The sequence below is a fragment of the Setaria viridis genome, chromosome 8 (assembly GCF_005286985.2).
Source record: "Setaria viridis chromosome 8, Setaria_viridis_v4.0, whole genome shotgun sequence".
NCBI lineage: Eukaryota > Viridiplantae > Streptophyta > Magnoliopsida > Poales > Poaceae > Setaria > Setaria viridis.
The window spans coordinates 4,487,365-4,631,543 of NC_048270.2; the positions used below are offsets into that span (position 1 = coordinate 4,487,365).

The window sequence follows — 144,179 nt, forward strand, 5'->3', positions numbered from 1 at the left end:
GAGCATGTTAATACTGAAACCAGAAAGAGGGATTGTTATCTCCGAGGGCTTAATACAAGAATGCAGGAAAAGTTATCCACCTGCACGTTCGCTGATTACAGTTCCGCGGTAAGTACAGCCATTACCGCAGAAGAAAAGATGAAAGCATTGGATGAAACATTGAAGAAAGAAGAAGCATTAAAAAGGAAGGCTGTTCCTTCTGGAAATTTTGGAAATGCTCCTCAGAGGATGAGGATGGTATATAGAGGTCCTCCTCGACCCATGTATCGTCCTTCATTCCAGCAAAGACCTTTTCAGTCCTGGAATGCCAGAGCTCCCAATGCTGCCCCTCGTCCTGGAACTGCACCATCTTTCGGGTTTCGTAACCCTACTCCTTCGGGAACCCCACAGGTTTGTTTCAACTGTGGGAAGCCAGGACATTTCGCCCAAGACTGTCATTTTCCCAAAATTGGGGGAAACGCGAACTTAAAGGCTCAGACCTCGGGCCAAGGCTCTGGACAAAAGTTCGTCCGTCGCAAGTTTGTCAACACCAAGACGGGACAAGCTCACTATATGACTGTAGAAGGAATTCCAGAAGGGGAGCCAATCCTAGTAGGTATGTACCTTGTTAACAATTATCCTGCTATGGTTTTGTTTGATTCCGGTGCATCGCATACTTTTATAAGTAAAGAGTTTGTGACACAACATCAACTAGAAGTTCATACCTTAGATGTCAAATATGCTATTCAAGCTACTGGTGCCACACAGAATACTAATCAAGTAGCTCGCAATGTGATTCTAAACCTAGAAGGAAATAAAGTGGGAGCTTATCCTTTAATTTTGGAAGATCAAGGAATAGATATTATTTTGGGGGTAAATTGGATGAAAGCACATGAAGTTCAAATTAATATGGTTACACGGATCGTTAGCCTGAAAGATGACCAAGGCCATTCTTTCGAACTCCAATTACCCATTCAAGCTTGTTTGGACCAAATGGTCAAAAAGACTAGAGCAGTGACTCTAGAATCTATTCCTGTCGTTAATGAGTTCCTAGATGTATTTCCAGAAGATTTGCCTGGGCTACCGCCTGACAGAGTGGTAGAATTCACTATTGAATTAGAACCCGGCACTGCTCCTATCTCTAGAAGACCGTATCGAATGCCACCTAAGGAGCTAGCAGAATTAAAAACACAACTCCAAGAATTGTTGGATAAGGGTTTTGTCCGACCCAGTACTTCACCATGGGGCTGCCCAGCTCTCTTTGTTAAAAAGAAAGATGGTACCTTAAGGCTATGTGTGGATTACCGTCCCTTGAATGCAGTAACCATCAAAAACAAGTATCCGCTGCCACGGATTGACTTGTTGTTCGACCAGTTGTCCGGAGCTAAGGTCTTTTCAAAAATCGACCTTCGGTCAGGGTACCACCAGATTAAGATAAAACCCGAGGACATACCAAAAACAACCTTTTCCACCCGATATGGACTATATGAGTATTTGGTTATGTCTTTCGGATTGACAAATGCCCCAGCGCATTTTATGTATCTCATGAATTCAGTATTCATGCCGGAACTGGATAAATTTGTGGTTGTCTTTATAGACGATATCCTTGTCTTTTCTAAAAATGAAGAGGAACATGCGCAACATTTGCGCATTGTTCTAAATAGACTCCGGGAACACCAGCTATATGCCAAATTTAGTAAGTGTGAATTTTGGTTAAAGAAAGTTCCATTCCTTGGGCATATACTGTCCGAAAAAGGAATTGAAGTAGATCTTGGAAAAGTCAAGGATATACTGGATTGGAAATCACCAACTTCTGTTCATGAAGTAAGAAGTTTCTTGGGAATGGCTGGTTATTACCGTAGATTCATTCCCAATTTCTCTAAAGTTTCTAAGCCAATCACCGAGTTATTAAAGAAGGACATGAAATTCGAATGGAAACCTGAGTGTGAAGAGTCATTTCAAATCTTGAAGAAATTATTGACTACAGCCCCAGTGCTAGCTCAACCTGACATAGAAAAACCCTTTGATGTATACTGCGATGCCTCAGGAACAGGCATCGGGTGTGTTCTAATGCAAGAAGGTAGGGTTATCGCTTATGCTTCTCGTCAGTTAAAGCGGCATGAAGAACATTACTCTACTCATGACTTAGAGCTTGCTGCCGTAGTGCATGCACTAAAGATATGGCGACACTATCTTTTAGGTAGTGAATGTCGTATCTTTACTGACCACAAGAGCTTGAAATATATCTTCACTCAGATGGACTTAAACATGAGGCAAAGACGGTGGCTGGAATTAATTAAAGACTATAAACTAGAGATTCATTACCATCCTGGTAAAGCTAATGTGGTGGCCGACGCCTTGAGTAGAAAGGCCCAATGCCACTGCACTACCATCCAGTCTAACTTGAAGACCCTGTGTGAAGAAATGGAAGGATTAAATCTGGAAATAGTAAAACAAGGCACCCTCCAGAATGTTATGGTTCAAGATACCCTACAGGAAAGAATCATAACAGCCCAAAAAGAAGACCCATGGATTAAAGCACTTTATCAGCAAAAAGCTGAGGGAAAGATTCTTGAACTTAATCAAGAAGAAGATGGAGGGCTATATTTCAAGAACAGGATCATAGTTCCGGAAAATGAGAACCTGAGAAGATTAATCCTAGAAGAAGCACATTCATCCAAATTCTCCATTCATCCCGGAACCAATAAAATGTACCAAGATTTAAAACAAAGATTTTGGTGGGCCAAAATGAAACCGGAAATTGCAAGATATGTGTCAGAATGTGACACTTGCCAAAGAGTTAAACCCATATTACAAAAGTCGGCAGGTTTGTTACAACCCTCAGAAATTCCTGTCTGGAAATGGGAAGATATTTCTATGGATTTCATAGTAGGGTTACCTACCACTTCTAAGGGGTATGATTCCATCTGGGTCATTGTCGACCGTCTTACTAAGTCAGCTCACTTTATTCCAGTTAAGACTACTTACCACGTGTCGACATATGCCAAACTCTATATAACCCGGATTGTATCCTTGCACGGAGTACCAAAAACCATTATCTCCGATCGAGGTTCCCAGTTTGTTTCTAGATTCTGGGAACAATTACAAAAGGACATGGGTACTACCCTCATTAGAAGTTCTGCTTATCATCCTCAAACTGGAGGACAGACAGAGAGGGTCAATCAAATATTAGAAGACATGTTAAGAGCATGTGTCCTTACCTTTTCTAAGCTATGGGACGAATGTTTACCCCTAGCCGAGTTCTCCTATAAGAATAGCTATCAAGCTAGCATTAAAATGGCACCTTTCGAAGCCTTGTATGGTCGAAGATGCCGAACTCCTCTAAATTGGTCAGGAGTAGGAGAAAGGACACATCTGGGATCGGACTTGGTTATGGAAACCGAGGAGAAGATCCAGAAAATTCGCAAGCACTTGGAAATAGCTCAATCCCGGCAAAAGAGTTATTCAGACAAAAGAAGACGGTTCTTGGAATTTTCTGCCGGAGATTTTGTATACTTAAAGGTATCTCCAATGAAAGGCGTACAACGCTTTGGAGTAAAGGGTAAGCTAGCCCCGAGATATATTGGTCCCTATGAAATTCTGGAACAAAAAGGTCCCGTGGCATATAAGTTGTCATTGCCTGATCAACTTGCTTCTATACATGACGTATTTCATGTATCCCAGCTTAAGAAATGCCTAAGAATTCCAGAAGAAATTTTGGAGGATCCAGAAATTGAGCTCGAACCGGATCTAACATATGAAGAGAAACCTATTAAAATTCTGGATCAAAAGACACGCGATACCCGAACTCGGAGTATCACGTTTTATAAAGTGCAATGGAAAAATCATACTCCGGACGAAGCTACTTGGGAAAAAGCGGAAGACCTAGAGTCTAAATATCCGGAGTTATTTGAAACCGTCAGGGACAGATGAACAAGGACCACCACCCCACTATCCTTGTACAGAAAAAGAAAAAGTAAATGACCTGACGCAGTTTCCTTTCCATTCCAAAAACAAAGGATTTAACCCCGGGAATCTCGGGACGAGATTCTGTTAAGGGGGAGAGGCTGTAATAAATGCCATTTGAAATAATATAGTGACCATGAAAAATTCAGAAGGAAATCCAAAAGAAAAGGAAGGAAAAATGGCAAAAAGATCAAATTCGGCCAAATTTTGACCGAAATTTGAATTTCAAATTTGAAATTCAGAAAAATTTGTCAAATATGTGGAACACAAGTGTAAGAGTATTTAGATTTAAGGGATAAAGAAATTGGAACCAGATTAGTGCCAATTATCACAAAAGAATTGAAGAAAGAAAAAGAAAAAGAGGGATTGCTGTTTACTGTTCACCGTCCGAAAACAGCAGTTCAGAGAAACAGCCACAGAGTCTGTTTTCAAAATTCATTTCCGGAGAATTTGGCAACTAAGTGCACCAGAACAACTACACCATGTTGAAATATAGACTTTGGACTACAATAATCATGTGTTGTTGGCCAGGAACAATAAAAGGAAGGGAGTCAAATTCCAGCTCAAAGTCAGCACAAATTCACAAATTCACTGAAACTCTGAATTTTTTTTCTAAGTCTGGACAGCAGCAAGGCACTGACTTGGAGCTCGAATTCAGAGCTATTTAGATCAAAAGAGGTACTTGTTCATGAGCAAAATGGAACATTGGGACAATATAGAGCATGTTTGAGGTGAAGTTGGACTGAGGGCAGAAGGATTAGATCATGAAATCGAGTCATTAAGTGAGCTCCATGACACTGTCGACGACTGACGGAACTGAATGGAGGTTTCGGTTGAAATTCAGAAGAACTTAAGAAAACAAATCCAAATCCCATCAAATTCGGTGTTTATCTCCGGCCGACGCCAAAATAAAAGATGGAGGTCTTGAGTTTATCTCCAAGTTCTGTTAAAGCACGGGAGGCCGTCGGATTGCGGATCGACCATCAATTGCTTCTGAAGATCGCGGGCGCCAGAAGAACGGTGACTGAGCACCAGGACGTGTCGCCGCCGCCGCTTCCGATAGCTCGCCAGCACGACGACTAGGCCACCTCCTCACCACATAAGCCTACGGGTAGGCCACGGTGTCGCCCATGCGCACGGTGAACGCTTGAATAACTACCGCTCCCGCGCCGCCGTTTTCACCGCCGCTCTTTTTACCGCCGCCAGCACCTCTTCTGTCAAGCACCGCCGCTGAGCAAAATTCCACCGCCACACCGCAGCTCCCGTCGATTCCTTCCGTCCACACCTCCGCCTACACCCCACCAGTAACCTTACCAACTTGTTGCCCAGCTTCTTCGCCGTCACACCTTGAACCGCCGCCGCTTCTGTCCGCCGCCGTCGCGCCGCCCGCTCACGGCGAGAACCACCTTGCGCTGTCTCTCTTCCTTCTTGAGTAGTCGTAGTCGAGTCCTTAGGATCCTAGGATGGTGTCGGGGTAGACGTTTGAGTAGGTTATGCCGTTGTCGTGAGTAGTCACCACCGGCCGTGGGTGTTGCCGCCCGTCGCCGTGGAGGGGATGGCTCCGGCCATCTCCGGGGAAGCTGTTGCCGCGCACGAGGTCGTGTAGGTCTCAGGTTGGTGTTGTCGCCTGGTCCCGCCGCCGGGAGGGCGCCGGCCGGCGAGCCGTGCCGCCCCCTGTCGCGGACGCTTTTGGCGGGAGGAAGAAGAAGGAGCCAGGCGCTCGGGCCCGCGCGACAGAAAGAAGGGGGGAGGAGAAGGAGGCCGAAGCGGTGCGGCCGGTTGCTGGGCAGCGGTCGTGAGGCCCAGTGACGCGCGCGCGCGCGCGAGCGACTGTAAAAGAAAAGGGCCGGCACGTCGCGGAGGCCCAGGGAGTTAGCGCGCGAGTCGGCCGGGAAAAAGAAGAGGAGGCCGGAGGCCCAGAGCAGTAACAGGCCGGCCCCGCGGGAAAAGAAGAAAAAGAAAGAGCGGGCCAGTGGGCCGCTATTGGGTTGCGAAGTGAAGAAGAAAGGAGAAATCGGCCCGCGAAGCCCGTTAGGGGAAGAATAGGGCCGGCGGGTAGAAAGGAATAGGAAGGTGGGGTCCGCGCCGTGGGGCCCAGTGTTTCGTGAGAGAGGGTAGGGCGGGGGTGAGTAAGAAAGGTTTTCCGGGCAATTTTCGGGAAAAATTAGATTTCCTTTAGTATTTTAATCCGTTTAAATTCGTTTTACACCATTTTAATCACAGAAATTTGTAGGAGTGTCCAAAATTAGTGAAACCAATTTTGTTAGGCTTGTTTTATTTTCCTTTATGCATTAAAATTTTTACACCCTAGGAAAATAATAAAAATTTGGGTATTTATTTAATGCCTTCCTTTTAAGGTAATTAAATAAATACTTAATATTTATAAAATGTATAAAAACATGAATAATACTTTATCAATCACAAATAACTCTTTACCCATAGGAAATTAGATTTTCAAGTTAGAAATTATTTACCACCTTTATCAAAAATTAAAAGCTATAGGAAGGGTTAAATAAGAAAAATAAAAATATAGGTTAATCTTTTTAGATTTCTTTTGTGTGTTGACTTACAACTTTATCGTGATAAGTCGTATAGTCCTTGTTGGCTTGCAACTTTATCATGAAGGAAAGTTGTATAGTCTGTTATTTAAAAAGTTTGCATTCTAACCCCTGCATATATTGTGCCGTAGATCCAGAAGCACCAGAAGAGGATTACTGGGAATTTTCAGAAGGACCCTTGGAGTCCGACGAAGTGTTTGAATTTGTTCCCTGTGAAGCAAACCCGTCAGCTTCTACTAATCTTTTTAACGATCAAGGCAAGCCCCGGTGCATTTATACCTAACTATTTTAGAGTCGTTATTTCATGTGACTAGTTATAGGTTATTTGTTTATTGTATGCACTAAGTCTAGGAGTTGAATGAAACCTATTCTTGTGTATGATCATGCCTTGAATTAAGGACATCTTTGCCACTTGTTCAAATCTTAGAAACTACCCAAGTCTAGAAATGCTTATATGCTTACATGATTGGTTTACCAACCTTAAGGAAAACTCTTAAGTCATACATGTTGCCTATGAAGGATAGTTGGGAATATGAATACGGACAGAAGCTAGAGATGTAGTTCTGTCTGCTAGACTAATCCGGTTAAGGCCCGATTCGTGTCTTAACCGCTGATCAAGTGATAAACATCTGATCACTTACTGGGTATGGGACCAGTAAAGCCCAGTAGGTTAGTAAATTCTATGATCAGGAATGCTTCGTACCCGCGCTTGACGTGCTGGAGATTGGCAGGGGTGTAGCCTGAAACTCACATGGAGATCGGGCCAGACGTGGGGTCCCATGTGGGGGTGCATCCCTGGGTCCGGGTAGTTGTATTCCTAATCATTGACTTTGCTAATCGAGAGGTTGTTAGTACGACCTGGACAGTCGTATAATGCTGGTGATCAGGGTACTCTCCTGCAGGATGTAATTAGATCCGGATCGCCGCAATTCTCGGTCATGAATGCACTTGATCACTGTTGAGCATCGTAGTATAAACTCATGTGATATAAAATCTCCTGTTGCCAAGTACTGTATGATTTAACCGTTATGATTGTTTTCCTTATGTTATCATCTAGAATGGTTAGGTAATGACTTAACTAAAATAAAAGATAAAACTAAGGCCTCACTCGTAGTAAGCTTTTTCGGCAAAAACCGTGTCAACCAAGCACACCCAAAGGCTGACATGCATTCCAAAGAAAAACTATTATATTGGTTAGTCGGGTAAGACTTGCTGAGTACCCCGTACTCAGGGTTTTCCCCTTGTGGTTATCTTTCAGAAGCTCCGCAGGAAGCTACCGAGGAGGAGACCCCGAAGATCTAGAGTGTTGACCTGAGTCTCTCAATACTCTAGAAAACTGTTTATCGACGCATCTTCTCCTGAACTGTTTATGTTTAATCTTAGAGCTTGTCTAACTCTGCATCACTAAGTTGGTCTCAACTTAAGTCTTGTAATAACTCGTACCTCTTAATTATGTATGTAAAAATGTAATGTTTGTTGATATTATCCCATCGCGGATATTATCCTGATGTATGGTGATGAGACACGCCGTGGATTCTTCGAGGAGTCCCAGGGACACTCGACGGACTACCGGACTTATGCTGTTTTAAGTACGTTTCGGATAATTGCCGTTCCCACGGCGATTAGGCGCACTTAAATCAGCTTAAGTTGGGTGGTTCCGCCACAGAAGGCGTGGAGGGGAAGGTGGCGACGAGGAGGGTGCAGGAGGTGCTAGGGTTGTGGGCGCCACGGGCACAGGGAGGGGGGGACCGTGGGCGCTCGCCCGACCAGGCGGAACACTCATCGGTGCGGTCGGGGCGCTCGTCGGTGCAATTCGGGTGCACGCCCGACCGCTTGGAGCGCTCACTGGTGCGGTCATGGTGTTTGCCTGCGCAGTCAGGGCGCTCGCCGGTACGGTCAGGGTGCTCGCCGGTGCGATCGGGGCGCTCTCCCGACCGTTCGAAGTGTTCACCGGTGAAAGAGAGAGCGGTGTCCCGCCCGCAGATGGAGGAGGTACACGGTCGGTCCACGTACCAAGATGGTGGGGTCATCGTTAGTGAGTTCCTGCAAAACAACGGGTGAGGGTTGCAGCTGCTCGACGTCCGAGGACGGGGCGACTGAGGTGGGAGCAGGAGCATCGGAGGGGTTGGACAAGAGGGAGTCGAGCTGCGACGGGTGAGTGGGGTGGGAGGTGAAGGGGAAAACGTACTCATCAAAGACAACATTGCGAGAGATGATGACTCGACGAGTGGACAAGTCAAGGCAGTGTGTTAGGTCCTAGCTTCTTGCGAAGGCAGGACGCAGCAAGGTTGGTGGAGCAAAAATGAACGCGAGCCGTCCTTTCAATAAATGTAGAACGTAAAAAATTACAACAAGGTGAGGTCTCCCTTTCATAGTGTCCGGAGCACCTCTGCTCTTTACACATTTACCCTCGCTCAATTGCTACATCCTCAGTATATTCTTTACATTTAGGTCACTTGTAAGTCACGTTTTCCAAGCTACCCGACTACTTCGTGATTCCCGCTCTCACAGGACTCCGTGAATTGCGCTTCCATGTCGTTCACATCTTTGTGGTCCTCGGCCAGCTTCGGCCATCCGAGCTGCCTTGAGTTTGTGTGCACCTTCTGTTTGTACTTCGAGCCTTCTCTGGTGCCTTCATCTTCAAGGTAGGAGGTTGTGGTGAGCTTCGGGTGTCACGTCATCCCCAGCCGCTTGTCCCGAGCTTGCTCAGCTTCGGTCATGCTTGCTTCATTACTGTACAGAATGACAATAGGGCAAAGGTTACTAGGTTAAGGAAACATCATGGACTCTCTTTACCTTCGGCCTCGACCCTATCTTTGGGATTCTTGCTCTTTGTGGCGTACCCGAAGCCGGGAACTTACCCCCAAAGCTTGGTACCCTGCAGGAACTCGTGGTATGGCTCGATCCGAGCGAGCTCGAGGGTGATCGTATTATTGGGCGATCCCCAACACAGCGGTACCCCTTGTGAGAGGAGGGATAACCGAAGAAGACACATGCTATGGAATGAGGAGCAAGCTTGTGGCGTGCTGTGGCTAAGAGGTTAGGGTAACAGAGACAACCGAATACACATAAGTGAAAGTACTCGGGAGGCTGGAAATAGAGGAGGCGGTAGGAAATGTCATTCTGAACAGTAGAGCAGGGGTGCCGGTTCGGAAGATAGGTGGCGGTGGCGAGCGCCTTGGCCTAGTATGGGACGGCCATGGAGGCATGAATGAGCAAGGTGCGAGTCACGTTATTAAGGGTGCGTAGGACACACTCGGCTTTCCCATTTTTGGGGAGAAGTATAGGGACACGAGAGGCGTAAGTGGATACCCCGCAAAGTTAAAAAAGATGTGAGAGTCTTATTGAAAAACTCAGTCCTATTGTTAACTTGGACGCTTCAAATGGGAAGACTAAACTGTGCATGATCATAGGCGCAGAAGTCAGTGATGTGTGAGGTGACTTCAGATTTGTGAACTAGAGGAAACGTCCAACAAAAGTGCGAGAAGTCATCCAAAATGACTAGGTAGTAGTGATAACCAGAAATGCTAGCAACGAGAGAAGTCCAAACATCACAGTGAACTAACTCAAAAGGACTAGAGCTGTGAGAGCTAGAATGTGAGAAAAGTAACCGCCCATGTTTCCCTAATTGACATGAATGAAATAGAGTGTGACTGTCTTTATTACAGGCAATAGATGAAGTCTGTCTAAGTGTAGAGATGGCGGCAGGACCAGGATGACCAAGATGGAGATGCCACAAACTGGAGGAGATGGTGAGGCCTTCGTGGGGCGCTGCAAAGCTGGATCTTGGAGGTATGGTATAAAGATCGCCGACGCTAGTGCAGCGAAAAATCATGCATCTGGTCGGAAAATCCTTGACAGAAAAACTAAAAGTGTCAAACTCTATGCTGCGGTTATTGTCCTTAGTAAACTGACGAACAGAGATCATATTAGAAATTAAAGAAGGGACAACAAGAACATTGTTAAGGCGAAAGTGGGAGGTGGGGGTGGTGAGGGTGGAGTTACCACAACACGTGATAGGAAGGGTTTGACCATTACCTACAGTAATGGAGGAGTGAGAGGGAGGGAGGTGCGAAAGAAGAATACCATCCGAAAATGACATGTGGCCGGATGCACCGAAGTCAACGACCCAGCCGCCGTTCTGCAGCACCATCTAGTTCAAGGCGGCAACCAGGCCCGCCTGGTCCCAGGTTAGCGCCTGAGGGGGCTCCTGAACTGGGGCGTAGGTGGCGTGGGCATGCGGAGGGGGGCCATGGAGGCTAGGGGCATTGGCACGCCAGCCCCCACCGCCCGGACCGCCAGCCTGCTGGAAACCCGAGGCACCGTAGGAGCCAGGCCTCGGACTGAAGCAGAACCATGGGCTGGTGGGCCGTGGGGGCCTACCACTATGGAAGCCGCCGCCGCGGGGGGCACTTGGAAGCCACTACCGCTCTTCTTCTTCTGCCACTTCTTCTTGCCACAGCCGCCGCTACTGTTGCTGCCGCCGCCGCCAGTCCGGACAGAACGGTGGGTGAAGATGATAAAGAGTTCCCGACGAGGAGGGAGGTGGAGTTGGAGATCTTCTCCTTGTTGGTGAGGCAGAGTTCCTTCAGGGAGAGCATGTCCCGCGCCTTGGCGAAGGACGGGAAGCCGGCGGTGGAGTTAGCGATGTCGTCGGCGGTGCTAGAGAAGTGCGGGTTGAGGCTGCGGAGGAGGTTCAGGACAAGCTGGGAGTCCTGAATGGGATGGCCAACGTTGCGGAGGGCGTCGGTTAGGGTCTTCATGCAGCTGCAGTACTCGGTGATGGAGGGGTCGCCCTGTGTCATGGAGTGGAAGTTGTGGCTGAGGAAGGTCGCCCGGGACTGCTTGTTGGCATGGAAGAGGCCCTCGTTGGTGAGCCAAAGATCTCGAGGGGTCTAATCGTTGTCGATCATGGCGAGGTCAAGGACGGAGTCATTGACAAAGCCAAAGAACTAGGAGCGGACGGTGCAATCCGCTTGATCCCAGTCGGGGTCCTGGGGACGGGGCGCCACCATGCTATCGATGTGTGACTTGAGGCCGAACTTGCTGCACATGGACTTGAAGAAAGACACCCACTTGGTGTAGGCGGAGGACTGCATCGTCAACATCATGGGAACGTGAGACCTGATGGAGACGGTGGAGTAGGGCTGGATGACGGGTGGCGGAGCATGAATAAGATGCGAACCGCCACCAGGGGGCGCGCCCCTATCGGTGCTAGGAGGGGGGCCAGGGGGTGGCACACGGGCACCACCACCGGAGCCAGGAGGAGGCATGCTAGACGGTGGCACAGAGCCATCAGCAGAGGTTGTGGCATCATCGGACATGGAAGAGTCGGTGGAGGAGAGGGTGGCCATGGCGTGAGGTAGGGAGGGGGCGCACACGACAGGAGGTGCACCAGATGCGGTGGTGGCGGCACAGCAGTAGGGGCACCACCCTAGGGTTATGTGCAGGATAGGAGGGAGGCGCTAGGTAGAGGAGAGGAGACCCATGATCTAATCTCATGATATCATGTAGAAAGGTAGATGGGAAACACCACACACCCTAATGAGGGGTATATATGGCCAATATGGCTTGGAGTACAAGGAATATATCAAGTGTACAAGAAAAGGATAAATACATCCTAATATACACATATACTTCCTAATACTCTTCTTGGCTCCTTCTTGCATTTTGATAAAAAAATTTAATTCTCTTCGATTTTGGCGGTGGCTCCATCTCCCTTACTTTTTTTTCTTTGACCCTTTTCCTGAATCACTCTCTAGCTTCTACTTGGGTTTGGGCACAGCGTTCCGCTTGAGTCATTGCCTCTCGGCTTTCCTCAGGAATCACTTTAGGCTCCTTTATTTTCTTCTTTCTCTGTCTTGGCTTGGGAGGCGGTGGTCGCGACTTCTTAATTGGTGCTGCAGGTTCCTTGCTCAGGTCTCCTCTTAGTCCAGGCAACGGTGATCGGGGAGGGGTGTTGTTGTCGTCATCGTCGCTCACACTAGCAGGATGTGGTGGAGATGGAAACCTTGATCGAGCAGGAAGCGACGGTCCCGGTGGTGACGACGGTCCTGGAGCAGGTTGTGCTAGAGATGATGGTCCTGGAGCAGGCCATGGTGGAGATGATGGTCTTGAGCTTTGAGGAGATGGTCGCTGTTAGAGATCTGCGGGGAGCAGTCTTGAGCTTTGAGGAGATGCCTCCGTGCCGAGGATGATGATGCAGCATTTGCGCCATAGAATAATGCCGTGAAGCGCATCTCCTAGTATCTTTTCCCCGTAGCCTCCCAGGAAATTGAGCTCTAGGCCTTCATATTGGCTATCAACGAGCTGCTCTAGGCCGATGCTGGCGTAGCCAGGTGGAATCTCCATGCCATGGCTTGTCTGCCCTAGCAGGATTGGTAAGGCACTCTCTTACGCCACCTGTACATATAGCAGAAATAAAGAAGCTATTAAACTCTGATCCTGAGGCATGGATGGATTGAGAATATTGGATAAATATTATGTATCAGTATACCTTAATGGTGAGGTTGCCGACCAGTGTATGCAGCTCACATGAGGTGCATTGCGTGATGACATCCACAGTGAACCGTTGCTCGTCCATAGGTAATCTTGGCGTCTGCGGATCAGGGAGCCCTATGAAAGCACAGCTACTCCCGAGGCATTGAGAAGGGCTGGCGACGTTTGGATCCGGTAAGTGCTCCAGATTAGGCCAACTCCGCAACTGCTAGGGCCACTCGACGATTGATTTCCTCATTCATTCTTACTTCTTGTGAATGCACTTTGGATTCTAGCATGCACCGCCAGCTCTCCACAACCTGTTCCTTTCTTCTCTTGCGGCTTCTGTATGAGGCGATGTCGCCTCGCAAAGCGAACTTCCACGGAACGACCCCAAACCCTCGACAACGTCCTGGGTGCTCAGGATTCCCGAGGGCCAATATGAGCTCATCATTCTCTTGGTCCACCTTCAACCTCCTAGCGTTAGCATCTTCAATGTTCTTGATAAGCCTTTCGGCCATCTGACGTATCGTCTCATTGAAGATCAGCGTCCCATCCTCTTGGCTCAGAAAGCCTCCATGAGTGTAATACCAATTTTTTGATCGATCGGGCCATTCAATAGTTGCTGGTATGATACACCGATTGATCAGGTCTTGTTCCATCTTGCGCCATCTAGGAATTGCTGTGCGTAATCACCTCACCCTAGATGATGATGATACTCCTTCTTGCCAGTATTTGCAACGTTTGTCTTGATGCTATTTGCACCGTCATCGCTCATCTTGTATTCAACAAATGCCTCCCAGTGGTCCCTCAACTTTGGCCACTCATCGAAATCTGGAGTTCAGCCCTTCTTGATGAAGTTGGCATCCAGTATCTTCTTGAATATTTGGAATTGTGTGGCCATCTTCTTCAGCGTTCACGATTTCACATCATCTTCATTACATCCTTCAGGAAATGTGCAATGTTTCTTGACATCTTCCCATAGCATATCATTTTCTGTATCTAGGAGCGTGTATGGATTAGTACTTTTGCCCTTCCATTCCCTGATGCTGATGGGCACGTTGTCCCTTACGATTGCCCCGATCTGACTCACGTACTTTTTTGCCACTTTTTCGGGAGCAACCGATTTGCCTTCTTCTGTGACTTCCGTGATGATAAGCCTTCCATCCATCACCCTTGTACGACCTCGGGCCTTCTGACGGCTCGTCGATCCAGAGGGCTAACAATTCAAGATTCGTTAATTAGTGCATAGTAATAACTAATAAGACATTATAGATGGGGTAAAACATTGGAAATGATATATACCTCGCTGGAACCTTCCGTCACGGCAAGGTTTTGCTGGGGCTCGGGCTCTTCATTGCCATTACCGGACATGTTGAGGAACATGTCCGCCTAGTTACCCTCTTCATCGATGTATGTTATGGGAAGGTTGGAGCCACTACCAGGACCATCAATAATCTGCTCTATTAGATACCTTGTGGTCTCGTTGTCTGCCATCTCAACTACTTTAAACACACATGAAATCATAGTTACATGTACGTTAAGGTATTCATGAAATCATAGAACAACCATGAAAAAAAATAAACTGATTGAAACGTACACATGAAACCATACACGAAATGAAACTTACATGAAAACTTACAAGAAATATACAAGAATGTGTTGAATGAAACTTACATGAAATGTCTTTAATGTGATACATGAAAATCATAGTTACATATATGTTAAGGTATATACATGAAATCATAGAACAACATGAAACCATACATGAAAGTCTTGAATGAATTCTACATGAAGTGTTTCTACAAATTTCTACTAATTTCTACCAAATTTGAAGTGTTTCTACAAATTTCTACTAATTCCTACTAAATTCTACCAAATTTGAAGTGTTTATACAAATTTCTACTAAATTCTAAGAATTTCTACCATATTTGAAGTGATTATACCAATTTCTACTAATTTATTGGAATTTCTACCAAATTTGAAGTGTTTATACAAATTCCTACTAATTTTAAGAATTTCTACCAACTTTGAAGTGTTTCTACAAATTTCTACTAATTTCTAAGAAATTCTACCACATTCAAAGTGTTTCTAGAAATTTCTAATAATTTCTAAGAATGTCTACCAAATTTCTTTTAATTTCTAAGCATTTTTACCAAATTTCTACAAATTTCTAGTAATTTTGTAAGAATTTCTAACAAATTTCTACAAATTTCTATTAATTTTTGAAGCATTTGTACTAAATCATAGTAGCGTAATAAAAATTATACTAAATGTATAGAAAATTAGACTAAGCATTTTGTTGGCGCTAGAAATCGGCTGATCGAATTCCCAGCGTCGGACACACGACCTGGGAGAATCTGCTTAGCTCCTGTTCGGGTGATTGCCGTGGTGCGGTTCGCGCGGCGTGCCAGCCAATCTGACCTGTTGATTGGCAAGGAAAGAAACGTGTCAATTCCCAGAGGTTGCGATCGGCTAAAGTTCCGATCTCGAGAAGGCTTATCAGCGAATCGGCCGATTTACCGTAATAAAGAAATTGGCTATGATGCAACCGATTACCAGGCAACGTCGATAAAGAAGACTGCTAGAGTAATCTAAATAACGCTACAATAGCAACACTAGGAACAGATCTAATCGGCCGTGCATAAAATGAATAGATCAAACAATGGAATACAAGGAAAGCTGAAATTACCGATTCCTAGCTGGACAACTAGTGATAAAACTAGAACAAGTGGTAAAACCTAGAATTCTATTAAATATCGATAACTGATAAATAAATCTAAACGAAACGACAGCGATGCGCCCGAAGTTAAAGTTTAGGATTTACTCGATAAGCGGAACTTACGAGATCAGCCGGAGGTCAAGTTGATGCAGCCCCGCCAACCCGTACGAACTCGTGAGAAAAGAAGAAAAGTATTTGGCGAAGTCGCCTGCTTGAAAGTAAATACGAGGAAATAGTAGTTTGTTGAATTGAGTTGATGATGATTACAGATCTACAAGGGTGGCTATTTATAGCCCCGTACAAACGACTTCTTATCCGACTAGAACTCTATCCCTAAATTTAAACAGAAAACGAATATTTACAAGTATGATTCGTACTAGGTCAATTATCACGCGCTTCATGGGCTGATTCCCTCTTCATCTTCATAATCCTTTTTAAGCCCACACCGGCCCAACTATTCCAACCTCCTAATCGGCCGATCACCTCATCGGCAAGGGGTAACCGATTAGGACCCACATGTCAAGGGCTCAGACTTACTCCGACCCTGGAAACTAAGGTTGGGCGAGGCGGAGATCCTCCTTTGGAGGGTCGGGCGCATCCGATCCCAAACCTCAGGGGTCGGGCGAGGCGGAACTCCAAGGGTCAATCAGCCGACCCTCGATTGTAGCATCAATCGGCCGATCTTCGACTGTAGCACCAACCAACCGATCCTTGACTGTAGCACGAATCGGCCGATTTCCAATCGTCGCCCTTGTATCTCGCCGTATCTTCTAATTTTTTCCTCCCCTAACGCCGATTTTACTCATGTCGAAATCTGGCGTCAACACATTTATACTAAATAAGTGTTTAGCATTTCTACAAATTTCTACTAATTTTTGAATCATTTGTAAGAAAACATAGTAATTTCTAAAAGTTATACGAAATGTATACAAAATTATACTAAGCATCTGAAATAAATTATACTGATTTCCTACAAATCATAGTAATTTCCTACTGAGTTTCAACTAATAATAGTAATTTCCTATTGAATTTTTACTCTAGTGATTTTCTACAAATTTCTATTAATTTTCTAACTAAAAAAAATAAAAAAGGCCCCTTGCATCAGCAAGGGCCCGGCCGTACGTGCGGGAGCTAGGGTCGGCGGGAGTTACGGTGGCAACGGGGGGAGGGGGCCGTACGGCGGCTGGGGCGGCGGAGTGGCAATGCACGGGACGAGGAGGCCGAGGCGGTGGAGGCTGGTGGCGGCGGGAACGGAGGCGGCGGCGACGACGTGGATGGAGGCGGCGGCGAGGCGGCGCGATAGAGGTGGCGGCGACAAGGGGGCGCAACGGGGTCAATCGAAAGGTTCATACCGATGTACTAGGGCAGTGAAGGGTGGACACGAGTAGGCTTGGTCCGAGGGACCCGAGGAGTTCAGGCAGAGTCATTAGCAATCTACATGGTGCACGAAAGAGCAAGAGTACACAGACGGTGATGGAGATGGTGTCGGTTGAGTCAAGCAGGTCGGAGGCGAGTCGAGTAGGCGACCCGGGAGCGGGAGCGAAAGATTTGGAGGCGTTGGAGGCTTGGCGGAGGTCGGACACGTGCTGACATCGGTGAGTCACGTTGGGTGCGGCTTGTAAGAGGGTTTGACCGGTTTGGCCTCAAAACTAGGGATGAGTCATGCCTGCAGGGTGTGCAAGAGAGCCTTTGAGTGGGCTTCTCATTTGTTTGTGAGAGCCTTTGAGTGTGAGAGAGGGAGAGAGAGAAGTGGATCTTTGTGTTGATCTTTTTGCCATCCTAGTTTTGATTGTGCTTAGGAGTGGCTTGTAACCGAACATGGTGGAGTACTCCAAAGATCAATTTCATGCCATCTTGTTCCATACTCTTTGAATCTGAAATTTATCTTTTTTGAGTTTTTCGGAGCATTTTCGTGGGAATTTTTGTTCTTTGTGTTTGAGCCCAAATCCCGCGAGGTTTGTTGGGGAACTTTGTTACTAGGACCTTTGTGAGCAATTTTGATGTGATCCCCCTCAAATCCCTCATGAATTTGGCTTGAATTTGAAGTTTTCCTATAACCATGTTCTTGGTAGGGCGTTCGGTTTTCTCCTAAATCCACGATGAATACTTGAGCTTTTCGAATTTTTTCTCATGGATCTGTTAGCCCTTGAGGTGGTGCTTGTATGGCTCAAGTTTCATTTGAATCCACGGAGTATGGAGGAAGGATTTTTTTTGAAAACATTGGCAGGAGTTCTGCCTATTCATTTAAGTAGAAGAGAATGTTCTGATGGGGGTTACAATTACAATTGTTGTTACATGTTACATAAATAGAACACTGATTGCAGTAAAAAACTCGTTTTGCTGAAATGGATATAGAAGAGTCCTTTCTCTGAAAACTAGGCCGCTTGAAGTTATTCAGACATGAGAGGGAAGCCTGTCGCCAATCTGCGTAGATGAATGTCACCATGGATGAGGCCGAAGACTTGATGCGTTGTCATGTTCTGTTGTTGAAAGATCCTTCTATTCCTCTGATTCCATAGTGCCATGCCGTGTACATTAGCACTGCCACGGCCGATCTCCTTTGCTTTGAGTTTAGTGCTGACAATGATCTTGCCCACCAAAACATATCCGGCACCTGATCTTGTATACCGAGCGCTTGCATGCCCATCCAGTTTGACACCAAGTGCCATACTTGTTTTGCATAGTAGCAGTTGACAATGATGTGTAGAGCAGTTTCATCCTCTTGGTCACAGAACGCACACCTTTGGGCACATGGCCAGTTCCTGATGATCAATTGATCCGCTGCCAAGATCTTTTCCTGCAAAAGAAGCCAAGAGAAGAATTTGATCTTGCCATCTGCATGTGCCTTCCATATGACGTTAGCCTTCAGAGTTATATATGTTCCTTGCAATTGTGCCTGGTAAGCTGATTTAGCAGTGTATTCCCCATTAGCTATCCATCTTCATTGAATGGTGTCTGGCTCATCAGAGAGGTGAACGTCCTGCAAAAGATCCCAGAGTAATATGAATTCTGCCATCTCCTCAACTAAAGACATACGCCACAATCCCCCGGTCCAAGTATGGTCTGTTAGGTCCTCTTTGACACTTCTATGCTTCCTCCATGCCAATCTGTATAGCTTTGGGGCAATGTCAATTGGTGCTTTACCCTGCAGCCATGTGTTGTGCCAAAATGTTGCCGTGTTCCCATCTCCCAGTGTCACTATAGTGCTAATCCTGAAGAGCTGTCTATTAGTTTCATCACAAGGCACTAGGGTACCTACCCATGCCGGCTTCAAACACTCCAACTGTACCTCCAAGAAATGTCTTGCATGTGCTGCAGTCCCGCCCACCCTGTCAAGCAAAGCCATGATGACGGTTGGAACAGATCATTGCAAGATCAGTAAAGAAAAGCTGACTAAGGAGGCCCTCAAAACAAAGAAGCAGAAACAGGCACCAATTGGGGCAGGAAGATCAGCTGAATCAAGCAACAAGGACCCCATAGAGGAGGGGCAAGGATCTACAATCTGAAGAAGAAGTTCTCAAGTTATTGGGGTTATCTATCAGCTTTTGTCTTTGTTAATGTTAGCAAGTTGTAACAGAACTCGAAGGGTCAGGAGTGGAGATTTTTGTATCTTTCTAGACTTTATGTTGGTTTTTCGTGACCATAGTTATCGGCAGAACAAGAAACCTTTGGTGGTAACAACCTTTGTGCTGGAAATGACAATCCATTTTATGACTACACCCTATGATAACATTCCTTGTTGGGTTTTTCAATCCTTTTGTACCTGGCTAAGACGGGTTTTTTTTGTCAGCCTCTGCAATGGGGCTCCTAGAGGTTTCAGTTATGGATTTCTGACATCTACCTCAATGACCGAACATCTTTTGTTTTTTTCATGAATCTTATGAATCGCTCACAAAGGAAAAAGGAGTGGAAGATCTTGTCATGGAACATTAGAGGAATAAATTCAGATGCAAAATGGAATGCAATCAGGAGCAAAATTATGGAAACAAGGTGTGATGTGGTATGCCTACAGGAAACAAAAAGGGATTCTTTTGACCAGGCTTATATCAAAATTTTTTGTCCCCCACAGCTGAATGAATTCTTATATAACCCATCTGTTGGGTCCTCAGGGGGATCTATCATAATTTGGAATAACTCGAAATTTGACGGTATTCTGGAATTCCAAAACTCCTATGCTCAGTCTATTCTCCTCACCTGTAAAGGGACAGGTGACTCCTGGTATTTGTCCAATATTTATGCACCTTGTACTACTGAAGGAAAACGAGAATTCATACAATGGTTCAAAGAAGTGGAAATGGGAGAAGAAGACAAATGGCTAGTAGTAGGCGATTTTAATCTCATAAGAAGACCAGAAGACAGGAATAAGCCTGGAGCAAACTGTCAGGAGATGCTTGCCTTTAACAACGCAATAAGCAAGTTAAGATTGGTAGAATTACCTCTAAAAGGGTGCAGATTCACGTGGACGAACAAACAACATAACCCCTTGTTGGAAAGATTGGATTGGTTCTTTACCTCAAAAGCTTGGACGACCTGCTTCCCCAACTCCCTTGCAACAGGACTCTCTAGAGATATCTCAGACCACACGCCATGTGTGATAACAGCACAAACAAACATGCCACAATCATCCTCCTTCAGATTCGAGAACTATTGGTTACAGCATGAAAGCTTTTTGCCTATTTTGCAGCATGCATGGAGTCTACAATCCCAACAAGAGGATCAGGCTATGAAGATTACTGGAAAATTAAAACAGCTGAGAAGGATACTCAAAATGTGGAAATCACATTTACCAAATCTAGAGAAAACTATACAGAATAACAAGTCAACTCTACAATTCATGGACCTTATAGAGGAGTCAAGAGATCTTAGTATAGAGGAATGGAACTTTAGACATATGGTGAAACAGAATTTGGAACAGCTGTTACTTCAGCAGAGAACTTACTGGAAGCAAAGGGGGAAGGTTAGATGGATTAAAATGGGGGATGAATGCACAAGATTCTTCCATGCACAGGCAACTATCAAAAAAAGAAGAAACATGATAACCCACCTAAGAGATGAAGGGGGTATTCAAACAGCCCAACATGAAGCTAAAGCTGACATACTATGGAAATCATTTAAAGAAAGGCTGGGGGTGACAGAGTACACACACATGTATTTCCAGCTACAAGATTTATTCCAACAGGGGGATAACCTGGACACTCTGGATGAACCTTTTTCAAAGGAAGAAATAGATAAGGTAATTGCAGAACTCCCCAACGATAAGTCGCCGGGGCCGGACGGTTTCAATGGAGAATTTATCAAGAAAAGCTGGCAGGTCATAGCCGAAGATTTCTACAAACTCGTCCAAGACTTTTATAACAATAACATTTGCCTACGAAGTATTAACTCCTCATATATTACTCTCATCCCTAAGAAAGAAAGCCCAATGGAGGTGGGAGACTACAGACCTATTTCGTTGCTCAACTCGTCTCTTAAAATCATTACCAAGATTCTAGCGACAAGATTACAACAAGTGATCATGAATATGATTCATCAGAACCAATATGGCTTCATCAAATCCAGGAGCATCCAAGACTGTTTAGCATGGGCTTATGAGTACTTACACATCTGTAAAAAATCAAAAAGGGAACTGATCATTCTCAAATTGGACTTTGAAAAAGCGTTCGATAAAATTGAACACAAGGCCATTATAGAAGTTCTGAAGCACAAAGGGTTCGGACCCAGATGGTTAAATTGGATTCAAGATATCTTAGCAATAGGAACATCTTCAATTCTCCTAAATGGAGTTCCAGGGAAAGTAATTCACTGTAGAAGAGGAGTCCGGCAAGGAGATCCACTGTCTCCACTCTTATTTGTCCTGGCAGCTGATCTTCTTCAAACCATAATAAACCATGAAAAAGACTTAGGCAACCTCAACCTCCCCATTTCCCAAGGAGCAGGGACAGACTTTCCCATAGTTCAATATGCTGATGATACACTGTTATTTATGGAAGCCTGCCCTAGACAACTTTTGAAGTTGAAAGAAATCTTGCACATTTTTGCTCTGTCGACTGGACTCAAGGTTAATCACGGAAAATCGACAATGATGCCTCTGAATATCACAAATGACAACTTAGCCAGATTAGCGCAGGTTTTTGAATGTCAACACAGTTCATTGCCTTTCACATATTTGGGCTTGCCTCTGGGAACGACCAAGCCAAACATGGAACATTTCATGCCTCTCCTACAAAGAATTGAAAGGAGGCTAAATTCCATGTCCATGTTCTTAAGTCAAGGGGGAAAACTAGAAATGGTCAACTCAGTTTTGTCCTCATCAGCAGTGTTTTATATTTCTACCATCAGACTTCATAAAGGGGTGATAAAACAGATTGATAAGTTTAGAAAGCACTATTTATGGAATGGAGCAGATCCAAGCTCCAAAAAACCTTCAAAAGCAGCATGGCCAATAGTATGTACACCCAAGGATTGTGGGGGCCTGGGAGTTATCAATATTTATGCACACAATGAAGCCCTTCTTATGAAGTTCTTACACAAATTCTATTCAAGAGCTGATACACCATGGGTCAACTTGATCTGGGGCAGCTATTATAACAATGGCACGCTACCTGGAACACAGTCCAAAGGATCTTTCTAGTGGAGGGATGTTATTAAGTCGCTTGACAGATACAAGGGCATAGCCTCAGCTGCGATAGCAGATGGATCAACAGTTTTCTTCTGGCATGATCTCTGGAATGGAATAATTCCAAGTCAGATCTACCCAGAGTTGTTCTCCTTTGCCAAAGAAACCAACCACACATACAAGACAGTATCTGGAAGGGACAACTTCATACAAAACTTCAGTCTTCCCCTTTCTGCCGAAGCACATAGGCAATACTTGGAACTACAACAATTCATTGAGAGAATCATACCAATAGCGGACAGAGATGTCTGGACTTACACATGGGGAACAACGAAATACTCATCACAAAAAGCATATAAAACAATCATTGGTCACCGTACTGTTCATCCAAGCTTCAGATGGTTATGGAGGTCAAAATGTCAAAAAAAAACACAAATTGTTTTTCTGGCTACTTCTCAGGGACCGACTAAATACAAGAGACCTTCTAGACCGAACACACATGCAACTTGAGTCACAAACCTGTGAGATGTGCATTTGGCAGAAAAGAGAAACAGTTAAACACCTTTTCTTCTGCTGCAGATTTGCCAAAACTTGCTGGAACAGTATAGGGATAACATATACCTCCACAAGGACGATCCAGAATATTATCCTACAAATCAAAAACAAGCTACAGGTTCCCTTCTATATGGAAATCATCATCTTGATGGCTTGGAGTATATGGACAACAAGGAATGGATGGTTTTTCAACAATTTGGCTCCAGCACCTGGGGTTTGCCTACAAAAATTCAAGTCGGAATTCAAAGACATGTTCCTAAGAGCAAAGCCAAGATTTTTGCAACAGATGGAAACTTGGCTTCATCTGTTTGCCGAACTTTAACAAGGGGTCTTCGTCCTGTTTTCGTTACCGATTCCCTTGTTTTCCTTTTCCTGCTTTTAGGTTCCTCTTTCTTCATTTTGTTTACTCCTTTTCTCCTGACTCTTTTCCTCTTTGTTGACTCTTATAACTTGTAATGCTTATTTCTTATTTTTAATATAATCAGTAAGGGGCTTGCACCCTTCCTGTTCTCTCAAAAAAAAAAAGGTCTGCCAGGGTCATGCCACTCATACCATAACCACCTAAGTCTTAATGCCCTGCCAAACAATTCAAGATCAATAATGCCCAAGCCCCCAAATTTTTGGGCAGGAGCACTTTCTTCCATTTTACCAGGCAATGGCCTCCTTGGACATTGTCAGATCCCTTCCATAAAAAGCTTCTTCTGATCTTATCCACCTTTTTGATTGCCCATTTCTTTAAGGGGAACACAGTGAGGAAATAAGTAGGGATGGATGATAGTACTGATTTCACAAGTGCAAGCCTCCCTGCCCTGTCCATAAGTTTTCCTTTCCAGGATGATAATTTGGCTGCAATTTTGTCAATCAATGGTTGCACTTCAGTTCTCCTCAAAGCTCTTAGGCTTAGTGGCAGCCTCAAGTATTTACATGGAAAGTTTGAAGTTTGGCACGGCATACTTTGCATAATCTCTTGTAGCGAGATGTGTTCACATGATATTGGGAAGACTGCACTCTTATCCAGATTGATCTTTAAACCAGAAACCCTCCCAAAGGCATCTAAGAGCTGCTTTATGACCTCTATCTCCTCTTTGACCGGGTTGACAAATAAAGCAGCGTCATCTGCATAAAAACTTACTCTTATGCTGGCACCTCTCCTTGTGACTGGTGTGAGTAGGGAATTGCTTTCAGCCATTTTTAGAATTCTTTGCAAAGGTTCCATGGCCAGGATGAAAAGCATCGGCGACAGTGGATCTCCCTACCTGAGCCCTGTGCTATGTCTGAAACTTGATGTTTTTGAACCATTGAAGAGTACTGAGGAAGAGGCAGTTGACAACAAGTTTGATATCCAATCTCTCCGTCTCCCTCCAAAACCCATATTTTGCATTAGCTCCATTAAGTAGTCCCATCTTACTGAATCAAAGGCCTTTGCAATGTTTAGCTTCAGAAATAATGCCGGTTTATGTGCTCGGTGTAGTTTTCTTATTGTGTTCTAAGTGTAGATGAAATTATCATGGATACTCTGAATGAAGGCACTTTGATTTCTTGAAATCATCACATTGAGGTATTTGGCCAACCTATTAGCAAGTAATTTGAAGATGATTTTTGCAATACTGCTTGTTACGCTTATAGGCCTGTAGTCACTGATTCTTTTTGCCTCTTGGTTTTTGGGGATTAGGACAATATGAGCTGAGTTCAACAGGTTGAACTGCTGTCCATGAACATTATAGAAATATTGAATTGCCAGTACCAAATCTTCTTTAATTATATCCCAACACACACTGAAAAATTGTCCAATAAACCCATCAGGCCCTGGTGCTGCTTCTTTTTTCATTTCACAGATGACATTATGTATTTCTTCCTCAGTGAACTCATCTTCCAATTCTTCCAAATTGAAAGTAGGCATGTTGATGGCCCCCCAGTTTAGAGTTCGTGCCTCACTGGGCATGATCCCAGAAGTGCTTTGAAATGCTCAAAGATTGCAATTTGCTTTTGCTCATGAGAGTGCACTATTCCTTGGTCAGTATGCAGGGTTTGTATCTGTTTCTTTTGCCTTCTCCCTTTTGCAGCTAAAAAGAAGAGTTTTGAGTGGGCCTCTCCTGCTTTGATGTAGGTGGTTCTTGAGTTTTGCCTGGACCTCATTTTCTCAATGGCTGCCATTGCCAGCAATCTATTTTTCAAATCCCTTTTGAGAGTTATTTCCTGTGAACTCAACTGTCTGTACTCTTGTACCACATCCAATATCCCAATTAATTGCTTTGCTGCCATCATGAGGAGCTTATTGTTGCCAATCTTGTTTCTTGCCCAAGATCTCAAATGCTTTGCTGTTCTCTGCAGCTTAGTGTGCAACCTGAGAAAATGATTGTGCAATGCCTGCTCCATATGTGATGCACTTCCTCTCTGAAGCCTGTTATCTGTGGCCAAAAATTTTCAAACCTGAACCCTTTGTAAGTGCTGATGCCTGTCTGTGATGTTAACAACAATGGACAGTGGTCTGACACTAAGGACGATTCAGCGCGAGTTCTTTTGTTTCTCTCGTGCAGGGCGTCGGGCAGCAGCGGCCAGGCTGCGCACGCGCATGCGCATGCGCTGAGCACGCGGCAGGCCGAGCGAGTCAGCCCAGCGGCAGCGAGCGGAGCAAGCCAGCCCAGTTCGGGTTGCTCGCGTCCCAGGCGGTCCAGCTGGTGAATCGAGCGGCCCAGCTCCAGGCGAGGCAGCCCAGCTACTCCGCCTTGCGGGCCAGGCAAGCCAGCGCCCCAGCTGGTGAATCGAGCGGCCCAGCTCCACCAGGCGAGGTAGCCCAGCTTCTCCGGGCCGGCTCGGACCAGGCACGCACGGATCAGGCAGGTGGCCTTCGTGACGCAGCAGCCCAAGACAGCTTAAGGCTTGGAGCAACCGTAGGTAAGCAGCAACAGCCCAGTGCAGTTTGACGGTTTATGCTTTTAGCTTCTGCTTGTTTAGAGGTTAACTGCTCTATAGTTTTTCTAGTTAATCTGTGCTACCTTGTTTAGCCACTTGTTCAGTAGTTTTTTCACTTGCTTATCATGCTTAGTTTTTAATTAATTACTTCGAGCATGCTTAGTTAAGTGGTTAGCAGTGGCTTAACTTGGTTCTTTCTCTTGTGCAAGTTTTTTGGCATCTTGTCTTGCTTTGCTTCCGGTATATTTTGAGCGTTTCTAATCGTTCCTAGGGTGAGCTTGTCACGAGTTGACTTGTATCATCTTGACGATTAGAAGCGAGGTGTGTTTCGGATAGCAATCAGGAGAGAAAATTTTAAAAGCTCCCATTCACCCCTCCTTTGATCGCCCATCCCGATCCTTCGTATAACAATGGTGGCTTAGCTCTTACTTGAAAATTATATACACCCAAGAAAGCAGTGGCTAGCTTATTGGTGGAAGCTTTTCTTTTTCAAAGCTGGAAGCATGGACAAGCAAGGAATGTAGTCCCTTTTCCACGAGCCCGAGATGTCAGTTTCCGTGGCAATGATGCCACAAACACTGTCTTTTATCATCACCAGAGCCAAAGTAAAAGGTAAGGAACGCTAAAGCAATTAAAGAGATTGATTTAAACAACCGGTTAAACAATGGAAGTAACATGGAAACTGTTGGAGAAACAATTCATACATGATATTACAAATTTGAAGAAAATAACGGAAATGGAAATGGATGCTATCTGCCAAGCGACTCAACAACGCTCCTGTTGGTCAGCAGCTGCCGCCGTGAAACCTCACAGGATGCTGCTCGCACCCTACGCTGAAATCACGAGGCAGGGCTCCAACAACTGCTTTGTTTACAATGCGGCCTTGACGAGGACGCACGCTCACCGTCCAACGGCTCAGAACTGTGAAGGAGCACTTGCATGGGGAGCCAAAGGCGACCGAGCTTCTCCTGTTCCGTTATGGCGAGTGGTGCGTGGAGTGGACTGTGGCTGCTGTACTCGTTCAAACCCATGCCATCGTGCCCCTCGGGCTGCTGTGCTGATCGCCTGATCGACTTCACCAATGGCGTCATCTTCTCCGACGCGTTCGCGGAGAGCACAAGTGACAACCTATATCATCACAGGCATTCAGTTCTTGTTTCACCGGTGCTCACTGTTTACCTCTAAGCATCAGCTGTTCAAACTTCTTTTTTCTCTATATATGATTCCTTCAGATTTATGCTGTGTTCAGAAACGCGTGGATGATTGGATGCACCATGACAACGGCTAGGTGACTCCTTTTTATGAATTGTGAATCTTTGATTCTATATGGCCCTGAAGAAAACTCTGTTTTCAAGCATGGGCGGTGCATTACATTGGCCGAAGCTAGAGCCTAGAGCTAGTAGAAGAATTTTTATTTATTCAGAACCCCTGGCAGCAATTGAATGCCTGCCAGGAGGCAGCACTTCTGCTTATGTAGATTGCCACATGTTTTCGTGGTGGGTGTTGGTGTTGCAGCGCGGGTAATAACGAAACAGAGCTGTAAACAATCTAGTCCAGCACCAGTAGATGCCGTAGAAAACTCCGCACAACCTAGGCCATGCTAACCAAACAGAGCATAAAAAAACAATATTAATCAACGAGTGCTGATGATAAATAAAATTTAACGGAGTACAGTAACGGTGCAAATTACAAATAGTTTCATGTTCATTCTCTGCACAACAATCCATACACAAATATAAACTTTGGTTCCACCGCAACCTGAATTGTTGATTAACAAACAAAACAAACCAAATAGACCGAGCAAATCAGCACTAACATTACCTGTCCTTTGAGAAACATTAACGACGCGGGATACTCACAGGGATACAATGCAACCTTAGTTTGGTGTATGGCACTGAGCTCTGGATATGAATTGAAGCTCACCGAAGGTAGCTTTTGTTGATATGTTTCTTCCTCGGTACAAACTCCGGTGGCAGCACATGAATGTAGCGGTCCCTTTGCTCTGGCAGCCTCCGCTGAAGCCTGTAGGACTCATGCAAGTAGTAGTCGCTTTGCTCTGTCAGGATCCTCTGCAGCAAACAAACAACCGTGCAACAGAGAGAAAGCCCTGCCTCATGATTTCAGCAAACAAACAATCCTGTGAGGCAGGGCAAGCTACCTTAGGTGGAAGTGAGCGGAGAGCGTGAACGGTTCTCAGCAAACAAACAACTGTGCAACCGAGAGAAAGCGATGTTACCAGGAGTAATCAATGAGGTCACAACATAAATGGAATATAACAGAGTACATTTATCGCTGCAAATTACAAGTAGTTTGAAATTCATTCTCCGCACACCAATCCATACACATAAAGCTTGGTTTCATGGCAAGCAGAATTGCCAATTATTTTACACACAAAGCACACCAAACAGATCCGAACAAACCATCACAAAGATGCCATGTCCCTTGACAAGACAATATTAGGTAAAAAGCAGAACATACTCGAACACAATGCAGGATACAAGCCATACATCCTGGGAGTGGACAGGGCACCTTAGTTGCGCACATGGCCTCTGGATATGAAATGAACGAAGCTCACCTAAGGTAGCTTCTGATGATATGTTTCTTGTGTGATACAAACTCCGGTGGCGGCACGTGCAGGTAGTAGTGGCTTTGCCCTCGAAGGCTCCACTGCAGCTTGCCCCACCATTCACGCCCTCCGCTCACTTCCACCTTTGGCTTTGGATATTCCTTCATCAATAGTGGGAGACGTTGAAAGGATGGGCAGCCTCGGACAAAGAGCTTCTCCCACTTTGGTGTTTCAAATTTAAATGTGACATCGTCATGGATGTGCTTCAGCTGTGGCAGCTCTTGGAGGCAGATACTTCTGATGTTTGGGAGTGGAGAACGTGCTACCTCATAGTAACGTTCTGGATCGGAATTTGCGCTCTGGTTGGAACAGAAGAGTGTGATCAAAGTCTCCAGTGCAGGTAATTAAAAAATTTGATGATTTGGGAGCGGAAAAATTTGTGATCAAAGTCTTTAGGTTGTTTGTAGAAAATTGTCTTCAGGTTGGAGCAGAACAGGATCACCAGAGTCTCTAGAGCAGGTAATGATAAACTACATGGGAAAAGCTTCTCCAGACGTGGACAGTGCTCAAGGTGAATGCGATTTAGTAACTTCAGAGTGAGCAACTTAGATGATGTCAGATCACCAGGCTCGACCAGGCTTATTAGGTTATTTAGATTGGAGACCTGGAGTATCTGTAGCGACGGAAATACCTCTGGGGTTATTGTGCTCCTATTCCTCTGGTATCAATACTACTTTCCCTGCCCCTTCTGAATGCATTTTCAATACTACTTCCATTTCACGGCAGTGAATGAGCTGGCATTCTTCCAGGCATATCATAATATAATTCAGATCGGTAAGGCATCTGATAAAACAATCATCCGTAATGTATTTGCAGATATCTCCACATGGCGTTCTTTTGGCTGAAGTTCCAACATGGCGTTCTTTTGGCTGAAGTTCCATCATGCGCACAATGCTATCTGCCTCGGAAGAATAATGCACATCAAGATAAGGTGATTGCTTCTCGATCATGGTACATATCTCACCTTTGTTCTTCGGCCCCATGCATCTCACACTCTTTGGTTTAACTTGGACACTGAAATACTGGAGAAACTGTCCTTCCTTGATTAACTTCCCAGCAGCAGCATCTGAGTTGAAGCTACGAAATATACTGGGGTCATTTATGTTGATCTCAGCAGTATTGGTACTTCTCTCTCTATACTGATTCCCATCTGCACAAGTTTTCTTCTGGCAAAACATCATCAAAGCCTGGTTATAATCATCAGCACAGTGATCCAAATAGAAAACCTTGGGAAACCTAACCAATTGATGCCATGGAAATCTCTTATAACAGGGGACATTAAGAAGAAGTAGCATCCGGAGTTGTGGCAGATTTGGGAGGATGTGAGGGACCTCCTCAATAGCTGTTCCTGAAAGATCAACATCCTCCAAGGCCGTAAGATCATCACTGAAGTCCACGGTTTTTAGCCTGCTGCACCCACGCAAGGACAGGCACCTAATCCGTTTTCCAGAGAGTGAGAAGGTTTTTAGGTTAGGATGCTCCAGGACTTGGATATCCTCCAAGGCTTGATAATAATTCCCAGAATAATCCTTAAGCTAATACAATTATAAATATGCAGCTCTTTGAGGCCTTTGGCTTTAGAGAGTGATGTTGGAAGTGATACAAGTAGCGTGTTGCTTATGAGCTTTAGTGTATGCAGTCTTTGCATCGCTTCGAATGCACCCTCTGGAAAATAAGAAATCTGAGTTCCCTCGACATGAAGGATCAACAAATTGGACAATTTAGCCAAAGAAGGAGGCAATGTTTCGAGATGGGAGCAATTTCCCAGAATGAGCTCCTCAAGACATGGCATTTCACAGAAGAAATTAGAAGGCAAAGTGGTAAGTCTTGAACCCGACAGATCAAGGTAGTGCAGATTGCTCTTGTTGCTGCCATCTTGTTGGGTTAGCTCGAGCAAGGGAACCCCATTCATATCAAGGACTTGAAGCTTTCCAAGGTGAGAAAGTGGTGAAGTTTCTTTCACAGATGCAGGTGCTTGCGGAGATAAGTTATCAAGCTTAGAGCAGCCCCTGAGCGAGAGCAAGGCAAGATTCGATAGGCGAGAAATCCAGGAAGGAAGTGAATTTATTGGTGTATAGGACAGATCAAGGACACGGAGGTAGTGGATCAACACTAGTTGAAAGCCTGATATATTTGAGCAACCTCTTAGAATAAGGGTTGTCATGTTCATCTCTCCCGGTACATTTCTTGGCACATACCGGGAACACCAGTTCCAGCTTACATGCCTACCATCGTCTTTCATAAATGAGACCCATCTTAGCTGGTCGCTTTTCTGATGATCAAAGAGTTCATCATGTTTGAGCCGGGGGACACCCCCAGCTAGCTTTGATAGGCCAGTAACGGCATCCATGGACGATGAAGGGTTGCTTGTTTGGCAAGAAACAGAATAGATTGGCAGTAATGAATATTCTTGCAAGGCATGAAAGATGACCTTTCCAGCTTCATATGCAGACCTGTAGTAGTTGCTGTTCCTTTTCTCACCGCTGGCCGCTGGTGTATCGGTGGGGCTTGTTCTTGAGAAAACCAGATCCTCAGCTACCCAACAGCGAACCAGCTCGTCAGAGCTAACAAATAAGGTGTTGCTTGTTTCTTGACGTCCAGCAGATCCCAGCTGCAGTGGATGGTAGAGGATAGCATAATAGAAGCAGTTCATAGCTATGCCGAGCCAGAACTCCTCGTCTCGCCCTTGCTGCTGGAGTGCGTTATGGATGGAGTTGGCTGCATCCCGTAAGGCCTCTCTGATCAGCACAGCCCAATCCCTGTCGTCGCGGAGACCAACAAAATTCGGGGCATAGTGCTGATCATCACGAGCCCCAACCAGCCATGTTCTTTCAGATAAATCGATCAGCCGCTGCTTCCAGTTTGCTGTCAGCCACTGTCTGCTTCTGTAATATACTTCCTTGGAAGTGGTTGAGATAAGCCACCGGTTCTGATATGGCGACGGCCACGGTCCGCTCATTACGTGAACTAACACCTCCAGTGTGGCAGGAACATGCAGGTTCTCTACGAGCAGCAGATGCCTCTTTCCTTGCAATGCTTCTGGGATCCTCTGTAATAGTAGGGAGTCGCTGAGTTGACGGACGTGGCTAGGGTCCCACACCACGGACCGTGATCCAAACAACTCCACGTACCGACGTCCAAGCGCCCTGAGCATCAGGTTTTCGGAGAGTGCGCCGTAGCCGAAGTAGCACTCTTCTGCGGCGAGTTGCTTGAGCTTTAGAACCTCTTCTTTGTCACGCTGTGGCAATTCAAGGGTTCTTGCCATTTCCATAAGGACCTCAAATGCCAGCCAATGACTGCCTGTACTGCTGCCTGCTTGAGGTGGTAGGCTCACACGTGTAATGTGGTCGTATGGCCCAGATATGTCCTTGGTGCGCTCAAACAAGAGCCTGCTCAAGGTCCGTGAAAACGAAGCCGCATGTCCCATTCCGACGTTCCATGTCACCGGGTGGTCCTCGATCCACTCCGCTACCCTTTCTTCCAACGCTGGTAAATATGAAACGTATTGCCCTATCCTCCCATGGAACACGGGGCCATAATTCCTTCAATAAAAAATGTTGGGCAATGCATAGGCATTATTAGTAATCAAGGTGTTGTAAATAGAAACACTGATATGTTGCAACTTTGTAGATGGTTATATCCAATAATTAAATTGAGATATCGATATTGGTTCTCTTTTTTCAGACAAAAAAAGAATGCTTTGTAAAACATAGGTGGCGGCCTACAGCAAGTATCTGGATCTCGATGAGGAGGAGAACATGGATCTGGAGGCCTACTACTCCAAGGATCCATATGATGCCGATGACAATGATATTTAGTCCGAAACTGAGGATGTCAAGAATGAAGCTGCCACCTATGCCTATGACGATGAAGAAGAAGCGGAAGACAACTCCACGGAGGATGATGATTCTGTTGGAGTTGTTCCAAATTCACTCCAGGAAATAGGCCGGGCTTCTGACGGAGCGGAGGCCCGTCGCCGGAGGCTTGGGCCGGAGCGTAGTACGGTACGGTATATACACCCTTGCTAGGGTTTCGTGGAGACTTGATTCTCTTGTAAGCCGCCATAGGCGTGTAACCCAAAACTCTTGAGATAGTGAGATTGTTGCTAGTTGGTGCCTGTGGTTTTTCCCCTTCACATCGAAGGAGTTTTCCACATTAAATCGTGTCTCCTCTGTGGCTTGATTCTTTACTTCATATTTCTATACGTCGTTCATAACAGATTCCGACAAAGACAACAAGGATGATGAAGAGCAGGAAGAGGACGATGACATGCCATGATAACCCTCATATGTAATGATACTGATAAAAGGCAGATATGATGAAGTTTAGAAGATAACACTTTTTTTCAAGAGGTTAAGGGCCTAGGCAGGGGAACCTTTGTCACCCACAGCCTGGTAGGTGATGTATTGTCTAGGATCTTGGCTAAGGCAGCTGCGCAGTGGCTGATTAATGGGTTGTAACATCTAAAATATTTTGCTTAATGTTTTACTAGTCCATCAACCCGTGCTCCAGCACGGGCTAATGTTTTTATATGCTATTAGATTTGAAAATTATTTAGAAATTAAACTCTTAGCTAATAATCAAAATTGTTTACCTACTACTCTCTTATTTTTCCAATACTTCAACATAATACTTATATAGATATGTATCTATCTTTGTCTAGTTGTGATTGATTTTTAATTAGTAATTATTCTATGCACTTTTTCATTCATATTCATACTTTTTCCATTTTGTATCGCACCTCCAATCCTCTATACATTATGTTTAGCATACAAATCAATATTTTTCATCGATTCCGCACATACATGTATACATGGTCTAATGGTGGTACTCATCATGTGTATATACTTTAATGTAGTATTTTTATATTAACAATGACATAAATAGGTAATTTAGAATTATATATTAGTTTACTTTTTGACATTTCTATATGATGCACATGAAGATAATTAGATTAAGATTTAGGTTTATTTTTAATAACGACATACGTGGGTAACATAGATAAAATTTTAGAATGACATTTTAAGTTATACTTTATAATGATGTGTATTAGTAAATTGGATAAAGATTACGGGGTTACTTTAGATTATGTTTTATAATAGCTGAGCTCGGTAATTTAGATATAGGTTTAGAGCTCATTTTTGAATATTTCCACAATGACAGTGGTGGATAACTTTTTAGAAAATATAATAAATCAATGGCTATGATTATTAGAGTTTACAGGATTGGTGTTTGATGTTTTTAATTTTTATGAGAATCTCTCTTTTTTCTTGTTTGTCTCATGGGAACTAATGTGGAGTCTCCAATGGAAGAAAAAATGAGACTACATTGCTACAAAACTATTACCATAAGCTACCTCTCGTTTGTTAAATATTTGAACACAATACGTATGTAGATATTATACTTAATATCTTCATCCAATTGTGATAGATTTCAGTTAGTAATTACTCTATAATATTTTCGTTCACATTTATGTTCTTTAACTTTCCACTTTGGACACATGTATGGGCCTGAATTTGTTTAGTGAACCCTAAGTTTGAGTGCTCATAAATTTAATAGAACTATCCATAATGCTAAATATAATTTTAGCATAGAAATGTATATTCACATAACTTTATATCCTTATAAATGGTGACACACATCACCCGTATAGACCTTAATTATTATATCGTATACCAATAGTGTAAGATATAGACGATTTAGAATCATATATTGTTGTATATTTTTAATTAAGGTTATTTGATTCAAACGTAGGTTTTACCTCATGTTATTTTTAATAATAGCATGTGTGGGTAATATAGATGCAAATTTAAGGGTTACTTTAAGTTTTTTAAAGTAATAGTGGTAGGCAATTCAGTTGCAAATTAGGGAGTTATTTTAAATATTGTTTATAATGGCATAAGTGGGTAATTTTGATGAAGATTAGGGGGTTACTTTAGTTTATTTTATATAATGGCAGAGGTGGGTAATTTATATATAGATTTAGGGGGTTACTTTAGGCTATTTTCATAATGGCATAGGTGGGTAATTTTTTAGAAAACATAATAGATCCAATGGCTATGATGATTTGAATATGTCGATTGATGGTCGGATGTTTTGCTTTTTTGTGAGAATTTCTAGGATTTCTCTCTTTTTCTAGAGTGTCCACCTAGGAATCCTAGGTGGCTTCATCTGGAGACTTCAAAAGAAGCCTCCAATTAGTAATAGTAAGATTGCAGTCACCTTACCAATAAAAATTCATATATATTAGTTATTTAAAACACACACTGCTTACAACAACAAAATTGGTCATGGGGAACCATATAGAAATATAACAGACGGTGTTTTGTTGAGTCGTCCGCTTATTCAGAAGAAACATCCGATGGTTCGTTTGTAACCATCTATATAAATTAATAAATTATGATGGTACTTAATCGTCTGCAATTTTGTTAACTATCGACTCCAAATGATGAATGTTTTATATGTCTGTTTTGCCGTTTGTGTTATATTGTGAAAACACCGACCAGATACTTGAGACGGTTTACGTCTGGTGTCCTCCTTTTAACATGGTGTGTTGAATATCTTTTCAATGTTTTTCAGGTTAATGATTTTCCGCAATTGACTCAATTCAAATGTCAAATTCACCATCTACGACATGCAGCCATATTTCCGACCCTCTCGTACGGACTCCATGCGCCTGGGCACCACCGTTGCACCTGGTGCAGCCGCGTGCCCCCTGGCCTGGCAGCCTCCAGCAAGGCCGGCCACCGGGCCACATGGATGGACCGGCCAGAGATCGAAGAAGACCGCAGTTTTGCATCTTAGTTCCCGAAGAAAGTCCTAATCTCATGATTCAGTCCGGCCTTAAGTTTTTATGCGTTTATGCCCTCAGTTTTCTCGGTTAAGCTCCTTGAATTTTATAAAACTTGCCAGCAAACACCTAGAGCTTAGCTAAGCCCTGTCTTACGTGTTTTAGCCCCGTTTTGAGTTATTTTTTTGCTCACATGTTCATAATAACATATAGATTTGTTTTGTGCTGCTTTTTAAATACTGTTAGTGCTGTTTGGTATACTGTTTATTATTTATTGTATTGCTTTCTTTGCATGTGCTTGTGTGAAGCGTAGAGAGTGCACCATTCGAGGAATTTTCTGAAGATCTAGGCTTTGAAGACTCTAAGCAGTAGCAGGGCTTTGAGGAAGGCAAGTGTCCTTGGTCATTCTTGTTAGTACCTAAATGACATGCAATTTATCCATAGTAATGATTGATCGCTTCAATTAATATGATGGCTTCCTATTCAGCATGATGCCTAGTTTCTTTTGATCATACCTTGCAGCCGGGTTGTTTCAAAAATTGGTTGGTAGATGGTGCTTAGTTTGCTCAACTGGGTTGGTAATAAGTGAACAACATGGTTATATTTATTTATTTACTCTATATTCATGTATGTTTTATTAATTACAAGATCACATCGTTAGTTCGAACATGGAGAACCACTCAGAAAAATAGTGCAACAGAAAGTGTCACATGGCTCTGACTTTAGCTACTAACTAGTGAAGTTGGTACTCTATGATCTTACCTGAAAAGGGCAAGAGGGGTTGCATCGTTAGAGTATAGCATGGTCCTCTTGAGTGGTATTCTTGGTTATGGTACTACACTTATTAGAGAGGGTTATGGTCTACTTTGACTTGAAACCTTAGCAGATTATTTTGTATTAAGTAAAATTTGTCTCATAGTGAATCTCTAGCCACTCAACTTGTAAGTGTTTAAAAAGCTAACTACCTCGGGCCACCTGGGAAACATGAATTCTGGGTAAAGTTGTACAACCTCTGCAGATTGTCTAAAATCTATTATAACAGCCATGCTAACGATCAGGAGTAACCTTGGCCCTCACATGATTAATTCACTTGAATATGAATCATCATTTTGTTATTTGTTTATGTTCCTGCCTTTGGTATATTGATGCTCAATATTAATTGTGGGCTGGTATAAACTTACATTTGTAAGTAATTAGCTGCTGAATAAAACTTTTTAGCCTTCCACTATATAAAGCCTTGCATGTCATTTACTCCCTTATCTTGATGAGTACGGCATGTGCTCACACTTGTGTTTTATATATTGCATCTATGACACCTGGTTGCTACTCATACTCATAGAATTTTGAGGAGTCAATTGCATGTGGAGATGGAGCTTTTGTTTACGTTCCTTAGTTAAACCCTCGTTTATTCTTCAGCTAAGACCTTTGTCACTCTGAGATAAAATAAATACTTTAATACTCTTTCATTCTAATGTGGTTGTGGTTATTCTCTTGAAGTCTATTATTATATGTGTAAAATTTTGATCCTGGTACACATATGAGATGCACTCGGTTTTCCCACTAAAATCAGGTATGATAGGGATATATATTTTTATAACCATATTGCCCTCTTCAAAGTAGGAGTTTCCTCTATAGTATGAAGGTATTTTTGTGATTTCGAACCCTATTATATTCCATCATAACCCAACCATAACCCACCCTGGGACTGGATTGGTGCGGTAAGAAGCTCTTATTTCCCTTTTCCAAACTTTTATAATATCCGAGAGCCCCTACCCAAACATTAAATAAAAGCTATCCCACTTCTGATATCCCATTCCCTCCCATCATTTCCATAAATCCAAATGGCACCAGATAGCAAAACTTATGCCAAAGAACCAAACACCTACATAAGAAATTGTTGTGTGCTACGGTTTTATGTGGCAATGTTTATCCATGAACCAAACAAGCTCATAGCATCATTCTCTCTCCTATTTATTAATTCTTTGACGCATAAGCATAATATCATAATGGCATCTAACAGATGTGCATGACGATGTTCCCATAGGGAGAGACTGACAACTCACCCTGGATATTTTACTTCTTCATCAACATAGGAAAAAAATCTTATTTGAATACATGCTTAGTCCCACCTGAAATATGCAACACTGTAATCATTCAGATTCTCTCATCAAATTTCATTCAAACACAAGCAAAAAAGTATGAATCATGCAGCACGGCCACTACCTAGGGTGAACGCAAAACGCATGCGCTTGTGAGCGCCGACCAGCATGCCAACGACGCCTTGAGTATAAAGGTTGGGGAAGATAAAAAGATAATTTATATAAGGTTAGTAAACAAAAGAAGAATTGAACCATCTGGCATGTTACAAAACATACCTCAAGATTTCACTAGAAGGCCCCAACTGTAATCTGCCTAGTGAAAGACGATAATACACTTGGAAAGAATAATGCAACCAAAGGTGGGAGACCTTGAAATAAACCCAACACCATTAACATATCCTGCAAGAAAAAAAGACTTGAATGAAGTTGGGGAGAAAAGAAGGTGGCGATCGCTTATTACTTTCTCTTTGCCATATTTTCCATTTACAACGTTTGTGGCAAACCTTATATCACTACTACAAAACTAACCTCTCATCCCTAGCCTTAGTACCAGTTGCATTTTGAACCAGTACTTATAGTAGCATTAGTACCGGTTCCAAGGGCTAGAGCCTGGAGTGCGCGATGAGGACCCATTTAGTACCAGTTAGGGGCAACAACCGGTACTAAAGGTTGCACATTAGTACCGGTCGGTGCCCCCAGCTGGTACTAATGGTCCACGCACCCTATAGTACCGGTTGTTTGCATAAACCGGTACTAGAGGGGGCAACCTCTACTACCGGTTTCTTGCACCAACCGGTACTAGTGTGACACCCCCCTCTAGTACCGGTTCGAGGAACCATTCGTTACTAGACAACATTCCTTTAGTACCGGTTCGAGACTCCAACCGGTACTAATTTCATTTCTATAAATACCCTCCTTCTTCCTCCAGCCCGAGCCCCATCCTTCAGCTCGAGCTTCACCATGTCCATGGTGCCATAGGGGGAGGTTTTGCCAGATTTGTGACCATTTCTTGGGGATTTCACTCATTCAAGTGCTCTAAAGGTTAGAAACTTCATCCTCCCTTGATACACGGTTAGTATACTAAGTTTTATGCTTTCAAGCTAGAGTAATTTGTGATTTTTAGAATAAGGTACAATGGGGAAACTTTTTATTTATATGAATGTGTTATTTAGGGGATTTCACTCATTCAAGTGTTCTAAAGGTTAGGAACTTCATCCTCCGTTGATACATGATTAGTATACTAAGTTTTATGCTTTAGAGCTAGAGTAATTTGTGATTTTTAGAATAAGGTACAATGGGGAAATTTTTTATTTATATCAATGTGTTATTTAGAGCTCATATTTGTGATTTGTAGAATAAGCTACAAAATTTTGGATGCCATGATTCATACTTGTCAAAGAAATTGATATGAGGTCAGAGGAATAATTTCATAGTTTAGTACTTTTTTCAAATAGAGGTACGTAATTACTCATTTTTAGAATAAGCTAGAATGGAGAAATTTTTCATTTATATGTTATGTTATCAAATTGTAGGAAATAATGTTCATTTCTCGCTAATTGAAGAATTTTCTATATTCTCTAGCTATTCAACATTTTTACTACAATTTCCACAGCTTAATTAAGCTTCATCCTATCCATAGCACCATAGGGGAGGTGCTGCCGGATTTGTGACCATTTCTTGAGGATTGCAATCATTCAAGTGTTGTAAAGGTTGGAAACTTCATCCTCCATTGGTACATGGATAGTAAACTTGAAAAACCAATCCATGTATATATACTCAGAAAAATTAGATTAAGTATTTCAATTCATTTTCTTATAGTTCAAAAACCAATCCATATGTAATATTTTGTAGATGGCTCGGCAATGGATGTACAACGCAGACAAACGTTCCATGGAGTACATTAATGGCTTGCGTGGTTTTCTTGCTCAGGCAGAATCCAACAAACCGCCATCCGGTTTCATTTGTTGTCCGTGTAGAAATTGCAAAAATGAGAAGAATTACTCATCCAGCAAGACTATTCACGCCCACATATACAGTTCTTGATTCATGGCAAACTATTTTGTTTGGACCAAGCACGGGGAAAGAGGAGTTATGATGGATGATGAAGAAGAAGAAGAAGATGATAACATTCCTTACTAGATTCAAGGAAGTGCCTTTGCAGATGCTCCAATGGGTGAGGCAGAAGAAGAGATGGGTGAGGCAGAAGGTCCTCTCGATGAGCTAGGTCAGGTGTTGCAAGATGCAAAAGAAGACTGTGAGAATGTGAAGGAGTCAAAACTGTTCGAGTGTATGTTAGTTGATCATAAGAAATTATTATACCTAGATTGCAAACAGGGGCTCAAAAAGTTGGGTACCATACTGGAATTGCTGCAATGGAAGGCAAGAAAATGGAGTTTTTGACAAGGATTTTGATGAGTTAATGAAAATCATAAAGAACATGCTTTCCGAGAGGAACAAATTGCCGTCCTCAACGTACGAAGCAAAAAAGGTTGTATGCCCTCTAGGTTTGGAGGTACAGAAGATACATGCATGTCCTAATGACAATATCTTCTATCGGGGCAAAGACTATGAGAAAATGGAGGCTTGTCCTGTGTGCAAAGCACTATGTTATAAGATAAGGAAAGATGACCTAGGTGATGTTGAGGGGGAGGCCATCAAGAAGAAAGTTCCTGCGAAGGTTATGTGGTATTTCCCTATAGTACCATGGTTGAAGCGCTTGTTTAGCAACAAGGCACATGCAAAGTTAATGTGTTGGCACAAAGAAGAATGTAAGCAAGATGAAATGATCAAACACCCTGCTGATTGTTCGTAGTGGAGAACAGTTGATAGTCTATTTCCCGAGTTTGAAAAGGATGCAAGGAATATACAATTTGGTTTAAGTACGGATGGATTCAATCCATTTGGAGAGTTTAGTAGTGGTCATAGCACTTGGGCTGTGACCTTATGTATGTTCAACCTTCCGCCATGGTCGTGCATGAAGCGGAAGTTCATTATGATACCGATAATTATCTGAGGCCCAAAATAACCTGGCAACGACATTGATGTTTACCTAAGACCATTGGTTGATCAACTCCAACTTTTATGAAAGGAAGAAGGTGTACGTGTGTGGAACGAGGACAAAAAAGAGACATTTAATCTATGAGCATTGTTGTTCGTAACCAGCAATGATTGGCTGGCGCTTGGTAATCTATCGGGACAGTCAAACAAGGGATTCCAAGCCTGCACGCACTATTTAGATGAAACTTGCGGCATGTATTTGAAGCACTACAAGAAGGTCGTGTATACGGGCCATCATCGATTTCTTCCTGATAGGCACACTCTAAGAAAGAAAGGGAAGCATTTTGAAGGGAAGGAAGAAGAAGGTACTAAGCCCCTTCACCGTAATGGTAAACATGTATTTTCTATGATAAAGGATGTGAGGGTAGTTTTCGGCAACGGCTCTGGTAGCCAACCTGTTTTGAACGATGAGGACGGACATGCACCCATGTGGAAGAAGAAGTCTATATTTTGGGAGTTACCTTATTGGGAAATCCTTGAGATCTATAATGCAATTGATGTGATGCACCTGATGAAAAATCTTTGCATGAACGTGCTTGGCTTCCTAGGTGTCTATGAAAAGACAAAGGATACACTTGAAGCATGTCGGGACCTGAAACATATGAATCAACGAGATGCCCTACATCCGGAAAAGAGAGATAATGGGCATTACTTGTGTCCTGCCAGTTACACTCTTAGCAAGGAAGAGAAGGAAAGCTTTTCGAGTGCTTGAATAGTATCAAGGTCCCATCGGGCTACTCCTCAAATATAAAGGCATTAATAAATGTGAAACAGAAGAAATTCTAAATCTAAAGGCCCATGACTACCATGTCCTCATGACACAATTGCTGCATGTTGCACTGAGGGGTATTTTTTTGAAAGAATGTGAGAGTGGCAATCGTGAAGTTATGTGCATTCCTCAACATGATTTCAATGAAGACAATCCATCCATACAATCTATGGAAGCTGCAGAATGACGTGTTGCAATGTCTTATCAGGTTTGAGATGGTCTTCCCCCCTTCCTTCTTTAATATCATGACCCACCTTCTAGTCCACCTTGTTGAAGAGATTTTTATCCTTGGTCCTATCTTTCTACACAATATATTTCCTTTCAAGAGGTTTATGGCAATTCTGAAGAAGTATGTTCGTAACCGTGCCCATCCGGAAGGAAGCATCCCAAAGGGATATGGAACAAAGGAGGTAATTGAGTTTTGTGTTGACTTTATAGACGACCTGAGTTCGATTGGAGTCCCTATATCACGCTATGAGGGGATATTGAAGGGAAAAGGCACACTAGGGAAGAAAGCTAGGATGGATATCGATGAGGAGACATTATGTAAAGCACACTTCACGGTCCTGCAGCAATGATCCCTGGTCACTCCATACATGGAGAAGCGCATGGCACATGTCCGGTCCTCAAACCAAGGAAGACTAAGGTCTGGATTACACGTCGTTACATTGAAACTTTCGGCACTTGGTTGCGGCATAAACTGATGGGTGATGACACCATTGAAGAACAACTAGCATAGTTGTCTAGGGGTCCATCTATGTTAGTATCAACATTTCAAGGATACGAGATAAATGGGTACACATTTTACACCAGAGCCCAAGACCAAAATAGCACAAACCAAAATAGCGGTGTCCGTATTGATGCAATAGACAACAGTGGAAAAAAAGACAGATATTATGGTGTCATTGAGGAGATATGGGAACTCGACTATGGACCTTTGAAAATTCCTTTGTTTCAGTGCCAATGGGTGAAACTTACTGGAGGAGACGTAATGATAGACAACTATGGGATGACAATAGTGGACCTTGGATACATAGACGAACCGATCATCCTAGCCAATGACGTGACTCAAGTTTTCTATGTGAAGGACATGACAAGCAAACCAATAAGGAAGGGTGCTAATAGTCAGATGATCAGCCAAAGCGCCACATTGTTCTTCCAGGGAAAAGAAAAATTGTTGGAGTTGAGGACAAGACTGACATTTCAAAATATTATGATCAATTCAATGATCTTCGTCTATTTTCAGTTGAGGTTGACCCAAGCGTCCTATTAGCCAAAGAGGACGCTCCATACTTACACCGCGATCACAACCAAGGGATGTTCGTCAAGAGGAGGATTATTAACGTTCCATTAGATGATGATGCGTAATGTATTTGAACAATTATGTTGTATTTTTGGTTATCAACAAATGCATTACAGGAGGGGCTCTAGTACCGGATGTAGTTTGGAACCGGTACTAGAGGGGGGGGGTTTATATGCCGCTAAGTGCTAGCCCTGGCCAACACTTAGCTATTTTCACTCGCCGCTGCCTCGTCTTCCTCCACGTGATCCGCCACCACGTCGTCGACTCCGACGCCGCCCTCGTCGACTCCGACGCCACCCCTGTCAACTCCATCGCCTCCTCTCCAACGCCACGTCGCCCCGACCCCGTCGCCTCGGACGCCGCGTGTGCCCCTCTCTCCCCTAAAGTCGGCCACCCTTGTGTCCCCCAATCTCAGCCCCGCCGCCACCATCGCCTTCCTTCCGACGCCGCACCGCCCCGGCCCCCGTCGCTTCCGTCCTGTCCGACGCCGCACTACACCCTAGTCCGGCCCCATCGTCCCCATATGTACGTAGTCATCTCCGACGCCGCTCCGCCCCAGCTTCCGTCCTGTCCGACGCAGCGCTACCCCAGCTCCTGTCCTGTCTGACGCCACACCACCTTGGCCCCTGTCCTCTCCGTCCGTGCCTCCGATGCCGGCCGCCCCGTCCCAGACACGCGCGCGGCGCCCCTGCACACTTGCTCTGATGTAAGCCCGTGGCCGCCGTGACATAAGCCCCCGCGACCGTTGTGATGTCATTATATTTTTCTTATCTAGAAATTGTCTAGGAATTGTAGGAAATTATAGAAAAATTGTAGGAAATTTGTATAAGTGTTGGAAATCATGCCATTTATTTTTTTTATTTCTGCAGGGGTAGAGAATAAGTAGAAATTATAGAAAATTGTTGGAATCCGGAGGTGAAGGAGATATAACGGGAGAACCCCCTTATGGTTAGGGTTACGTTTCATAGCAGATCTGTTTTATTCTTTCCCCCCCTTTTTCCTGTTCCTCATCGCACCGTCGCAATTTTCTAGTGCCGCCGCCACCATTGCTGTTTTTGCTTTGAGAGAGATCAGAGATTGGCTCCTCTTGTCTTTGCCGCGGGCGAGATCATCTGATGCGCATCAAGAAAATGGGGAAGAAACCCGAGAAAACTCAGGGCCAAGCTCGGGTGGTGGGTAAGTTGAGATCCAAATTGAAGAAGGGGAAGGAGCTAGTGCTGCCAGTGCCGAAGGTTGGTCCGACGAACCAGACTGCGCCGCCACCGCCTGGGATCACATGGCAGAATTCCGTGATGAAGGAGGCAACTGTTCAGGCGCTAGTTGATGCCAAGCTTCTCCAGCCAAAGGATGTACTCGAGTGGAGGCAGTTAGAGGAGCATCCGAATGAGACTGTCATGCTTGCAGACTTTGTCAAGAGAGGACTGGCAGTGCCTACATCTGAATTCTTCAGAGGTATCCTCGAGTACTATAAGCTTTAGCTGGTTCACTTGTACCCCAATGGTGTGCTTCATATGTCCATCTTTGTACACCTGTGTGAGGTATACCTGGGTGTTCCTCCTAGTCTTGAGCTTTTTAGAAAACTGTTTCATTGTAAACCTCAGCCTAATGCGATTAGGATAAAAGTTTTTGGAGGCGCCGGGTTCCAACTTAGGAACTCGGGCGCTTATCTTGACTATAACTTGACAAACTCCCATGGTGATTGGAAGAGGAAGTGGTTCTATATTGGGAACCATGACCCTCGTTTGCCGGTAGTCACTGGTCATTCCTCAAAGCATGTGGAGAATTGGGTGAGCGAGCCTGACGATACTCCTAACATTGAGAACTTGCTGAGCCAGATTGCCGAGTTGAAGTCGCTGGGCTTGACTAGCATCAATGTAGCTGCCAGCTTTCTTAATTGGAGAGTTTAGCCTTTGCAGCAGCGGGCTCACTCGGGTTCGGAGTACTCGGGATTTAATGATTCATCGCGCATGTCTCCCGAGGATATATCTGATGATGATGTGAAGGCGCTGCTAGCCAAGTTCTTTAGGAATTATCAGGGAGTACCGGTTATTCCTAGAGCCCTTCGCCAATTTGATGCTTGGTATGGGCCACAAGAGGTATGTTCTTTTGCTTGACTTGTATTTTTTTTTGAGATGTTGGGACATCATTTGAGTACCAACTTGTTTTGCAGTCCCGGGTTCTCTTCGGCTATCTGGCGCACTCTGAGGAGGATTTAGTTGTTGAAGAGTCAGAAGATGAGCCTTCTCCTCCTGCAAAGAAACGTCGAGTAGTTCGGAAGAGGCCTGCTGTTAAGTCTGCCTCAACCTCGAGTTTGACTCCCGAGAAGTCACAGAGTACCAAGGTATGTAGTCGTGCATTTCATTGGTAACTTTTTGGTAGAGTTTTATCCTATAGTCTCTTGATGATTTTAGTTGCCTGAGAAGGTTGTCGACGCGACCCTTGGTGGTGATGAGGCTACTTCTGATGAGGTAGTCGCGACCGCCAAGGATGTTGATGTTGCGTCTGTTGAAGAAGTGCTAGTGGAGGTGCCACTAGCAGATGTTGTAGTAGCCCCCGAGCCATCAGTCCCGACCCGGTTGGCTACCGATTTGTTGGTACCTGACCAGGCAGTTTTAGGTTTGCCTGCTGGGGTGGCGGATGTTGCAAAGGGAGGATCACCAGTAATTGCTGCTGGCTCTTTATTGTCCAATGTGATCGCTAGGGGTGAGCTTTTTTCTAACTATCTTCGTTAGTTTGAAATTGTTGTAGTCTTAACCTTGTCTTTGCAGGTCTTGGCGAAAATATCGCATCTTCAGCTGATCCTGTGGTGCCGAGTACCCGACCACCTGTTACCGAGAAGAAGCCCGTGCGATTGCCGCCACGGTCATCTCGGTGAGTTTTTTGAATCTTGCTTTGTGACATATCTTCGAGTTTTCTGAAAGGCGTGTGGTGACTTTGTATTTTGATGCAGGGATGCGGAGGACACTATCCCTGGGGAGGCAGGAGTGGAGTCTTGTCCCTCGACTACTCTTTCTGCTCCTTTGGTTGATTTGTCCGTTGATGATGTATCCGAGGTTGACACTAGTCGTCTTGGAGCCACCATGTCCATGCTTCAAGAGGTAATCCGCTCGGTGGAAGATCCTGCGATTCCTTCAGGTTCTGGTGGTGTACCCTCCTCGACGTCTACTGGTGGTGTTTTGGCTTTAATTGATGTGGCTAAGGCAAAAAAGGCAGCTGCACCAGGTATGTAGTTGGGATACTAGTTTTGTAGTCATTGTGTTGTGTTAACTAATGTATGTCATTTCAGGTACAGCCTTGGGTACAGCTCCAGAGCCTCATGTTGTAAAGAGTGATGAAGGTCCAGTACTCAAGCTTCCGTCGGAGTTGGAGTTTCGGAGAGCTATCTAGAGCTTTCAAGTGTGTTGTTTCTTTTGTCTGACTATTTTTTTTTTGCTGAAAACTTGACGGTTTGCTTTTATTTGCAGGATCTATATGACAGAGCTGAAAGGAATGCTCGGGCCCTCCAGGAGCGGAATAACTCTGTGCAGCGGCTGGCACAATTGGAGCAAGAGTGCAGCCGTCTTACTGAATCCTTGAAGGTTCATGAGGATGCTGCGAAGTCCTTCTCCATTGAGCGGAGGGATCACGAGATTTTGCAGGAGAAGTTGGACAGCTGCTATAAGTCTTTGAGCAAGAAGTATCAAGGTGAGTACTTGACATTCTTTGAGTATTTATGACTGTACTCGGGGTCTTTGAACTTGTTGGTTTTTGCAGAGCTTAAGAGGGTACTCGGAGTTGGTACACCTCAATCCTAACTCAATCTTGGATATTGCTATTTTTATTCATTTGTGCGAAGCATATTTAGGCATCTCCCACTTCAATCGGTGGTAGTATATTTATCAACTTAAGCTTGTAAATACCAAGGGTAGGAAAGATAGGGTCATAGGTGGGGCTGGGTTCTCTCTGCGCCCCAAGAGGATGCGCGAATATTTTGACCTTCAGTTGAGGAATCCCACAAGGGGTGGCATGCCAAGTGGTTTCTAATTGCCAATCAGAAGTCCGAGTTGCCACTGCGCACTAGGTTTGGTCCTATGTCGGTCTCCAAGTGGCAGAATCAGCCGACCTTGGAGGAGCAGGTCCAGGTGAATGAGCTGCAAGCGAGGATCGTCGACCTCAAGGCGCGAGGATTGATGCCCATGGCAATTGGGATTAACTTCTGCCAGAGAGCCACCCAACCGATCAAGCACCAAGTACATCCATCGTTCGAGTACTCGGGGCTTGATGATCCAACTCGGGGAGGTTGCTGGCGAAGTGTCCAATGAAGAGATTTTTCGCCGGTTGTCCACATTGTCCCTGAGGAATCCGTCGCCTACCCCGGTGAGCTTGTATTTCATTTGTGCTTAGATGTGATATGCTACTGGTTTGCAGTCTTCCTAATTTGAGGCTATGTTTCAGTTTGGGGCGACCGTTGTGTATATTTCTGTCTTCCACCATTGCCTGGCGGGACTCAAGCGATGCCGCCCAAGGTCACGCCGGTTGATGTCCCGGTTGCACCGTCGCCCAACCTTGGGTTTGACTCGGACTCTTCCTTCGGGCGTGCCAACTGCACGGAAGGCAGGGACGACGGCGATCAAGGCACACGTTGATAGGCCCAACAAGTTACGCGCAAGCGGCCTCTTTCCATGGCACCCCAGCTGACTAGTCAGAAGAAGAAGATGGCTGGTCAGAAGAAGACCGTGCTGAGTACTGCTGTCGCTTCCGGGTTGGGTGGCGATGCAGGGCTCTGTTATTATTTTTTATCCTTTTTTTGGTAAAAATGTAGCCTAACCATGCTGGAGGTAGTGGCATGCGCGTGCGAGAGAGTCATTTTATCCAATCTGATGTTGTATTTATGATCGGATAAACACTACTGAAACTAGGTAAAACAATAACAAGTTTGTGCAGCTTTAAAAGGCTTGTGACAAGATTGCACCCACCATGCAAATCTTGCCACCGACCGTGTAGCCTACTCTAGTAAGAAACATGTAAAAATTGGCTTTAATTGTTTCCTTCATGTAAGCAAGAATGCTATTGGCATTAGGTATAATAATTTGAATAAGGGTCAATGAAACGGTACCTGGATTCTGATACACCAGCATCATTGCTTTCAGATGAGGAGAGTTAACAAAATGATAAGATAACATAGCCTTTAGAGATTAGAAAATGAACAAGCGTGAGAGAGATGAGGTGATGCATGGAGAACATATAACAATGGTGGCTTAGTTCTTACTTGAATTATATATACACCCAAGAAAGCAGTGGCTAGCTTATTGGTGGAAGCTTTTCTTATTCAAAGCTGGAAGCATGGACAAGCAAGGAATGTAGTCTCTTTTCCACGAGCCCGAGATGTCAGTTTCCGTGGCAATGATGCCACACGCAAGGATCACACTGTCTTTTATCATCACCAGAGCCAAAGTAAAAGGTAAGGAACGCTAAAGCAATTAAAGAGATTGAATTAAACAACCGTTTAAACAATGGAAGTAACATGGAAACTATTGTAGAAACAATTCATACATGATATTACAAATTTGAAGAAAATAACGGAAATGGAAATAGATGCTATATGCCGAGCAACTCAACAACGCTCCTGTTCGTCAGCAACTGCTGCCGTGAAACCTCACAGGATGCTGCTCGCACCCTACGCTGAAATCACGAGGCAGGGCTCCAATAACTGCTTTGTTTACAATGCGGCATTGACGACGACGCACGCTCACCGTCCAACGGTGTCACGCCCTGAAATTTTTGAATTTCAGGATATGATTAAAAGAAATAATTAAACAATAGTTTTGTCATAATTTTAAAATTTTTCCCAACATTTATTTTTCTTTACAGGAAATTTAGTATAGGAAAAATAACTGTTTGTTTTCCTAAATTAAATAAAGTTGTTCTTTGTGTGTGCATTCATGCCAATGCATCTTGGCATTTCTTGAAACATGAATGTAGCAGTCCTTGGCATCTTGGCATTTCTTGAAACATTTAACTTGAAAATAAAGTATATGTAAACATCTAAGCGCGTAGCTTTATGATTTGTGTTGAACTAGCCAAATTATAATTAGAAACACATATATATTCATATTGGTCAAATTAACATTTAACTATGAAAACTCGAGATATAACCTATGTAGCTTTTATTTACAAAGCAAATTGAATACACATTAATCAAATTGAATTTAATTTATGAAACTCCGAGATATATCTCTAATTGGCTTTTAATTAGAAGATTTATTTAGATAAGTGTTAATCAAATTAACTTTAGTTTATGAAAAACTGATATATAACCTAATTGGCTTTTATTTAGAAAAGGATATGAAGTAGGCATTAATCAAATTAATATTAAATTTATTTTTTAAAGACATGCGTGAAGGCAAACATTACTACTAACATGTAATTTATGTTGTTATGAATCTAACACAACTTGAACAAATTAAAAAAGAGCTAAAACATGGATTCTATGGACTGAACAAGGTTGCAAGGATCTATAGATGAGGCTAGATCGAGAGATTTGCGAGACACAAATAACAGTTCTCCCAAATTGGACAAACCTTAGGGTTAGATATAGAAAAGTTCATCACTTGGGTTCGGTTGAAAAGATCTAACTTCTCTAGGGGTTATTTGCAGGTTGACCAAGACACAAAACTTAAATTAAAGGGGTTTCTCACGGGGCTAAGCACAAAACCACTGGGCTTCTTCTTTCCCCATCCGGTTGACCCGATGGTCGATGGGGAGTCTTGCTGACGGTGACGGGGGCGGTGCTGCAACGCATGAGGCGGTGGGTGGCCTGGCACAGGAGCGGGCGAGAAGACCTCAGGAGGAGGTGGTCATGGTGAACTACACAGAGAGAAGGGGAAATGGGGATTCATCAAGGCGACCACGGAACTCGTGATTGAATGGTTAAACGGAGAGGAAATGAGATAAGGATCGCAATGATGTCCTTTCCTCTGGATAGGATGAACAATGGAAACTCGCCGGAGTTGGCGAAGATGACAGAGCCGACATCGTATTCACGCAATCCACTACACCATGGCGTAGAGCTTAAAGAGAGGAACTCCATGGTGGTGTCAATTTTCATCGGAAGTCCATGGTTTCGCTGGAAAAGCTCGCCGAAGTTTGGCGAAGATCGAACATTGACTTTAGATTTATGGAGTAGGAGAGGCAACTCGAGAAAAGGTCTTCAGATCTGGAATCATCGCGTCGAGATGAATGCAGTGATATATGTATAGGCTGGGTTAAGAAAAAGTTATTTTCGGGTTGACTTTTCTATTTTTGGAATTTCTGGATTTATTTTCCTGTGTGAAAACAATTCCAGAAATAGTCGGACTCGTTTTTTAAATTGAGAAAAATATCTAGGAACTTCCAAAAATTCTGAGATAAGAGTTGGATTGGGACACAAGGAATCCAAATAAAATGCTTGGAGCTCGTAAAAAGGGTTCTAGAGCCTTCCAAAAATTGGATTTACCTCTAGGAAAAGGAGAATAAATTCCAGAAAAAATTGAAAAATTCTCAGAAGGGTCTGGACAACGTCTAAACGTATTTTAAAACCTTTTGCACTCGAGAAACACCAAGATGCATCGGCATGAATGCAAACAACCTTATTTATTTTAGAAAAACAAACAATTATTTTTTCTATACTAAATTTCATGTAAAGGAAAATAAATGTTGATCAACCATAAGTGTACTCACCCTTGCTTATTGCTGCTCAGAAGAGGAAGGTGTGTGAAGTTTTCTAAAGATGATGCTGAGTTCTAGGCATACGTAGCCCCCAGTCGATTGCTTGTGAAGTTTGGAGCCTCCGTTTTCAGAATTAAGCTGTATAACTCTAATATACTTGTAAGTCTTTATTGATACTTCTTTACGTGATATTATTGTTGTTATTAACTAATGATGTCACTATATATATGAAATTAGATCCTAGTATACATTAAGGTACCACTTAATTTTGTTTTAAAATCGAGTGTGACAAACGGCTTAGAATTGTGAAGGAGCACTTGCATGGTGAGCCAAAGGCGACCGAGCTTCTCCTGTTCCGCTATGGCGAGTGGTGCGTCGCGAGTGGACTGTGGCTGCTGTACTCGTTCAAACCCATGCCATGGTGCCCCTCGGGCTGCTGCGCTGATCGCCTGATCGACTTCACCAATGGCGTCATCTTCTCCTACGCTTTTGCGGAGAACACAGGTGATAACCTATGTCATCACAGGCATTCAGTTCTTGCTTCACCGGTGCTCACTGTTTACCTCTAAGCATCAGCTGTTCAAACTTTTTTCTCTATATATGATTCCTTCAGATTTATGCTCTGTTCAGAAACGCATGGATGATTGGATGCACCATGACAACGGCTAGGTGACTCCTTTTTATGAATTCTGAATCTTTGATTCTATATGGCCCTGAAGAAAACTCTATTTTCAAGCATGGGCGGTGCATTACATTGACCAAAGCTAGAGCCTAGAGCTGGTAGAAGAATTTTTACTTATTCAGAATCCCTGGCAGCAATTGAATGCCTACCAGGCGGCAGCACTTCTGCTTATCTAGATTGCCACATGTTTTCGTGGTGGGTGTTGGTGTTGCGGTGCGGGTAATAACAAAACAGAGCCGTAAACAATCTAGTCCAGCACCCGCAGGTACAGTACTTGCCGTAGAAACCTCCGCACAACCTAGGCCATGCTGACATGGGTTTCAGCTAACCAAACAGAGCATAAAAAAACAATATTAATCAAGAAGTGCTGAGGATAAATAAAATTTAACAGAGTACAGTAACGGTGCAAATTACAAAATAGTTTCATGTTCATTCTCTGCACAACAATCCATACACAAATATAAACTTTGGTTCCATGGCACTGAGCTCTGTATATGAATTGAAGCTATTCGGTAGCTTTTGTTGATATGTTAATTCCTCGATACAAACTCCGGTGGCGCCACATGAATGTAGCAGTCCCTTTGCTCTGGCAGCCTCCGCTGAAGCCTGTAGGGCTCATGCAAGTGATTTTTTTTTAATTTTAATGCTTTTTTCAATATAATTTTAAAAATAACCCCTCCCAACAAATATTTTCATCTGGTGACCCTTTCGGTCGTGCCAATCCGTGTGGCGCGACAGGATCACGTTGTCGCGCCCCATGTAATGGGGCGACAGGGCCACCACGCTGGCAAGAGGAAAGCTCTATCACGCCACTGCATGTGGCGCGACAATGTGATATTGTTGCGCCATCCCACGTGGCGTGACAAAGGGCACCCAATTCAATTTAGCTACTTTGAACCATTTAAATAAAATAGTATTTGAACTTCAAATATTACCAAACTTTGTATACGCATTGTACAAGGTGTAAATAATCCATTTTAGTAACATACATAAGGCCAAGAGTTACATATTTTGAAATCTATAGTTTCAAAGTAGTTTATGTATTATCCTAATATCTATGTTAGGGCTATCGTTGAATTTACCCACTTTTGGATCATCTTAATAAAATAAAATAGTTATTGAACACCAAATATCATGAAACTCGGCATGCATATTCTATAAGGTGTAAAGATTTCATTTTATTAACACCCCCAAGGGTAAGTGCTACATATTTTGAAATCTATAATTTCAAAGTAGGAAATGTATTATCCCTATATCCATATTAGAACTACTGTTAAATTTACCCACTTTTAGGTCATCTTAATAAAATAGTATTTGAACTCCAAATGTCACGAAACTCAGCATGCATATTGTATATGGTGTAAAGATTCCATTTTATTCATACCCCAAGGCTAAGTGCTACATATTTTGAAATCTATAATTTTAAAGTGGGCTATGTATTATCTCTTTATGCTTATTTTGAATATATACTTTACAAGTGTTGGCAAAATAATTTAACTTTGCATGTTTTCTTTACATAAATTTAATTACTTAATGGGATCCAAATATTTCCAAACTTTGATGAGGCTACATATATCATAATATACTTGTTCCATTTTAACTCCATTCAAACCATCACCTATTGTACAAATTGACCCTATTTGATTGTAATCGGTGCTCAATAGATCGGACCATACGAAGTTTATGTCATATAATGCTTTTTTGCACATATTTCTTATATTGATCTACTATCTCGGCTCAGACCATATTCCCATACCTTAATTAATAAAGTTAATTTGGAAATCTCAGTTCATATATTGCAGCTATTGAAATGAGAGTAAAAGAACAAGAGAAATTGAAGAATGAATCTCAATTATTTTAGTGAATAATGTGATTACATATTTATACATAGGGAAAGGGTGTGGCTAAAGGGGTGATGTCACTACAGAAAGGTATCTCATGAATAGACATACCTGTTCATGGACACGTGTCTATAGACTAACATGTGTAGATGGCATATCACGTGATAAGAAACTTCTCGACTTATGACCCTTGATGTGAGTCAGCATCACATACCTTGTAAACTAATTATAGTATTATGTTATGATTTTTAATCGAAGATGTCATGTCATATGTGTGTGGCAGAACCATCCAAATTAACCCAACTAAAGTGTCTTAAGCTTTGCCTAACATGCGATCTTACACTTTAATTAAGCTGACCCGGCAGTCTGTCGGGCTATACCCGATAAACCACTTGACTTCGGATCGAACAAAGCAAGCTCACACGAAGGTGAGGGTTACAGAGGTTACAACATTCCATCCAGATTAAGCATAGGTCTGAACTATTATTACAACATAAGTTCAAAATTCAAACAACTTTTTAGAATGTTCAAGCAGCGGAAATAAAAGTTCAACGGAAGCTAAACATCGATACAGGATATCATGGCGAAGCCAACCATGACATCAATAACCTCGATCCTCGCCGTCCGAGGATGGGTTCCACTCGACCGTCCAACCCAGAGGGAGCTGGGTAGGCCAAGTGAAGCTAGCAGCCACTTCATTATTATTAAAACCTGAAAAGTAAGTCACAAACAAGGCTGAGCAACTAATACTCAACAAAACTGACCCGACAGGTGGTTACTACTCCACCAACTCCAAGACATGCAGGCTTTTTGGCTGTGGGTTTTATTTTTGCCAAAAGCGACTAAAGTTGGTCCGTACTTTCAAGTTTTAGCATCAGGTTCTATTTTTATTAACCAGTCTAAGTAAGCACCTATTCTAATCAAGCATGGTGATCATACAATTAAGTACAAGCATCAATATTATCATCATACTGTTCCACTTATCACTTAGTGCAACATAGAGATCAAGAAGTCCCAAACTGTGAGAGGCAGACGACTCAAATCGAATTTTTAAACCTTGCAAGGCGAACCTAACCTCACGACATCCGCGAACCACACTGGGTCCACTTCCTTTGTCAGTCGTCCCCATCAATCCCCAAGCACGTGGACAGGGCCTACTTCCCTTGGCATACAATGTTGCACAGTCCCGAACAATGTCGTATTGTGACTACACTTGTATCCACATGCTACAGCAGGGGAAACTCCGTTCCAGAGACATTAGGGGTATAAGCAATGGGCCCGGACCAATCAGGTACTAGGCTTCCCCATCCCATACTAGGTATGAGATTAGTTCTTTCAAACACTTGATCACGAACACCGACACGGTTCGACCTTAGCACTTTTTCATTTAGACAGATGGGGCAATCCATCGACCACCAAAATAGTTCATGAACCCAGCCCCGTCCATCGTCCTTATGGTTGTAACATAAGTAAACGAACAATTCCTATAGCTCGCGAGTGACAGGAAATCACTTGACTTTTACCGTGTCCTATTAAGCATGGCATCTATTCGACCTATCCTGCTAGTGTTCAGATCATAGGTACTAAGTTCATGCAACTAAGTTTCCAAACAACACCTAATAACTTAAATGCAGAATCATAAGCAATAGAAATTATTGCACAAGTTTAGAAAGCAGGATCATGCTCCAGGGCTTGCCTTCATTCTCAGAGGGGGTTAGTGAGTCTTCAGGGGCTTGGTCTTGAGCAGGTTCGGCCTCCACGTGATGTAGGTCCACCGGGGGCTCCTCTTCCTGAGTCGGGTGAAGCTCGTATGTCCCATCGGCAAGATTGACCTCTACACACGATGCATACGCAATAGTTCAACATTTTGACCCTTTTCAAGGTCTGAATGGCATTTCATATTGTTGACGCCAGATTTCGTCACTAGTAAAATCGGCGCCAAGAAGAGAGGGAATCGGAGAAGCACAGTTGGGAATCGGTCGAATGGTGCTACAGTGTGAGATCGGCCGGTGAATTCTGTCTCGCTTTGGGTCGAACGTGCCGGAGTCTCAATCGGTAGCCTTTTGCCGATAAGGAATCGGCCGATTAGGAGGATGGGTTAATTGGGCCTGTATGGGCTTGGAAAGGAATAAAAGGATGAGGTGGAGATCAGCCCACGAAGCGTGGAGTAACCAACTTAGCACGAATCGTGCTTGTAAATATTCGTTTTTTGTTTGAATTAGGGATAGAATTCTAGTCGGTTAAGAAGTCATATGTACGGGGCTATAAATAGCTACCTTTGTAAATCTGTAATCATCAACAAATCAATACAACAAGCTACTTTTTCCTCGTACTTACTTTCAAGCAGGCGACTTCGCCAATACTTTCTCTTTTTCACGAGTTCGTGCGGGTTGGCAGGGCTGCATCAGCTTGATCTCCGGCCAATTCTGTAAGTTCCGCTTATCGAGTAATATCTAAGCTTTAACTTCGGGCGTATCGCTGTTGTTTCGTTTAGATTTATTCACTAGTTATCAATATTTGCTAGAATCATAGGTTTTACCTGTCTTTCTAGTTTTATCAATAGTTATCCAGCTAGGAATCGGTAGTTTCGGCTCTCTTCACGTTCTGCTATTAAATTCATCTATTGCCGATTAGATCTATTCCTAGTGTTGTTACCATAAAGCTTTGTCTCGATTACTCTAGTAGTTTTCTGTCTACAAGGCTACAGTGATCAGCTGCTTTATAGCCGATTCCTTTATTACGGTAAATCGGCCGATTCGCTGATAAGCTCTCTCGAGATCGGAAACTTAGCCGATCGTGATTTCTGAACCTGACACGTATTCTTCCTTGCCAATCAGCAGGTCAGATTGGCTGGCACGCCGCGCGAACCGCACCAGGGCAATCACCCGAACAGGAGCTAAGCAGATTTTCCCGGGTCATGTGTCGGACGTTGAGATTCGGTTGACCGATTTCTAGCGCCAACACACTTTTGGCACGCTCGGTGGGACAAATACAACCGCCATCATGTCGAAAGCTGCTGAAGTCTCCGAAGATAACGTCATTGAGGTGACGGAAGCAGATCTGAAAGACGACCAGAAGGAAGAATTGGATAAGTATACGGTGCAGTTCCGGAAAGCTTGCCTAAAATCCTTCAGTCGCTCCAGAAGCGGGGAGACTATCAAGAAGAATCCATTCCCTGCTCCCCGCCAGATCACAATTTCTGAGGATTTGGACAAAATGTCCGATATGATTCAACAGTCTATTTATCACGCCTTTGTTGATCAATCCCCGGTACTTTCAAATATGGTGCACAACGCTGTTGTCAACTCCTTCGCTGGTGGGATACCTCAAGGGTATAGGGGACCGGCATATTTTCAGCCGATTCCACCAAACCAGAGTTATTCAAATTCGGCTTCACAGCCGATTCAATTTTCTGTCGGGGGTTCAGGTGCTTCCTCGTCATCAGCTCCTATGGGGTATAACTCCATCCAACTGTCTTCTGCACCATTCCCTCCAGTTAGCCCATCACCCTGGGGGGCACCTTCAGCCACGGCCGGTCAGAATCAATCGGCTAGTCAAGGGAACCCTCCATTCCAGACATCCTTCCAGGCAGCCATTCGGCCGACCGTACCACCATACCAGCCTGTCGCTCTGGAGGTCAACAAGACAGCAGAGCTCATGCTATATGATGAAACGAGTGGTTCATTCAAACAGCCGACCTTTACTACACAGCCGGCTTTCACTCAGATACCACCTACTTTCAATCAGCCTCCGTTTATTCCACCTCCGGTTTACCAGCACGTGCCAATACCTCAGCCAACGATTCACCAGCAACAGCCAGATTGGTCGGCACGTATTGCGGAGGTAATGCAAGAACAATTCAGCTTGAAGCCGAAAGTACAAACTTATACCTACAGAACACCATACCCGTCTACATATGACCTATTGCCGTTCCCCCATCGGTATAAAGTTCCTGATTTCACTAAATTTTCGGGGATGGATGATACTTCGACCGTAGAGCACGTGAACAGATTCATCATCCAATGCGGAGAGGCAGCCATGCAGGACGCCCTACGGGTACGTTTGTTCTCATCATCTTTGTCTGGTTCGGCCTTTCAATGGTTCACGACATTGCCGCCAAACTCGATTATCACATGGGCCGATTTAGAAAGACAGTTCCACAAATACTTCTACGCCGGGGTGCATGAGATGAAGCTGTCCGATTTGACCAGCCTCAGGCAAAGAAGTGACGAGCCGATATCCTCGTATATACAGAGGTTTCGGGAAATCAGAAACAAGTGCTACTCCCTGGCTCTAAATGACGCCTAGTTGGCCGATATAGCTTTTCAAGGCCTTCTGCCCCACATCAAAGAAAGATACGCCTCACAGGAGTTCGAGAGTTTGAGCCAGATTGTCCACCGATTGTCTTGACAGGAGGCACGTTCCTTCGATCCACGGAGGAATTTCCAGAAGAAAGTGGCGTTCCTGGAAGAGTTAGAGGATGAGGAAGATGTTGAAGTCGGACTTGCGGAGTGGATCAAGGGGAAGAAGCCGATATCATGCCCATTTGGCAAAAAGGAGCCGGAGGTGTTCGGCTTTGACACGACTAAGGCCGATAAAATCTTCAACCTCCTCCTCCAAGAAGGACAGATTAAACTCTCGCCATATCATACCATACCTTCTGCCGAACAGCTAAAATAGATGAAGTACTGCAAGTGGCACAACGCCACATCCCATGATACTAATGAGTGCAAAATCTTCAGGCAGCAGATACAGTCGGCCATTGAGCAGGGCAGACTTAAATTTGAAGTGCCGACAAAATCGGCAAAGCCAATGAAGATCGACCAGCACCCCTTCCCCACCAACATGGTTGACACGGGAAAGAATTCACTCCAAACAAAAGTGCTGACGTCCGAATCGGCTAAAAAGAATGGCGCCGTCGACCCTAGAAATCAAGCTACGCCTGAAGATGTCAAAGGGAAGCGGCGGATGGAGGATGACGATGGCGAATCAGAAGAGCCACACATTACTTCCCATTTCCTGCTCCAGAAGTACCAACGTCAGCATGAACGTTCAAGGTCCCGGGAAGAAGCAATGCGACGGCACGAAGATCACTGGAGGTGCCCGTTCTTCATCCACTATTGGGAAAACAATCTCCGGCTACCTTCGGCCGATGATTGCCCAGAATGCAACGGTCCATATCGTGGCAATCGGCCATTCAACAGGTCTCGCTCCAGAGACGGAAGGCCAGAACCGATCAGCAGGAATTGGCGTAACCAAGATGACCAGCGCCCTCCCGTGCGTGATCGGCTGGGGGGCAGAAGTGACCGATATGATCGGTCGGAAGATGGACGCCATGACAGGCAGGGGGGCAGGACTGATCGGCATGACCGGTCAGAAAACAAGGCCAACGTTCACAGCTGGCTCGAAGAGATGGCCGATGCTCGGGTGACAAACGAAAACCCGTTAGGACGCGAACCGGAGTGGGAGCGCGCCAAGTCAGGGGGCAGACCAATAAACCCCAGGTGGTGTCCCGATGGATTGACCAAGTCTCAAAAACGAAGAATCCAACGTCTCCGCCAATGGCAACAGCAAGAAGAGGAAAGCGCAACGGACAAGAAGGAAGGAAGGCCTCGAGTGTGGCGCCCCAAAAGAAACGATAAAGGAGACGACGAATCGGCGGGTGACGAATCGGCAGCCGAGATCGGCATGGTTTTCATACTGCCGATGGAATTCATGACTCCCACCGATCAGCAGGATATATCGGCGATAGAAGACCAGACGGCACAGTTGGCTTTGGAGCCAATGATGGCCACGTTCGAGAAGCCCGAAGATGATGAACGACAACACATCAAGGCGCTGTTCCTTAAAGGGCATGTTGACGGCCGCCCCTTCACTAGACTGATGGTAGACGGAGGAGCTGTAGTCAACATCATGCCATACGCCGTGCTCCGGAAGCTTGTAAAAAGCGACGACGACTTGACCAAGACAGATATGATGCTCAAGGACTTTGAGGGCAACGTGTCAAACGCTCGCGGCGCTCTCTGCGTCGACCTCACCATCGGCAGTAAGACCCTTCCTACCACCTTCTTTATTATCAATGGCAAGGGGTCCTACAACATGCTACTCGGCCGAGACTGGATACACGCAAACTGCTGCATCCCGTCAACAATGCATCAATGCCTCCTGCAATGGGTCGGCGATAACATCGAGGTGGTCAACGCCGATTCCGCGTACAGCATCACGGCAGCCGACACGCAGCAGTGGAGCTGCGAAACCGTCAGGTGCATATCCGGCAGAGTATGGGAGACCGATTTCCTGAAGGTCACCAATTTTGGCCTACAGCCGATCCGAGCAGTCGGCTCCGAAGACTCAGAGTAGATGGATCAGTTCGCCCGAGAAGATGGGAAGCTAGGGCACGGGTTCACGTCGGCCGATTCATTAGAGATGATAGACTTAGGCGATGGTACCAAACCAAGGCCGACTTATATTAGTGCAAATTTAGACCCAGAATACAAGTGTAAATTGACAAATTTGTTAAAGGAATTTAAGGATTGTTTTGCTTGGGAGTATCACGAGATGCCCGGTTTGGACCGATCTATTGTTGAACATCGGCTACCCATAAAACCAGGGTATCGGCCGTACCAACAGCCCGCACGGCGCTGCAATCCTAAGATTCTACCAGACATAAAAGCTGAAATAACTCGGCTAATCGAAGCAAAATTTATTCGGCAATGCCGTTATGCCGAGTGGATCTCCAACATTGTACCAGTGTACAAGAAGAATGGAAAGCTACGCGTTTGCGTTGATTTCAGGAATCTTAATCAGGCCACACCGATGGATGGTTACCCCATGCCGACGGCCGATGTACTGATCGACGCTGCCGCAGGGCACAAGATTATTAGCTTCATGGACGGAAACGCTGGGTACAATCAAATACTTATGGCTGAAGAGGACATACCCAAAACGGCCTTCAGATGTCCAGGCCACCTTGGCTTGTTCGAGTGGGTGGTGATGACTTTTGGCTTGAAGAACGCTGGCGCTACGTATCAGAGAGCCATGAATTACATATTTCACAAACTCATTGGCATTCTGGTAGAGATCTACATCGATGATGTCGTAGTCAAGTCCAAAGGTCACGAAGAGCATCTGGCCGATTTACGAAGAGTGCTAGAGTGCACCAAGAAACACGGTCTTAAGATGAATCCCAATAAATGTTCTTTCGGCGTGTCCGCTGGACAGTTCTTAGGATTCATGGTGCACGAACGAGGAATAGAGATCAATCGGAAAAACATAGCGGCCATCAACAAAGTCATAGCCCCGCAAAACAAAACCGAGTTACAGTCTTTAATCGGCAAGGTGAATTTCATCAGAAGATTCATATCTAATCTATCCGGGCGGATTCAGGCGTTCACGCCACTGTTGAAGTTAAAGCCTAACCAGGAATTCATATGGGGGAGGAGCAGCGCAAAGCATTGGAAGATATCAAGCAATACTTGGTCTCGCCACCAGTATTGGTTCCCCCTCAAACTGGTAAGCCGTTTAAACTATACTTATCAGCCGATGAAAAAGCTATTGGGTCGGCTCTAGTCCAGGAGTTCGAAGGCAAGGAGCGGGTAATTTATTATGTCAGTAGAAGACTTCTGGATGCTGAAACAAGATATCCTCCGGTGGAGCATTCGTGCCTATGTCTTTACTTTTCATGCACCAAACTCAGGCACTATCTACTATCGGCAGAATGCGTGGTCGTATGCAAAGACGACGTAGTAAAATACATGCTATCACTGCCGATCTTGAAAGGCCGAATCGGCAAATGGATCTTAGCTTTGTCAGAGTTTAACTTGCGGTATGAATCGGCAAAAGCCGTCAAAGGTCAGGTCATGGCCGATTTCGTCGCCCAGCACTGCGGACTGGAGATTGCCCTCGTAGAGCCGGCACCTTGGACATTATATTTCGATGGGTCATCGTGTGGGGTCGGATCAGGAATCGGCATCGTTCTCATATCGCCTCGGGGGGCAAGCTATGATTTTTCTCTGCCGATAGAAACCGCCGCTACTAACAATCAAGCGGAGTACCGAGCTGTATTGAAGGGCCTACAACTATTAAGGGAAGTCAAGGCCAATTCTGTTGAAATCTTCGGAGATTCTATGCTTATTGTGGATCAACTGACCGGAAGGTCCGAATGCAAAGACGACGTATTAAGAATTTATTACGAAGATTGCTTACAGCTCTTAAAAGAATTCAGATCGGCAGTAATCGAGCACATCCCAAGGGACTGCAACGAAGATGCCAACAAACTCACCTAGCACGCATCTGGATATCGGCCAATTCTAGGCGCTATGGCTCTAGAACTCACGGCCGATGACTGGCGTAAAGAAATTGCCGACTACCTGAAGGATCCGTCTAAAAAGGTGGAACGACGAGTACGTTTTCATGCTACTAAATACGTACTGCTCGAAGATGACCTGTTCTACCGAACGGTCGACGGAGTTCTTCTCAAATGCCTTGGGACAGAGGAGGCCAAGACTCTAATGGGAGAAATCCATGAAGGGGTATGTGGAGCACACCAATCGGCCCATAAGATGAAATGGATGACCAGGAATAATGGGTACTACTGGCCAACGATCCTCGAAGACTGTTTCAAATATTATAAGGGTTGTCAGGATTGTCAAAAGTTCGGAAATGTCCAACGTGCACCCGCATCGGCCATGAATCCTATCATTAAGCCATGGCCGTTCAGGGGATGGGGAATAGACCTTATCGGCCAAATTTACCCACCATCAAGCAAAGGGCACAAATTTATTCTGGTGGCTACTGATTACTTTACCAAATGGGTAGAGGCAATTCCGTTAAGAGCCGTGACATCGGCTATCATGGCCGACTTCGTAAGGGATCACATCGTCTACCGATTCGGTATCCCTCAGACTATAACAACCGATCAGGGAACAATGTTCACATCGGGGGAATTTGAGGAATTTACAACTGATATGGGAATCAAATTGTTAAATTCTTCTCCGTATTACGCCCAAGCCAATGGTCAGGCAGAATCCTCCAACAAAGGGATAATCAAGTTGATCAAAAGAAAAATCGAGGAACAACCAAAGAAGTGGCATCTATGTTTGACTGAGGCCCTATGGGCGTACAGGATGGCTTGTCATGGGGCTACCAAGTTATCTCCCTATCAGTTGGTGTACGGTCACGATGCAGTACTACCATGGGAATCGAGGGCGGGATCGAGGCGTATTTCGCTCCAGGACCAGTTAACGGCCGATGACTACTCGTCACTGATGAAAAGGGAACTTGATGATTTGGCTGGCCAACGATTGAGAGCTCTGATAAGCATCAAAGAAAACAAAAAGAAAGTAGCCAGGTGGTACGATAAGAAGGTCAAAGTCAAACAATTCTCCCCTGGGGACTTAGTATGGAAGTTAGTATTGCCGATTGGGTCGAAAGATCCTAAATTCGGAAAATGGTCCCCTACATGGGAAGGGCCGTATAGAATCGGCAGATGTGCTCCAGGGAATGCTTACATCTTGGAAACAATAGAGGGAGAAGAATTTACTAGAGCTTTGAACGGAAGGTATTTAAAAAGATACTATCCCAGTATATGGGTCGGAGCATAAGGGATTAACTGTAATGCAATCACACATAGCCGATACAAATCGGTTCGAACACGTAGTCGTCCAAATTGGCCGATGTATTCATTCGGTACGGGCGATGGGTTACACGGCCGACAAAACACTAGTCGCCCTTAGAACAAAAAATACAAAAAACTAATTATTCTTCTTCTTGTGCGCCTTCCCAGTCCGATCCAACTCGTTCATAATGCGGAGGTATGCTTCTTCTATTTCTTTCATTGAAGCCTCCGCTTCAACTTGACGAGGGAGAGGATGGCTCCGATCCATGGGCGGGCGCGAAGTTCCCGCCGCCGCGTCTTCAAGGACGACTCGCGGAGGAAGCGGATGGCTCCTATCGGTTGGAGAGCGCCGCCACCATTACTCTCCACAAACTCCAGGACCACACGAGCCTCCGCGGTGACGTGGTCTCGAAGTTCATCACGATGAGCCCTGATCAGCTCCATATCCTCTGACGACAATGGGTCCTCAGAGTGTATGATCTCAATGGCGCGTATGAGCTCAGGGCTAAGACGTTGGGGCTGAAACAAAGAAAGGTTAAAAAAAAGGGCATCCTCTTCCTAAGATCTAAAAGGAGAAAGGGGAGTCAAACCCAAGGTTTCACCTGGTTGACAGAAGAGGAAGAAGCCGATGAAGACATGACAGAAAAACGCGCCGACGAGAGGAGCAAGAGAATAAGACCGAAAGCCAAACTGGTGCTTTCAGAAGGAAGTGCCTAGGCTGGTACTTATAAGAAAAAGAGGCGTGGAAATTTGGTAAAGATATGTCCCATCGGAAATAAGAAAGGCAATAAATAGGAAGGGCGTCGCGAAGGACGGTCAAAGCAGATAGTAAATATTCGTACAAAATAGTCAGTGTTTTACAGATTACCCAGAAGGGTATCGATAGCCGTGATTGCCCGACGCCGGATCTGATCGGCAGAGTCAAGGACCCGTTGGTCTTCATCCGCCGATCCGGGGACTTCTGATGCATTGCGGTAGAGTTTTAGGGCTTCGTGGGCAAAGCGCTGCCTCTCCCGTGTCAAATCGGCAATGACAGAAGGGAGTTCTTGGAGCCTTTTCTCTTCGGCACTGATTGCCTTGGTCACTTGCTCCATCTCCTTGGCGAGCTCGGCCCTTCGACGTTTGAGGCGGTCTATCTCACCGATGATCCCCAGGCGGGAGTCCTCCAGAAAATGGATACGCCGGTGCGCCTCTTGAGCTTGACGCTTGAACGCGTCCTCCTCTTCACGAGTCTTGGCTAGCTTGGCGCGATCGGCCATGTGACGAAGGGCCTTGAAGACCGGGATCCTCATAGACTCAATGAATGCCGCCGACGCCAAGGCTTCCTCCGCCTCTTCTGGTACTCGCCCGCTGACATCTCCGAAGAGCTGCCGAATCGGTGAAGCATCTTCGACTAATCGGCCGATGTCCCCTTGAAGGAGGGATCGGATACTAGCAAGTTTGGCTCGGATGTCGTCAGGAATGGAGCTCAAGGCGACTTGGCGGGAAGCAACTTCTTCATCGTCGGAAAGGGCAACCGCAAAAGGGAAGAGGCTGTTGTCGGGGGTGTCTTGTTCCTGAAGATAATAAAAAGGAAAAATGAATCAGCTGGGAGTAAGAGCAAATCGGCTGAGCAAAGCCGGAATGTAACTTACCGCTTTGAAACGAATTTCTTCATGTTGCATTTGGGAAGCCGTCACACCCTGCTCAGGGGCTTGCACCATGGGTTCGTCAGAAGAGGAAGACTCCACAACGATCGGTGCGGTGCTTGGACCAGCTCCCTGAGAAAAGACCGGTGGTTGAGGAGCGCTTGGCGTGCCGATGACCTGTGTCAGAGAATTGAATAAGTATACTATGCAAATACCAGGGAAAATCGGCGAGATAGTACTATACCTCAATGGACGGAAGCGGGGGCGCGTCAATGGCCGATTGGGCTGCTGTCGATTGTTGAGTGTCCATGGGAATACTCTGTACAGTCTAAGATAAGGAGGGTTAATATCAGAACAACAATCGGGAGAAATGAAGCTTGGGTTTACCTGAATGGCCTCTAACAACAATGATGCGGCGGCTGCTCCAGCCTGTGCGACGGCTTGGGTATCGGCATCTTGGATGACCTGAGAGGGTGGTGCAGCCGGAGTCTCTGCCGATACGAGCACAGGAGGATCCGCCGATTCTATACGAGCTCGGACTCGGCGACTGGTCTTCTTGGTGATCCTCTTCTGGACTTGTTTCGATCGGCCGGCAATCACGTCTACGGATGGAGCATCATAACCGATGAGAAGATAAGTGGTGTATGGATGATGATGCTCTATTATCCGACCACTCCGGCTGTGTGTTGGGGGCGTGCGATTCTCGGCCTGAAAAAATAAGTAGAACCATTAGTATTCAATCACGTTAAGAGGGGTAAAAATCGGCTAAGAAAAATACCTCGGCGTTCGGGTCGATGTTGGCTGGATCCAGGAGGTTGCAGTATGCCGATGCTGAATTGCAGAAGAGAAATTGCTTCCAATCGGCCCACCAGAGTTTGAACGTCTGGACAGCAAAGGGAGCTACTAGCCAGTTGTTCAAGTCAATGGTACTGGAGTCCGGAATCCGGTCTCGTAACCGACTGTAATCCAGACCAGATGTGAGCTCATCTCTAAACTTGATTCGGCCAGCAAAATACACTTGAATCGGCAGCTGACCCATGCCGAACTGACGTGCTGCGACGGAAGGGTTGTAGAACTCATAGGGCATCCTTCCCCGAGAAGAAGTTAGCTGGCAAGATTCCTGGCTTGATTAACTCATCATAGAGCTCTTCATCAAATCGGCCAGTGGTCGAATCAAAGCAGGTTGGGAGTTCAAAGACCGGGTCATCCCGCTGATAAGGAAACCAAATGGTTGCATCTTCATTAAAGCCGTTATAGAAGCATCGAAAGTACTCGGCTACCTTTGTAGCAGAATACGTGCAACCTGGGAAAGCTGATGCCGCTTCACCAAAGGACATGCATCGGCGACGTTCGGTAGGGTCTTCTGCCGATTCGATGTTGGGGAACATCATACGGTCCACCCTCTGCTGAGTGATCTCGCTCATGTAAAGGTTCAGCCACAAGTTGATGAACCACCAGGGTCCACCTGGATTTCCGATCGGCTCTCCCTTGGATAGTCTGATGCCGATTTGATGGAGCATGTGGTACGCCGCCCCTAGCAAATGTTTCCCAAGAGGGACATGGTTTCCTCTGGACAGTGCCTTAGCTAGAGCCTGGGTATTGGTGGACGGGCCGGCGGCTCTTCCACAAAAGAAATGTTTTTCTAACCACATCATCAAGAAGGCCGTATGCTCCCTATTCTCAACAGACCCGGTTCTTTTATTGCTTCTGATGAATCCCTTCCACCCGCCGATTCCCCTTGTGTCCAGCCGATGTGACGTTGCGGCTAAAAGGTGGAAGGGTGTGTCCGGGGAAGAAATGTCAAGGCCGGTCAACAGGACCACATCGGCCAGTGTTGGGGTCATAGGTCCGTGCCCAAATAAGAAGGCATTAAGTGCATCAGACCAAAAATAAGAAGCCGCTATTACCAACGGCTCATTTTTCTCCATCTGGGACAAGGACAGGTTGATGCACTGGCCGATTTTGAGCTCTTCCCATGAGACGCTCTTCGACGCGGCTACCCGTTGGTACCATTCCCTCCAACCTAGGGTTTCATTCGGCCAGGACCTAAAAGTACCCAACCATTGATCTAAGTCCATGTCGGACAGTTTGAAGGGTATCCTGTGGGTTTCCAAATTGATAAGATCTATTGGATCTGGGTTCCCCATAGGTCCGAGACAAACAAGGCCGGGATTTCCCGTAAGATGGATGGTAATGCGATGCCTAACTGCCTAAAAAAGGAAAGGGGAGTGTAAAAAAAGTAAGAAACAGATCTGAGTAAATGCATTACCGATAGAAGAAGGATTCGGTATTTACCTCTAGGATGAAGTTCTGAGTGATCGGCGTGGTCGCCGGTGCAGATGCGGACGATGGGGCCGCAATGGGGATCACCATTGGGATCTCCGATGAAGCTCCTTCTTCTGTGGATGGAGCAACGGCCGTCGCCACTACCGCCAGAGGCGCTACTTCTGGAACGTCGCGCGCTGGAGAGCTGCCGGAAGGAGCCGCCATTGGAAGAGAAGGGGAAAAGTAACAGGAGGATGGCGCTAGAAGGCTTCGGCGGCAAGGGAAAAATGCTGAAGAGAGAAGAGGGCGCGCGCGCTTGGAAAGAAAGACGTGAGCTTGAAGATGAAGTGCGGGGTGAAGCGCTATTTAAAGGATGCCTGAAGGAGGGTAAAAACGGAATTTTCACCGCGCCGGCGTTTCGAGTTTTTCGGGAGTAGTGGCTGTCGTGGGCGCCCGTTTCGAAAAGATTGCAATCATCAGCTGGAAGACCGCGAAACGGAAGGATATTTTCACTGCGGCCGTTTCGGAGGGGAGGTTATAAAGAATTTCGAAGTAAAAGACTATGTTTTACTCCGAAACTGGGGGGCATGTGTTGACGCCAGATTTCGTCACTAGTAAAATCGGCGCCAAGAAGAGAGGGAATCGGAGAAGCACAGTTGGGAATCGGTCGAATGGTGCTACAGTGTGAGATCGGCCGGTGAATTCTGTCTCGCTTCGGGTCGAACGTGCCGGAGTCTCAATCGGTAGCCTTTTGCCGATAAGGAATCGGCCGATTAGGAGGATGGGTTAATTGGGCCTGTATGGGCTTGGAAAGGAATAAAAGGATGAGGTGGAGATCAACCCACGAAGCATGGAGTAACCAACTTAGAATGAATCGTGCTTGTAAATATTCGTTTTTTGTTTGAATTAGGGATAGAATTCTAGTCGGTTAAGAAGTCATCTGTACGGAGCTATAAATAGCTACCTTTGTAAATCTGTAATCATCAACAAATCAATACAACAAGCTACTTTTTCCTCGTACTTACTTTCAAGCAGGCGACTTCGCCAATACTTTCTCTTTTTCACGAGTTCGTGCAGGTTGGCAGGGCTGCATCAGCTTGATCTCCGGCCAATTCTGTAAGTTCCGCTTATCGAGTAATATGTAAGCTTTAACTTGGGGCGTATCGCTGTTGTTTCGTTTAGATTTATTCACTAGTTATCGATATTTGCTAGAATCAAAGGTTTTACCTGTCTTTCTAGTTTTATCACCAGTTATCCAGCTAGGAATCGGTAGTTTCGGCTCTCTTCACGTTCTGCTATTAAATTCATCTATTGCCGATTAGATCTATTCCTAGTGTTGTTACCATAAAGCTTTGTCTCGATTACTCTAGTAGTTTTCTGTCTACAAGGCTACAGTGATCAGCTGCTTTATAGCCGATTCCTTTATTACGGTAAATCGGCCGATTCGCTGATAAGCTCTCTCGAGATCGGAAACTTAGCCGATCGTGATTTCTGAACCTGACACGTATTCTTCCTTGCCAATCAGCAGGTCAGATTGGCTGGCACGCCGCGCGAACCGCACCACGGCAATCACCCGAACAGGAGCTAAGCAGATTCTCCCGGGTCGTGTGTCGGACGTTGAGATTCGGTTGACCGATTTCTAGCGCCAACACATATATTATTGCAAAGTAAACTAATTCAAGATCCAACTTACTTAAACAAACACCTATTTTATCCTTTTCTTAATAGTTTAGTGTTTTCATGATTTAGACACTTAGCTTGTTCTTGATGGGGATAGTGTACACATATATGTATAACATGTTTATTAAACTTTAGGTTGGAAATTTATTAAGTTTCTAAATGTTTTTCTGTACCTCTTCCAATATTACTATTTTGGCCTTACTATTCCTTATTTTGTTTTTATTCTTTTATTCTTAGCTTAACTTCCAAAATTCATCTCGGTTGCATATGATTAGCTATGGGGTTGAAATTTTACAGAGACCTCATACCATCATTACTAAGCTACTGTAAAATTTTGGCGTGCATTGGACTACTGAAAAAATAATTAAAATTAATTCATTACCCTAAGGTAACTAGCACTTAACTATTTTTATCTTGAGTTACACAGAGAATCTGGCTTTGAAATTTAATTAGTGAGTTAACCAAGTGCAACAGAGGTTACAGTGAATTTTCCATGATTTTTGGTGAAAGACATATATTTTCCATATTTTTCTATTATTTAACTTTGCCTAAAAAGATAATCATGGTTGATTATGTTTCAACCAGTGAACAATATTTTTCATAGTAAGTATGTGTCACAAGTGATATAACCAAGGTGATTCCATATTTTTCTTTGATAGATCCCCTTTATTATGCAAAAAGAAAGATTCTTCACTAGATTTCAAAGATAAATCTAAACGAGTGACATAAACATCTATACTATGGTCCAAAGTATTTTTCTAAGCACAATTTTAAGGTAAAAAAGCTAATAGAGTTAGTTTTGCCATTTTACCATTTTTGAGTGATTTACTAAGCATTTAAAGGCTTATACAATAATTAAATCCTAGAGAAATATACACAACTCAAGGATTCCAACAACAGTGGTTGGACATTTTTCTAAAGTTTCTACAATTTGTTCTGCATTTTCAAAGCTCAGCATTTTTATTTCACATTTAAATCAGAAAAGCAGTGGCCGTTACACACTGGGACCCCTAGACCTTTTAAACTTTTGCGAACTGGTCCCTAGATCTTTCATTAAGGTCCCTGGAAGAAACTAAAGTCTCCCAATGTCGTCCCTCCCTTCGCTGGCGAAGGGCACGGCCGATTCCAGCGAGGCTAGGCGGCGATTAAGGCGGGAAAGGGCACGGGCTCGTCGGGGTGCTCACGTCAAGCAGGTTCGGTGAAGAGATGGGCAGCGGAGAGGGCTCGACAGCGACGAACGGCAAAAGGGACGAAACAGAGGCGGGCGGCGGAGGGCGTCGTTGTTCCAGCGCCGGTGATGGCTCCGGCAGGCTACGGGCGGCTTGGGGAGCTTGTCTGGGGCACGCGTGGCTTACTTGTGAGCTTGGAAGGCGACGGTGCTGCGCAGGAAGGAGCCCTCCACGGTGAGGTCTCACGGCGGTGCGTGTGCAGAGGAGCGGCGGTGTGGGAGAGGTTCTCAGGCGGGCTGTAATCGCTTTTATAGCCGCGGGGCGTGAGTGTGGAGGCGAGGTGAAGTTGCAGCCTGAAGAGACGTGGCCGGGCAGCGAGTAGGGAACAGCCATGAGGTGCGCCATTGGCCGGCGGCGCTGGTTGGGGGAGCAATGTCGTGCGGAGCTCGCGGCGATCTTCAGGCCATTGGCCATGGGAAATGCGGAGCCTGCTAGATGCCCTTTGATGAGCGCGAGCATTGGCCAGCAGCGGCACCGTGTTGTCGAGTCAGTGCAGTGGTTGGTGGAGCGGCGCGCACCAGCGAGCGACAGCGACGTGGCGGAGCGGTGGCGTGCGGAGGCGTGCAAGGCGGGCAAGGCTGTTTGCCAGCAGAGATAGCCTGCAGAGGATGAGGATGGGCTCGCGCTGCTACTGGCGAGGCACTGGACCGAGTTGTCTCATCGGCGATGATCATTGGGAGGCGGGGCTGCACTGGTGCGGCGTCATCGCGTGGCGCACCATGACGCGCCGGGCGCGATCCTAGATCAGCGCGCACATGGGCAACACGAGGGGGCTGAGTTTGAGCTGAATTTGCACAAATTTCAAATTCAAACTCATGAACGTTCCAAACTAGAACTTGGAGTCCTGGCTTTAAACTTCAAACTCTAGAAAGGACTTTGGTTCAAATCTGTTCTAGATCTGGAGATATATGGTGGCAAAGTTTGGTGGAATGCGGTTCTTCAAGACGGCTGATTTTGAATTGAAACCGGACTTGAGAGTTTTGCCAGAATTTAGCTCAAATTTTGAAATGGCTCAGCTTTATTTAGGCCAAGGTCAACTGGGTGAAGTTGCAGTACACACTTCATACTCAAATTTTTATAAAAGGTTCAGCTCAAGTTTAGTTTCGAATTTGGGAGAAATTCACATGTCAAGTTGAAGACTTTCACTGTTTTGGACTTCGGGCTTATATGCTGAATTTAGCCTAGAATTTGAACAGGTTCTATGGTGAATTAGCCCAGGCTCAAATTTACAAATGTGTTCTCCAAAGTATACTTACAACTTTTATAAAAGCTCCAACTTTATACCAGGCCTAGAATTAGCAATAACAGAAGCCAAATTACTCTGATCAACTATGTTTTTCAGGACTTAGTGATTTTGAACATGTGTTTGAATGGCTACTGACTTCAAACCTGTTTTTGAACCTCTTCCTCTCCAAATTAGCAAAAGTGAAAATAAGAAAAGTTTTTTGTCTTACAAATTTATACAACTATTATATTGATAAAAAATTAAGTTGCTATATAAAATTTCAAGTTATGAATCACCCCTAATTTGAGCTTCTAAAGGGCATTTTTGACCTTTCAAGAGCTAATTAAGCTTCTAATCACTCTATTCAAGCTTAAGCAAGGTTAATTTAGCTAGGGTTGCTACATTATGAAGAGAGAATAGTATAGTATTTAATGTATAGTATTATTGTGTTGTTTCTTAGTAATCATAAATAAATGATGTCTACATGAGGAAAGCTAAGAGTGAGGGGGTCTGATTCACTACTTACCTACTGCTCTCTAGGTGGTAATTTTAGGCCCATTTGGTATGGTTCCAGTTTCACTGAGAAACATTTCATATTTAGTTTCTTTATATAAGTGTTTCTCTAGTGAATCAGAATCATTTTGTGAAATAGTTTGGCTGGTTGGAAAGATTCTTGTTCTACCTTGTTTTCTTAGAAAATTCATAGAAATAAATATGCTTCAAAAAATATCAAAAATGTTTTGTGTGTGAGGAGCATCTCAAATAAGATCCATTTTGACTATTTTTTTCACTTATAAAGAATAAATAGTAAAAGAGGACCGCTACCAGACTAGAGAGATGGTTGAAAACGGTGAATCAGAATCATGCGAAACTGGTCTGTGGCCGTTTCACGCTCCTAGGCAAAAAAGGAGAAACGTTTCAAGTAATTCGTGGATGAAACATTTTCACCTTTTCACCATTTAGCGTAGATTCTAGTGATTCTCAGTAGAAATAGAACGTTTCTGCTAGCCAAACGCACCCTTTGTATCTTTCATACCACATAAGCTTTCAAGGAATAGCTTCCTAATACATTGTAAATAAAGGACATCACATAGCACGTGGTAATTTTGTAACACTTGGATTTAAGCTAGTAATATCCATTGGACTAATTTGAAATCGAATAAAATCAGTTGTATAATAATAGATGGCTTCAACATAATTAAAATGGGACAAATATATTTTATAACATGGCCTTATTGGAGTTTGGGGCTACTTAATTAAATTTAAGGAAAAAAAATAGGCAAAATCAAATTATTTTTCCAACACTTACGAGCTGCCCTAAGATAAATAGAGGGATAATACATAGCCTACATTGAAATTATAGATTTCAAAATATGTAGCACTTAGCCTTGGGGGTGTTAATCAAATGGAATCTTTACACCTTATACAATATGCATGCCGAGTTTCGTGACATTTGGAGTTCAAATACTATTTTATTAAGATGACCTAAAAGTGGGTAAATTTAACAGTAGCCCTAACATGGATATGGATAATGCATAGCCTACATTGAAATTATAGATTTCAAAATATGTAGCACTTACCATTGGGGGTGTTAATAAAATGAAATCATTACACCTTATACCATATACATGCCGAGTTTCGTGACATTTGGAGTTCAAATACTATTTTCTTAAGATGACCAAAATTGGGTAAATTCAACAGTAGCCCTAACATGGATATAGGGATAATACATAGCCTACTCTGAAACTATAGATTTCAAAATATGTAACTCTTGGCCTTATGTATGTTACGAAAATGAATTATTTACACCTTGTACAATGCGCATACAAAGTTTCGTAATATTTGAAGTTCAAATACTATTTTATTTAGATGGTTCAAAGTGGCTAAATGAATGGGGTGTTCTTTATCACACCAGGCACAATGGCGCAACAAATATTTGTTGGAAGAGGTTATTTTTAAAATTATATTGAAAAAAGGTTAAAATTAAAAAAAATCCATGCAAGTAGTAGTCGCTTTGCTCTGTCAGGATCCTGTGCGGCAAAGAAACAACCGTGCAACCGAGAGAAAGCCCTGCCTCGTGATTTCAGCAAACAAACAATCCTGTGAGGCAGGGCAAGCTACCTTCGGTGAAAGTGAGCGGAGAGCGTGAACGGTTCTCAGCAAACAAACAACCGTGCAACCGAGAGAAAGCGATGTTACCAAGAGTAATCAATGAGGTCACAACATAAATGGAATATAACAGAGTACATTTATCGCTGCAAATTACAAGTAGTTTGAAATTCATTCTCAGCACACCAATCCATACACATAAAGCTTGGTTTCATGGCAAGCAGAATTGCCAATTATTTTACACACAAAGCACACCAAACTGATCGGAACAAACCATCACAAAGATGACATGTCCCTTGGCAAAACAATATTAGGTAAAAAGCAGAACATACTCGAACACAATGCAGGATGCCAGGATACAAGCCATGCATCCTAGGAGTGGACAGGGCCTCTGGATATGAAATGAATGAAGCTCACCTAAGGTAGCTTCTGATGATATGTTTCTTGTGTGACACAAACTCTGATGGCGGCACGTGCAAGTAGTACTGGCTTTGCCCTCGAAGGCTCCACTGCAGCTTGCCCCACCATTCACACTCTCCGCTCACTTCCACCTTTGCTTCCGGATATTCCTTCAATAGTGGGAGAGGTTGAAAGGATGGGCAGCCTCGGACAAAGAGCTTCTCCCACTTTGGTGTTTCAAATTTAAACGTGACATCATCATGGAAGTGCTTCAGCTGTGGCAGCTCTTGGAGGCAGATACTTCTGATGTTTGGGAGTGGAGAACGTGCTACCTCATAGTAACGTTCTGGATCGGAATTTGCGCTCTGGTTGGAACAGAAGAGTGTGATCAAAGTCTCCAGTGCAGGTAATTAAAAAATTTGATGATTTGGGAGCGGAAAAATTTGTGATCAAAGTCTTTAGGTTGTTTGTAGAAAATTGTCTTCAGGTTGGAGCAGAACAGGATCACCAGAGTCTCTAGAGCAGGTAATGATAAACTACATGGGAAAAGCTTCTCCAGACGTGGACAGTGCTCAAGGTGAATGCGATTTAGTAACTTCAGAGTGAGCAACTTAGATGATGTCAGATCACCAGGCTCGACCAGGCTTATTAGGTTATTTAGATTGGAGACCTGGAGTATCTGTAGCGACGGAAATACCTCTGGGGTTATTGTGCTCCTATTCCTCTGGTATCAATACTACTTTCCCTGCCCCTTCTGAATGCATTTTCAATACTACTTCCATTTCACGGCAGTGAATGAGCTGGCATTCTTCCAGGCATATCATAATATAATTCAGATCGGTAAGGCATCTGATAAAACAATCATCCGTAATGTATTTGCAGATATCTCCACATGGCGTTCTTTTGGCTGAAGTTCCAACATGGCGTTCTTTTGGCTGAAGTTCCATCATGCGCACAATGCTATCTGCCTCGGAAGAATAATGCACATCAAGATAAGGTGATTGCTTCTCGATCATGGTACATATCTCACCTTTGTTCTTCGGCCCCATGCATCTCACACTCTTTGGTTTAACTTGGACACTGAAATACTGGAGAAACTGTCCTTCCTTGATTAACTTCCCAGCAGCAGCATCTGAGTTGAAGCTACGAAATATACTGGGGTCATTTATGTTGATCTCAGCAGTATTGGTACTTCTCTCTCTATACTGATTCCCATCTGCACAAGTTTTCTTCTGGCAAAACATCATCAAAGCCTGGTTATAATCATCAGCACAGTGATCCAAATAGAAAACCTTGGGAAACCTAACCAATTGATGCCATGGAAATCTCTTATAACAGGGGACATTAAGAAGAAGTAGCATCCGGAGTTGTGGCAGATTTGGGAGGATGTGAGGGACCTCCTCAATAGCTGTTCCTGAAAGATTAACATCCTCCAAGGCCGTAAGATCATCACTGAAGTCCACGGTTTTTAGCCTGCTGCACCCACGCAAGGACAGGCACCTAATCCGTTTTCCAGAGAGTGAGAAGGTTTTTAGGTTAGGATGCTCCAGGACTTGGATATCCTCCAAGGCTTGATAATAATTCCCAGAATAATCCTTAAGCTAATACAATTATAAATATGCAGCTCTTTGAGGCCTTTGGCTTTAGAGAGTGATGTTGGAAGTGATACAAGTAGCGTGTTGCTTATGAGCTTTAGTGTATGCAGTCTTTGCATCGCTTCGAATGCACCCTCTGGAAAATAAGAAATCTGAGTTCCCTCGACATGAAGGATCAACAAATTGGACAATTTAGCCAAAGAAGGAGGCAATGTTTCGAGATGGGAGCAATTTCCCAGAATGAGCTCCTCAAGACATGGCATTTCACAGAAGAAATTAGAAGGCAAAGTGGTAAGTCTTGAACCCGACAGATCAAGGTAGTGCAGATTGCTCTTGTTGCTGCCATCTTGTTGGGTTAGCTCGAGCAAGGGAACCCCATTCATATCAAGGACTTGAAGCTTTCCAAGGTGAGAAAGTGGTGAAGTTTCTTTCACAGATGCAGGTGCTTGCGGAGATAAGTTATCAAGCTTAGAGCAGCCCCTGAGCGAGAGCAAGGCAAGATTCGATAGGCGAGAAATCCAGGAAGGAAGTGAATTTATTGGTGTATAGGACAGATCAAGGACACGGAGGTAGTGGATCAACACTAGTTGAAAGCCTGATATATTTGAGCAACCTCTTAGAATAAGGGTTGTCATGTTCATCTCTCCCGGTACATTTCTTGGCACATACCGGGAACACCAGTTCCAGCTTACATGCCTACCATCGTCTTTCATAAATGAGACCCATCTTAGCTGGTCGCTTTTCTGATGATCAAAGAGTTCATCATGTTTGAGCCGGGGGACACCCCCAGCTAGCTTTGATAGGCCAGTAACGGCATCCATGGACGATGAAGGGTTGCTTGTTTGGCAAGAAACAGAATAGATTGGCAGTAATGAATATTCTTGCAAGGCATGAAAGATGACCTTTCCAGCTTCATATGCAGACCTGTAGTAGTTGCTGTTCCTTTTCTCACCGCTGGCCGCTGGTGTATCGGTGGGGCTTGTTCTTGAGAAAACCAGATCCTCAGCTACCCAACAGCGAACCAGCTCGTCAGAGCTAACAAATAAGGTGTTGCTTGTTTCTTGACGTCCAGCAGATCCCAGCTGCAGTGGATGGTAGAGGATAGCATAATAGAAGCAGTTCATAGCTATGCCGAGCCAGAACTCCTCGTCTCGCCCTTGCTGCTGGAGTGCGTTATGGATGGAGTTGGCTGCATCCCGTAAGGCCTCTCTGATCAGCACAGCCCAATCCCTGTCGTCGCGGAGACCAACAAAATTCGGGGCATAGTGCTGATCATCACGAGCCCCAACCAGCCATGTTCTTTCAGATAAATCGATCAGCCGCTGCTTCCAGTTTGCTGTCAGCCACTGTCTGCTTCTGTAATATACTTCCTTGGAAGTGGTTGAGATAAGCCACCGGTTCTGATATGGCGACGGCCACGGTCCGCTCATTACGTGAACTAACACCTCCAGTGTGGCAGGAACATGCAGGTTCTCTACGAGCAGCAGATGCCTCTTTCCTTGCAATGCTTCTGGGATCCTCTGTAATAGTAGGGAGTCGCTGAGTTGACGGACGTGGCTAGGGTCCCACACCACGGACCGTGATCCAAACAACTCCACGTACCGACGTCCAAGCGCCCTGAGCATCAGGTTTTCGGAGAGTGCGCCGTAGCCGAAGTAGCACTCTTCTGCGGCGAGTTGCTTGAGCTTTAGAACCTCTTCTTTGTCACGCTGTGGCAATTCAAGGGTTCTTGCCATTTCCATAAGGACCTCAAATGCCAGCCAATGACTGCCTGTACTGCTGCCTGCTTGAGGTGGTAGGCTCACACGTGTAATGTGGTCGTATGGCCCAGATATGTCCTTGGTGCGCTCAAACAAGAGCCTGCTCAAGGTCCGTGAAAACGAAGCCGCATGTCCCATTCCGACGTTCCATGTCACCGGGTGGTCCTCGATCCACTCCGCTACCCTTTCTTCCAACGCTGGTAAATATGAAACGTATTGCCCTATCCTCCCATGGAACACGGGGCCATAATTCCTTCAATAAAAAATGTTGGGCAATGCATAGGCATTATTAGTAATCAAGGTGTTGTAAATAGAAACACTGATATGTTGCAACTTTGTAGATGGTTATATCCAATAATTAAATTGAGATATCGATATTGGTTCTCTTTTTTCAGACAAAAAAAGAATGCTTTGTAAAACATAGGTGGCGGCCTACAGCAAGTATCTGGATCTCGATGAGGAGGAGAACATGGATCTGGAGGCCTACTACTCCAAGGATCCATATGATGCCGATGACAATGATATTTAGTCCGAAACTGAGGATGTCAAGAATGAAGCTGCCACCTATGCCTATGACGATGAAGAAGAAGCGGAAGACAACTCCACGGAGGATGATGATTCTGTTGGAGTTGTTCCAAATTCACTCCAGGAAATAGGCCGGGCTTCTGACGGAGCGGAGGCCCGTCGCCGGAGGCTTGGGCCGGAGCGTAGTACGGTACGGTATATACACCCTTGCTAGGGTTTCGTGGAGACTTGATTCTCTTGTAAGCCGCCATAGGCGTGTAACCCAAAACTCTTGAGATAGTGAGATTGTTGCTAGTTGGTGCCTGTGGTTTTTCCCCTTCACATCGAAGGAGTTTTCCACATTAAATCGTGTCTCCTCTGTGGCTTGATTCTTTACTTCATATTTCTATACGTCGTTCATAACAGATTCCGACAAAGACAACAAGGATGATGAAGAGCAGGAAGAGGACGATGACATGCCATGATAACCCTCATATGTAATGATACTGATAAAAGGCAGATATGATGAAGTTTAGAAGATAACACTTTTTTTCAAGAGGTTAAGGGCCTAGGCAGGGGAACCTTTGTCACCCACAGCCTGGTAGGTGATGTATTGTCTAGGATCTTGGCTAAGGCAGCTGCGCAGTGGCTGATTAATGGGTTGTAACATCTAAAATATTTTGCTTAATGTTTTACTAGTCCATCAACCCGTGCTCCAGCACGGGCTAATGTTTTTATATGCTATTAGATTTGAAAATTATTTAGAAATTAAACTCTTAGCTAATAATCAAAATTGTTTACCTACTACTCTCTTATTTTTCCAATACTTCAACATAATACTTATATAGATATGTATCTATCTTTGTCTAGTTGTGATTGATTTTTAATTAGTAATTATTCTATGCACTTTTTCATTCATATTCATACTTTTTCCATTTTGTATCGCACCTCCAATCCTCTATACATTATGTTTAGCATACAAATCAATATTTTTCATCGATTCCGCACATACATGTATACATGGTCTAATGGTGGTACTCATCATGTGTATATACTTTAATGTAGTATTTTTATATTAACAATGACATAAATAGGTAATTTAGAATTATATATTAGTTTACTTTTTGACATTTCTATATGATGCACATGAAGATAATTAGATTAAGATTTAGGTTTATTTTTAATAACGACATACGTGGGTAACATAGATAAAATTTTAGAATGACATTTTAAGTTATACTTTATAATGATGTGTATTAGTAAATTGGATAAAGATTACGGGGTTACTTTAGATTATGTTTTATAATAGCTGAGCTCGGTAATTTAGATATAGGTTTAGAGCTCATTTTTGAATATTTCCACAATGACAGTGGTGGATAACTTTTTAGAAAATATAATAAATCAATGGCTATGATTATTAGAGTTTACAGGATTGGTGTTTGATGTTTTTAATTTTTATGAGAATCTCTCTTTTTTCTTGTTTGTCTCATGGGAACTAATGTGGAGTCTCCAATGGAAGAAAAAATGAGACTACATTGCTACAAAACTATTACCATAAGCTACCTCTCGTTTGTTAAATATTTGAACACAATACGTATGTAGATATTATACTTAATATCTTCATCCAATTGTGATAGATTTCAGTTAGTAATTACTCTATAATATTTTCGTTCACATTTATGTTCTTTAACTTTCCACTTTGGACACATGTATGGGCCTGAATTTGTTTAGTGAACCCTAAGTTTGAGTGCTCATAAATTTAATAGAACTATCCATAATGCTAAATATAATTTTAGCATAGAAATGTATATTCACATAACTTTATATCCTTATAAATGGTGACACACATCACCCGTATAGACCTTAATTATTATATCGTATACCAATAGTGTAAGATATAGACGATTTAGAATCATATATTGTTGTATATTTTTAATTAAGGTTATTTGATTCAAACGTAGGTTTTACCTCATGTTATTTTTAATAATAGCATGTGTGGGTAATATAGATGCAAATTTAAGGGTTACTTTAAGTTTTTTAAAGTAATAGTGGTAGGCAATTCAGTTGCAAATTAGGGAGTTATTTTAAATATTGTTTATAATGGCATAAGTGGGTAATTTTGATGAAGATTAGGGGGTTACTTTAGTTTATTTTATATAATGGCAGAGGTGGGTAATTTATATATAGATTTAGGGGGTTACTTTAGGCTATTTTCATAATGGCATAGGTGGGTAATTTTTTAGAAAACATAATAGATCCAATGGCTATGATGATTTGAATATGTCGATTGATGGTCGGATGTTTTGCTTTTTTGTGAGAATTTCTAGGATTTCTCTCTTTTTCTAGAGTGTCCACCTAGGAATCCTAGGTGGCTTCATCTGGAGACTTCAAAAGGAGCCTCCAATTAGTAATAGTAAGATTGCAGTCACCTTACCAATAAAAATTCATATATATTAGTTATTTAAAACACACACTGCTTACAACAACAAAATTGGTCATGGGGAACCATATAGAAATATAACAGACGGTGTTTTGTTGAGTCGTCCGCTTATTCAGAAGAAACATCCGATGGTTCGTTTGTAACCATCTATATAAATTAATAAATTATGATGGTACTTAATCGTCTGCAATTTTGTTAACTATCGACTCCAAATGATGAATGTTTTATATGTCTGTTTTGCCGTTTGTGTTATATTGTGAAAACACCGACCAGATACTTGAGACGGTTTACGTCTGGTGTCCTCCTTTTAACATGGTGTGTTGAATATCTTTTCAATGTTTTTCAGGTTAATGATTTTCCGCAATTGACTCAATTCAAATGTCAAATTCACCATCTACGACATGCAGCCATATTTCCGACCCTCTCGTACGGACTCCATGCGCCTGGGCACCACCGTTGCACCTGGTGCAGCCGCGTGCCCCCTGGCCTGGCAGCCTCCAGCAAGGCCGGCCACCGGGCCACATGGATGGACCGGCCAGAGATCGAAGAAGACCGCAGTTTTGCATCTTAGTTCCCGAAGAAAGTCCTAATCTCATGATTCAGTCCGGCCTTAAGTTTTTATGCGTTTATGCCCTCAGTTTTCTCGGTTAAGCTCCTTGAATTTTATAAAACTTGCCAGCAAACACCTAGAGCTTAGCTAAGCCCTGTCTTACGTGTTTTAGCCCCGTTTTGAGTTATTTTTTTGCTCACATGTTCATAATAACATATAGATTTGTTTTGTGCTGCTTTTTAAATACTGTTAGTGCTGTTTGGTATACTGTTTATTATTTATTGTATTGCTTTCTTTGCATGTGCTTGTGTGAAGCGTAGAGAGTGCACCATTCGAGGAATTTTCTGAAGATCTAGGCTTTGAAGACTCTAAGCAGTAGCAGGGCTTTGAGGAAGGCAAGTGTCCTTGGTCATTCTTGTTAGTACCTAAATGACATGCAATTTATCCATAGTAATGATTGATCGCTTCAATTAATATGATGGCTTCCTATTCAGCATGATGCCTAGTTTCTTTTGATCATACCTTGCAGCCGGGTTGTTTCAAAAATTGGTTGGTAGATGGTGCTTAGTTTGCTCAACTGGGTTGGTAATAAGTGAACAACATGGTTATATTTATTTATTTACTCTATATTCATGTATGTTTTATTAATTACAAGATCACATCGTTAGTTCGAACATGGAGAACCACTCAGAAAAATAGTGCAACAGAAAGTGTCACATGGCTCTGACTTTAGCTACTAACTAGTGAAGTTGGTACTCTATGATCTTACCTGAAAAGGGCAAGAGGGGTTGCATCGTTAGAGTATAGCATGGTCCTCTTGAGTGGTATTCTTGGTTATGGTACTACACTTATTAGAGAGGGTTATGGTCTACTTTGACTTGAAACCTTAGCAGATTATTTTGTATTAAGTAAAATTTGTCTCATAGTGAATCTCTAGCCACTCAACTTGTAAGTGTTTAAAAAGCTAACTACCTCGGGCCACCTGGGAAACATGAATTCTGGGTAAAGTTGTACAACCTCTGCAGATTGTCTAAAATCTATTATAACAGCCATGCTAACGATCAGGAGTAACCTTGGCCCTCACATGATTAATTCACTTGAATATGAATCATCATTTTGTTATTTGTTTATGTTCCTGCCTTTGGTATATTGATGCTCAATATTAATTGTGGGCTGGTATAAACTTACATTTGTAAGTAATTAGCTGCTGAATAAAACTTTTTAGCCTTCCACTATATAAAGCCTTGCATGTCATTTACTCCCTTATCTTGATGAGTACGGCATGTGCTCACACTTGTGTTTTATATATTGCATCTATGACACCTGGTTGCTACTCATACTCATAGAATTTTGAGGAGTCAATTGCATGTGGAGATGGAGCTTTTGTTTACGTTCCTTAGTTAAACCCTCGTTTATTCTTCAGCTAAGACCTTTGTCACTCTGAGATAAAATAAATACTTTAATACTCTTTCATTCTAATGTGGTTGTGGTTATTCTCTTGAAGTCTATTATTATATGTGTAAAATTTTGATCCTGGTACACATATGAGATGCACTCGGTTTTCCCACTAAAATCAGGTATGATAGGGATATATATTTTTATAACCATATTGCCCTCTTCAAAGTAGGAGTTTCCTCTATAGTATGAAGGTATTTTTGTGATTTCGAACCCTATTATATTCCATCATAACCCAACCATAACCCACCCTGGGACTGGATTGGTGCGGTAAGAAGCTCTTATTTCCCTTTTCCAAACTTTTATAATATCCGAGAGCCCCTACCCAAACATTAAATAAAAGCTATCCCACTTCTGATATCCCATTCCCTCCCATCATTTCCATAAATCCAAATGGCACCAGATAGCAAAACTTATGCCAAAGAACCAAACACCTACATAAGAAATTGTTGTGTGCTACGGTTTTATGTGGCAATGTTTATCCATGAACCAAACAAGCTCATAGCATCATTCTCTCTCCTATTTATTAATTCTTTGACGCATAAGCATAATATCATAATGGCATCTAACAGATGTGCATGACGATGTTCCCATAGGGAGAGACTGACAACTCACCCTGGATATTTTACTTCTTCATCAACATAGGAAAAAAATCTTATTTGAATACATGCTTAGTCCCACCTGAAATATGCAACACTGTAATCATTCAGATTCTCTCATCAAATTTCATTCAAACACAAGCAAAAAAGTATGAATCATGCAGCACGGCCACTACCTAGGGTGAACGCAAAACGCATGCGCTTGTGAGCGCCGACCAGCATGCCAACGACGCCTTGAGTATAAAGGTTGGGGAAGATAAAAAGATAATTTATATAAGGTTAGTAAACAAAAGAAGAATTGAACCATCTGGCATGTTACAAAACATACCTCAAGATTTCACTAGAAGGCCCCAACTGTAATCTGCCTAGTGAAAGACGATAATACACTTGGAAAGAATAATGCAACCAAAGGTGGGAGACCTTGAAATAAACCCAACACCATTAACATATCCTGCAAGAAAAAAAGACTTGAATGAAGTTGGGGAGAAAAGAAGGTGGCGATCGCTTATTACTTTCTCTTTGCCATATTTTCCATTTACAACGTTTGTGGCAAACCTTATATCACTACTACAAAACTAACCTCTCATCCCTAGCCTTAGTACCAGTTGCATTTTGAACCAGTACTTATAGTAGCATTAGTACCGGTTCCAAGGGCTAGAGCCTGGAGTGCGCGATGAGGACCCATTTAGTACCAGTTAGGGGCAACAACCGGTACTAAAGGTTGCACATTAGTACCGGTCGGTGCCCCCAGCTGGTACTAATGGTCCACGCACCCTATAGTACCGGTTGTTTGCATAAACCGGTACTAGAGGGGGCAACCTCTACTACCGGTTTCTTGCACCAACCGGTACTAGTGTGACACCCCCCTCTAGTACCGGTTCGAGGAACCATTCGTTACTAGACAACATTCCTTTAGTACCGGTTCGAGACTCCAACCGGTACTAATTTCATTTCTATAAATACCCTCCTTCTTCCTCCAGCCCGAGCCCCATCCTTCAGCTCGAGCTTCACCATGTCCATGGTGCCATAGGGGGAGGTTTTGCCAGATTTGTGACCATTTCTTGGGGATTTCACTCATTCAAGTGCTCTAAAGGTTAGAAACTTCATCCTCCCTTGATACACGGTTAGTATACTAAGTTTTATGCTTTCAAGCTAGAGTAATTTGTGATTTTTAGAATAAGGTACAATGGGGAAACTTTTTATTTATATGAATGTGTTATTTAGGGGATTTCACTCATTCAAGTGTTCTAAAGGTTAGGAACTTCATCCTCCGTTGATACATGATTAGTATACTAAGTTTTATGCTTTAGAGCTAGAGTAATTTGTGATTTTTAGAATAAGGTACAATGGGGAAATTTTTTATTTATATGAATGTGTTATTTAGAGCTCATATTTGTGATTTGTAGAATAAGCTACAAAATTTTGGATGCCATGATTCATACTTGTCAAAGAAATTGATATGAGGTCAGAGGAATAATTTCATAGTTTAGTACTTTTTTCAAATAGAGGTACGTAATTACTCATTTTTAGAATAAGCTAGAATGGAGAAATTTTTCATTTATATGTTATGTTATCAAATTGTAGGAAATAATGTTCATTTCTCGCTAATTGAAGAATTTTCTATATTCTCTAGCTATTCAACATTTTTACTACAATTTCCACAGCTTAATTAAGCTTCATCCTATCCATAGCACCATAGGGGAGGTGCTGCCGGATTTGTGACCATTTCTTGAGGATTGCAATCATTCAAGTGTTGTAAAGGTTGGAAACTTCATCCTCCATTGGTACATGGATAGTAAACTTGAAAAACCAATCCATGTATATATACTCAGAAAAATTAGATTAAGTATTTCAATTCATTTTCTTATAGTTCAAAAACCAATCCATATGTAATATTTTGTAGATGGCTCGGCAATGGATGTACAACGCAGACAAACGTTCCATGGAGTACATTAATGGCTTGCGTGGTTTTCTTGCTCAGGCAGAATCCAACAAACCGCCATCCGGTTTCATTTGTTGTCCGTGTAGAAATTGCAAAAATGAGAAGAATTACTCATCCAGCAAGACTATTCACGCCCACATATACAGTTCTTGATTCATGGCAAACTATTTTGTTTGGACCAAGCACGGGGAAAGAGGAGTTATGATGGATGATGAAGAAGAAGAAGAAGATGATAACATTCCTTACTAGATTCAAGGAAGTGCCTTTGCAGATGCTCCAATGGGTGAGGCAGAAGAAGAGATGGGTGAGGCAGAAGGTCCTCTCGATGAGCTAGGTCAGGTGTTGCAAGATGCAAAAGAAGACTGTGAGAATGTGAAGGAGTCAAAACTGTTCGAGTGTATGTTAGTTGATCATAAGAAATTATTATACCTAGATTGCAAACAGGGGCTCAAAAAGTTGGGTACCATACTGGAATTGCTGCAATGGAAGGCAAGAAAATGGAGTTTTTGACAAGGATTTTGATGAGTTAATGAAAATCATAAAGAACATGCTTTCCGAGAGGAACAAATTGCCGTCCTCAACGTACGAAGCAAAAAAGGTTGTATGCCCTCTAGGTTTGGAGGTACAGAAGATACATGCATGTCCTAATGACAATATCTTCTATCGGGGCAAAGACTATGAGAAAATGGAGGCTTGTCCTGTGTGCAAAGCACTATGTTATAAGATAAGGAAAGATGACCTAGGTGATGTTGAGGGGGAGGCCATCAAGAAGAAAGTTCCTGCGAAGGTTATGTGGTATTTCCCTATAGTACCATGGTTGAAGCGCTTGTTTAGCAACAAGGCACATGCAAAGTTAATGTGTTGGCACAAAGAAGAATGTAAGCAAGATGAAATGATCAAACACCCTGCTGATTGTTCGTAGTGGAGAACAGTTGATAGTCTATTTCCCGAGTTTGAAAAGGATGCAAGGAATATACAATTTGGTTTAAGTACGGATGGATTCAATCCATTTGGAGAGTTTAGTAGTGGTCATAGCACTTGGGCTGTGACCTTATGTATGTTCAACCTTCCGCCATGGTCGTGCATGAAGCGGAAGTTCATTATGATACCGATAATTATCTGAGGCCCAAAATAACCTGGCAACGACATTGATGTTTACCTAAGACCATTGGTTGATCAACTCCAACTTTTATGAAAGGAAGAAGGTGTACGTGTGTGGAACGAGGACAAAAAAGAGACATTTAATCTATGAGCATTGTTGTTCGTAACCAGCAATGATTGGCTGGCGCTTGGTAATCTATCGGGACAGTCAAACAAGGGATTCCAAGCCTGCACGCACTATTTAGATGAAACTTGCGGCATGTATTTGAAGCACTACAAGAAGGTCGTGTATACGGGCCATCATCGATTTCTTCCTGATAGGCACACTCTAAGAAAGAAAGGGAAGCATTTTGAAGGGAAGGAAGAAGAAGGTACTAAGCCCCTTCACCGTAATGGTAAACATGTATTTTCTATGATAAAGGATGTGAGGGTAGTTTTCGGCAACGGCTCTGGTAGCCAACCTGTTTTGAACGATGAGGACGGACATGCACCCATGTGGAAGAAGAAGTCTATATTTTGGGAGTTACCTTATTGGGAAATCCTTGAGATCTATAATGCAATTGATGTGATGCACCTGATGAAAAATCTTTGCATGAACGTGCTTGGCTTCCTAGGTGTCTATGAAAAGACAAAGGATACACTTGAAGCATGTCGGGACCTGAAACATATGAATCAACGAGATGCCCTACATCCGGAAAAGAGAGATAATGGGCATTACTTGTGTCCTGCCAGTTACACTCTTAGCAAGGAAGAGAAGGAAAGCTTTTCGAGTGCTTGAATAGTATCAAGGTCCCATCGGGCTACTCCTCAAATATAAAGGCATTAATAAATGTGAAACAGAAGAAATTCTAAATCTAAAGGCCCATGACTACCATGTCCTCATGACACAATTGCTGCATGTTGCACTGAGGGGTATTTTTTTGAAAGAATGTGAGAGTGGCAATCGTGAAGTTATGTGCATTCCTCAACATGATTTCAATGAAGACAATCCATCCATACAATCTATGGAAGCTGCAGAATGACGTGTTGCAATGTCTTATCAGGTTTGAGATGGTCTTCCCCCCTTCCTTCTTTAATATCATGACCCACCTTCTAGTCCACCTTGTTGAAGAGATTTTTATCCTTGGTCCTATCTTTCTACACAATATATTTCCTTTCAAGAGGTTTATGGCAATTCTGAAGAAGTATGTTCGTAACCGTGCCCATCCGGAAGGAAGCATCCCAAAGGGATATGGAACAAAGGAGGTAATTGAGTTTTGTGTTGACTTTATAGACGACCTGAGTTCGATTGGAGTCCCTATATCACGCTATGAGGGGATATTGAAGGGAAAAGGCACACTAGGGAAGAAAGCTAGGATGGATATCGATGAGGAGACATTATGTAAAGCACACTTCACGGTCCTGCAGCAATGATCCCTGGTCACTCCATACATGGAGAAGCGCATGGCACATGTCCGGTCCTCAAACCAAGGAAGACTAAGGTCTGGATTACACGTCGTTACATTGAAACTTTCGGCACTTGGTTGCGGCATAAACTGATGGGTGATGACACCATTGAAGAACAACTAGCATAGTTGTCTAGGGGTCCATCTATGTTAGTATCAACATTTCAAGGATACGAGATAAATGGGTACACATTTTACACCAGAGCCCAAGACCAAAATAGCACAAACCAAAATAGCGGTGTCCGTATTGATGCAATAGACAACAGTGGAAAAAAAGACAGATATTATGGTGTCATTGAGGAGATATGGGAACTCGACTATGGACCTTTGAAAATTCCTTTGTTTCAGTGCCAATGGGTGAAACTTACTGGAGGAGACGTAATGATAGACAACTATGGGATGACAATAGTGGACCTTGGATACATAGACGAACCGATCATCCTAGCCAATGACGTGACTCAAGTTTTCTATGTGAAGGACATGACAAGCAAACCAATAAGGAAGGGTGCTAATAGTCAGATGATCAGCCAAAGCGCCACATTGTTCTTCCAGGGAAAAGAAAAATTGTTGGAGTTGAGGACAAGACTGACATTTCAAAATATTATGATCAATTCAATGATCTTCGTCTATTTTCAGTTGAGGTTGACCCAAGCGTCCTATTAGCCAAAGAGGACGCTCCATACTTACACCGCGATCACAACCAAGGGATGTTCGTCAAGAGGAGGATTATTAACGTTCCATTAGATGATGATGCGTAATGTATTTGAACAATTATGTTGTATTTTTGGTTATCAACAAATGCATTACAGGAGGGGCTCTAGTACCGGATGTAGTTTGGAACCGGTACTAGAGGGGGGGGGTTTATATGCCGCTAAGTGCTAGCCCTGGCCAACACTTAGCTATTTTCACTCGCCGCTGCCTCGTCTTCCTCCACGTGATCCGCCACCACGTCGTCGACTCCGACGCCGCCCTCGTCGACTCCGACGCCACCCCTGTCAACTCCATCGCCTCCTCTCCAACGCCACGTCGCCCCGACCCCGTCGCCTCGGACGCCGCGTGTGCCCCTCTCTCCCCTAAAGTCGGCCACCCTTGTCTCCCCCAATCTCAGCCCCGCCGCCACCATCGCCTTCCTTCCGACGCCGCGCCGCCCCGGCCCCCGTCGCTTCCGTCCTGTCCGACGCCGCACTACACCCTAGTCCGGCCCCATCGTCCCCATATGTACGTAGTCATCTCCGACGCCGCTCCGCCCCAGCTTCCGTCCTGTCCGACGCAGCGCTACCCCAGCTCCTGTCCTGTCTGACGCCACACCACCTTGGCCCCTGTCCTCTCCGTCCGTGCCTCCGATGCCGGCCGCCCCGTCCCAGACACGCGCGCGGCGCCCCTGCACACTTGCTCTGATGTAAGCCCGTGGCCGCCGTGACATAAGCCCCCGCGACCGTTGTGATGTCATTATATTTTTCTTATCTAGAAATTGTCTAGGAATTGTAGGAAATTATAGAAAAATTGTAGGAAATTTGTATAAGTGTTGGAAATCATGCCATTTTTTTTTTATTTCTGCAGGGGTAGAGAATAAGTAGAAATTATAGAAAATTGTTGGAATCCGGAGGTGAAGGAGATATAACGGGAGAACCCCCTTATGGTTAGGGTTACGTTTCATAGCAGATCTGTTTTATTCTTTCCCCCCCTTTTTCCTGTTCCTCATCGCACCGTCGCAATTTTCTAGTGCCGCCGCCACCATTGCTGTTTTTGCTTTGAGAGAGATCAGAGATTGGCTCCTCTTGTCTTTGCCGCGGGCGAGATCATCTGATGCGCATCAAGAAAATGGGGAAGAAACCCGAGAAAACTCAGGGCCAAGCTCGGGTGGTGGGTAAGTTGAGATCCAAATTGAAGAAGGGGAAGGAGCTAGTGCTGCCAGTGCCGAAGGTTGGTCCGACGAACCAGACTGCGCCGCCACCGCCTGGGATCACATGGCAGAATTCCGTGATGAAGGAGGCAACTGTTCAGGCGCTAGTTGATGCCAAGCTTCTCCAGCCAAAGGATGTACTCGAGTGGAGGCAGTTAGAGGAGCATCCGAATGAGACTGTCATGCTTGCAGACTTTGTCAAGAGAGGACTGGCAGTGCCTACATCTGAATTCTTCAGAGGTATCCTCGAGTACTATAAGCTTTAGCTGGTTCACTTGTACCCCAATGGTGTGCTTCATATGTCCATCTTTGTACACCTGTGTGAGGTATACCTGGGTGTTCCTCCTAGTCTTGAGCTTTTTAGAAAACTGTTTCATTGTAAACCTCAGCCTAATGCGATTAGGATAAAAGTTTTTGGAGGCGCCGGGTTCCAACTTAGGAACTCGGGCGCTTATCTTGACTATAACTTGACAAACTCCCATGGTGATTGGAAGAGGAAGTGGTTCTATATTGGGAACCATGACCCTCGTTTGCCGGTAGTCACTGGTCATTCCTCAAAGCATGTGGAGAATTGGGTGAGCGAGCCTGACGATACTCCTAACATTGAGAACTTGCTGAGCCAGATTGCCGAGTTGAAGTCGCTGGGCTTGACTAGCATCAATGTAGCTGCCAGCTTTCTTAATTGGAGAGTTTAGCCTTTGCAGCAGCGGGCTCACTCGGGTTCGGAGTACTCGGGATTTAATGATTCATCGCGCATGTCTCCCGAGGATATATCTGATGATGATGTGAAGGCGCTGCTAGCCAAGTTCTTTAGGAATTATCAGGGAGTACCGGTTATTCCTAGAGCCCTTCGCCAATTTGATGCTTGGTATGGGCCACAAGAGGTATGTTCTTTTGCTTGACTTGTATTTTTTTTTGAGATGTTGGGACATCATTTGAGTACCAACTTGTTTTGCAGTCCCGGGTTCTCTTCGGCTATCTGGCGCACTCTGAGGAGGATTTAGTTGTTGAAGAGTCAGAAGATGAGCCTTCTCCTCCTGCAAAGAAACGTCGAGTAGTTCGGAAGAGGCCTGCTGTTAAGTCTGCCTCAACCTCGAGTTTGACTCCCGAGAAGTCACAGAGTACCAAGGTATGTAGTCGTGCATTTCATTGGTAACTTTTTGGTAGAGTTTTATCCTATAGTCTCTTGATGATTTTAGTTGCCTGAGAAGGTTGTCGACGCGACCCTTGGTGGTGATGAGGCTACTTCTGATGAGGTAGTCGCGACCGCCAAGGATGTTGATGTTGCGTCTGTTGAAGAAGTGCTAGTGGAGGTGCCACTAGCAGATGTTGTAGTAGCCCCCGAGCCATCAGTCCCGACCCGGTTGGCTACCGATTTGTTGGTACCTGACCAGGCAGTTTTAGGTTTGCCTGCTGGGGTGGCGGATGTTGCAAAGGGAGGATCACCAGTAATTGCTGCTGGCTCTTTATTGTCCAATGTGATCGCTAGGGGTGAGCTTTTTTCTAACTATCTTCGTTAGTTTGAAATTGTTGTAGTCTTAACCTTGTCTTTGCAGGTCTTGGCGAAAATATCGCATCTTCAGCTGATCCTGTGGTGCCGAGTACCCGACCACCTGTTACCGAGAAGAAGCCCGTGCGATTGCCGCCACGGTCATCTCGGTGAGTTTTTTGAATCTTGCTTTGTGACATATCTTCGAGTTTTCTGAAAGGCGTGTGGTGACTTTGTATTTTGATGCAGGGATGCGGAGGACACTATCCCTGGGGAGGCAGGAGTGGAGTCTTGTCCCTCGACTACTCTTTCTGCTCCTTTGGTTGATTTGTCCGTTGATGATGTATCCGAGGTTGACACTAGTCGTCTTGGAGCCACCATGTCCATGCTTCAAGAGGTAATCCGCTCGGTGGAAGATCCTGCGATTCCTTCAGGTTCTGGTGGTGTACCCTCCTCGACGTCTACTGGTGGTGTTTTGGCTTTAATTGATGTGGCTAAGGCAAAAAAGGCAGCTGCACCAGGTATGTAGTTGGGATACTAGTTTTGTAGTCATTGTGTTGTGTTAACTAATGTATGTCATTTCAGGTACAGCCTTGGGTACAGCTCCAGAGCCTCATGTTGTAAAGAGTGATGAAGGTCCAGTACTCAAGCTTCCGTCGGAGTTGGAGTTTCGGAGAGCTATCTAGAGCTTTCAAGTGTGTTGTTTCTTTTGTCTGACTATTTTTTTTTTGCTGAAAACTTGACGGTTTGCTTTTATTTGCAGGATCTATATGACAGAGCTGAAAGGAATGCTCGGGCCCTCCAGGAGCGGAATAACTCTGTGCAGCGGCTGGCACAATTGGAGCAAGAGTGCAGCCGTCTTACTGAATCCTTGAAGGTTCATGAGGATGCTGCGAAGTCCTTCGCCATTGAGCGGAGGGATCACGAGATTTTGCAGGAGAAGTTGGACAGCTGCTATAAGTCTTTGAGCAAGAAGTATCAAGGTGAGTACTTGACATTCTTTGAGTATTTATGACTGTACTCGGGGTCTTTGAACTTGTTGGTTTTTGCAGAGCTTAAGAGGGTACTCGGAGTTGGTACACCTCAATCCTAACTCAATCTTGGATATTGCTATTTTTATTCATTTGTGCGAAGCATATTTAGGCATCTCCCACTTCAATCGGTGGTAGTATATTTATCAACTTAAGCTTGTAAATACCAAGGGTAGGAAAGATAGGGTCATAGGTGGGGCTGGGTTCTCTCTGCGCCCCAAGAGGATGCGCGAATATTTTGACCTTCAGTTGAGGAATCCCACAAGGGGTGGCATGCCAAGTGGTTTCTAATTGCCAATCAGAAGTCCGAGTTGCCACTGCGCACTAGGTTTGGTCCTATGTCGGTCTCCAAGTGGCAGAATCAGCCGACCTTGGAGGAGCAGGTCCAGGTGAATGAGCTGCAAGCGAGGATCGTCGACCTCAAGGCGCGAGGATTGATGCCCATGGCAATTGGGATTAACTTCTGCCAGAGAGCCACCCAACCGATCAAGCACCAAGTACATCCATCGTTCGAGTACTCGGGGCTTGATGATCCAACTCGGGAGGTTGCTGGCGAAGTGTCCAATGAAGAGATTTTTCGCCGGTTGTCCACATTGTCCCTGAGGAATCCGTCGCCTACCCCGGTGAGCTTGTATTTCATTTGTGCTTAGATGTGATATGCTACTGGTTTGCAGTCTTCCTAATTTGAGGCTATGTTTCAGTTTGGGGCGACCGTTGTGTATATTTCTGTCTTCCACCATTGCCTGGCGGGACTCAAGCGATGCCGCCCAAGGTCACGCCGGTTGATGTCCCGGTTGCACCGTCGCCCAACCTTGGGTTTGACTCGGACTCTTCCTTCGGGCGTGCCAACTGCACGGAAGGCAGGGACGACGGCGATCAAGGCACACGTTGATAGGCCCAACAAGTTACGCGCAAGCGGCCTCTTTCCATGGCACCCCAGCTGACTAGTCAGAAGAAGAAGATGGCTGGTCAGAAGAAGACCGTGCTGAGTACTGCTGTCGCTTCCGGGTTGGGTGGCGATGCAGGGCTCTGTTATTATTTTTTATCCTTTTTTTGGTAAAAATGTAGCCTAACCATGCTGGAGGTAGTGGCATGCGCGTGCGAGAGAGTCATTTTATCCAATCTGATGTTGTATTTATGATCGGATAAACACTACTGAAACTAGGTAAAACAATAACAAGTTTGTGCAGCTTTAAAAGGCTTGTGACAAGATTGCACCCACCATGCAAATCTTGCCACCGACCGTGTAGCCTACTCTAGTAAGAAACATGTAAAAATTGGCTTTAATTGTTTCCTTCATGTAAGCAAGAATGCTATTGGCATTAGGTATAATAATTTGAATAAGGGTCAATGAAACGGTACCTGGATTCTGATACACCAGCATCATTGCTTTCAGATGAGGAGAGTTAACAAAATGATAAGATAACATAGCCTTTAGAGATTAGAAAATGAACAAGCGTGAGAGAGATGAGGTGATGCATGGAGAACATATAACAATGGTGGCTTAGTTCTTACTTGAATTATATATACACCCAAGAAAGCAGTGGCTAGCTTATTGGTGGAAGCTTTTCTTATTCAAAGCTGGAAGCATGGACAAGCAAGGAATGTAGTCTCTTTTCCACGAGCCCGAGATGTCAGTTTCCGTGGCAATGATGCCACACGCAAGGATCACACTGTCTTTTATCATCACCAGAGCCAAAGTAAAAGGTAAGGAACGCTAAAGCAATTAAAGAGATTGAATTAAACAACCGTTTAAACAATGGAAGTAACATGGAAACTATTGTAGAAACAATTCATACATGATATTACAAATTTGAAGAAAATAACGGAAATGGAAATAGATGCTATATGCCGAGCAACTCAACAACGCTCCTGTTCGTCAGCAACTGCTGCCGTGAAACCTCACAGGATGCTGCTCGCACCCTACGCTGAAATCACGAGGCAGGGCTCCAATAACTGCTTTGTTTACAATGCGGCATTGACGACGACGCACGCTCACCGTCCAACGGTGTCACGCCCTGAAATTTTTGAATTTCAGGATATGATTAAAAGAAATAATTAAACAATAGTTTTGTCATAATTTTAAAATTTTTCCCAACATTTATTTTTCTTTACAGGAAATTTAGTATAGGAAAAATAACTGTTTGTTTTCCTAAATTAAATAAAGTTGTTCTTTGTGTGTGCATTCATGCCAATGCATCTTGGCATTTCTTGAAACATGAATGTAGCAGTCCTTGGCATCTTGGCATTTCTTGAAACATTTAACTTGAAAATAAAGTATATGTAAACATCTAAGCGCGTAGCTTTATGATTTGTGTTGAACTAGCCAAATTATAATTAGAAACACATATATATTCATATTGGTCAAATTAACATTTAACTATGAAAACTCGAGATATAACCTATGTAGCTTTTATTTACAAAGCAAATTGAATACACATTAATCAAATTGAATTTAATTTATGAAACTCCGAGATATATCTCTAATTGGCTTTTAATTAGAAGATTTATTTAGATAAGTGTTAATCAAATTAACTTTAGTTTATGAAAAACTGATATATAACCTAATTGGCTTTTATTTAGAAAAGGATATGAAGTAGGCATTAATCAAATTAATATTAAATTTATTTTTTAAAGACATGCGTGAAGGCAAACATTACTACTAACATGTAATTTATGTTGTTATGAATCTAACACAACTTGAACAAATTAAAAAAGAGCTAAAACATGGATTCTATGGACTGAACAAGGTTGCAAGGATCTATAGATGAGGCTAGATCGAGAGATTTGCGAGACACAAATAACAGTTCTCCCAAATTGGACAAACCTTAGGGTTAGATATAGAAAAGTTCATCACTTGGGTTCGGTTGAAAAGATCTAACTTCTCTAGGGGTTATTTGCAGGTTGACCAAGACACAAAACTTAAATTAAAGGGGTTTCTCACGGGGCTAAGCACAAAACCACTGGGCTTCTTCTTTCCCCATCCGGTTGACCCGATGGTCGATGGGGAGTCTTGCTGACGGTGACGGGGGCGGTGCTGCAACGCATGAGGCGGTGGGTGGCCTGGCACAGGAGCGGGCGAGAAGACCTCAGGAGGAGGTGGTCATGGTGAACTACACAGAGAGAAGGGGAAATGGGGATTCATCAAGGCGACCACGGAACTCGTGATTGAATGGTTAAACGGAGAGGAAATGAGATAAGGATCGCAATGATGTCCTTTCCTCTGGATAGGATGAACAATGGAAACTCGCCGGAGTTGGCGAAGATGACAGAGCCGACATCGTATTCACGCAATCCACTACACCATGGCGTAGAGCTTAAAGAGAGGAACTCCATGGTGGTGTCAATTTTCATCGGAAGTCCATGGTTTCGCTGGAAAAGCTCGCCGAAGTTTGGCGAAGATCGAACATTGACTTTAGATTTATGGAGTAGGAGAGGCAACTCGAGAAAAGGTCTTCAGATCTGGAATCATCGCGTCGAGATGAATGCAGTGATATATGTATAGGCTGGGTTAAGAAAAAGTTATTTTCGGGTTGACTTTTCTATTTTTGGAATTTCTGGATTTATTTTCCTGTGTGAAAACAATTCCAGAAATAGTCGGACTCGTTTTTTAAATTGAGAAAAATATCTAGGAACTTCCAAAAATTCTGAGATAAGAGTTGGATTGGGACACAAGGAATCCAAATAAAATGCTTGGAGCTCGTAAAAAGGGTTCTAGAGCCTTCCAAAAATTGGATTTACCTCTAGGAAAAGGAGAATAAATTCCAGAAAAAATTGAAAAATTCTCAGAAGGGTCTGGACAACGTCTAAACGTATTTTAAAACCTTTTGCACTCGAGAAACACCAAGATGCATCGGCATGAATGCAAACAACCTTATTTATTTTAGAAAAACAAACAATTATTTTTTCTATACTAAATTTCATGTAAAGGAAAATAAATGTTGATCAACCATAAGTGTACTCACCCTTGCTTATTGCTGCTCAGAAGAGGAAGGTGTGTGAAGTTTTCTAAAGATGATGCTGAGTTCTAGGCATACGTAGCCCCCAGTCGATTGCTTGTGAAGTTTGGAGCCTCCGTTTTCAGAATTAAGCTGTATAACTCTAATATACTTGTAAGTCTTTATTGATACTTCTTTACGTGATATTATTGTTGTTATTAACTAATGATGTCACTATATATATGAAATTAGATCCTAGTATACATTAAGGTACCACTTAATTTTGTTTTAAAATCGAGTGTGACAAACGGCTTAGAATTGTGAAGGAGCACTTGCATGGTGAGCCAAAGGCGACCGAGCTTCTCCTGTTCCGCTATGGCGAGTGGTGCGTCGCGAGTGGACTGTGGCTGCTGTACTCGTTCAAACCCATGCCATGGTGCCCCTCGGGCTGCTGCGCTGATCGCCTGATCGACTTCACCAATGGCGTCATCTTCTCCTACGCTTTTGCGGAGAACACAGGTGATAACCTATGTCATCACAGGCATTCAGTTCTTGCTTCACCGGTGCTCACTGTTTACCTCTAAGCATCAGCTGTTCAAACTTTTTTCTCTATATATGATTCCTTCAGATTTATGCTCTGTTCAGAAACGCATGGATGATTGGATGCACCATGACAACGGCTAGGTGACTCCTTTTTATGAATTCTGAATCTTTGATTCTATATGGCCCTGAAGAAAACTCTATTTTCAAGCATGGGCGGTGCATTACATTGACCAAAGCTAGAGCCTAGAGCTGGTAGAAGAATTTTTACTTATTCAGAATCCCTGGCAGCAATTGAATGCCTACCAGGCGGCAGCACTTCTGCTTATCTAGATTGCCACATGTTTTCGTGGTGGGTGTTGGTGTTGCGGTGCGGGTAATAACAAAACAGAGCCGTAAACAATCTAGTCCAGCACCCGCAGGTACAGTACTTGCCGTAGAAACCTCCGCACAACCTAGGCCATGCTGACATGGGTTTCAGCTAACCAAACAGAGCATAAAAAAACAATATTAATCAAGAAGTGCTGAGGATAAATAAAATTTAACAGAGTACAGTAACGGTGCAAATTACAAAATAGTTTCATGTTCATTCTCTGCACAACAATCCATACACAAATATAAACTTTGGTTCCATGGCACTGAGCTCTGTATATGAATTGAAGCTATTCGGTAGCTTTTGTTGATATGTTAATTCCTCGATACAAACTCCGGTGGCGCCACATGAATGTAGCAGTCCCTTTGCTCTGGCAGCCTCCGCTGAAGCCTGTAGGGCTCATGCAAGTGATTTTTTTTTAATTTTAATGCTTTTTTCAATATAATTTTAAAAATAACCCCTCCCAACAAATATTTTCATCTGGTGACCCTTTCGGTCGTGCCAATCCGTGTGGCGCGACAGGATCACGTTGTCGCGCCCCATGTAATGGGGCGACAGGGCCACCACGCTGGCAAGAGGAAAGCTCTATCACGCCACTGCATGTGGCGCGACAATGTGATATTGTTGCGCCATCCCACGTGGCGTGACAAAGGGCACCCAATTCAATTTAGCTACTTTGAACCATTTAAATAAAATAGTATTTGAACTTCAAATATTACCAAACTTTGTATACGCATTGTACAAGGTGTAAATAATCCATTTTAGTAACATACATAAGGCCAAGAGTTACATATTTTGAAATCTATAGTTTCAAAGTAGTTTATGTATTATCCTAATATCTATGTTAGGGCTATCGTTGAATTTACCCACTTTTGGATCATCTTAATAAAATAAAATAGTTATTGAACACCAAATATCATGAAACTCGGCATGCATATTCTATAAGGTGTAAAGATTTCATTTTATTAACACCCCCAAGGGTAAGTGCTACATATTTTGAAATCTATAATTTCAAAGTAGGAAATGTATTATCCCTATATCCATATTAGAACTACTGTTAAATTTACCCACTTTTAGGTCATCTTAATAAAATAGTATTTGAACTCCAAATGTCACGAAACTCAGCATGCATATTGTATATGGTGTAAAGATTCCATTTTATTCATACCCCAAGGCTAAGTGCTACATATTTTGAAATCTATAATTTTAAAGTGGGCTATGTATTATCTCTTTATGCTTATTTTGAATATATACTTTACAAGTGTTGGCAAAATAATTTAACTTTGCATGTTTTCTTTACATAAATTTAATTACTTAATGGGATCCAAATATTTCCAAACTTTGATGAGGCTACATATATCATAATATACTTGTTCCATTTTAACTCCATTCAAACCATCACCTATTGTACAAATTGACCCTATTTGATTGTAATCGGTGCTCAATAGATCGGACCATACGAAGTTTATGTCATATAATGCTTTTTTGCACATATTTCTTATATTGATCTACTATCTCGGCTCAGACCATATTCCCATACCTTAATTAATAAAGTTAATTTGGAAATCTCAGTTCATATATTGCAGCTATTGAAATGAGAGTAAAAGAACAAGAGAAATTGAAGAATGAATCTCAATTATTTTAGTGAATAATGTGATTACATATTTATACATAGGGAAAGGGTGTGGCTAAAGGGGTGATGTCACTACAGAAAGGTATCTCATGAATAGACATACCTGTTCATGGACACGTGTCTATAGACTAACATGTGTAGATGGCATATCACGTGATAAGAAACTTCTCGACTTATGACCCTTGATGTGAGTCAGCATCACATACCTTGTAAACTAATTATAGTATTATGTTATGATTTTTAATCGAAGATGTCATGTCATATGTGTGTGGCAGAACCATCCAAATTAACCCAACTAAAGTGTCTTAAGCTTTGCCTAACATGCGATCTTACACTTTAATTAAGCTGACCCGGCAGTCTGTCGGGCTATACCCGATAAACCACTTGACTTCGGATCGAACAAAGCAAGCTCACACGAAGGTGAGGGTTACAGAGGTTACAACATTCCATCCAGATTAAGCATAGGTCTGAACTATTATTACAACATAAGTTCAAAATTCAAACAACTTTTTAGAATGTTCAAGCAGCGGAAATAAAAGTTCAACGGAAGCTAAACATCGATACAGGATATCATGGCGAAGCCAACCATGACATCAATAACCTCGATCCTCGCCGTCCGAGGATGGGTTCCACTCGACCGTCCAACCCAGAGGGAGCTGGGTAGGCCAAGTGAAGCTAGCAGCCACTTCATTATTATTAAAACCTGAAAAGTAAGTCACAAACAAGGCTGAGCAACTAATACTCAACAAAACTGACCCGACAGGTGGTTACTACTCCACCAACTCCAAGACATGCAGGCTTTTTGGCTGTGGGTTTTATTTTTGCCAAAAGCGACTAAAGTTGGTCCGTACTTTCAAGTTTTAGCATCAGGTTCTATTTTTATTAACCAGTCTAAGTAAGCACCTATTCTAATCAAGCATGGTGATCATACAATTAAGTACAAGCATCAATATTATCATCATACTGTTCCACTTATCACTTAGTGCAACATAGAGATCAAGAAGTCCCAAACTGTGAGAGGCAGACGACTCAAATCGAATTTTTAAACCTTGCAAGGCGAACCTAACCTCACGACATCCGCGAACCACACTGGGTCCACTTCCTTTGTCAGTCGTCCCCATCAATCCCCAAGCACGTGGACAGGGCCTACTTCCCTTGGCATACAATGTTGCACAGTCCCGAACAATGTCGTATTGTGACTACACTTGTATCCACATGCTACAGCAGGGGAAACTCCGTTCCAGAGACATTAGGGGTATAAGCAATGGGCCCGGACCAATCAGGTACTAGGCTTCCCCATCCCATACTAGGTATGAGATTAGTTCTTTCAAACACTTGATCACGAACACCGACACGGTTCGACCTTAGCACTTTTTCATTTAGACAGATGGGGCAATCCATCGACCACCAAAATAGTTCATGAACCCAGCCCCGTCCATCGTCCTTATGGTTGTAACATAAGTAAACGAACAATTCCTATAGCTCGCGAGTGACAGGAAATCACTTGACTTTTACCGTGTCCTATTAAGCATGGCATCTATTCGACCTATCCTGCTAGTGTTCAGATCATAGGTACTAAGTTCATGCAACTAAGTTTCCAAACAACACCTAATAACTTAAATGCAGAATCATAAGCAATAGAAATTATTGCACAAGTTTAGAAAGCAGGATCATGCTCCAGGGCTTGCCTTCATTCTCAGAGGGGGTTAGTGAGTCTTCAGGGGCTTGGTCTTGAGCAGGTTCGGCCTCCACGTGATGTAGGTCCACCGGGGGCTCCTCTTCCTGAGTCGGGTGAAGCTCGTATGTCCCATCGGCAAGATTGACCTCTACACACGATGCATACGCAATAGTTCAACATTTTGACCCTTTTCAAGGTCTGAATGGCATTTCATATTGTTGACGCCAGATTTCGTCACTAGTAAAATCGGCGCCAAGAAGAGAGGGAATCGGAGAAGCACAGTTGGGAATCGGTCGAATGGTGCTACAGTGTGAGATCGGCCGGTGAATTCTGTCTCGCTTTGGGTCGAACGTGCCGGAGTCTCAATCGGTAGCCTTTTGCCGATAAGGAATCGGCCGATTAGGAGGATGGGTTAATTGGGCCTGTATGGGCTTGGAAAGGAATAAAAGGATGAGGTGGAGATCAGCCCACGAAGCGTGGAGTAACCAACTTAGCACGAATCGTGCTTGTAAATATTCGTTTTTTGTTTGAATTAGGGATAGAATTCTAGTCGGTTAAGAAGTCATATGTACGGGGCTATAAATAGCTACCTTTGTAAATCTGTAATCATCAACAAATCAATACAACAAGCTACTTTTTCCTCGTACTTACTTTCAAGCAGGCGACTTCGCCAATACTTTCTCTTTTTCACGAGTTCGTGCGGGTTGGCAGGGCTGCATCAGCTTGATCTCCGGCCAATTCTGTAAGTTCCGCTTATCGAGTAATATCTAAGCTTTAACTTCGGGCGTATCGCTGTTGTTTCGTTTAGATTTATTCACTAGTTATCAATATTTGCTAGAATCATAGGTTTTACCTGTCTTTCTAGTTTTATCAATAGTTATCCAGCTAGGAATCGGTAGTTTCGGCTCTCTTCACGTTCTGCTATTAAATTCATCTATTGCCGATTAGATCTATTCCTAGTGTTGTTACCATAAAGCTTTGTCTCGATTACTCTAGTAGTTTTCTGTCTACAAGGCTACAGTGATCAGCTGCTTTATAGCCGATTCCTTTATTACGGTAAATCGGCCGATTCGCTGATAAGCTCTCTCGAGATCGGAAACTTAGCCGATCGTGATTTCTGAACCTGACACGTATTCTTCCTTGCCAATCAGCAGGTCAGATTGGCTGGCACGCCGCGCGAACCGCACCAGGGCAATCACCCGAACAGGAGCTAAGCAGATTTTCCCGGGTCATGTGTCGGACGTTGAGATTCGGTTGACCGATTTCTAGCGCCAACACACTTTTGGCACGCTCGGTGGGACAAATACAACCGCCATCATGTCGAAAGCTGCTGAAGTCTCCGAAGATAACGTCATTGAGGTGACGGAAGCAGATCTGAAAGACGACCAGAAGGAAGAATTGGATAAGTATACGGTGCAGTTCCGGAAAGCTTGCCTAAAATCCTTCAGTCGCTCCAGAAGCGGGGAGACTATCAAGAAGAATCCATTCCCTGCTCCCCGCCAGATCACAATTTCTGAGGATTTGGACAAAATGTCCGATATGATTCAACAGTCTATTTATCACGCCTTTGTTGATCAATCCCCGGTACTTTCAAATATGGTGCACAACGCTGTTGTCAACTCCTTCGCTGGTGGGATACCTCAAGGGTATAGGGGACCGGCATATTTTCAGCCGATTCCACCAAACCAGAGTTATTCAAATTCGGCTTCACAGCCGATTCAATTTTCTGTCGGGGGTTCAGGTGCTTCCTCGTCATCAGCTCCTATGGGGTATAACTCCATCCAACTGTCTTCTGCACCATTCCCTCCAGTTAGCCCATCACCCTGGGGGGCACCTTCAGCCACGGCCGGTCAGAATCAATCGGCTAGTCAAGGGAACCCTCCATTCCAGACATCCTTCCAGGCAGCCATTCGGCCGACCGTACCACCATACCAGCCTGTCGCTCTGGAGGTCAACAAGACAGCAGAGCTCATGCTATATGATGAAACGAGTGGTTCATTCAAACAGCCGACCTTTACTACACAGCCGGCTTTCACTCAGATACCACCTACTTTCAATCAGCCTCCGTTTATTCCACCTCCGGTTTACCAGCACGTGCCAATACCTCAGCCAACGATTCACCAGCAACAGCCAGATTGGTCGGCACGTATTGCGGAGGTAATGCAAGAACAATTCAGCTTGAAGCCGAAAGTACAAACTTATACCTACAGAACACCATACCCGTCTACATATGACCTATTGCCGTTCCCCCATCGGTATAAAGTTCCTGATTTCACTAAATTTTCGGGGATGGATGATACTTCGACCGTAGAGCACGTGAACAGATTCATCATCCAATGCGGAGAGGCAGCCATGCAGGACGCCCTACGGGTACGTTTGTTCTCATCATCTTTGTCTGGTTCGGCCTTTCAATGGTTCACGACATTGCCGCCAAACTCGATTATCACATGGGCCGATTTAGAAAGACAGTTCCACAAATACTTCTACGCCGGGGTGCATGAGATGAAGCTGTCCGATTTGACCAGCCTCAGGCAAAGAAGTGACGAGCCGATATCCTCGTATATACAGAGGTTTCGGGAAATCAGAAACAAGTGCTACTCCCTGGCTCTAAATGACGCCTAGTTGGCCGATATAGCTTTTCAAGGCCTTCTGCCCCACATCAAAGAAAGATACGCCTCACAGGAGTTCGAGAGTTTGAGCCAGATTGTCCACCGATTGTCTTGACAGGAGGCACGTTCCTTCGATCCACGGAGGAATTTCCAGAAGAAAGTGGCGTTCCTGGAAGAGTTAGAGGATGAGGAAGATGTTGAAGTCGGACTTGCGGAGTGGATCAAGGGGAAGAAGCCGATATCATGCCCATTTGGCAAAAAGGAGCCGGAGGTGTTCGGCTTTGACACGACTAAGGCCGATAAAATCTTCAACCTCCTCCTCCAAGAAGGACAGATTAAACTCTCGCCATATCATACCATACCTTCTGCCGAACAGCTAAAATAGATGAAGTACTGCAAGTGGCACAACGCCACATCCCATGATACTAATGAGTGCAAAATCTTCAGGCAGCAGATACAGTCGGCCATTGAGCAGGGCAGACTTAAATTTGAAGTGCCGACAAAATCGGCAAAGCCAATGAAGATCGACCAGCACCCCTTCCCCACCAACATGGTTGACACGGGAAAGAATTCACTCCAAACAAAAGTGCTGACGTCCGAATCGGCTAAAAAGAATGGCGCCGTCGACCCTAGAAATCAAGCTACGCCTGAAGATGTCAAAGGGAAGCGGCGGATGGAGGATGACGATGGCGAATCAGAAGAGCCACACATTACTTCCCATTTCCTGCTCCAGAAGTACCAACGTCAGCATGAACGTTCAAGGTCCCGGGAAGAAGCAATGCGACGGCACGAAGATCACTGGAGGTGCCCGTTCTTCATCCACTATTGGGAAAACAATCTCCGGCTACCTTCGGCCGATGATTGCCCAGAATGCAACGGTCCATATCGTGGCAATCGGCCATTCAACAGGTCTCGCTCCAGAGACGGAAGGCCAGAACCGATCAGCAGGAATTGGCGTAACCAAGATGACCAGCGCCCTCCCGTGCGTGATCGGCTGGGGGGCAGAAGTGACCGATATGATCGGTCGGAAGATGGACGCCATGACAGGCAGGGGGGCAGGACTGATCGGCATGACCGGTCAGAAAACAAGGCCAACGTTCACAGCTGGCTCGAAGAGATGGCCGATGCTCGGGTGACAAACGAAAACCCGTTAGGACGCGAACCGGAGTGGGAGCGCGCCAAGTCAGGGGGCAGACCAATAAACCCCAGGTGGTGTCCCGATGGATTGACCAAGTCTCAAAAACGAAGAATCCAACGTCTCCGCCAATGGCAACAGCAAGAAGAGGAAAGCGCAACGGACAAGAAGGAAGGAAGGCCTCGAGTGTGGCGCCCCAAAAGAAACGATAAAGGAGACGACGAATCGGCGGGTGACGAATCGGCAGCCGAGATCGGCATGGTTTTCATACTGCCGATGGAATTCATGACTCCCACCGATCAGCAGGATATATCGGCGATAGAAGACCAGACGGCACAGTTGGCTTTGGAGCCAATGATGGCCACGTTCGAGAAGCCCGAAGATGATGAACGACAACACATCAAGGCGCTGTTCCTTAAAGGGCATGTTGACGGCCGCCCCTTCACTAGACTGATGGTAGACGGAGGAGCTGTAGTCAACATCATGCCATACGCCGTGCTCCGGAAGCTTGTAAAAAGCGACGACGACTTGACCAAGACAGATATGATGCTCAAGGACTTTGAGGGCAACGTGTCAAACGCTCGCGGCGCTCTCTGCGTCGACCTCACCATCGGCAGTAAGACCCTTCCTACCACCTTCTTTATTATCAATGGCAAGGGGTCCTACAACATGCTACTCGGCCGAGACTGGATACACGCAAACTGCTGCATCCCGTCAACAATGCATCAATGCCTCCTGCAATGGGTCGGCGATAACATCGAGGTGGTCAACGCCGATTCCGCGTACAGCATCACGGCAGCCGACACGCAGCAGTGGAGCTGCGAAACCGTCAGGTGCATATCCGGCAGAGTATGGGAGACCGATTTCCTGAAGGTCACCAATTTTGGCCTACAGCCGATCCGAGCAGTCGGCTCCGAAGACTCAGAGTAGATGGATCAGTTCGCCCGAGAAGATGGGAAGCTAGGGCACGGGTTCACGTCGGCCGATTCATTAGAGATGATAGACTTAGGCGATGGTACCAAACCAAGGCCGACTTATATTAGTGCAAATTTAGACCCAGAATACAAGTGTAAATTGACAAATTTGTTAAAGGAATTTAAGGATTGTTTTGCTTGGGAGTATCACGAGATGCCCGGTTTGGACCGATCTATTGTTGAACATCGGCTACCCATAAAACCAGGGTATCGGCCGTACCAACAGCCCGCACGGCGCTGCAATCCTAAGATTCTACCAGACATAAAAGCTGAAATAACTCGGCTAATCGAAGCAAAATTTATTCGGCAATGCCGTTATGCCGAGTGGATCTCCAACATTGTACCAGTGTACAAGAAGAATGGAAAGCTACGCGTTTGCGTTGATTTCAGGAATCTTAATCAGGCCACACCGATGGATGGTTACCCCATGCCGACGGCCGATGTACTGATCGACGCTGCCGCAGGGCACAAGATTATTAGCTTCATGGACGGAAACGCTGGGTACAATCAAATACTTATGGCTGAAGAGGACATACCCAAAACGGCCTTCAGATGTCCAGGCCACCTTGGCTTGTTCGAGTGGGTGGTGATGACTTTTGGCTTGAAGAACGCTGGCGCTACGTATCAGAGAGCCATGAATTACATATTTCACAAACTCATTGGCATTCTGGTAGAGATCTACATCGATGATGTCGTAGTCAAGTCCAAAGGTCACGAAGAGCATCTGGCCGATTTACGAAGAGTGCTAGAGTGCACCAAGAAACACGGTCTTAAGATGAATCCCAATAAATGTTCTTTCGGCGTGTCCGCTGGACAGTTCTTAGGATTCATGGTGCACGAACGAGGAATAGAGATCAATCGGAAAAACATAGCGGCCATCAACAAAGTCATAGCCCCGCAAAACAAAACCGAGTTACAGTCTTTAATCGGCAAGGTGAATTTCATCAGAAGATTCATATCTAATCTATCCGGGCGGATTCAGGCGTTCACGCCACTGTTGAAGTTAAAGCCTAACCAGGAATTCATATGGGGGAGGAGCAGCGCAAAGCATTGGAAGATATCAAGCAATACTTGGTCTCGCCACCAGTATTGGTTCCCCCTCAAACTGGTAAGCCGTTTAAACTATACTTATCAGCCGATGAAAAAGCTATTGGGTCGGCTCTAGTCCAGGAGTTCGAAGGCAAGGAGCGGGTAATTTATTATGTCAGTAGAAGACTTCTGGATGCTGAAACAAGATATCCTCCGGTGGAGCATTCGTGCCTATGTCTTTACTTTTCATGCACCAAACTCAGGCACTATCTACTATCGGCAGAATGCGTGGTCGTATGCAAAGACGACGTAGTAAAATACATGCTATCACTGCCGATCTTGAAAGGCCGAATCGGCAAATGGATCTTAGCTTTGTCAGAGTTTAACTTGCGGTATGAATCGGCAAAAGCCGTCAAAGGTCAGGTCATGGCCGATTTCGTCGCCCAGCACTGCGGACTGGAGATTGCCCTCGTAGAGCCGGCACCTTGGACATTATATTTCGATGGGTCATCGTGTGGGGTCGGATCAGGAATCGGCATCGTTCTCATATCGCCTCGGGGGGCAAGCTATGATTTTTCTCTGCCGATAGAAACCGCCGCTACTAACAATCAAGCGGAGTACCGAGCTGTATTGAAGGGCCTACAACTATTAAGGGAAGTCAAGGCCAATTCTGTTGAAATCTTCGGAGATTCTATGCTTATTGTGGATCAACTGACCGGAAGGTCCGAATGCAAAGACGACGTATTAAGAATTTATTACGAAGATTGCTTACAGCTCTTAAAAGAATTCAGATCGGCAGTAATCGAGCACATCCCAAGGGACTGCAACGAAGATGCCAACAAACTCACCTAGCACGCATCTGGATATCGGCCAATTCTAGGCGCTATGGCTCTAGAACTCACGGCCGATGACTGGCGTAAAGAAATTGCCGACTACCTGAAGGATCCGTCTAAAAAGGTGGAACGACGAGTACGTTTTCATGCTACTAAATACGTACTGCTCGAAGATGACCTGTTCTACCGAACGGTCGACGGAGTTCTTCTCAAATGCCTTGGGACAGAGGAGGCCAAGACTCTAATGGGAGAAATCCATGAAGGGGTATGTGGAGCACACCAATCGGCCCATAAGATGAAATGGATGACCAGGAATAATGGGTACTACTGGCCAACGATCCTCGAAGACTGTTTCAAATATTATAAGGGTTGTCAGGATTGTCAAAAGTTCGGAAATGTCCAACGTGCACCCGCATCGGCCATGAATCCTATCATTAAGCCATGGCCGTTCAGGGGATGGGGAATAGACCTTATCGGCCAAATTTACCCACCATCAAGCAAAGGGCACAAATTTATTCTGGTGGCTACTGATTACTTTACCAAATGGGTAGAGGCAATTCCGTTAAGAGCCGTGACATCGGCTATCATGGCCGACTTCGTAAGGGATCACATCGTCTACCGATTCGGTATCCCTCAGACTATAACAACCGATCAGGGAACAATGTTCACATCGGGGGAATTTGAGGAATTTACAACTGATATGGGAATCAAATTGTTAAATTCTTCTCCGTATTACGCCCAAGCCAATGGTCAGGCAGAATCCTCCAACAAAGGGATAATCAAGTTGATCAAAAGAAAAATCGAGGAACAACCGAAGAAGTGGCATCTATGTTTGACTGAGGCCCTATGGGCGTACAGGATGGCTTGTCATGGGGCTACCAAGTTATCTCCCTATCAGTTGGTGTACGGTCACGATGCAGTACTACCATGGGAATCGAGGGCGGGATCGAGGCGTATTTCGCTCCAGGACCAGTTAACGGCCGATGACTACTCGTCACTGATGAAAAGGGAACTTGATGATTTGGCTGGCCAACGATTGAGAGCTCTGATAAGCATCAAAGAAAACAAAAAGAAAGTAGCCAGGTGGTACGATAAGAAGGTCAAAGTCAAACAATTCTCCCCTGGGGACTTAGTATGGAAGTTAGTATTGCCGATTGGGTCGAAAGATCCTAAATTCGGAAAATGGTCCCCTACATGGGAAGGGCCGTATAGAATCGGCAGATGTGCTCCAGGGAATGCTTACATCTTGGAAACAATAGAGGGAGAAGAATTTACTAGAGCTTTGAACGGAAGGTATTTAAAAAGATACTATCCCAGTATATGGGTCGGAGCATAAGGGATTAACTGTAATGCAATCACACATAGCCGATACAAATCGGTTCGAACACGTAGTCGTCCAAATTGGCCGATGTATTCATTCGGTACGGGCGATGGGTTACACGGCCGACAAAACACTAGTCGCCCTTAGAACAAAAAATACAAAAAACTAATTATTCTTCTTCTTGTGCGCCTTCCCAGTCCGATCCAACTCGTTCATAATGCGGAGGTATGCTTCTTCTATTTCTTTCATTGAAGCCTCCGCTTCAACTTGACGAGGGAGAGGATGGCTCCGATCCATGGGCGGGCGCGAAGTTCCCGCCGCCGCGTCTTCAAGGACGACTCGCGGAGGAAGCGGATGGCTCCTATCGGTTGGAGAGCGCCGCCACCATTACTCTCCACAAACTCCAGGACCACACGAGCCTCCGCGGTGACGTGGTCTCGAAGTTCATCACGATGAGCCCTGATCAGCTCCATATCCTCTGACGACAATGGGTCCTCAGAGTGTATGATCTCAATGGCGCGTATGAGCTCAGGGCTAAGACGTTGGGGCTGAAACAAAGAAAGGTTAAAAAAAAGGGCATCCTCTTCCTAAGATCTAAAAGGAGAAAGGGGAGTCAAACCCAAGGTTTCACCTGGTTGACAGAAGAGGAAGAAGCCGATGAAGACATGACAGAAAAACGCGCCGACGAGAGGAGCAAGAGAATAAGACCGAAAGCCAAACTGGTGCTTTCAGAAGGAAGTGCCTAGGCTGGTACTTATAAGAAAAAGAGGCGTGGAAATTTGGTAAAGATATGTCCCATCGGAAATAAGAAAGGCAATAAATAGGAAGGGCGTCGCGAAGGACGGTCAAAGCAGATAGTAAATATTCGTACAAAATAGTCAGTGTTTTACAGATTACCCAGAAGGGTATCGATAGCCGTGATTGCCCGACGCCGGATCTGATCGGCAGAGTCAAGGACCCGTTGGTCTTCATCCGCCGATCCGGGGACTTCTGATGCATTGCGGTAGAGTTTTAGGGCTTCGTGGGCAAAGCGCTGCCTCTCCCGTGTCAAATCGGCAATGACAGAAGGGAGTTCTTGGAGCCTTTTCTCTTCGGCACTGATTGCCTTGGTCACTTGCTCCATCTCCTTGGCGAGCTCGGCCCTTCGACGTTTGAGGCGGTCTATCTCACCGATGATCCCCAGGCGGGAGTCCTCCAGAAAATGGATACGCCGGTGCGCCTCTTGAGCTTGACGCTTGAACGCGTCCTCCTCTTCACGAGTCTTGGCTAGCTTGGCGCGATCGGCCATGTGACGAAGGGCCTTGAAGACCGGGATCCTCATAGACTCAATGAATGCCGCCGACGCCAAGGCTTCCTCCGCCTCTTCTGGTACTCGCCCGCTGACATCTCCGAAGAGCTGCCGAATCGGTGAAGCATCTTCGACTAATCGGCCGATGTCCCCTTGAAGGAGGGATCGGATACTAGCAAGTTTGGCTCGGATGTCGTCAGGAATGGAGCTCAAGGCGACTTGGCGGGAAGCAACTTCTTCATCGTCGGAAAGGGCAACCGCAAAAGGGAAGAGGCTGTTGTCGGGGGTGTCTTGTTCCTGAAGATAATAAAAAGGAAAAATGAATCAGCTGGGAGTAAGAGCAAATCGGCTGAGCAAAGCCGGAATGTAACTTACCGCTTTGAAACGAATTTCTTCATGTTGCATTTGGGAAGCCGTCACACCCTGCTCAGGGGCTTGCACCATGGGTTCGTCAGAAGAGGAAGACTCCACAACGATCGGTGCGGTGCTTGGACCAGCTCCCTGAGAAAAGACCGGTGGTTGAGGAGCGCTTGGCGTGCCGATGACCTGTGTCAGAGAATTGAATAAGTATACTATGCAAATACCAGGGAAAATCGGCGAGATAGTACTATACCTCAATGGACGGAAGCGGGGGCGCGTCAATGGCCGATTGGGCTGCTGTCGATTGTTGAGTGTCCATGGGAATACTCTGTACAGTCTAAGATAAGGAGGGTTAATATCAGAACAACAATCGGGAGAAATGAAGCTTGGGTTTACCTGAATGGCCTCTAACAACAATGATGCGGCGGCTGCTCCAGCCTGTGCGACGGCTTGGGTATCGGCATCTTGGATGACCTGAGAGGGTGGTGCAGCCGGAGTCTCTGCCGATACGAGCATAGGAGGATCCGCCGATTCTATACGAGCTCGGACTCGGCGACTGGTCTTCTTGGTGATCCTCTTCTGGACTTGTTTCGATCGGCCGGCAATCACGTCTACGGATGGAGCATCATAACCGATGAGAAGATAAGTGGTGTATGGATGATGATGCTCTATTATCCGACCACTCCGGCTGTGTGTTGGGGGCGTGCGATTCTCGGCCTGAAAAAATAAGTAGAACCATTAGTATTCAATCACGTTAAGAGGGGTAAAAATCGGCTAAGAAAAATACCTCGGCGTTCGGGTCGATGTTGGCTGGATCCAGGAGGTTGCAGTATGCCGATGCTGAATTGCAGAAGAGAAATTGCTTCCAATCGGCCCACCAGAGTTTGAACGTCTGGACAGCAAAGGGAGCTACTAGCCAGTTGTTCAAGTCAATGGTACTGGAGTCCGGAATCCGGTCTCGTAACCGACTGTAATCCAGACCAGATGTGAGCTCATCTCTAAACTTGATTCGGCCAGCAAAATACACTTGAATCGGCAGCTGACCCATGCCGAACTGACGTGCTGCGACGGAAGGGTTGTAGAACTCATAGGGCATCCTTCCCCGAGAAGAAGTTAGCTGGCAAGATTCCTGGCTTGATTAACTCATCATAGAGCTCTTCATCAAATCGGCCAGTGGTCGAATCAAAGCAGGTTGGGAGTTCAAAGACCGGGTCATCCCGCTGATAAGGAAACCAAATGGTTGCATCTTCATTAAAGCCGTTATAGAAGCATCGAAAGTACTCGGCTACCTTTGTAGCAGAATACGTGCAACCTGGGAAAGCTGATGCCGCTTCACCAAAGGACATGCATCGGCGACGTTCGGTAGGGTCTTCTGCCGATTCGATGTTGGGGAACATCATACGGTCCACCCTCTGCTGAGTGATCTCGCTCATGTAAAGGTTCAGCCACAAGTTGATGAACCACCAGGGTCCACCTGGATTTCCGATCGGCTCTCCCTTGGATAGTCTGATGCCGATTTGATGGAGCATGTGGTACGCCGCCCCTAGCAAATGTTTCCCAAGAGGGACATGGTTTCCTCTGGACAGTGCCTTAGCTAGAGCCTGGGTATTGGTGGACGGGCCGGCGGCTCTTCCACAAAAGAAATGTTTTTCTAACCACATCATCAAGAAGGCCGTATGCTCCCTATTCTCAACAGACCCGGTTCTTTTATTGCTTCTGATGAATCCCTTCCACCCGCCGATTCCCCTTGTGTCCAGCCGATGTGACGTTGCGGCTAAAAGGTGGAAGGGTGTGTCCGGGGAAGAAATGTCAAGGCCGGTCAACAGGACCACATCGGCCAGTGTTGGGGTCATAGGTCCGTGCCCAAATAAGAAGGCATTAAGTGCATCAGACCAAAAATAAGAAGCCGCTATTACCAACGGCTCATTTTTCTCCATCTGGGACAAGGACAGGTTGATGCACTGGCCGATTTTGAGCTCTTCCCATGAGACGCTCTTCGACGCGGCTACCCGTTGGTACCATTCCCTCCAACCTAGGGTTTCATTCGGCCAGGACCTAAAAGTACCCAACCATTGATCTAAGTCCATGTCGGACAGTTTGAAGGGTATCCTGTGGGTTTCCAAATTGATAAGATCTATTGGATCTGGGTTCCCCATAGGTCCGAGACAAACAAGGCCGGGATTTCCCGTAAGATGGATGGTAATGCGATGCCTAACTGCCTAAAAAAGGAAAGGGGAGTGTAAAAAAAGTAAGAAACAGATCTGAGTAAATGCATTACCGATAGAAGAAGGATTCGGTATTTACCTCTAGGATGAAGTTCTGAGTGATCGGCGTGGTCGCCGGTGCAGATGCGGACGATGGGGCCGCAATGGGGATCACCATTGGGATCTCCGATGAAGCTCCTTCTTCTGTGGATGGAGCAACGGCCGTCGCCACTACCGCCAGAGGCGCTACTTCTGGAACGTCGCGCGCTGGAGAGCTGCCGGAAGGAGCCGCCATTGGAAGAGAAGGGGAAAAGTAACAGGAGGATGGCGCTAGAAGGCTTCGGCGGCAAGGGAAAAATGCTGAAGAGAGAAGAGGGCGCGCGCGCTTGGAAAGAAAGACGTGAGCTTGAAGATGAAGTGCGGGGTGAAGCGCTATTTAAAGGATGCCTGAAGGAGGGTAAAAACGGAATTTTCACCGCGCCGGCGTTTCGAGTTTTTCGGGAGTAGTGGCTGTCGTGGGCGCCCGTTTCGAAAAGATTGCAATCATCAGCTGGAAGACCGCGAAACGGAAGGATATTTTCACTGCGGCCGTTTCGGAGGGGAGGTTATAAAGAATTTCGAAGTAAAAGACTATGTTTTACTCCGAAACTGGGGGGCATGTGTTGACGCCAGATTTCGTCACTAGTAAAATCGGCGCCAAGAAGAGAGGGAATCGGAGAAGCACAGTTGGGAATCGGTCGAATGGTGCTACAGTGTGAGATCGGCCGGTGAATTCTGTCTCGCTTCGGGTCGAACGTGCCGGAGTCTCAATCGGTAGCCTTTTGCCGATAAGGAATCGGCCGATTAGGAGGATGGGTTAATTGGGCCTGTATGGGCTTGGAAAGGAATAAAAGGATGAGGTGGAGATCAACCCACGAAGCGTGGAGTAACCAACTTAGAATGAATCGTGCTTGTAAATATTCGTTTTTTGTTTGAATTAGGGATAGAATTCTAGTCGGTTAAGAAGTCATCTGTACGGAGCTATAAATAGCTACCTTTGTAAATCTGTAATCATCAACAAATCAATACAACAAGCTACTTTTTCCTCGTACTTACTTTCAAGCAGGCGACTTCGCCAATACTTTCTCTTTTTCACGAGTTCGTGCAGGTTGGCAGGGCTGCATCAGCTTGATCTCCGGCCAATTCTGTAAGTTCCGCTTATCGAGTAATATGTAAGCTTTAACTTGGGGCGTATCGCTGTTGTTTCGTTTAGATTTATTCACTAGTTATCGATATTTGCTAGAATCAAAGGTTTTACCTGTCTTTCTAGTTTTATCACCAGTTATCCAGCTAGGAATCGGTAGTTTCGGCTCTCTTCACGTTCTGCTATTAAATTCATCTATTGCCGATTAGATCTATTCCTAGTGTTGTTACCATAAAGCTTTGTCTCGATTACTCTAGTAGTTTTCTGTCTACAAGGCTACAGTGATCAGCTGCTTTATAGCCGATTCCTTTATTACGGTAAATCGGCCGATTCGCTGATAAGCTCTCTCGAGATCGGAAACTTAGCCGATCGTGATTTCTGAACCTGACACGTATTCTTCCTTGCCAATCAGCAGGTCAGATTGGCTGGCACGCCGCGCGAACCGCACCACGGCAATCACCCGAACAGGAGCTAAGCAGATTCTCCCGGGTCGTGTGTCGGACGTTGAGATTCGGTTGACCGATTTCTAGCGCCAACACATATATTATTGCAAAGTAAACTAATTCAAGATCCAACTTACTTAAACAAACACCTATTTTATCCTTTTCTTAATAGTTTAGTGTTTTCATGATTTAGACACTTAGCTTGTTCTTGATGGGGATAGTGTACACATATATGTATAACATGTTTATTAAACTTTAGGTTGGAAATTTATTAAGTTTCTAAATGTTTTTCTGTACCTCTTCCAATATTACTATTTTGGCCTTACTATTCCTTATTTTGTTTTTATTCTTTTATTCTTAGCTTAACTTCCAAAATTCATCTCCGTTGCATATGATTAGCTATGGGGTTGAAATTTTACAGAGACCTCATACCATCATTACTAAGCTACTGTAAAATTTTGGCGTGCATTGGACTACTGAAAAAATAATTAAAATTAATTCATTACCCTAAGGTAACTAGCACTTAACTATTTTTATCTTGAGTTACACAGAGAATCTGGCTTTGAAATTTAATTAGTGAGTTAACCAAGTGCAACAGAGGTTACAGTGAATTTTCCATGATTTTTGGTGAAAGACATATATTTTCCATATTTTTCTATTATTTAACTTTGCCTAAAAAGATAATCATGGTTGATTATGTTTCAACCAGTGAACAATATTTTTCATAGTAAGTATGTGTCACAAGTGATATAACCAAGGTGATTCCATATTTTTCTTTGATAGATCCCCTTTATTATGCAAAAAGAAAGATTCTTCACTAGATTTCAAAGATAAATCTAAACGAGTGACATAAACATCTATACTATGGTCCAAAGTATTTTTCTAAGCACAATTTTAAGGTAAAAAAGCTAATAGAGTTAGTTTTGCCATTTTACCATTTTTGAGTGATTTACTAAGCATTTAAAGGCTTATACAATAATTAAATCCTAGAGAAATATACACAACTCAAGGATTCCAACAACAGTGGTTGGACATTTTTCTAAAGTTTCTACAATTTGTTCTGCATTTTCAAAGCTCAGCATTTTTATTTCACATTTAAATCAGAAAAGCAGTGGCCGTTACACACTGGGACCCCTAGACCTTTTAAACTTTTGCGAACTGGTCCCTAGATCTTTCATTAAGGTCCCTGGAAGAAACTAAAGTCTCCCAATGTCGTCCCTCCCTTCGCTGGCGAAGGGCACGGCCGATTCCAGCGAGGCTAGGCGGCGATTAAGGCGGGAAAGGGCACGGGCTCGTCGGGGTGCTCACGTCAAGCAGGTTCGGTGAAGAGATGGGCAGCGGAGAGGGCTCGACAGCGACGAACGGCAAAAGGGACGAAACAGAGGCGGGCGGCGGAGGGCGTCGTTGTTCCAGCGCCGGTGATGGCTCCGGCAGGCTACGGGCGGCTTGGGGAGCTTGTCTGGGGCACGCGTGGCTTACTTGTGAGCTTGGAAGGCGACGGTGCTGCGCAGGAAGGAGCCCTCCACGGTGAGGTCTCACGGCGGTGCGTGTGCAGAGGAGCGGCGGTGTGGGAGAGGTTCTCAGGCGGGCTGTAATCGCTTTTATAGCCGCGGGGCGTGAGTGTGGAGGCGAGGTGAAGTTGCAGCCTGAAGAGACGTGGCCGGGCAGCGAGTAGGGAACAGCCATGAGGTGCGCCATTGGCCGGCGGCGCTGGTTGGGGGAGCAATGTCGTGCGGAGCTCGCGGCGATCTTCAGGCCATTGGCCATGGGAAATGCGGAGCCTGCTAGATGCCCTTTGATGAGCGCGAGCATTGGCCAGCAGCGGCACCGTGTTGTCGAGTCAGTGCAGTGGTTGGTGGAGCGGCGCGCACCAGCGAGCGACAGCGACGTGGCGGAGCGGTGGCGTGCGGAGGCGTGCAAGGCGGGCAAGGCTGTTTGCCAGCAGAGATAGCCTGCAGAGGATGAGGATGGGCTCGCGCTGCTACTGGCGAGGCACTGGACCGAGTTGTCTCATCGGCGATGATCATTGGGAGGCGGGGCTGCACTGGTGCGGCGTCATCGCGTGGCGCACCATGACGCGCCGGGCGCGATCCTAGATCAGCGCGCACATGGGCAACACGAGGGGGCTGAGTTTGAGCTGAATTTGCACAAATTTCAAATTCAAACTCATGAACGTTCCAAACTAGAACTTGGAGTCCTGGCTTTAAACTTCAAACTCTAGAAAGGACTTTGGTTCAAATCTGTTCTAGATCTGGAGATATATGGTGGCAAAGTTTGGTGGAATGCGGTTCTTCAAGACGGCTGATTTTGAATTGAAACCGGACTTGAGAGTTTTGCCAGAATTTAGCTCAAATTTTGAAATGGCTCAGCTTTATTTAGGCCAAGGTCAACTGGGTGAAGTTGCAGTACACACTTCATACTCAAATTTTTATAAAAGGTTCAGCTCAAGTTTAGTTTCGAATTTGGGAGAAATTCACATGTCAAGTTGAAGACTTTCACTGTTTTGGACTTCGGGCTTATATGCTGAATTTAGCCTAGAATTTGAACAGGTTCTATGGTGAATTAGCCCAGGCTCAAATTTACAAATGTGTTCTCCAAAGTATACTTACAACTTTTATAAAAGCTCCAACTTTATACCAGGCCTAGAATTAGCAATAACAGAAGCCAAATTACTCTGATCAACTATGTTTTTCAGGACTTAGTGATTTTGAACATGTGTTTGAATGGCTACTGACTTCAAACCTGTTTTTGAACCTCTTCCTCTCCAAATTAGCAAAAGTGAAAATAAGAAAAGTTTTTTGTCTTACAAATTTATACAACTATTATATTGATAAAAAATTAAGTTGCTATATAAAATTTCAAGTTATGAATCACCCCTAATTTGAGCTTCTAAAGGGCATTTTTGACCTTTCAAGAGCTAATTAAGCTTCTAATCACTCTATTCAAGCTTAAGCAAGGTTAATTTAGCTAGGGTTGCTACAATATGAAGAGAGAATAGTATAGTATTTAATGTATAGTATTATTGTGTTGTTTCTTAGTAATCATAAATAAATGATGTCTACATGAGGAAAGCTAAGAGTGAGGGGGTCTGATTCACTACTTACCTACTGCTCTCTAGGTGGTAATTTTAGGCCCATTTGGTATGGTTCCAGTTTCACTGAGAAACATTTCATATTTAGTTTCTTTATATAAGTGTTTCTCTAGTGAATCAGAATCATTTTGTGAAATAGTTTGGCTGGTTGGAAAGATTCTTGTTCTACCTTGTTTTCTTAGAAAATTCATAGAAATAAATATGCTTCAAAAAATATCAAAAATGTTTTGTGTGTGAGGAGCATCTCAAATAAGATCCATTTTGACTATTTTTTTCACTTATAAAGAATAAATAGTAAAAGAGGACCGCTACCAGACTAGAGAGATGGTTGAAAACGGTGAATCAGAATCATGCGAAACTGGTCTGTGGCCGTTTCACGCTCCTAGGCAAAAAAGGAGAAACGTTTCAAGTAATTCGTGGATGAAACATTTTCACCTTTTCACCATTTAGCGTAGATTCTAGTGATTCTCAGTAGAAATAGAACGTTTCTGCTAGCCAAACGCACCCTTTGTATCTTTCATACCACATAAGCTTTCAAGGAATAGCTTCCTAATACATTGTAAATAAAGGACATCACATAGCACGTGGTAATTTTGTAACACTTGGATTTAAGCTAGTAATATCCATTGGACTAATTTGAAATCGAATAAAATCAGTTGTATAATAATAGATGGCTTCAACATAATTAAAATGGGACAAATATATTTTATAACATGGCCTTATTGGAGTTTGGGGCTACTTAATTAAATTTAAGGAAAAAAAATAGGCAAAATCAAATTATTTTTCCAACACTTACGAGCTGCCCTAAGATAAATAGAGGGATAATACATAGCCTACATTGAAATTATAGATTTCAAAATATGTAGCACTTAGCCTTGGGGGTGTTAATCAAATGGAATCTTTACACCTTATACAATATGCATGCCGAGTTTCGTGACATTTGGAGTTCAAATACTATTTTATTAAGATGACCTAAAAGTGGGTAAATTTAACAGTAGCCCTAACATGGATATGGATAATGCATAGCCTACATTGAAATTATAGATTTCAAAATATGTAGCACTTACCATTGGGGGTGTTAATAAAATGAAATCATTACACCTTATACCATATACATGCCGAGTTTCGTGACATTTGGAGTTCAAATACTATTTTCTTAAGATGACCAAAATTGGGTAAATTCAACAGTAGCCCTAACATGGATATAGGGATAATACATAGCCTACTCTGAAACTATAGATTTCAAAATATGTAACTCTTGGCCTTATGTATGTTACGAAAATGAATTATTTACACCTTGTACAATGCGCATACAAAGTTTCGTAATATTTGAAGTTCAAATACTATTTTATTTAGATGGTTCAAAGTGGCTAAATGAATGGGGTGTTCTTTATCACACCAGGCACAATGGCGCAACAAATATTTGTTGGAAGAGGTTATTTTTAAAATTATATTGAAAAAAGGTTAAAATTAAAAAAAATCCATGCAAGTAGTAGTCGCTTTGCTCTGTCAGGATCCTGTGCGGCAAAGAAACAACCGTGCAACCGAGAGAAAGCCCTGCCTCGTGATTTCAGCAAACAAACAATCCTGTGAGGCAGGGCAAGCTACCTTCGGTGAAAGTGAGCGGAGAGCGTGAACGGTTCTCAGCAAACAAACAACCGTGCAACCGAGAGAAAGCGATGTTACCAAGAGTAATCAATGAGGTCACAACATAAATGGAATATAACAGAGTACATTTATCGCTGCAAATTACAAGTAGTTTGAAATTCATTCTCAGCACACCAATCCATACACATAAAGCTTGGTTTCATGGCAAGCAGAATTGCCAATTATTTTACACACAAAGCACACCAAACTGATCGGAACAAACCATCACAAAGATGACATGTCCCTTGGCAAAACAATATTAGGTAAAAAGCAGAACATACTCGAACACAATGCAGGATGCCAGGATACAAGCCATGCATCCTAGGAGTGGACAGGGCCTCTGGATATGAAATGAATGAAGCTCACCTAAGGTAGCTTCTGATGATATGTTTCTTGTGTGACACAAACTCTGATGGCGGCACGTGCAAGTAGTACTGGCTTTGCCCTCGAAGGCTCCACTGCAGCTTGCCCCACCATTCACACTCTCCGCTCACTTCCACCTTTGCTTCCGGATATTCCTTCAATAGTGGGAGAGGTTGAAAGGATGGGCAGCCTCGGACAAAGAGCTTCTCCCACTTTGGTGTTTCAAATTTAAACGTGACATCATCATGGAAGTGCTTCAGCTGTGGCAGCTCTTGGAGGCAGATACTTCTGATGTTTGGGAGTGGAGAACGTGCTGCCTCATAGGAACGATGTGGATCGGAATTTGCGCTCTGGTTGGAACAGAAGAGTGTGATCAGTCTCTCCAGTGCAGGTAATTAATTATAAACAACATTAGAAAATAAAAATTTTGATGTTTTGGGAGCGGAGGAGTCCCTACCTCATGTTTATTGTAGAAAATTGTCTTCAGGTTGGAGCAGAACAGGATCACCAGAGTCCTAGGGCAGGTAATGATAAACTACATGGGAAAAGCTTCTCCAGACGTGGACAGTGCTCAAGGTGAATGCGATTTAGTAACTTCAGAGTGTGCAACCTAGAAAATGTCAGATCACCAGGCTCGACCAGGCTTATTAGGTTATTTAGATTGGAGACCTGGGGTATCTTTAGGGACGGAACTACCTCTGGGGTTATTGTCCTCCTACCGCCGATGTAATTTATTATTTCCCCTGCCCCTTCTGAATGCATTTTCAATACTACTTCCATTCCACGGCAGTGAATGAGCTGGCATTCTTCCAGGCACATCATAATAGAATTGAGTTCGGTAAAGCATCTGATAAAACAATCATCCGTAATGTATATTGACTTTGTGATGGAGAGAAGATGCCTTAATCCATGTGGATACCGATTATATGCAGATATCTCCACATGACGTTGTTTTGGATGAAGTTTCATCATTGGCACAATGCTATCTGCCTTGGAAGAATGCACATCAAGATAAGGTGATTGCTTCTCGATCTTGGTACATATCTCACTTTTTTTCTTCGGCTCCATGCATCTCACACTCTTTGGTTTAACTTGGACATTGAAACACTGGAGAAACTGTCCTTCCTTGATTAACTTCTCAGCAGCATCTGAGTTGAAGCTATGAAATATACTGGGGTCATTTATGTTGATCTCAGCAGTATTGGTACTTCTCTCTCTATACTGATTCCCATCTGCACAAGTTCTCTGCTGGCAAAACATCATCAAAGCCTGGTTATAATCATCAGCACAGTGATCCAAATAGAAAACCTTGGGAAACCTAACCAATTGATGCCATGGAAATCTCTTATAACAGGGGACATTAAGAAGAAGTAGCATCCTGAGTTGTGGCAGATTTGGGAGGATGTGGACTTCCTCAATAGCTGTTCCTGAAAGATCAACATCCTCCAAGGCCGTAAGATCATCACTGAAGTCCACGGTTTTTAGCCTGCTGCACCCACGCAAGGACAGGCACCTAATCCGTTTTCCAGAGAGTGAGAAGGTTTTTAGGTTAGGATGCTCCAGGATTTGGATATCTTCCAAGGCTTCCCATCCTTGTATATAAAGATCTTCAAGGCTTGATAATAATTCCCAGAGAAACTCAATCCTTAAGCTAATACAATTATAAATATGCAGCTCTTTGAGGCCTTTGGCTTTAGAGAGTGATGTTGGAAGTGATACCAGTAGCGTGTTGCTTATGAGCTTTAGTGTATGCAGTCTTTGCATCGCTTCGAATGCACCCTCTGGAAAATAAGAAATCTGAGTTCCCTCGACATGAAGGATCAACAAATTGGACAATTTAGCCAAAGAAGGAGGCAATGTTTCGAGATGGGAGCAATTTCCCAGAATGAGCTCCTCAAGACATGGCATTTCACAGAAGAACTTAGAAGGCAAAGTGGTAAGCCTTGAACCCGACAGATCAAGGTAGTGCAGATTGCTCTTGTTGCTGCCATCTTGTTGGATTAGCTCGAGCAAGGGAACCCCATTCATATCAAGGACTTGAAGCTTTCCAAGGTGAGAAAGTGGTGAAGTTTCTTTCACAGATGCAGGTGCTTGCGGAGATAAGTTATCAAGCTTAGAGCAGCCCCTGAGCGAGAGCAAGGCAAGATTCGATAGGCGAGAAATCCAGGAAGGAAGTGAATTTATTGGTGTATAGGACAGATCAAGGACACGGAGGTAGTGGATCAACACTAGTTGAAAGCCTGATATATTTGAGCAACCTCTTAGAATAAGGGTTGTCATGTTCATCTCTCCCGGTACATTTCTTGGCACATACCGGGAACACCAGTTCCAGCTTACATGCCTACCATCGTCTTTCATAAATGAGACCCATCTTAGCTGGTCGCTTTTCTGATGATCAAAGAGTTCATCATGTTTGAGCCGGGGGACACCCCCAGCTAGCTTTGATAGGCCAGTAACGGCATCCATGGACGATGAAGGGTTGCTTGTTTGGCAAGAAACAGAATAGATTGGCAGTAATGAATATTCTTGCAAGGCATGAAAGATGACCTTTCCAGCTTCATATGCAGACCTGTAGTAGTTGCTGTTCCTTTTCTCACCGCTGGCCGCTGGTGTATCGGTGGGGCTTGTTCTTGAGAAAACCAGATCCTCAGCTACCCAACAGCGAACCAGCTCGTCAGAGCTAACAAATAAGGTGTTGCTTGTTTCTTGACGTCCAGCAGATCCCAGCTGCAGTGGATGGTAGAGGATAGCATAATAGAAGCAGTTCATAGCTATGCCGAGCCAGAACTCCTCGTCTCGCCCTTGCTGCTGGAGTGCGTTATGGATGGAGTTGGCTGCATCCCGTAAGGCCTCTCTGATCAGCACAGCCCAATCCCTGTCGTCGCGGAGACCAACAAAATTCGGGGCATAGTGCTGATCATCACGAGCCCCAACCAGCCATGTTCTTTCAGATAAATCGATCAGCCGCTGCTTCCAGTTTGCTGTCAGCCACTGTCTGCTTCTGTAATATACTTCCTTGGAAGTGGTTGAGATAAGCCACCGGTTCTGGTATGGCGACGGCCACGGTCCGCTCATTACGTGAACTAACACCTCCAGTGTGGCAGGAACATGCAGGTTCTCTACGAGCAGCAGATGCCTCTTTCCTTGCAATGCTTCTGGGATCCTCTGTAATAGTAGGGAGTCGCTGAGTTGACGGACGTGGCTAGGGTCCCACACCACGGACCGTGATCCAAACAACTCCACGTACCGACGTCCAAGCGCCCTGAGCATCAGGTTTTCGGAGAGTGCGCCGTAGCCGAAGTAGCACTCTTCTGCGGCGAGTTGCTTGAGCTTTAGAACCTCTTCTTTGTCACGCTGTGGCAATTCAAGGGTTCTTGCCATTTCCATAAGGACCTCAAATGCCAGCCAATGACTGCCTGTACTGCTGCTTGCATGAGGTGGTAGGCTCACACGTGTAATGTGGTCGTATGGCCCAGATATGTCCTTGGTGCGCTCAAACAAGAGCCTGCTCAAGGTCCGTGAAAACGAAGCCGCATGTCCCATTCCGACGTTCCATGTCACCGGGTGGTCCTTGATCCACTGCGCTACCCTTTCTTCCAACGCTGGTAAATATGAAACGTATTGCCCTATCCTCCCATGGAACACGGGGCCATAATTCCTTCAATAAAAATGTTGGGGAATGCATAGGCGTTATTAGTAATAATCAAGGTGTTGTAAATAGAAACACTGATATGTTGCAATTTTGTAGATGGTTCTATCCAATAATTAAATTGAGATAACGATATTGCTTCTCTTTTTTCAGAAAATTAAACACTGCTTACAGCAACAAAATTGGTCATGGGAACCATACAAATATCCAATAATTTTGTTGAATCGTCCACTTATTCAGAAGAAACATCCGATGGTTCGTTTGTAACCATCTATTTTAATTAATAAATTATGATGGTACTTTATATTTCAATCGTCTGCAATTTTGTTAATTATCGACAACAAAAGATGAATGTTTTATATGTCTGTTTTGCTGTTTGGGTTATATTGTGAAAACACCGACCAGATACTTGAGACGGTTTATGTCTGGTGTCCTCCTTTTAACATTGTGTGTTGAATATCTTTTCAATATTTTTCAGGTTAATGATTGTCCACAATTGACTCAATTCAAATGTCGAATTCTCCATCTACAACATGCAGCCATATTTCGGACCCTCTCGTATAGACTCCATAAAAAACCGCCCTACTTTGCTTTTAACCGTTTGTACTGACCATTTCTGGTGTAGTGATCGGTCCCGACTCTGTTACAGCTATCTGTGATAGTTCTTAGCAATATTCCCGTGTTGATGACTAACTGGAGCCGACACGCACACTATCCGTACCAGTGCTAGTAGTTTGAGGATCCATGCCGGCCTTTATTACGCGTTGGCATGGATATATGAACTTTTCATCCTTGTTGCTGCTTGTATTTGTGCTAGGAATGGGAGGAAGAGGGTGCATGAGTGCTTTTGTGTGCGGCTAATCTGATAAGTGCCTCTCTCCTCTGGTGCGTGTCCTCTATCCCCCTTGAATTTTTTACAAATAGATCTTCAATATTCATCACATCGGTTAAGCAAACTTCTTCATTTCCTCATCAGTACATGTGAATGTGAGACTCGTGGTTTCATGATGCCGCAGAGGCCAAGCGACCGAGCATGACACCAGGCCTCGGTGCTGGTGTGCGGCGGGGGTAATATGGCGTCCGGTGGCCGGAGGCTACTGGTGTAGTGGTGTACGACGACAGCGATAGCAACACTAGTAGACCAGGAGATTCCTAGGAATGAAATGTACTAGTAGTCCATTTTTCATTTTTGCTGTGTGTTTCTAGTTTTAGTTGGAGGATGTCTATGTTATGATGTCGCTGTTTGTGAGGGGAGCGCATGGGAGCCTTTTGTGCAATGTTCTTGTTCTTTTGTGCAATTTTCCCCTTACTATATGTTAATAAATAGTGATGTTCTTATAACTGCAAATAAATATGAGATGCATTCAGATGAACATTAGGATGTATGATTTGTCTTCTGTCATCAGATAATCTTCTATAAATTGTTTCTTTTGCTGGAAAATAGGTATGTGTGCAGAGCTAGCCATGACTCGGTAGGGCAGATACTGCTGTTGCTGCCGGTGATAGATGAACCGGCAAGAAGACCTATAGGTATTCTGAAGTGACAGTTGAATAACAGGCACAGATGACCATTAAAAGCCAGCACGGATAGGCGTTTTCTGCAATAGTGACACGAAAACAACTCACTTTTCTTTCCATGGATCCTTCCTTCGGTAAAGTTATTGTAACTTAAGGCAGTGAGGTGTGTAGTATTGAATATCGTGGTGTGTGGACAATTTTAGTTCTTCCCCTCTAGTCCAAGGCCAGCAGTCACGTGTACATTGTGCCTTTACTGCAATGTAAGATGCAAGGATCTCAACCAGCCTAGTCGTTATATATCGCTTCATGAGGTGCAGCACATCAGAAAAATGTAGTGATGAGAATGTTAAATAAGGCTAGTTACAGTTTATGGTATTATACTCCGGTATACCTAAGACTAACACGTCGCATGGAGGACATTAAATTCATAGGAAACAGAAAAAGCTACAATACATACTATCATATCACTATTTTTAATACTATCGAAGTAATTAATTATTCATGTACTATGCCATGGAAGTGAATAAACTATTGAATTTAAGGCTGAACTGTTGGATTTTGTGCTTAGGATGTATGACCATGCTGATATATTGCTTGTTTGATTTGTTTCCACACGTTGACACACATTTTTGCCAAGCCATGTGTTGGGGAATCGACCGCGGATCGCGGGTCCGAGGGACCGTCGGTTTCGGGGAGCCTCTAAAACCAACGGGAGACCTCCGAACTTGGAGGGGGATAGGGGGATCCCTATTGTGGTGAGGGCTCTTGGCGGCGTGCACAGGTAATGCCCTAATAGGTTGCATTGCTTGCTAAAGCGAGACCCTTCCGAGAGGTTGGGGTTGCCCTTGAGCTAGGAGGAGGACCCCCAAAGGCCTCCCTCCAGATCGGAAGTCATATGTTCCGGGAGGCGCGAGAAGGAGAGCCGGTCCCCGCCCTCACGGTGGCCGGGGGTAGGGTTTCCTACACGCGTGGTCCCCAAGCGAGTTAGGACGTGCCAGCGTTAGCCCTATATACGGAGCTGCCACGCTAGCCTTCCGTACGGAGCCACCACATCTGCCCTAAGTACGGAGGACCTCCGTACCTTGAAGGGGATTTTTACCTAACTTCCCCTAGGGTACTCCGCGATAGGTCCAATCCTGTGGGTGCCTTACCGGGGGCACAAGGGTCTTTTACCAGAACAGATCCCATCCCCTGAGACTATAAATAGAGGGGTTTTGGACTCAATCACACACAACATTCTAGCCACTCAGTCCCCTAGAAGCTCTTCTGGACAAGTGACTTGTTTCAGAGCCACCCTCTACTGTTTGGGCTCTTTTGTAACCACAAATACCATGTTTAAGATATAATTAGCAACTCGTTGGCCACCTTTGAGGTAGAAAAGAAAAGAGCCAACGGATGGTGGGGCACCTAGCTAAAGAAAGTACTAAGGTGCGGTTTGATTTGAGGATGGAATGCGATAGGGATATGAAGTGGGTTATTTAGGGGTGGGTATGGATTAGGGTTATAAGATCATTTTCCCTTTCCTTTATTTGGTATGAGTGGGTTTGGGTTAGGGATTGTAACATCCTAAAATTCATCACATAATTATTTAGCAATCCTTTGAATTTTCTAGGTTTTATCTAAGGCTTGATTAAATTCTTAGGTTTTAATTGGGAATCCTATAGGCTAATTTAATTTAACTATCACATTAAATAATGTACTCAAAATGAGTGTGTGTTTTGCATTTTTGCTATTGCATTATGGTGTTTCATTAGTGCAAAGGTTTTTAAAATACGTTTATGCGATGTTTAAGTTTTTCTGAGAATTTCTCTTGTTCCTAGAGCTAAATCCATAGGTTCTAGAGGTCCTTTCACGAGCTCCAAATATTGTATTTGGATTCCCCATGTCCGAAACCATCTCCAGGAGTTTTCCTGAATTTTTTGGAATTTTTGAAGTATTTTCAAGGTTGAAAAGCAATTTCAGGATTTACTGGAATTGTTTTTGAATCCAAAATTAATTCCCGAAAATGGGAAAAGGAGGAAAATAAAACCCAAACCCTACCCTGTCCATAAATATATGCCGGTGATCTCCTTGACGTACTTTTTCCAATCCCGCAAAGCCCACCTCATTTTGAGAACTTTAGCTTCCCAGTTTGGAGCCAAACTTCTGCCAACTTCCGACAACAATTTACACAAGCAACTCCAGCGAAACTGTAAATCTTTAGTAAAATGTGAGCACACTATCACGTTGGTCTCATCATTCTCGTTCCATTTCACTGTTCAAGCGTGAGATTGGCAGCCCGTGGCTAGCGACCCTCTTTCTCCTCCCTCTCTCTCCGTACCACTGCAGCTCCCTCCTTGCTGGCATTGTGCTGGCGCTCGTCGAGAGCCCTGCCTGCCAGCACACCACACCTGCTGTAGCACCTCCGCCATCTAGCTGCCACCACCGCTCGCGCCCGGTAGCCGCGACTTGCCCAGTCCCCATGCGCCTGGGTGCCACCGCCACCCCTGCTGCAGCTGCGCGCCCCCTGGCCTCGCTGCCTCCAGCAAGGCCGGCCACCGAGCCGCATCGATGGACCAGCCGGAGGTTGAAGAAGACCAAAGTTTTGCTCTTAGCCCCCGAAGAAAGCCCTAATCTCACAATTCAGTCTGACCTTAAGTTTTTATGTGTTTATGCCCTTAGTTTTATCGGCTAAGCTCCCTGAATTTTATAAAACCTGCCAGCAAGCACCTAGAGCTTAGTTAATCCATATCTTTCGCGATTTAGCTCCGTTTTAAGTTATTTATTTGCTCACGTGTTCATAATAACCTGTAGATTTTTTTGTGCTGCTTTTTAGTACTGTTAGTGCTATTTGGTATACTGTTTATTATTTACTGTATTGCTTTCTTTGCACATGCTTGTGTGAAGCAGAGAGAGTGCACCATTCGAGGAATTTTCTAAAGATCAAGGCTTTGAAGACTCTGAGCAGCAGTAGGGCTTTGAGGAAGGCAGGTGTCCTTGGTCATTCCCATTAGTACCTAAATGACATGCAATTTATCCACAATAATTATTTATCGCTTCAATTAATATGACGAGTTCCAATTAAGGATGATACCTAGTTTCTTTTAATCATACCTTGCAGCAGGATTGTTTAAATAAACTTGTTGGTAGATGGTGCTTAGTTTTCTCAACTGGGTTGGTAAATGAACAACATGGTTATATTTATTTATTTAATCTATATTCATGTATGGTTTATTCATTATAGGACCACATTGTTAGTTGGAACATGGAGAACCACCTAGGAAAATAGTGCAACTACAAGTGTCTGATGGCTCTGACTTCGGCTATTAACTAGTGAACTTGGTACTCCATGATCCCACCTAAAAAGGGCAAGAGGGGTTGCATCGTTAGAGTATAGCCCCGGTCCTCTTGAGTGGTATTCTTGGTTAAGGTACTACACTTATTAGGGATGGTTATCTCTGCTTTGACTTGAAACCTTAGTGGATTATTTTGTATTAAGTAAAAGTTGTCTCATAGTGAATCTCTAGCCACTCACCTTGCAAGTATTTAAATAGCTAGCTACCTCGAGCCACTTGGGAAATACGAATTGTGGGTAAAGTTGTACAATATCTAAAAACTGTTATAACAGTTGTGCTCACGGTCAGGAGCAGTCTTGACCCTCACATGATTAATTCACTTGAATATGAATCAACATTTTATTATTTGTTTATGTCCCTACCTTTGGTATATTGATGCTCAATATTAATTGTGGGTTGGTATAAACTTACATTTGAAAGTAATTAGCTGCTGAATAAAACTTGGTAGCCTTCCACTATATAAAGCCTTGCATGTCATTTATTCCCTTATCTTGCTGAGTACGGCATGTGCTCACGCTTGTGTTTTATATATTGCATCTACAACACCGGATTGCTGCTCAGGCTCAGAGAATTTTGAGGATTACACTGAAGATTTTGAGGAATTCTAGGCGAGTCCCCCAGTCAGCTGCACGTGGAGATGGAGCATTTGTTTACATTTCTTAGTTAAACCCTCGTTTATTCTTCCGCTAAGACCTTTGTCACTCGAATATATAACAAATACTTTCATACTCTTTCGTTTTGATGTGGTTGTGGTTATTAACTTGAAGTCTATTATTATATGTGTGAAATTTTGATCCTGGCACACATATGAGATGCACTTGGTTTTCCCACTAAAATCGGGTATGACAGGGATATATATTTTTATGACCATATTGCCCTCTTCAAAAAGTAGGAGTTTCCTTTATAGTATGATGGTATTTTTGTTATTTTAAACCCTATTATATTCCATCATAACCCAACCATAACCCACCCCTTTCCATTGGGACTGGATTGGTGGGATAAGAAGCTCTTATTTCGCTTTCCCAAACTTTTATAATTTCCCAGAGCCCATACCCAAACATGGGATAAAAGCTATCCCACTTCTAATATCCCATTACCTCCCATCATTTCCAAACAGCACCAGATAGCAAAAGTTATGGCAAAGAACCAAACACCTACATAAGAAATTGTTGCGTGCTATGGTTTTACGTGGCAATGTTTATCCACGAACCAAACAAACTCATAGCCTCATTCTCTCTCCTATTTATTAATTCTTTGACGCATAAGCTTAATATCCTAATGGCATCTAACAGATGTGCATGACGATGTTCCCATAGGGAGAGACTGACAACTCACCATGGATATTTTACTTCTTGATCAACAAGGGAAAAAATCGTTGGGAAATAGGAATCCATGCTTAGTCCCACCTGAGATATGCAACACTCTAATCATTCTGATTCTCTCATTAAATTTCATTCAAACACAAGCAAAAAAGTATGAATCATGCAGCACGGCCACTACCTAGGGTGAACGCAGCCACGCCTGCACTTGTGAGCGCCCACCAGCATGCCAACGACGCCTTGAGTATAAAGGTTGGGGAAGATAAAAAGACAATTTATATAAGATTAGTAAACAAAAGAAGAATTGAACCATCTAGCATGTTACAAAACATACCTCAATATTTCACTAGAAGGCCCCAACTGTAATCTGCCTAGGGAAAGACGATATACACTTGGAAAGAATAATAAAACCAAAAGTTGGAGACCTTGAAAATAAACCCAACACCATTAACATATCCTGCAAGAAAAAAGCCTTAAAATGAAGTTGGGAAGAAAGGAAGGTGACGATCACTTATTGCTTTCTCTTTGCCATATTTTCTATTTACAACATTTGTGGAAAACCTTATATTGTCCAGATGATTAAGAAATATCTGTTAATTTATATTTTCCATATAGAAATATAAATTTATATGTCTGAAAGCCGTGGATTTATAATTCAGTTGAGTTTCAGTACGTTTTGAAGTTGAGAGTTGAGACATCCATACCTGGTATAAAATTCAAACAGCGCCATACAAAATGGTAAATCCCTAGATGAAGAGGTCAATTAAGCCCCGCAAACAAGCCACAATAGCAACCCCAGAATTCCTTGAAGTCAATAGCCTGCACGCGTGATGACCCTAATCTGAAAGAAAATATAATAAAAGTTCTGTCAAGGCAATGGAGTTAGCATATAGTATAAGAAATCAAATTCTCCCATTCCACTGGCTTCCGTAGCCCTCCACAGAATTCAGAAGCTACATTAATTAATTAAATGAAAAGGTGTGTCTTTCATCCTTCAATTATTATAAAAGTGGGACATTCATCCCTCATGTTTTATTTGGTGCAAATCAATCCCTTAATTATCTAAACCAATGCATTTATCACCCCACCTTAGTTCAACAATGCTTTAGCGCCATCTAATGGCGGTTTATGCCATGCAATCATCGAACTAATCCCTACTTAGCGATGTAATATACTAAGTCGAAGATATACAACCCCCAAAAAAATCAGTAAATCCTCTAAATTGGCTACCCTTCAAAAGTTTTATAGAAAAAATTAACGGAACCAATTCATACCGAACTATTATAGTGATTGACTCAACATTAGACATGACTAAGCAGTGATCAATAAGATAATTACATAGCTTAAACCGATGTTATATGACACTAAACCATTATTAAACAAAGGTAAGGATGATAAATGCACCGATTTATTTAGTTAAGGGGTTGATTTACAGCAAATGAAACATGAGGGATGAATGTTACATTTTTGCAATACTAGAGAGATGAAAAATACGCTTTTTTCTTAATTAAAACACATCTCATGTACACTTCATGTGCCTGGCCTCGAGGGTTCGCAGTGATGCGGTGGGGAGAAGTGCGAGATGCGGGGGAGAGTAGTATAAAGTAACAATGTGCAGCATCTTCCATGGAACTTGGGATTGGTGGTGGCCACGGGTGTGTGCGCCGGTGTTTGACCTCCCTCCTTCAAGAGGATGGAGGTAGTGCAGGCAGAGGAATTTCGCGTACTGCCGATGACGACCGTGGGGAAGAGGATGAGAATGCAGCAAGCGGAGAGGAATTTCGTGGAGGCAGCGGCAGAGCTTGAGTCGGTTCACGATCGTGAAGGGATGGACGAGCATAGCAAGCGCACAATTGCATTGGCAGGCATTGTATTTCTATTTCCCCCTCTTAGTGACCAGTATCTTCTTCCTTTCTTATTCTTTCCCGGAACATAGCTATTCGCAGTGTTTTTTTCCATAAATGTGTATTTCCTACTATTATACTGCATGGAGCTAATTTATCTAATCATCAAGGATATTGATGCATCCGAACTCCGCATCAGGATAGAGAGTTGCGATTGTTTCTATAATTGGGACCCCTATTATGTACTTTTCGTTAATCCAAATACCAAGAACACAAACTACAATGTTGTGTGATATATACAATAATTGAATAACGTTTTATTGAAACGTTACCTGGTTTCTGACGAACCGGCATTGCCATTGAGTTGATGAGAATGACAATTTGAGATGAGATACCGTTGAGAAATTGCAAAAACTGATGGCTGACAGAGATGAGGCGGCCACGCTCGTCCTATATACAACCAAGATAGAAGCAGCTAGCTTTTTGGATGCTTTTCTTTTCCAAAGCGGGACGCATGGACAAGTAAGGAATGCATTCTCTTTTCAGAAAGCTCGACATGCCATGCAAAGATGCATACCAACAAGCAAAAGCAGCAAGAACACTGCCTCTGATTCAGGGTAAATAATTAAAGGTAAAGGAACCCTCAATCAAAGAGGAAGTATCAGATTGATAGAGCAGGTAGAATAAAGAAAAAGGAACATGGTGGGAGGACCATTCGGGGAGGAAATTATTCAGACAATAGCAGAATTACAAGGAAAATGAGATCAAACAGCAATGCTCCTAGAAGGCTAGAAGCGTCAAGAACACAGAGAACAAAGAATGGGTTTCACCAACGAGAGAGTATGGGACCATGGAGAGGGGACCGGACGACGGTGTGGATCAAAGCAAAGTTACTAGAAAACGACATGATGGGCAAAGGACCAAACGAATCAAAGTAGAAAGAAATTGGATAACTACAGTACCACAAAATAATGGTCAATAGATATTAATGGACAAAAAAGTACATAGCCAATCGAAAGGAATTGGTGCTCGTAGTCTAACACATGGAGGAGGTGAATTAGGCAAACATAAAACCTTAACATATGGCTTCCACTACAAAACACCGAACACATAAACCCATAGACTAGATCATGTTATCTAAATGTGCATCTATGGTTGATCTAGTGAAACTTCCCACCAACAAATAGTTTTGCAACGTAAAGCTAATCCTAACAAGAAACTACTCTTGAAACAAATAGTTTTGCAATGTAAGGCCCTCAAGTTGTAAGTATGAAATGCAAAAACGTAAATGAGTGTGTTACGAAGAATGCTAACTTAGCATGATGATTTATCCTGTGATATCGGTAAGCATATGCCACTCCTAATCCAAGTTGGAGCTCCACCATGGATATATTCTCCGTCACCAAATGTCTCTCAGTCAAGGTCTTGGGCTCGCCACAAAGGCTCTCTTTGGGTCACCTTGACGCCGTCTCCACTACGAAGCTTCTCCATAAAGGAAGGGCTCTCCTTGTCCGCCGCACACAGATGTCGTCGCCATCCTACACCAAGCTGGAGGGTCAACAACTAGCTGGTGAGCCATCGATGCCCCAAGATTCCAGCGCACCAAGCTTACAAGGATGGTTCAGCTGCGGTGGCGTGTGGTGGGGTGTTGGGGCTGCGGCTCTGGATCCCCATCTAGCTGCGTCGGCCGCGCGCGTTGGGGCATCGACCCTGCGTCGGCAGCTGCGGAGGGCTGCGGCTGGATTTTTGTTTGGGTACCGGGCATTACTGCCGGTTCCCATATGGCGGTGATGAGGACACCTATCACCACCGACCCCAATCCAATGGGTGGCAAAACTGACAGTGATGCACGGTTTGGGGCCCGCTAGTGTTGTTTAGTAGTGTCATGATGTGGTTAAAAAACACACACCCTGGATAGCCAACATATAGTAATAACAGTTTAACAGTCAATGTCATGCCACAAAAATTATAAGGACATCGCCGTGCAAAAAAACAAGAGCAAAGAAGGGCTCTATGTTATTATTTTTTATCCTTTTTTTTGGTAAAAATGTAGGCCTAACCATGCTGGAGGCAGTGGCATGCACGTACGAGAGAGTCATTTTATCCAATCTGATGTTGTATTTATGATTGGATAAACACTACTCAAACTAGGTAAAATAATAACAAGTTTGCGCAGCTTTAAAAGGCTTGTGACAATATTGCACCCACCATGCAAATCTTGCCACCGACCGTGTAGCCTACTCTAGTAAGAAACATGTAAAAATTGGCTTTAACTAGTCTATCAACCCGTGCTCCCGCACGGGTTAATGCTTTTAAAAGTTATTGTATTTAAAAATTATTTAGAAATTAAACTTCTAATTAATAGTTAAAATTGTTTACCTATTACTCTCTCATTTTTTAATCCTTCGACATAATACTCATATAGATGTCTACTTATATTTTTCTAGTTGTGATTGTTTTTTAATTAATAATTACTCTACACCTTGCATCCACATCCATTTCATTTTGTATCGCATCTCCATATATTATATTTAGCATAAAAATCAATATTTTTCATCACTTCCTCACATACATGTATAAATGGTCTATAGGTGTCACTCATCATGTGTGTATACCTTAACTCAGCATTTGTATATTAACAATGACATAATAGGTAATTTAGAATTATCTATTAGCTTACTTTTGTATATTTATGTATGATGCACATGAAGATAATTAGATTATGATTTACGTGCTTACTTTAGATTATTTCTAATAACAACATACGTGGGTAACTTAGATATAAATTTAGAATGATATTTTAAGTTATGCTTTGTAATGATATGCATAAGTAAATTGGATTGGAAGAGCTCGGCAATTTATATAAAGGTTTAGTGTTTATTTTAGAATATTTTCATATTGAAAGTGGTGGGTAACTTTTTTTAAAAATATAACAGACCAATGACTATGATTCTTAGAGTTTACTGGATTGATGTTTGATGTTTCTAATTTTTGTGAGAATTTTTTAGGATTTGTCCTTTTTTCTAGCGTGTCTCGTAGAACTTAGTCTCCAATGGAAAAAAAAGTGAGGCCGCGTGACTGCAAAACTATTACCTTGATCTACCTCTCATTTGTTAAATATTCAAACACAATAGTTATATAGATATATACTTATTATCTTTATCCGATTGTGATAGATTTTAGTTAGTAATTATATTACCTTAATGTACCTCTCATTTGTTATGGATCCCTCCACCACTAGGCTTTGTTAAAATCAATGTCAATGCAGCCACTTCGAAGAATTCAAGCAAGGCAGTGGTCGCTGCCATTGCTAGGGGCACTGCAGGAAACTTTCTAGGAGCATCCGCGCTGGTGATTTGTGCACTCTCAGATGCAGATATCATCAAGGTTATTGCGTGCAGGGAAGGCCTGGTGTTGGCGAGTGACCTCATGGTTCAACACTTAGCCTCGGACAATGTTAACGTGATCAGAGGAATCAAGGAGGGAGAAATGGCCGCTCATGGCCATATCACAGGGAGATAAAGGCTATAGCAGCACAGTTTGGCACTGCTGATTTTATTCATGAAAATAGGCGCTCCAATGTGGATGCTCACACCATCGCAAGAAGTGCGATTTATGCTGAGTTTGGCATGCAAGTTTGGCTGTTAAATCCGTGTCAAGGTATTTGTAACTCTTATAAGCCCCCCCTCAAAAAAAAAATAAAACCAGACTAGGGACATCACCAACAGATTTGGACATGGAGGGGGAACATCTATTATTAATTTATACGTTTAATCCAAAGCTTAATAACGTAATTAAAGCAGCCGTGAAAATGGTGGATTACTGGTAAAACAAATAATGGCCATATTCCCTGTATTCTCCTTGCGCTGCCGTCTCCACTCCACAGAACGCCCTGAGTGGATCGCTGGACTTGCGCCCTTCCTCCGACTTACGGAACTCGCCGTAATCGTCGAGGTTGCACGGGTTATACACCAGAGGATGCTCCGCATCCACGAGCTCGTCCATGGCGCTGACCACCGCGCCATCCCTGGGCCGGCAGAGGAACAGCACGCTGTAGCGCTCCCGGTTGCTCGGCGTCCTCACCCGGTGGAAGCACGCCGGCACCCGCCCATTGGTCACCACCGTGAGCAGTTTGCCGGCGAGGCAGGTGAAGGTGTCGGGCTCGGTCGGCGCCGCGAGCCACCTCCCATCGCCGCCGGCCTGCACCTCGAGCCCTTCCACCTCGTGCTGCACGACGACGGTGAGCATGCCTCCGTCGTGGTGGGCCCTCACCGACATGCCCGTCGCCGTGTCCTCGGGGACGCCATAGCGAGACAGCCGCACGGCGTGGGTGTGCGAGCCCAGGATGAGTTGGATGTGGTCCTCCCGGACGCCGAGGCCCTCCAGGGTCATCCTCAGCACCGTCCGCTGGAGCTCCACCATGTTCTTGGCGAACGTCACGATCGTATCGTTTGAGTTGGTCACAAAGACACAGAGATTACATCATAATCTAGCAACTCAAATTTTTCAGAGCAGAAACCCAAATTTTCACAGCATAAAAATTGCATCCTCGTGTTATAGTCTTATAGAAACAACAAGAAAGAAAAAGAAATTACTAACCAGAAGGCAGGGTTGCCCTGCAGCGGCCACATGAGGTGGGCGAATTCACGACGCGGGCGGCATCGGCTGCGTCCTCGACGCGTAGGCTCTCCCGGACGAGGCCGGGATCGGAGCATTGCCGAGGTAGCTCTTGAAAGGACCCCATCTGGAGACGTTCCGTTGCTTGGCCTCGACCGGGAGAGCGAAGAGCTCAGGCATGGCGTGCCCGAACAGCGCCCGCCTGAGGTCCGGCCCGAGCGCGCCTCCGTGCCTGACGACGACGAAGCCGTGCGCCACCATGGAGGCCGTCACCGGGGCCTTGGCCTCCTCCCACCCCTGCGATCCGGGCTCCGTCCCGCGGAGGTCCACCGCGGGGATCTCCATTAGTTGAGGTTCAAGTGTTGCCACCACGGAGCTTGTGATTGATGGACCAGAGCAAAGCTTGAAGATAATAGGGTGGCTAGGATTTCCAAGGCAGCACATCCGAATAAATATCATATTGCACTTCTACATCATCAGATCAGGACGAAATTAAAAGACAACGAGGAACATGTGCTACGCAAAAATGCAAGATAGTCGCGACAGGATACCCGGTGTCTAGGTTGTTGGTTGCGCAGACAATGGTGTGGCCATGCTCGTGCCTACGTGACATGATTGTCATCTGGTAGCATTACTGTTGCCAGCTCGCCAGAAAATGAAGGTGACTGTGCAAGGTGCAACGCTTGAGGGTAATCTGGCATTCATCTTACCTTCCAGTTAAGTGGTACGGTGTACATGCGCTCACATGCCGACACAACATAAAAGCTACTAGATAGCCATTAGACCATGAAAACTTGGACCAAATCTCTATTTCTACGACTAACAAAATAAGAGTAGAGATATTTTTCTCATGCGACCAGTAGTGCCTCCGATGGTTTTCGTCCATCTGCCGAAACAAGATCTCGGCCCTCTGATCCCGGTTGTTTCAAGCTATCACCAGAAGCAACAAAATCCAAACTATCACCTGAAGAGTATTCGAAAAGCAGCCCACATGAAGCCTAAAGTGCTAAGCAGCCCGGGAGGAGCAAATTTCATATTGGTGCATGCAAAAATGACAAATTTGCTAACATCATCCACATGCAAGGTGTGTTTGAAATTAAAAAAACATAAGTCTGAGCGTCTAAATTAAATTGTGATCGCACCATTAACCTTGTTAAAAAAGATCTTCAATAGCTTGACTTTGTTTCGATAATATTTATTTACGAACATTTTTTAGTGAAGTCGGAACATTTTTTCCTACTTCGAACAATGTTCATCAACTTGACCAAATAATTGTTTTCCATGAAAAAAATAAATGGTGGCGGCTCGGATGTGGTGCCAATGGTGTTGGAGGCAGTGACAGCGGGGTTCATCTTCAACGGCGGCCGCGTGACGCAGCTTAGGCTCCTGCACGCATCCTTCATGCTCAAGGGCAGCAGCAGCTGCGGCGGCTTGTCACTGAAATCCGATGAGAATTCTCTAACGCAGCCAGCACGTACAGGGCTTTACGTGGATATATGCTCCATCCTTTCCTTGGCCGTGTTTGCAAAAAAGGACGTTGTAAGGGAGAGCAAAGAAGATACCAAACCCTTCCTGTGATCCTGTCCCCAACCGTAACCAAACGAAGCAAGCGTCCATCACATTCCATTCCCCTGGTGCCACTGCATTGCTCTCTTATAAGTAGGAGTATCATCTATAGATTATTTAACATGGTATTAACCTAGACACCTAGTACTACATATTATACATCACTATATCAGCTCACTAACACGTGCCCAGCCGCCTGTTCTTTCGATCTCGATTGGAATTAACAATGTCCTTTCGTGACGATGAGCCACCTCCTGCAAATTCATCAGCAGGTCGACCGATCTCATCGCCGATCCTTGCAGTTCTTCTCTATTTTCTGACACACCAGCTCATTGATATCTTGGTCGTCACTGAGAAATGCAGGGCGGGAGCCAATCCACCGGGGCAGCGACAGAGTCCGGCTGAAGGCGTACAGCAACGACAAGGCGCCACTGGAGGAGAACGAGCAGCAGGTGCTCCTGGAGCTCGTCGACACGTCCTCCGCCAGCGAGCGCTCCGGGCTGGACCTCGTGGCTGTCCTGGACGTCAGCGGGAGCATGGGCGAGTACGGGAAGCTTGACAAGTTGAAGACGGCCATGAAGTTCGTTATCAGCAAGCTCGGCCCCATGGACCGCCTCTCCATCGTATCCTTCTCCAGCGTTGCCAAAAAGCTGTGCCGGCTGCACCTCATGACCGTCGACGCCAAGGAAGAGCTCAAGGGAATCGTCGAGAAGCTTTCAGCTGGCGACACTACCAACATGAGACACGGCCTCGAGATCGGCCTCGACGTCCTCGACCAACGCCTGTACAGAAGCGGCCGCGTCTCCAGCGTCGTTCTCATGTCTGATGGTGAGGAGGACTCGCCCGGTGCTAGCCTGGCCGTCGATGCCAGCGGAACAGCGGTCTACACGTTTGGTTTCGGTGAAAACCACGATGCGAAGGCATGTATATATCCCATCCATGCTATCTCATCCCTCTCCATCTATTGTTTTCTTTATGAAACAGGAGACTGAAGAATCTGCAGGTTATATTGTTAGAACTCAATCATGATGGTCTACTAGTCTAATCAACATGAACACACTAATTACAAAGTTAATCATAGCATACAAATCCGATTAGCTGAAGATGCCTCTGAACAGGCCGCTGACGACTTGTGCTTCCATGATGCAAACGCCACTGATGTGGGTGTAGAACGTCGAGATATGAATGGCCATCGGTCTTCAGAACCACTCGCGAGCTAACCTGATCGGAGGTTTTGGGCTTGGCCGTAGTTAGTTACCGCACCTTAACAAAGGGGTGGCTGTGTTTCTTGTAGCTCGTGGTGTCCTGGGACCTGGCCGTTGGGCGGTTGGATAGGCCTACCGATCATGGGCATGGCTTGGTATGGGCGGTTAGACTGAGATCAATTCCAACATATATATGTTATGATCAAGCACAAAAAAATGTTTACAAGGCAATAGAAAAAAGAGTACAAGGGTTACATGAGAGACTCAGTTATTGAACCATGTATAGCAGGAAAATATGTTTTCTTGGCAAACTTTTTCTTAAAGATACCTCTTTGTCGTTGTCAAGATCAGCGGATCAAGACTTAGACTAGTAAATTTCTTTTATGCGCGTAAGCCTCAGGTGGTTGCACGGGAGACACTGATTTAGACTGGTTCGGGCAAGGGAAGCCCTACGTCCAGTATCGAGGATGCCAGTATCGAGGAGAACAGGCAGCAGGTGCTCCTGGAGCTCGTCGACACGTCCTCCGCCAGCGAGCGCTCCGGGCTGGACCTCGTGGCTGTCCTGGACGTCAGCGGGAGCATGGGCAAGTACGGGAAGCTTGACAAGTTGAAGACGGCCATGAAGTTCGTCATCAGCAAGCTCGGCCCCACGGACCGCCTCTCCATCGTCTCCTTCTCCAGCAATGCCGACAGGCGGTGCCGGCTGAGCCTCATGACCGTCAACGCCAAGGAAGAGCTCAAGGGTATCGTCGAAGACAAGCTTTCAGCTGGCGGCACTACCAACATGAAACGCGGCCTCGAGATTGGCCTCCAGGTCCTCACCGACCGCCGGGACAAAACTGGCCGCGTCTCGGGCATCGTTCTCATGTCTGATGGTTGCGAATACCCGCGCGGTGCTAGCCTGGCCGTCGATGCCAGCCAAGAAGCGGTCTACACGTTTGGTTTCGGTAAAGATCACGATGCGGAGGCAAGTACATTGCATTCCCTAAACTCCATCCATGTTTTTTCCACTAATGGCCACGCCCGAATTTCATTACCTTTCGAGAGTAATGAAATTACAGAGTTTTAGCACGCTAATGCAAGTTTAAGTACAGCCTAAAGTACCAAAAGATAAATCTTCAGTAGCTAGACACAAAGGGCCCGCTCGCTGGAGAGTGCACACAGATTGTCTATTACAAGAACCCATCTAGCAAATGTTTTAGGGACTTTCAGACCAAGGTGTGAGTCATTTCCAGCAGCAAGCTTCTCTAGTTCGTCATCACTCATTAGCCATTCTCCTACTGGATCAGAACCGCTCCTGTATCATCCCGAGTTGCTTCATGAGAGTGAAAGTGGACTGCTGTTTGTTTCAAAGCTTCCGGTTCAGTTTGTCCTCCGGCTTTTGGAGACCTGCCCAATACAATATAGGACGAGTTTGGGAGGGCTCCGGCTCCGGTTCCGCATGCTCGCTAAGGTACGGAGAAGCCGGAGCCGCACCAAATGGTCACGGTGCCGGAACCATTTTTGGGCATCTCATGGAGGAGCCGGAGCCCTTTTGGGGCTGCATGAAGAAGCAAGAAAAAGGAGCTCCGCGGTGCGGAGCACTATGCGAGAAGCCCTCCCACCTGATCCCAAACTCACCCATAAAAGAAGATTCCTAGCAAATATTCTTAGTAGGAGATCTAATATATTTTTCTTTAATCGAAGTAGACTGAATTTCTAGATTTCCACAAAGCTCCGATAAACCTACCATATGAATCTTTTTGGCATGAGTCCAACAACTTCTGACACATACCCAAAGTTGTTCAAAGGAAGTTCGCAATCAAACTCCATACATATCTGGCTAGATAGCAATAAGAAAATTAATGTTCTACTGATTCATCCAAATTATAGAAGCTACACCTTTTATTCCCTTGCCAGTGTCTCTTTATCAAATTGTCTCTTGTCATGATAGTGTTTTGTTGAATCAACCACATAAAGATTTTTATCTTAAGAGGAATTGTTGCTTTCCAGATTTTTTTATTAGGATTCTCTATTCAGAGCTACATATGTGAGAATACAATGATTTCACAGAAAATACTCCTGATTTCCCCCAAACCCATTTAGGTATATCTTTTTCGTTTGACAAAGCACAGGATGTAAGAATACCTGTCAGCTGTCTAAATTGATTTTGAGCTCTCTCACTTAGCCACCTCCGGAAAGTAAAACTCCACCCTCTACTAGATATTTTAGCCACACTTCCTGTCTGTTGATTACATATTTCAAAGAGTTCCTTAAATTTCCCTCCAAAAGACTCTGTTCAATCCATTTCTGATTTTAACACCGTTGGTCCCTCCAAAAGACAGTGTTCAATCCATTTCTGATTTTAACAATTCTTCCTTTCTAGTAGAGATCTTTGACCTTCAGTAAATCATTCCACACAACAAAATATTTGAATATTTGATTTGTTTGCATGTACGGCTGGGCAGGTGCTGGGAGCGATCGCGAGCAAGAGCAGAGGAGGAACGTTCCACTACATCAGGGATGAGGAGAGCCTCACCATCCGCTTCGCCGAGATCCTTGCCGGCCTCCTCAGCGTCGTGGTCCGGGACCTTGAACTCGTGGTGTCAGAGCTGCCAGGCCACTCCAAGATCATCATCCAAGAGAAGGATGAGGGGGACACCGCCGAGCACGGGAGGTACCGGCAGAGGAGGCAGAACGGTAAGGTCTACATCACCTTCGGCGATCTATTCGGCGGTGAAGCTCGCAAGGTTATCATCCGCATCCTCCTCCCGGCTGTCCACAGAGGGTACCGTGCGACTGTCCTCACCGCCCAATGCTTGTATAGGTACTTGGCATCATTTGCTTATCGATCTAGCTACTCCCTCTGTCTCAAATTACAAGTCATTTTAGTTTTGTCCTAGGTTACATTTATCTAATTTTGAACAAATTTAATACTGCGTACTACTACTACACTCCAGAATCCAAGGAAAAGATTTCTACTCCCCTGGTGATCCCCTAAGATGCTTCATACACCGCACCCGATCAGCTAGTCCGGACGCCAAGAATCCGAAGGTGGAGGAGGAGGAGGACCGTCTCTTCTATGTTGACAACATAGAGGAGGCGAGTAAGACGAATGACTATGACAGCGCCCATGGCAAGCTCGAAGAGACCCACAAGGTTCTGGATGCCAAGCGGCCCAACCGCATGATCATCATCGTCAAGAATGAGCTGCAGCAGCTCCTCCAGCTGAAAACGTGGAAGGATCTCTTGGCCAGCCTACTAGCCTACAAGGTGTCGCACGATCGCCAGAGAGGCGGGCCCTTCGCCACGTCACGCATGCGCAGGTACACGGAGCAGGCCGACAAGTTTGAAAAGGATCCCAACGAGGAGCCGCCGTCGGTGGATGACGAAGTCAAGGAGGAGGCGGAGATCGCCATGAAGAGGCCGGCAACAGGTCAGCACCGGGATCCGAGGATCCTATGGAGACGACTGGAGCATAGTACCTCCGGGTGGTTGGCATGGGCGATGGTGATCCTGTGCACAGTGCTGGCCATCGGCGTCATCGTGGCCGGCGTTGCGGTGTTCGCCGTGTACATCTTCTTCAAGCCCAAGATGCCGTGCCTGGTCGTCTCGGACGCGCACCTAGTGCTGCTCCAGTATGACCAGGGTGGCACCGTTCAGAACCTGCAGATGTCAATCACCGTCCGGGCCGAGAACAACAACTCCAAGGCGGATGCCGCCTTTTCCAGCATCGACCTTGCGCTTGGGTTCCATGGTGCCGACATCGTGCTCCTGCGGGCCGAGCCGTTCGTGGTGGCAAGGAATAGCTCCTTGCCGCTGCAGTACAACGTGCTGGCGGTAGGGCCGACGCTGGGCCTGGATGGGATGCGGGCTATGGATGAGTCGCTCAAGGCGGGAATGGTGCCATTCGACCTGTTCGGCAAGGCGCGCACGCGCTGGAAGGTGGGTGTCTTCGTCAAGCTCCGGTACTGGACGCGCATCTCTTGCCGCCTCCGGTTCTTCTTCCCTGGTAATGGCACCGTTGTGCCCACCGATCGCGACAGATGCCGCTCCAGGTGACCAGGCCGCCCTAGGCCCCTACCCCCTAGCAATCAGTGCTAGCTCCTTTAACATATCCGTCATGTTAATTGATGTTGTACTTGGATGATTATATCAAACAAAACGCATACAAATACCTGCATAACTAGCAAGCTGAGATGATTAAGTATCATCTTCATGAAGTGCAAAAAATCATACAGATGAGATGGGACTGTAATAATTAGTTTCTTGGAAATAATTGTAAACCATGTTATTGAGTAATAAAAAAATATCTTGCTCACAAAAAAAGTAACAACGGCATAACTCCGAAAAAGAAAAAAAGTAACTATCTGAGCTCTTCTTATTTATGTTTCTTTTCGACGCCATAGATTTTTTCAGCATCTATCACTGAAGTTTTGCCGGTAGATAATAGTATGTTTTCAATGGAACGGTGGTGCACTTGACGGCAGACAGCAGCACCTTCCTTTTCATATCGACTTGGATCATCCGTGCCTTCCTGTCCCCATCCCCGACGACCTTAAAGCAGACGACATCAGGGTTGTCCAAGCTCACGACAGGGTGCTGTGGATGGACGCGCGGGATGCCCTCGTAGCCCGGGAGCGCCCACAGCTCCTCGCAGTCAAGCGCACCATCCTTCACCCACGTCATCGGCTTGTCCATCGATAGGTTCATGGTCCATGTGGTCACCGTGAAGGCATTGCGAGAGCGCTCGCACGAGCTCCTGCCAAAGCCACCGCAGCAGCAGCGGGGTTCGACGGCGAGGAACCTCACCGCTGCAGGGCCGGCAGCGCCCATGCTACTGGAATTGCTCAGAGGTTCCAAGTCATCGGTGTAGTATCTTGGATCATATATAGGGGAAAGCAGGCAGAGGTATATACCGGAGCATGGGGCTCGCCTCCTCCGCCATGTCGCTGACGATGAAGCTGCTGTGGTATTGGAGCCCTGCCAGCAATCCAGCTCTTGGTCAACTTTATCGCCATGGTCGTGAACGATGGGCAGTGAACGCTTGAGCTCCCACTGGCCCCTGCCGTGACGGAGCACGCAGAGGTCAGCCATGCCCCGCCGCTCACTGAAGCTGGGCATCACCTCGAGCTGAGCGACCAGGAGCTCGTCGTCACCTCGTCGCAGGACGCCGGAGTCGAGGTGAGCCAACGGGCGGCAGTAAGGGTCCCTACCGGCCGTGCCTTCCTCGTGCTTCGTGGGAACGTTCCGCGGCTGTCCCACCCAAAATTCCAGTTTTGGGCTGTGAACAATTAACACTAATAAAATAATAGATTTTTCTCATATTTATAAAATTTTCCAACAATTAGTTGCTAGCAAAGCATTTAATTATAGGAAAATTTATATTTTTTAAAAATAATAATTAATATATGTTATATAATTTTGTTTTGTGCACTCATGCCATATAGTTTGCACTAGATTTTTATTGGATGAAAAATGTATTTCAAATTTTGATCGAATTCGATTGCGTTTCAATGTTTCAATTAGATTCAAGTTAGTTTAAATCCTAAGCATATCTTGGGCCAAAACCCTTCCTATCCAAGGCCCAACCCAGCTCACCTCCTCCTTATCTCAATGACTAGTGGGCCCCGCTTGTCATCTCTATGATGCGCTGCACAGCAACGGCCAAGCTCTCGCGAAACCTCCGCAATTCCTTCTCGCACGCACGTCCACGCCGACCTCGGGAGGATCCTGATCCCTGCGCAGCTCCTCTCTTCCCTCCCTCTATAAAACGAGACGGTGCTATCCCCCTCGTCCCTTTTGCATCTGCAGCCCACCCGCTTTCCATCGGCATCTAGCAGAGCCGCCGCCGCCGTCATCATCTTGGCCCTGTCCGGTGAGTTGCCGCTGCCGCCTCTATACTTCAAGTACTGACCGTCTTATCTCCCCCTCATCTCCATCTCTGTCTTGGCCACGTCGTTGGGCCGCCAGGAAGTCACGTCGTCACGTCTCGTCGTTGTTTCGTGGCCGCAGTCAATCTCAGGGAAGAACAGATCGCCTCTCGACGTACCCTATGTCCCGAGCTCGAACCACACCGCCGCTGCCCTCCACGACGCCCTAGGTGAGACCCATCTCGCCAGCATTCCGTTTTGCCGCTTCCCATCGCTTTCCGTGCACCTAGGACGATCTGGTGTTTTCCGGTGATGTTCCGGCCATGCGCGAGCGTGCGCCCATGGTCGTGTCTGGACGCCGTCGTCCTATGCCGAGGGAAGGAGATGAGCCGGTGGCCTTTAGATCCGAAATCAAAGGCTCAGATTAGATGCTAACTTACCCCTTCGCAAACCAATCTAACAGTGCCACGTGTCTCACATGATCCTAGTCAGCACGACCACGTGGAATCCAGTCAGTGCCACGTGTGCGGCACATCAGCACCAGAGCCCAGTCAACCGTCTTTTTGCACTCCAGCCCCTGTTCTTATTGTTAATATTGCATTCTACCACCCGAATACCTTTATAATTGTTGTTCCAACCCTACTCCTTGTACTTTAACACAAAAACCCTTGTTCCTTTCCTTATTTATTCACTTTTCAGAGCCATGATATAATTCTATTTAAGCCCTTCATGACTTTAGATAATTAGGTATAGGTTCCTGAAATTTCAAACGCTTATATCTTTTTAATTGTAGCTCCGATTTAAGCGATTCTTGTGCTCACGCGTTCGTAGCAAAGCGTGCTAAACATTAGTAAGGTTTTTATCCTTAATATTGTTTGGTGTACTATTCCTTTTATTTATTGTGTGCTATTTCCGATTGCTTGCGCGTGTAGGAAGCGAGCCGTCTGTGAACCTCCAAGTTCAACAATTCAAAGTTGTTGAACACTCTTCTTCTGAAGGCAAGTGTCCTTGATCATTCTTACTCCTATTTATTTTATCTTATTAGAGTAGTTAGACTTAGTTGCATGCTGTGTCTTAAATTGGAATTCCATGTTAGGGTTTACTAGATATTTCCAACATATTTCTTGAAACCCCGGTTGGATGGTTATGGGTAGTTTCATACTTAGCTTGCAGTCCAGTTGGGTGGTTGGGCTTATAATGTTAAACCTGATTAGTTGTTTATGAAATGGGAAATGGTTGGTAATCTTTTGGTAGCAAACATGGTGATTAGGGAATCTGAGCAGGATGGATGGATCAGGTGGATGGTTCTGATTCAATTGGATTTTATTTAGTTTGTGTCGTTGACACATGGGTTGGTGCTAGTACCTGCTCGGATTGGAAGGACCGTTTCATGGACAAGTAACTGGCTTAACCGTGCAACCACAAGGGCTACATGGCTCTGGACCTTGTCAATTAAGTAGTTGTCCCACTGGTTTTCATTGTCGAATGGTTTGAGCAGCACAAGAGGGATCTTCTGCAGTGGAGGAAAATAGACTCCCTATTAGCGGTGAATCCTTAGTGGGTGTTTACCAGTGGGAAGTCATGACTTCTGAAAGACCTTGTAGTGGGACCTTGGCTGATCACCTTGGAAGTGTGAGGCGTAATGAGGAACATGACTCGTTGGTAAAGTGTGCAACCTCTGCATAGTGTAAAACTGATATATCAGCCGTGCTCACGGTCAAGAGCGGGCTTGGACTTCTTCGTGATTAGTGGAGACGGATGGTTGTTTTGGAGGCTAGGAGGTGTTACCCTGGTGTGGCTTGGATGCTGGATGGAATCCAGTGTTGGTTTTGGTGCTCGGATTGAATCCGAGGGGTTTGCTTGGTGGTTTGGAGCTTATGGTGTTGGTAGTGATCACATCTAGTAAATAGTTGCTAAGGTAATTAAGGTTTAAGATGAGTTGCTTAGGTGATTTATAACCAGAGTAAGCCTTTGTTTTGGCCTCATGTCATATAATTCCTAGACTTGCGGAGTACATTTCGATGTACC

At 44.4% G+C, this 144,179-nt stretch overlaps 3 protein-coding genes, 1 non-coding gene and 2 pseudogenes across 5 annotated transcripts; 2 read left to right on the top strand and 4 right to left on the bottom strand.

Moving 5' to 3' along the window:
- Positions 1–27,207: 27,207 nt before the first annotated feature.
- LOC117866360 (uncharacterized) lies at positions 27,208–48,102 on the bottom strand. The gene is made up of 6 exons (XR_011899078.1): positions 47,526–48,102; positions 37,578–37,700; positions 37,426–37,482; positions 37,266–37,331; positions 29,955–31,954; positions 27,208–29,916 (listed from the first exon to the last, which is right to left on the bottom strand). It is a non-coding gene; the product is annotated as an uncharacterized protein (transcript).
- LOC140220177 (uncharacterized) lies at positions 38,856–41,958 on the top strand (annotated as a pseudogene).
- A 24,392-nt stretch (positions 48,103–72,494) lies between the features above and the next one.
- On the bottom strand, positions 72,495–92,536 carry LOC117833515 (uncharacterized). Of its 2 annotated transcripts, XM_034713039.2 has the most exons (5): positions 91,967–92,536; positions 82,022–82,144; positions 81,870–81,926; positions 81,710–81,775; positions 72,495–76,398 (listed from the first exon to the last, which is right to left on the bottom strand). In XM_034713039.2, exon 5 carries the CDS (start codon positions 76,281–76,283, stop codon positions 74,322–74,324), a length of 1,962 nt encoding a protein of 653 aa, XP_034568930.1. In that variant the 5' UTR covers positions 76,284–76,398; positions 81,710–81,775; positions 81,870–81,926; positions 82,022–82,144; positions 91,967–92,536; the 3' UTR covers positions 72,495–74,321. The 2 variants fall into 2 exon arrangements, with proteins under 2 accessions (XP_034568930.1, XP_034568931.1); XM_034713040.2 differs by lacking the exons at positions 81,870–81,926; positions 82,022–82,144; positions 91,967–92,536 and having other exon boundaries at positions 81,710–81,789.
- A 24,399-nt stretch (positions 92,537–116,935) lies between these two features.
- Positions 116,936–129,828, bottom strand: LOC117833513 (uncharacterized). Its single transcript, XM_034713038.2, has 7 exons — positions 129,244–129,828; positions 127,772–127,908; positions 127,402–127,524; positions 127,249–127,306; positions 127,084–127,154; positions 117,704–120,904; positions 116,936–117,596 (listed from the first exon to the last, which is right to left on the bottom strand). Exons 5-6 carry the CDS (start codon positions 127,140–127,142, stop codon positions 117,751–117,753), a joined length of 3,213 nt encoding a protein of 1,070 aa, XP_034568929.1. The 5' UTR covers positions 127,143–127,154; positions 127,249–127,306; positions 127,402–127,524; positions 127,772–127,908; positions 129,244–129,828; the 3' UTR covers positions 116,936–117,596; positions 117,704–117,750.
- Positions 129,829–132,430: 2,602 nt separating this feature from the next.
- LOC117866863 (probable 2-oxoglutarate-dependent dioxygenase AOP1.2) lies at positions 132,431–133,964 on the bottom strand (annotated as a pseudogene).
- A 1,262-nt stretch (positions 133,965–135,226) lies between these two features.
- LOC117866903 (uncharacterized) lies at positions 135,227–140,686 on the top strand. Its single transcript, XM_072290181.1, has 3 exons — positions 135,227–135,366; positions 135,458–139,105; positions 139,239–140,686. Exon 3 carries the CDS (start codon positions 139,465–139,467, stop codon positions 140,338–140,340), a length of 876 nt encoding a protein of 291 aa, XP_072146282.1. The 5' UTR covers positions 135,227–135,366; positions 135,458–139,105; positions 139,239–139,464; the 3' UTR covers positions 140,341–140,686.
- The last annotated feature ends 3,493 nt before the right edge of the window (positions 140,687–144,179 follow it).

What these genes read in the sequence shown, in the direction of transcription:
- LOC117833515 (XM_034713039.2), bottom strand. Translation starts at nt 76,283, where the DNA reads ATGGGACATGCGGCTTCGTTTTCACGGACCTTGAGCAGGCTCTTGTTT.
- LOC117833513 (XM_034713038.2), bottom strand. Translation starts at nt 127,142, where the DNA reads ATGGATTCCTATTTCCCAACGATTTTTTCCCTTGTTGATCAAGAAGTA. An exon ending in CAAGAAGTAAAATATCCATG is followed by an intron (nt 120,905 to 127,083) that starts GTGAGTTGTCAG and finishes TTTTTATTGAAG; the next exon opens with GAATTATGGCCCCGTGTTCC.
- LOC117866903 (XM_072290181.1), top strand. Translation starts at nt 139,465, where the DNA reads ATGATCATCATCGTCAAGAATGAGCTGCAGCAGCTCCTCCAGCTGAAA.